The following is a 144,179-nucleotide window of genomic DNA, read 5'->3' as shown; positions in this document are numbered from 1 at the left end:
TCTTTCACTGTAAGGTTTTGTGTTTAGTCACAGTGACTGGGGACTACATCATAAAGCAGGAGGAGCCCATTAGCAATTGTATTGTTTTGTATTATTGACTTTGCATTACTGTGTTTAGTGCAACGGGCTGGAAGTGGGAAGGTGCCCAGTGTCAGAGCATTGTCACTCTGGACACTAGTCCCACTTGGAGACGTGCTTGCAAGGGTTAACCAAACAAAGTTTCCATATAAATAAGTTGTGAATGTTCATTGCATTGTCATATTACGTTTATGTGGCAGTGCTGTTATTGTAATTTCTCTTTCCTATACCAGTCTCAGTAAAATTGTATTCTGGTTAACTTCAGTGTGTAGGTGTGTTGTTAATTCTTCTGCAAGTGAAACCACGGACACCCAGGTAATGGTGAGAGGTACATTATTGTGTATTGTATAGTGTGGGAGTGTCCTTAAGTGTTAAGCTTCATACCAACACTGTGCCACAGCTGTTGAGCCAGTTTAGTGGGGGTGGAAACGCAGAGTACAGGCCCAATCAAATATCAACAGCTCCTTCAGTGCTACAATGTCAACATGTGGAATTTTGTAAGACAGGGCCAGAGTTAGGCTCCATTCACACCTAAGCAAAATTGCACCGCCATCGGGGAGCCATTAACAAGTAATGGCACCGCAATCGCACCCATTGTTTTGCCGCAATTCTGGAATTGTGGGCAGAATCGCAGCGATTCCGCCCCTGATTCCAAACGCCTAGGTGTGAATGGAGCCTAAATCAAACATCTTTCCAGCGCAAATCCACTAGCATTTATAATTAAATCAATTGAATGTGTGTGTGTGTGTGTGTGTGTGTGTGTGTGTGTGTGTGTGTCATAATTTTATCTACAGTATATACGTGACATAAATGAATACTTCTTAGACTGAGTTTAAGATAAATTGAAAGCATAATTCTAACCAAACAACTTAAATATATAATTAGATGTGAATGGTTTTACCTTTAAAAAACATTTAAGCCCTTTTAACTACAACAGACCAACTGTTGTTTAAATGTCTTCCAAATATCAAATATTTTACTAAGCATATACACTGCATCTTTACAAACAGTACCTTTATTGCCCACTGTAAAAACATATAAAAAGCATATGCAAAACCCCATTTAAAAATCACCCCTTATAATCCTTATCAATAATAGTTATCAATTGTTCTTTAAAATAAAAAGTATAACAGTACTTTATTAGACGTAAGGGTATTTTTCCTGTTCTCGGTAATGACCTGTAAAAACTTTATATATGTAAAGGGTATTTTTCCAGTGTTCAGTAAAGAACTGTAAGTACTGGCATATAAGGCCTCTAATGATTTTATTTAAATAGTGCAACCTAGATTCATTGTACCATTATCAGCAGTTTGAGTAAACAAAAAACTGAATTCACGTTGGTGCTTAGATTCAAGTGCAGTAGACCCAAATATACCAACGTAATTATTGCTACCAGGAAAGAGACATGCCAGGTGAATTTTATAAAGACACATGAAGAGGTGCAAATAATGTAAATATAATAGACCTCTCTTTGTGACTTCCCTCTCTAGTGCACATGTTTATATATATATATATATATATATATATACAGTATCTCGCAAAAGTGAGTACACCCCTCACATTTTTGTAAATATTTTATTATATCTTTTCATGTGACAACACTGAAGAAATGACACTTTGCTACAATGTGAAGTAGTGAGTGTACAGCTTGTATAACAGTGTAAATTTGCTGTCCCCTCAAAATAACTACTTAACACACAGCCATTAATATCTAAACCTCTGGCAACAATAGTGGTCAAAATGTCCAAATTGGGCCCAAAGTGTCAATATTTTGTGTGGCCACAATTATTTTCCAGCACTGCCTTAACCCTCTTGGGCATGGAGTTCACCAGAGCTTCACAGGTTGCCACCAGAGTCCTCTTCCACTCCTCTATGACGACATCACAGAGTTGGTGGATGTTAGAGACCTTGTGCTCCTCCACCTTCCATTTGAGGATGCCCCACAGATGCTCAATAGGGTTTAGATCTGGAGACATGCTTGGCCAGTCCATCACCTTTACCCCCAGCTTCTTTAGCAAGGCAATGGTCGTCTTTGGGGTCGTTATCATGTTGGAATACTGCCCTGCGGCCCAGTCTCCAAAGGGAGGGGATCGTGCTCTGCTTCAGTATGTCACAACACATGTTGGCATTCATGGTTCCCTCAATGAACTGTAGCTCCACAGTGACAACAGCACTCATGCAGCCCCAGACCATGACACTCCCAACACCATGCTTGACAGTAGGCAAGACACATTTGTCTTTGTACTCCTCACCTTGTTGCCTACACACATGCTTGACACCATCTGGACCAAATAAGTTTATCTTGGTCTCATCAGACCACAGGACATGGTTCCAATAATCCATGTCTTTAGTCTGCTTGTCTTCAGCAAACTGTTTGCGGGTTTTCTTGTGCATCATCTTTTGAAGAGGATTCCTTCTGGGACGACAACCATGCAGACAGAATTGATGCAGTGTGCGCTGTATGGTCTGAGCACTGACAGGCTGACCCCCCACCCCTTCAAACTCTGCAGTAATGCTGGCAGCACTCATAGGTCTATTTCCCAAAGACAACCTCTGGATATGACGCTGAGCACGTGCACTCAACTTTTTTGGTCGACCATGGCGAGGCCTGTTCTGAGTGGAACCTGTCCTGTTAAAATGCTGTATGGTCTTGGCCACCGTGCTGGCAATCTTGCAGGGTCTTGGCAATCTTCTTATAGCCTAGCTCATTTTTATGTAGAGCAACAATTCTTTTTTTCAGATCCTCAGAGAGTTCTTTGCCATGAGGTGCCATGTTGAAATTCCAGTGACCAGTATGAGAGAGTGAGAGCGATAACACCAAATTTAACACACCTGCTCCCCATTTACACCTGAGATCTTGTAACACTAATGAGTCACATGACACCGGGGGAGGAAAAATGGCTAATTGGGCCAAATTTGGACATTTTCACTTAGGGGTGTACTCACTTTTGCTGCCAGCAGTTTAGACATTAATGGCTGTGTGTTGAGTTATTTTGAGGGGACAGCAAATTTACACTGTTATACAAGCTGTACACTCACTACTTGTAGCAAAGTGTCATTTCTTCAGCGTTGTCACATGGAAAGATATAATAAAATAATTTACAAAAGTGTGCGGGGTGTACTCGCTTTTGTGAGATACTGTGTATATATATATACAGTGGGGACGGAAAGTATTCAGACTCCCTTAAGTTTTTCACTCTTTGTTATATTGCAGCCATTTCCTAAAATCATTTAAGTTCAATTTTTTCCTCATTAATGTACACACAACACCCCATATTAACAGAAAAACACAGAATTGTTGACATTTTTGCAGATTTATCAAAAAAGAAAAACTGAAATATTACATGGTCCTAAGTATTCAGACCCTTTGCTCAGTATTTAGTAGAAGCACCCTTTTGATCTAATACAGCCATGAGTCTTTTTGGGAAAGATGCAACAAGTTTTTCACACCTGGATTTGGGGATCCTCTGCCATTACTCTTTGCTGATCCTCTCCAGTTCTGCCAGGTTGGATGGTAAACGTTGCTGGACAGCCATTTTTAGGTCTCTCCAGAGATGCTCAATTGGGTTTAAGTCAGGGCTCTGGCTGGGCCATTCAAGAACAGTCACGGAGTTGTTGTGAAGCCAATCCTTCATTATTTTTACTGTGTGCTTAGGGTCAATGTCTTGTTGAAAGGTAAACCTTCGGCCCAGTCTGAGGTCCTGAGCACTCTGGAGAAGGTTTTCGTTCAGGATATCCCTGTATTTGGCCGCATTCATCTTTCCCTCGATTGCAACCAGTCATCCTGTCCCTGCAGCTGAAAAACACCCCCACAGCATGATGCTGCCACCACCATGCTTCACTGTTGGGACTGTATTGGACAGGTGATGAGCAGTGCCTGGTTTTCTCCACACATGCCGCTTAGAATTAAGGCCAAAAAGTTCTATCTTGGTCTCATCAGACCAGAGAATCTTATTTCTCACCATCTTGGAGTCCTTCAGGTGTTTTTGAGTAAACTCCATGCGGACTTTCATGTGTCTTGTACTGAGGAGACGCTTCCGTCTGGCCACTCTGCCATAAAGCCCCGACTGGTGGAGGGTTGACTTTCTACAACTTTCTCCCATCTCCCGACTGCATCTCTGGAGCTCAGCCACAGTGATCTTTGAGTTCTTATGGAAGATGAGTACAGCGCTGCACCAATATTATTAAAGGATGGTTACACAGTAAGCAGCTGACACGCCTCTTAGACAAAGGTAAGATAAAGATAAAAGTGTATAAAGTGTAGCGCTATGTGTGTAAATATTACAGATGAAAAAACATAATGAACTAAGCCCGAACCATTCCTGAGGGGCCCACGAAAAAAATAATAAAATAATATGATTCAAAATTGCATACAAATGACTAAACACAATCAAAAATGCACTAAGTGCCACACAATGTCATATAAATTGCTTCTAGTGAAAAAGACAATGTGAAAAACAAATAATATAAAAGTGGAGAAATAACAAAATGTCCATAAATGTTGAAAATTATAATCTTAATAAAATTCAACACCCGCCACCAAAAGTCTTTGAGGATTGAATGATGAAGACAACAATGGAAAGCTTCTGGTAAGTGGATAGATAAAACACCAAATAAATAAAACGTCTAAATGAGTGCCAGGACCGTCACCGGAGCATCAGAGGAGGCTTACCGGAACCAGGTGACTTGAGAAGACATACGTCTTACAAGTCTCAAAAGGCTTGTTTAGCCACCAAGGCTGGCAAGATGGATCCTCAGGTGTCCTCAACTTCAAATGGGGGGGGAAATAAAGATCTCGTCACAGCTTCAGCCGTCCAGACTGCGTTGCTGTCTGAAGAGTGATCTGCTGTTGATTGATTTTCAAATAGCGGTATAGTTGCAGTTGACAGGCATTCAGAAGGCGATGCTGCCTGTTTCATACCAGGCATTAGTGTTGCCAACCTCCCGCAGCATTTTTTACTGACAAAAAATGGATCATTTACTGATGGAGCAGATTTTTTTACTGACAACTTTTTAAGTTCTCTAAGGGGTGATGGCGATAGAGAAATACATGTGTTGTTTCCTGAATGTGTTCTCACAAAATGGTAGCTGTTTCACTTCCTGCCAAGATTCTAGGATCTTTGAGTTCTTTTTTACCTCTCTCACCAAGGCTCTTCTCCCCCGATAGCTCAGTTTGGCCAGGCGGCCAGCTCTAGGAAGGGTTCTGGTCGTCTCAAACGTCTTCCATTTAAGGATTATTGAGGCCACTGTGCTCTTAGGAACCTTAAGTGCAGCAGACATTTTTTTGTAACCTTGGCCAGATCTGTGCCTTGCCAGAATTCTGTCTCTGAGCTCTTCAGGCAGTTCCTTTGACCTCGTGATTCTCATTTGCGCTGACATGCACTGTGAGCTGTAAGGTCTTATATAAACAGGTGTGTGGCTTTCCTAATCAAGTCCAATCAGTATAATAGAACAGAGCTGGACTCAAATGAAGGTGTAGAACCATCTCAAGGATGATCAGAAGAAATGGACAGCACCTGAGTTAAATATATGAGTGTCATAGCAAAGGTCTGCATACTTAGGACCATGTGAAATTTCAGTTTCTCTTTTTTAATAAATCTTCAAAAATGTCAACAATTCTGTGTTTTTCTGTCAATATGGGGTGCTGTGTGTACATTAATGAGGAAAAAAAAAATGAACTTAAATTATTTTAACAAATGGCTGTAATATAACAAATAGTGAAAAATTTAAGGGGGTCTGAATACTTTCCGTCCCCACTGTATATATACACTATATGGTCAAAAGTATTGGGATGCCTGCCTTTACAAGCACATGAACTTTAATAGCATTCCAGTCTTAGTCCGTAGGGTCCAATATTGAGTTGGCCCACGTTTAGCAGCTATAGCAGCTTCAACTCTTCTGGGAAGACTGGCCACAAGGTTTAGGAGTGTGTCTATGAGAATGTTTGACCATTCTTTTAGAAGTGCTTTTGTGAGGTCAGGCACTGATGTTAGACAAGAAGTCCCGTCTCGCAGTCTCCGCTCTAATTCATTCCAAAGGTGTTCTCTTGGGTTGAGGTCAGGACTCTGCACAGGCCAGTCAAATTCCTCCACCCTAAACTCGCTTATCCATGTCTTTATGGACCTTGCTTTGTGCACTGGTGTGCTGTCATGTTGGAACAGGCACAGCCACCCCCAAACTATTCCCACAAAGTTAGGAGCATGACATTGTTCAAAATGTCTTGGCATGCTGACGCCTTATGAGTTCCCTTCACTGGAACTAAAGGGCCAACCCAACCCCTGAAAAACAACCCTACTACATAATTCCCCCTCCACCAAATGATTTGGACCAGTGCACAAAGCAAGGTCTAAAAAGACTTGGATAAGCAAGTTTGGGGTGGAGGAACTTGACTGGCCTGCACCTCAACTCGATAGAACACCTTTGGGATGAATTTGAGCAGAAACTGCGAGCCTGGCCTTCTTGTCCAACATCAGTGCCTGACCTCACAAATGCGCTTCTGGAAGAATGATCAAACATTCCCATATAGACACTCCTAAACCTTGTGGACAGCCTTCCCATAAAGCTGCAAAGGGTGGGTCAACTCAATATTGAACCCTAAGGACTAATAGGGCGTACACACGGTCGGACTTTGTTCGGACATTCCGACAACAAAATCCTAGGATTTTTTCCGACGGATGTTGGCTCAAACTTGTTTTGCCTACACACGGTCGCACAAAGTTGTCGGAATTTCCGATCGACAACCACGCGGTCACGTACACCACGTACAACGAGACTAGAAAAGGCCGGTTCAGAACCAAGCGCGGCACCCTTTGGGATCCTTTTGCTAATCTCGTGTTAGTAAAAGTTTGGTGAGAGACGATTCGCGTTTTTTCAGACTCGTGGCTTTCAGATCGTTTTCTGCCGTTCAATTTGTGCTTGTGGGTTTGTATCTGCTCTTCAGTGCGTGCAGCAAGTTCCGCGTGACTTTAGGTAGTCATTATATTCTTGTTCGTTCGTTACTGGTTTTCAGGTCGCTCTTCACAGGCCTTGCTGTTCTTCAGTGCGTTCTGTTACTTCGTTCTGAGCAGCCGACCGTTTTCTAGCCATGTTTCATATGCGTACACCTCGTAGAGTTCGTGCTGTGCGGGGGCTTGGTGTTGGGGTCCTGACCTTGACACAAGTCCAGTCCATGAACAGGGTGGGGAGGAGTTCATGGACCAAGAATTGGTTGCTTCAGCGTGACCAGTTCTGTCATATGCCTTTGCTCCGTGAGATCCGTGAGAATAATCCTGATAATTTCAGGAACTTTCTCAGGATGACGGACCCCAAGTTTCACCGTTTGTTGGCTTCGCTGACCCCCTATGTTAGCAGGCAGAATACCTGCATGAGGCAAGCCATCACTGCGGAGCAGAGGTTGGTCGCTACCCTGCGGTATTTGGCCACAGGGAGAAGCCTGCAGGACCTCAAGTTCTCGACAGGCATCTCCCCCTAGGCTCTTCTTTGTGGACATTTACTGCTTGTGTTTGTTTTAGCTGACCCTGACAGAAATGTGTGGAGTCCAGAAAATGTCGTGATTGTGTAACCTTATACAAAGCACTGTTGGCTGTTATTTACTAAATGCAAAGACACTTTTCACTACAAGTGCACTTGCAACTGCACTGAAACTGCACTTGTAGTGCAAAGAGGATTTGCCCTTAGGAAATTACCCCCATTTTCTCCTAAAACAACAATTACATCACCCCAAAAGTGTTGTAGTGTTGAAACAATAATCCACACATTCTTGATGAACAATCTTTTTAATACCTGCACAATCACATGTGCATTTACCAAAGGTTTTTCTGACAAACCAACATGTTTGTTGTATAACAATTTTTGTGGTGTCATTATCCAAAATCAAAATGTGCATTTTATAGAAAACAGGCCTGTGTAAAACCCACAAGAAAGACACAAATCTTGATCTTACAAAGTTCACATTAGGCAGAACTTGAAGGCAATATCAGACATGAGTATTTAGGAACTGTGTTTGATATTGCGTTCAGATGGGGGGAAATCACCCCTGGAAAAGCCAAATTTGGAAGATGCACACAAATTTCACAATGTCAACATGTGCTATCTGCCATCACGGGGGATGAAGGGACGTGTTTTGGGGGAGAAAGCCCTTCCTCACCGCTACTTTATTATTGAGGAAGGTGTTGCACCCCCAAAACGCGTCCATTGATCTCCCGTGATGGCAGATAGCACATGTTGACACACTGTGTGCATCCTCCAAATTTGGCTTTGGGAAAAATCACAAAAACATTTCGCACATTGTAGCACACAAAAGAAGAAAGTGATTTGGAGGGGTTTTAAACTCGCCCCAAAACATCAATGATGTTTTTATATTTTGGAATAACATCATTGATGTTTTGCTTGATGTTTTCCAATTGTAAATTACACCCCATGATCTCCCCGATCAGGATCTGGGCACTTTCGGATGTGAAAGGATCTTCATCCACAACCTCACGATCACCTAAAAAGAGAGGAAACCCAAAATAAATTAGGTTTGCAAAAAAATGCCGCCATCCATCTCTTATCTGAGCCTGTGGTCGCAGACACTCACCTGTTGTGGTGACTAGTTCCACCACATCTTCATCCTCCTGCTCAGCTTGTGTTGGGGGGATTTCCCCTTCTTCCTGAGGGGGGGGGGGGCTCTGGTCTCCTGGGATGAGGGGTGTCCTCCGAGTCTTTTCTCCCCTATGTAAAACAAAAATGGTATAATTAGCACACAGATATTTGATGGCAGAACTATAAAGATGAAACATTGCTTGGAAGTGGGGTACAATGATCTATTTTTAAAGGTAACTTTTTTATTGTTTTTATAAACAGTAACAATAATTGTTATGCAGGTTTACAGAGCACAGCAAATGTTGCATTATTCAAGGTTCAATACAGTGGACAAGCACACAAACTGACATCATGCAGTAGTACATATAACACATTTCACAATACATTACATTGTCGGTATCAAATGTTAGGTGCTGGGAATTACATTATCACAACCAGTATTGTGTTCTCTCATTAAGCAGGGGGTATGGTACTCTCTGAACTCACCCATGAGTTCCAGATTTTAGTGAATTTTTTGGGGCATCCCCTTGCCTCATATGTCAGCTTATATAATGGTATAGCTTGGTTGACAATAGTGAGCCAGAGTTTCATGGTCGGGACCACACTAGATTTCCAATGCATAGTTATTGTTTTTTTAGCATAGAACATCACTATACGTATGAATGATTGAACATGTTTGGATAACTCTTCATCATCAATATATCCCAACAGACATCTAAGAGGATTACAGATATTTGGTATATTGGCTATAGTGCTGATAAAGGCCGTAACCTCTGACCAAAATTGCCGTATCGGCGCGCATTCCCATATTAAATGGAAGAACGTGCCCTCAGCCGCCCCGCATCGAGGGCATAAGGAGTTGGGTGCTCTCTTCAGTTTAAATAATATTTGTGGAGTGAAGTAAGCTCTGTATAATAGCTTGGTCTGGATTACTTTATCTCTAGAAGAGATGACAGAGGGGACCTGTACGGGTAAAATTTCCCCCCAAATCTCCTCCGTCAGCTCAGGTATGTCCAATTTCCACTTATGTTGAGTAGCATTAAGTCTGGCAGTAGTGGAGTGCAGCAAAGTCTTATAATAGGACGATATAAGTTTGTCATGAGAAGGGTCGGTCAGTAGAAGCTCAAGTTGTGAGGGTTGCATCTCCGTATTGCGAAGCCCAAATTGTGCCGCTGCAGTATGTCTGATCTGTAAATAATGGAAATATGCCGTGTGTGGGAGCCCAAAATCCCTCTGAAATTCCACAAAGGATCGGAATGTGTTATCTAAAAACAGGTGTGCTATAGTTTTAACCCCTTTCTTCGCCCAATATCCCCCGTCAGTTCTCTGGTTAAATTCTGGTAAACTTGGATTTCCCCATAATGGAGCGTTAGGAGACAAGACAGCTCTAGAGCTAGGGGGTAGTAGTTTAGATATTTTAAATATCTGTAGCGTCATGGCTAGAACCTTTACTCCCTCTCTCCCCCTTAGTGACATGCGATGTATTAGATTTTGAAGGGATTCATATGAAGTGAGGATGGCTGCCTCAAGGGCAGTAGCTGCATTGTTGGCCTCTGGGAAGAACCACCAATGGGCATGTGCCAATTGTGAGGCAATATAATAAGTTTGGAGACATGGTAGCGCCAATCCCCCCTCTAGGGTGGGTAATTGTAGGGTATGTTTGGCAATCCTCACCACACCGCCCCTCCATATAAATTGGGTGATTATAGAGTCTATTTCCTTAAATTTGGCTTTTGTTATATAGATTGGTGAGTTGCCTAGAACGTAAAGGAATCTCGGGAGGTAAATCATTTTAAAGATATTTATTCTTCCTAGGAGCGTCAGTGGAAGATTATTCCAGGTTTTTAATGTGTTTTTAAATCTACTAATGAGGGGATCTAGATTAGTCTTGGCATAGGAAGAGATAGGTTGTTCAATCATGACCCCTAAGTATCTAAAGCTGTGGACTATTTGTACTGGGCAATCGTGAGGTAGTCTTACTGGAGTCTCTCGATCGATCTGGAACAATAAGGATTTATCCCAGTTGACCTGAAAGCCTGAGAAAAGGCCAAATCGCCGGATGATTTCCAGCAGGGTTGGGAGTGACGACTGGGGGTCCTCCAAATATATCAACATATCGTCCGCATACAAGGACACTTTTTCTTCTAGGCCCCCAGTTGTCAGTCCCTTAACTTCCCCACTGGATCTCACCAATGCTGCCAGGGGTTCTATTGCTATTGCGAACAGGAGTGGTGACAGTGGACACCCTTGTCTTGTACCTCTCTTTATCTGAAAAGCTTTTGATACGGATGCATTTACTCTCAGTCTAGCAATAGGCTCGGAGTAAAGGAGGCGTACCCACTTTATAAAAGTAGAGCCAAACCCAAATTTGGCTAGAACTTCAAAAAGATATGGCCATTCAACTGAATCAAAGGCCTTGTGAGCATCTAAGGCCAGAACAGCTCGAGTACCAGTTTTATCGTGGATTGCTTGCAGATTAGTATACAGTCTACGTAGATTGATAGAGGTTGACCTTCCAGGTATGAATCCTGTTTGATCCGCCCCCACAATGGTTGTAATCACCGCATTCAATCGTTTAGCAAGTACTTTAGCTAAAATTTTTACGTCAGTGTTAATAAGTGAGGTTGGTCGGTATGATTCGCATAAGAGGTGGTCTTTATGTGGCTTGGGGATTAATACTATCAGTGCTTCTGACATGGAGGGTGGCAATCGACCTGTTTTAATGGCAAAATTATACATCCTTAACAAATGAGGTATTAGTAGGTCCCTAAAGTGCATGTACCACTCAATAGGAAATCCATCAAGGCCTGGAGTTTTGTGTCTAGCAAAGGATTGTATTGCATCTCCTATTTCATCTACCGTCAATGGGGCGTCAAGTGTGACTGTCTGAAGCTCTGTTAATTTGGGGAGTGAAATTTCCGAGAGGTAATCGTCTAGTTCCACTATTGTATAGTGAGCTCTAGTTGTGTATAGGGTGGAATAGAACTCGACAAACGCTTCCATAATATCTTTGCTCTGTTCCACCACTATGCCCGCTGAATTTTTAATTCTGGGAATATTGCATGATTGGTATTCTGGTCTAGCTAGGTATGCTAATAACCGACTATTTTTATCTCCGAATTCGAATATACGTTGGCTCTGGTATAGGAGTTTTTTTTGTGTACGTTCCACTAACACCAAGTCCAGCTCTCTAGCCCTGTGTCGCCAAGTGGCGTATGTCGCAGAGGTAGGGTTATCAGAGTGCGCAATCTCCGCGTCCCTGAGCCCACCCTCCGCGTCCACTAGTCTGGACTGTGATGCCTTGCGGGCCTGCCCAATCACAGCTGCAAAGGAACCACGAGTGGTGGCCTTAAAGGCATCCCAGACCATCAGGGTGTCTGCACTATGTTTGTTATTTACCCAGTAAATTTTCATGTCGGCTGTACTCTGGTCCACTACGGCCTGATCCTCCAACCAGAGCGGGCTTAGCCTCCACACTCTGTACGAGGAGGGTGCGTCAAAGGCCAGGTCCACCATCAAAGGTGAGTGGTCCGACAATGCCCTAGGTAGATACTTAATTCCTGTTATTAAATGAAGTATATTAGAAGAAACCAGACATAGATCAATTCGTGATAGGGTATTATGGGAATCAGATTGACACGAATACTCCCTCACACCAGCATGCTTCCATCTCCAGGCCTCCACCAGGTCAAATTGAGTTAGATAGGATCCTAAGGGCGTTGGGGGCATTGTAGAACATCGGAATCTGTCCATAGAGTTATCTAGCACTGTATTATAATCCCCCGCTATGATTAGTGGGCCTTCAGCAATTTCGAGTATTGTTCCCATCACCTTTTCAAAAAATTTCCTCGTAAAGGGTGGCGGGATATAGATATTTATCATCGTATATGGTTTACCTAGAAGTTCCATTACCAAGATGACAAAGCAGCCATTTGGGTCAATTTTAATGCGTTTAATGGAGATTGGTGCTGATTTGGCAATGAGAATAGACGTCCCCCTGGCAAAGGAAGAATAGGTGGAATGTAGAGCATAAGCTATTTTAGCTCTTTTAAGGGCCATAACTCTGGAGCCCTGGAGATGGGTTTCCTGGAGAAGGATCACATGCGGCCTGTGGCGTGCTAAGTAATCAAACATCACTGAACGCTTTATCTTAGAATTAAGCCCCCGAACATTCCATGATATCAGACGTAGAGTATTCATTTCTGAGTGTAATACATAAGATTGCGCGACCACCTTCCGAGGCACCCCAGAGCCACCCATCGTGTGGGACTCCAGGCTCCCCGAGAGGCGGGGGCGCAATTCCGAAAGCTTGTTTGAAAAATTTGCATATTATTCAGTACGTATACCCGAGCACCTTGATAATTTGTCTGATCCATAAACCTGCAAACATGTATCATAGAGTAGTAATAAGCATGTAACCATGGCATAAACGATGCCAACACCCAAAAGGTTTTCCAACCCTCCCATCCCACCCTAACCCTCCCGGCTCCCATACCCCAACTCATGAGAGCTTTGTACCCTAAATTGAAACTGCGTAGCAGGGGGTGTTTAGAACAGTCTCGTGGTCACCCTCCTGGGATAGCACTAATCAGGGGGAGATTGTGAACACGAGCTACCACCCGTGCAAACTTCCCGGGCAGAATATTCGTCAGCCCGGCCTTAACAAAATATTCCTTTGGATGATGATAGAAATGTTTCAGTTCCGGCCCGCCTAACTGTAACCAGATTGGTCAGCCTGTAGAAGGATACTAATAGTTCCATCATGGGACGTACAGCATTGAACAGTTGTCTTCCTTCAGCTGGATAAGTGTTAGTATGGGAATGTCAATGTCCTGGGGTTTATTTGCAATCTTCATTGTGAATATTAAAGATTAGTAGCTCAAAGGATGTCAATGAACAAAGAGCTCTGCTGTCATTGAACAATAGGGGGATGTATTGGTCATCGGGGGGGTGATCTCCGCGGCAGGTTCTTTTGTTCAAAAGGTCCCAGTGCGTCTGCCCAGTGAGCCGCTTCTTTCGGATCAGTGAAGAAATGGGCTTTGCCCTGATGAATGACCCGAAGGCGTGCAGGATACAGCATGCTGTATGGTAATTGTAGATCACGTAAACGCTTCTTGACCGCTAGGAAAGTGGCACGCTGTTTCTGTGTGGCTACCGAGAAGTCAGGGAAGATGGTGATGCCGTTACCGTTGAAGAGTATATTCCCCTTCTCCCTGGCCGCTCTGATGATGGCTTCTCTATCCCTGAAATGCAGCATCTTAATGAGCATAGCGCGTGGGGGGGCCCCAGGGGGTAAGGGGCGCAATGGAACCCTATGGGCCCTCTCGATAGCAAACATGGTGGAAAATACATTGGCGCCAAATACTGACATCAGCCATTGCTCCATAAACTTTTCTGGGGCCTTGCCCTCTGCCCCTTCCGGAAAGCCTAGGAAGCGGAGATTGTTGCGTCTTAGACGGTCTTCCATATCTGTAAGCTTATCAGCCATATAATCTTGGGCCTGGCGCAACTCCCTTACAGATCCCTGCAAAGGGCGCGTGTCATCCTCTAAATCTCCTATGCGCTGTTCCGCATTGTGCACTCTATGTCTCAGGTTTTGTACATCATGTTTCAGGAATGATAGATCAGTTTTAATTGAGTCCATCTGTGTGGTAAGGGAAGCATGGCTGTGCTGTATGGCCTCCATGATTTGTGAGAGAGAGGGTTCTGCAGGGCCTGCAGCCGTATCAGCATTAGGATCAGACACTGAGTCTCTGTCCTCTGGGGAGGGGGATAGCAGGGGGTCTTCAGGGCTGCTGCCAGGGATATATTGTGACTCACCCTTCCCTCGATGCTGCTGGATTATCAAAGAGGTGGATGGCTGACCTTGCTTCTGAGCGTGGAGCCGGCCGGCGCCATTTTGCTGCGGCGGGCATGGCTGTGATGGCGGACCGAGTCTCGAGGTTTCCTCCATGGCCGGACCGTATTTCACCATGATCAGAGGTGCTCTGGAGTCCTGGGAGGTTAATGAGCTGAAGGATGGTTGTGGATGGCGGCCGGGCTGGCAGGATGGCTGAAGGATCTGAGTGAGACGGACGGAGCTCAGGCTCTGCACGTCTTCACATCCCGGTCGTTGGCCACGCCCCCCCTACAATGATCTATTTTAGCAGAGTTCCAAGATGTAGCTTTTTTAGTGTCCTTTGTCAAGCTGCAATACTTTACCTGTTTTGTACAAGCTTCACAGATGGAGACCCCCCTATAGTATACACTGGAGCACCTGTGTGGCCCCCCTAATAAAAATGGTGTTCTGGGGTCCCACACTAGTGCTCCAGTGTCCAGATGTGAAAACAGCTGCTGAGTGTCCTCTCCTTACACAGAATCTAGTTTGCATTTCATTCTAGTAACAAACCCATCTACACAACCCAATTCTTTGAAGACAAGTATAGGGCGTCAAAATGGTGGCCAAATGCATATGGCCTAAACAATGGTATTTTATCGTCCGAAATAAAAATGTGTGATCCGAACGAATAATGTGCCCATGAACATGAAAGTTGCCATTTTAAACTGTACAACAGTTCCTAAAAGCACATGGAGCAGCACGAACATAATAAACACAAAAAGAATAGGAACACAGCACAAATACTTACTTTTTTGCAGCACTCTCCATATCTTTCTGTACTGCTCATGTTCTCGTAATTTCAGGTCCGACTACCGCTTCCTGAGCTGATCTTTCGATCGACGTACCCCGAATTTCCGGTGCAGACTCCTGACCACTTTCGCCATGATCTTGGCCTTTCGGACATTGTGGTTGGGGTAAGGCCCATACTTTCCATCATAGTCGGCCTTCTTCAGGATGTCCACCATCTCCAACATCTCCTCAAAGGACATATTTGAGTCCTTTAATCTCCTTCTGGATCGGGACGTTTCAGGCTCCGGCCTTTCCTCCTCCTCCTCCTCGTTGCTACAATAAGCACGATCCTGCTGTCTATCCGCCATGTGCTCTTCCCCCACTGCGCCGAACGAAAAGGGGAGGGGAATAGACTAGAAAGAACGTCAGGGGCGGGCGGAGTTATACGCATGTGCAGTGTGTATAAATCGTAACGCGCGCGTCTTACGTACGATCTGTGAGCGGAGGAAGGAGCATCGGAGACGCCGATCGTGCTAACGAAGGTAGGATCTAAACTTGCGCCTATACTGCTTCGAAATGGAAGCCTATATTGTAACAAGATTAGGGGAGTTTGGCCTGACATTAGGGTTTGTCTTGTGTTGTGTCTTGCAGAGAAAATGGATGGGTTCAACGACCACAATTTCCTGCCCCTGTTCATTGACAAGTACAGGGAGCTGCCCTGTCTGTGGCAAGTGAGACACCCCCACTATAATCACAAACAGAAGAGGCAGGCAGCGCTGGAGAAACTGCTGGAGTTGGTGAAGCCGGTGGTCCCCACAGCAACCATCCCCTATTTAAAAGCCAAAATTGGTGGCCTGAGGAGCACCTATCTTAGGGAGCGCAAGAAGGTCACGGATTCCCAGAGATCCGGAGCTGCAGCAGATGACGTTTATGTCCCCAGGCTGTGGTATAATGAGAGACTGCGATTTCTGTCAGACCACACTGAAGTCAGGGAATCCCTCTCCACTCTTCCTTCCACCCTTCCTTCCATCCCAGCTGAGGCTTCTGATGTCCAACCTGGGCCTTCCAGCCAGGAAGAAGTGGAGGAGCCCAGCTGGAGTCAGGTATAGCATTCTTCTACAGATTTCTGGGCAATAAAGAAATGATGTTTACTAGATGTTAGTATTGATCACTAATTGCTGATTAAAAAAAGTGTTTTACATATCAATAGACAGTAGTGGGCACCCAAAATTGGGACAAGAATGCAAAATGCTGGGCTCAGAATGATAGTCTGTTATATTTGTTAACATTCAATTTGCAGCCGTCAGGAGGTGAAAATTGTGTGTGATTGATGTAAAAAATACTAAAACTATGTCCCTTTTTCATACACAGGAAGACCTCAGCCAGGAGGAGGCTGTGGAATGTGGCAGCCAGGAGGAGGCGGGGATTAGTGGCAGCCAGGAGGAGGCGGGGATTAGTGGCAGCCAGGAGGAGGCGGGGCTAAGTGTCAGCCAAGAGAAGCCTGGGACCAGTCGCAGCCTGACTGAGTCTCAGGTTCCTCCCCTCCGCCTGCCACATAAACGAGCCAGGAAGATGACTCCCAGTCCTGTGCAGGATTCAGCATACAGGCTGATCCAGGAGGCTTCGGCGTCCCTCAGAGCCTTCCCCAGTCCTGAAGAGGCCTTTGCCTGCATGGCTGCCACCAAATTGCTGGGCATGCAGGAGGGCCAACGCAAGATCTCTGAGGACCTGATTTATAAAGTCCTACGTAAGGGGGAGAGTGGGGAACTGACACACAAGACGGATGTCATTGAGATCGACGATCCTCCTCCTCCTCCTCCTCCTGCTGCCACAACTCCACCACCACAGCCAAAGCCTGGAAGGAAGCGTGGAAGGAAGACCAAAGAGTGATTGCCCTGGGTTCAGTCTGGTCTGACAAAAGCTGCAGTCTCTCGTATGACCACAGCCTGGGGACATAGATGTCATCTGCTGCTTTCCGGATCTCTGGGACTTCTGGACCAGACTGCCCTCCCTTAGATATGGACTCCTCAGGCCACCAATTTTGCTTTTAAATAATTGATGTCTGCCCTGGGGGTCCAAGGCTTCGCCCACTTCTGCAGTTTCTCCAGCGTTGCCTCCCTCTTTGTTTTTTTATAGTTGTGAGCCCTTAATAAAAAATTTTTTGGTAAATTCTACTCTCCTGTGTGTGTTTTCATGCAAAAAGGACAGTTTGTTGGTGACGATTCAGGTACATTTCTAAAAACATAAAATGTGAAATTAACAAGGGACAACAACACCAAACAATCTCCTACAGATTAAATAGAACAACATATCAATGGTGTTGTGGGAACTTCTCACAAAAAACACACAAACATTTTTGGGAGTACAAATCAAAATCACCAAAAAAAAAATTAAAAAAGAGAAACACAAAAAAAGAATCTACATTAAAGTCAAAAAAAAAAAAAAAAAAATATGTTGTCAGATGTGAGAAATCAAAATATATTGAGGGAATCCCGATAAATAGTAACGAAATAAGTTTGTGAGAAGTGTGTGTGAATATGAGCATCAAAACTACTTAATTCTTGTCACATTATAAAGAAGAAGAGAGTGCGCTGTATTAAACCATTTTGAACATTGCAGCGTGACGAAAGTGCTGTATCCATTGCGAACGCTAAGTTTACCAGAACGAGCTGTCCCGTGTCGGAATTTCTTCTGAGCATGCGTGGCACTTTGTGCGTCGGAACAGGCCACACACGGTCGGAATTGACGCGATCGGATTTTGTTGTCGGAAAATTTTATCTCCTGCTGTCCAACTTTGTGTGTCGGAAAATGTCCGATGGCGCCCACACACGGTCGGAATTTCCGACAACACGCTCCGATCGGACATTGTCCATCGGAAAATCCGACCGTGTGTACGGGGCATAAGACTGGGATGTCACTAAAGTTCACGTGCCTGTAAAGGCAGGCGTCACGATACTTTTGACAATATAGTGTGTGTGTGTGTATATATATATATATATATATATATATATATATATATATATATATATATATATATATATATATATATATTTTATCAAAATCATTAAATGTTTGTTTTTGTAAATACAACCAGCACAATACCTCACATATAAATTTATATTAGGTGATACCTCTGGACATAAGAACAATAATAGTAGAGGAAAGGCCAGCAGTACCTGCTAATCAGACCCTATGGCACTGCACTGTGTTGTTAGTCTAATAATGTCAACCTGCTTACAGGAAGGGTTAGTACAAAGATGACCTCATCTGTTTGCTGCTACTTTATTGTAACAGAATGCTCCTTGCAATGAAGTGTGTGAAGATCCTGGGTATCAAAAAAGTGGATGAATAGAAGTAAAAATATTTTGACAGGTAACACCGTTCATATACAGTACACAAACTGTTGATTGCTAGAATGCTACACCAGTCTGGAGTCTAATGGTACAGATAAAACACACTGTACAAAAAACTTGCAAGCCCTGTTTTAAGACTACCTGAGACCAAATTACTGTTTAAAAGAGAAGTATGGGATGTGAAAAAAAATAAACCTATGTACTCACCTAGGTGGATGCAGCATTGATCCAATGCTGCATTTGTCTCTCTGCCGCCTCTAAGACCAAGAACTGAGAAATCAAAGGCTGTTGATCGTTCAGTTCTCATTGTTCGGCGGTTCACCGACTCTGCTCCTCCAGCTCTTACTAAAGCACTGGGCTGTAAAAGGGGAGGGAGCAGCTGGTTCAGGCTCTCAATGGCGCACCAAGAGGCTGAGCCAGCTGTTGGTCTGGCATCTGTATGGATCCTGACACTAAAGTCGGGATCCCTGGTCCAACATGGTCCCTAGAAATTAATCTTGATAAGCCATTCTCTGACATTTCCCCCCGTTAGGGGAATCGGGGGTTCTGATTCTGTTGTGATATTCAGTTGGCCATGTTTGACTAGTGGTTCTATAACACTCATTATATACCAGATGTACATTTTTGAAAGTGCCTGGTAATGCTTTATATTGAAAATCAATAAAAAAATACTTAAAAAAAAAAAAGTCGGGATCCCTCCAGAGCCCGGACCAGCTCTGTGATGTCAGCAACAGCGGACTTTAACCCGCTGTCTGCTGAATACGGGTCACAGAACTGCATAATGAACTGCACTCCTGTGACCAACTGGAGAAGGAGGGCCAAAAGAGATTTGGCCCTATTTCTCCTTTGAATGTGTATCAAATGTCAAATATTATACCATGCATAATGGCTACTTTTCCAGTGTCAATAAACTGTATGTACTGGAGTATGAAACCTCAAAGGAATTTCAAACTCTAAAACTTTCCGTGAGTAAATCTACAGTGCATGTGGCTATACACAGCTGGATGTAAAGAATCAATACAGGAGAAACATAAACTGTATAATTCCTAGCATTTGGGATAGGTAATTGTCTTTGATTAATAAAAAATAATGTTTTGTTATATCTGTTTAATAAATGCAAAAATTACCTGTTGATCCTGCCAGAAATCATGTCAGCTTTTGCTGCAAACCTATCAATTTCATTGTTCACAGCTAACTCTGAGGACCTCTGCCCCCTGTGTTGTGAAGAAGAGGATAAACATTGTAGTCCAAGAAGGGTAAGAAACTTAGCGTGACAATGTTACTTCTCCAAAGATATAGTGCGGTAAGTGACGGTTGTCCTAGGATAGGAAGTGTGTTACTGGTAGGATCACCAGGGAAACACAATGAAAAAAGAGCCTCAAAAAAATTAAAATAAACTATTGGGTAGCAAATTGTAGTCCATATTGTCTGGTTTTGCACTGAGAAAAAGGTAACTGTGGTATAGATTAAAATAAGATAACATAAAAAAGTAAAAAAAAAAAGTAAAAAAAGATACAATTTTAAAGAATTTAGCAAGATGTGGAACAAAAGTAGTACTCTGAGAAGATCTCAGATAGGGATATTCTTTACTTTCTTGAACAACTACATGTCTTTTATTTGGCTGGTAATAATAGCCAGTCACTTACATGTAATGCATTCACCGACATTACTGCCTGGCAACTAAAAACTTCCTTGTTGAAAGCTACTTCAAAGCTGTTTATTCATGGATTAAGAGGGACAAATTGGTCCCGATTCATTATGTTCTCTGTGACTGCAACAGTAGTTGTGTACCCGCTATCAACAAACTTTCTTTCTTTCTAAAATACTAAAAATCTAGTAATAAATACTAACAGAAAGCTATTTCAATTAATTTTGGTATTACGTACACATTCTTTTTACACGTTATGGTTTATGTAACTTATTTTATCTATGTACATTATTTATTGTCCCTGTCGGTGGCACACATTTATTAAAACTGTAAAAAATCCTTCTTGTTTTAAAGCCGTGCAGTTTGCCCATAGTTATCTTCCTATTTATGAAGCATTCTAATTAATATGGGTAGTAAAGCAGACTGATAAAAGAAGGCAAAATCTAGATTATATTCCTATGGAAATATGGAGTTTATGTCATCTGCCCAGGGTCTTCCTGCATAGCAGAAATCTGACTGATAGCAAAAGTTCAGTAATGTCCTTTAAAGCTGAACTTTACTGCATACTTACATTGACCAATGTAAGTATACATATTTCATATCTAAGGGGCCATTGGGGAAACTAACAATAACTGCAGTATTTTCAGTATACTAGTGGTAGTTAGTATACATTGGCTACAGGGGGTCTCTATCTAAGCACTGTCGACATTCACAGAATGCCTTGATGTTTTCCAATACAAGGCCTTCTCTGATTGGATGAGGGGGGTGGTGACATCACCATCTCCACCTTGTCCAATCAGATAACTACAGTGATTGTCAGCTTCCCCAGCAGCCCCTCAGGTATGACATATGCATATCCACATTGGTCCAAGCTGGACCAATGTAAGTATACAGAAAAGATTATATACCTGGAATTCAGCTTTAAAGGCCAGTGGAAGGACAGGCAGAAGACACAAGAAGCTGTGTTGTCATCATTCAGGCCATGCAGAATGAAGGGGTGTGTGAATAATAAAAGGGGTGTGTGAATAATAAAATCAATTAAACAAAATTTGGCAGTAAAACATTACACACATATGTATTTCAGATACCTTGGCCCTGTATGACAAGTTTGTAATGGAATTTTTAAAAATGATTTTTTTTCACTTCTCACTGAAATACGTATTTAATACATTCTCTCCTATCAGACTGGTTAATTGCTACAAATAATACACAACTATCCTTAATGTTCTTGGAAAACATGCTTTGGAATTTCAGATTAACAGTTAAAAGTTATCTGGATAATGAATGAATTTCCATAAAGATGTCTGAGGTTGTTGGTGGGTTAATCATTAGTCTCAATTAACTAAAGTATGGGTCACACATTAGGGAAAGTAATGTAAGGTATTTTCATGCTCTTTGAGTTAATTTTATTCCTGAAAATCAATACCACTCTTTATTAAAAGAATTACTGCTGGTGCAATAAAGATCTGTATTTTAGCTATTGTTATCGTGTAATGTATTAAAACAATAGCTATGCTGAAAAGCCTGGAAATGTGAATTCACTTAAAAAATATCCAGTTATCCCTGTTATTTTCATGTACACATACTGTATTTCTTAATGCAATATGCTGTTGTTATACCAAAAAGCTGTGGTGTGTAAAGCTGGTTTGGTAATAATGGAGCCTTTTCCTGGAGCACAATTTAAATTTACAAACTCATAGTGAAGTAGTAGAAGAAGACCATTGCAAAATGACCCCCCCAGACTTTGGACCCTAAGCTCATTTCAATGACTTTACCAATACTGAGGTTACTAAAATATTTTGCCTCAACAGGTCTATAATATATGATTTATACAAAGAACTGAAATGCGGCAAGATATAACATTTGCCAAAGGAAAACTCTGTCATTTTGACGTTTTAGTTAATTAAGTCTATTTTCCAATTAGTGTATCTGAGTGCTGTTGTCAGTATTTTGTTATCTAAGTTTTCATAAGACTTTTGTAGATTTTCCAAGAATGAAGAATAAATGGTTCTAGAAATAAAATCTTTGACAATAAGGCCTCATGCACACCGGCATATTAAAATACTTCTATCCACACTGGATCTTTATACTGGAAGCTAGCAGAAAAATCTCACATAAAAAATGCTTGGCATGCAATTACATGCATTTATGCACATTTACAGACATATGGCTTTTAGAAGCATATGTGCATAAACTCATTCTATTGCCAAGAATATTATTTTTTTCTAACTACTAAAATGTATTTACATATGTTTATATGCATTTATGTGCATATGTGTATAAATTATATCTATAAGCTCCTCCCTGAGCTCAGATTTGAGGCATTTTTTATGCCTGCTCTAATATAAGAATCCAAACGCCACAATGTACATGGACACATTGATTAAAATAAAGCATTCAGAGGCATAAAAAAAATAAAAAATGCCTCTAAAAGCAGTGTTATTTCTGCCAGTGCACATGAGGCCTAAGGGAGGTTAATCATTAAGATAGTACAAGAAAAAGCAATGTATAAGCTATTTCTAGTGAGCAGATATTTTTGAGTTATAATTGCAAGGTTTTGTTAATGTACTATTCACATTTTTAATGGTTTTATTAAATATAGAAGTTTGAAGAATAACCACTAGAGGGATCTCTATATTGAACAGACTTATCCTTTCTGCTTACCAACTGTTGAGATAAGATAACCACAAAGGGAGATTATTTATGTTATATTTATGTTATAATGTTATAAATAACATTTAGGTTATATTTATGTTATTTTTGAAAGATTTTGCAGATGAATAGGGATTATTTGCTAAAGAAGTAGCTACTGATCACTTTGTGAGGTTAGTAAATACAAAAAAGCTGAATACCTAGTTGAATTGAATATCCAATTAATTTCAAGGGAAATTTAAACAAATGTTTGTTTTTTTCTTGCGCATAGCTGAATGATTATAATGTGTATTCACTTTACTTAGTTAACATCTCCAGTCCTTCAGGAGATCAGTCATCGCCTGAATATTGAGAAGAAGCAGTAAAGCACAACCATTGTATAACATCACAAAATAGAAACCTAAGCTTACATATATAGCAAGCAAATATGGCTGTCCCCATGTGCATTTATTAACAAACTTTAAATAGAAACAAGGTTTTAAAAAATGAACCGACACTCTTTACGTTTACATGTACAATATAACTAAAAAAGTAAAAAAAAATTAAAACATTTCCTTAAAGGATTCCTTTTATCTCACGCCTTATAACTGAAGCTTTAAAACTTGTCAGTTGAGATGAACTGAAATTAAGATGGAAGACTTTACAGAAGCTATTTTGAAATGTGTTAAAAAAAGAACCTACATCCAAAATTGAGGAGGATTAGGCAAATTGTAGTAAGAAGCTGAAAGCATGTGAGCAATCTCACATGAATCATTATCAGACTCCTTCCATACTAAAAAGAAACAACAAAAATTATATTCCAAAAGGAGTATTGGTCACTGTTCACCTTCTGTTCTTGACTAAATTTGAGGAGGTACTCATACTTATTCAATGTTTTCTTTGTCCAGTTTAGTAATTTTTCAACTTGGACTTGCACATTCTTAAATTCTAGAGTGCCAAGCAGTGAGATATTGGCATATTCTTTTTCATGCCTCTGTTCTGGAAACCCAGAGGGCATTAAATCTTCAGTTTAAATCTGCTAAATACACTATATTGTCAAACGTATAGGGACACCTGCATTTACACGGACATGAACTTTAATGGCTTCCCAGTCTTAGTCTGTATAGTTCAATATTCAGTTGGCCCACCCTTTGCAGCTATAACAGCTTCAACTGCTCTCGGAAGGCTGTCCAAAATGTTTAGGAGTGTGTCTATGAGAATGTTTGACCATTCTTCCAGAAGCGCATTTATGAAGGGGCCATCCCAAAACTGTTCCCACAAAGTTGGGAGCATGAATTTGTCCAAAATGTCTTGGTATGCTGACACCTTAAAAATTCCCTTCACTGGAACTAAGGGGCCAAGCCCAACCTCTGAAAAACAACCCCCACACCATAATCCCCCCTCCACCAAATGAATTGGACTAGCTCTGGATGACATCAGCCTATGACAAAATGTGTACGGCGGAGCGACGTGCTGACATCACCGCAACTTTTGAGTCCCTGAAGGACGGGTGCTGCCACTACGGCCGGCTGGCTTATCTTGTTCTAAGGCGCAAATACAATATGTTTGATGTAAGTGCAATAATATGTATATTTTCATAAAAGTTTTAAGGACTTTATGCTATGGTAAGCCTTTTATATTTTGGGAACCTTATCTATTCCTGGATGGGTGGTCCATAAGTCCGCAAGGAAGATCTCCAAAGGTTGTAAAGGCCCTGGCTGGGTTTAAAGCCACACACGTCACTGACCTTCTGTGATTGGAGGTTTGTGCAAGCTGGTGAGCGAGCACTTTATCTATGGTGGAGATGTCATCTGAAGTATCACAAACTATATGGTGGTGGATGGTGTGGATATCACTAAGCAATACATGCCTCACATTTGGATTTATTTGATCACTGGTGTTTTGAGCATTCAGTTTTCTTTTTTAACTACAGTGCCACTCTTTATTTGAACATTAACTATTTGGTTGTGTATGGGCACCTTTTTGAATGAATTTATAAAAGTGGGAATTAGCACATTTAATTAAATCTTGACTCGATTTGGGGTTTTCCAGTTTAGCACCTCTTTTATTATCTCTATCTGTGAAATTATGCTTGTTGTGCACAATCTGATTTTGTTTCAGATTTGACCCTCAAGACTGCCAAAATGTACAAACTGTGTAGTGTGATGATCATCCTGACTGAGTGGCTGTATTTACATCAGAGTCAGTAAGCCAAGTGAAGTTCAGAAGGTGTGTACTGAGTTTTGAGCTTTGTCTCCCTTGCATCTCCAGAATGGTCTACATTCTACCTCTGCAAAATCACTTATTGATATCTAACCATCTGCAGGTATGCTACATTAAATGCAGTGACATTCCATCACACTTTTGATTGCGGTTACCTACAATTAAAATCCAGGTAGAAAAGGAAAAAGAAGTGTTCAAGAGCTTTGCTGAACCTTGTGATGTTTTTTACTGATACTATCCATATTGATAATAGTGCAAATAATAATTCACAGCTGGATTCTGATTACCAGACACACATTCAAAGTGGCTATTTGATCTAACATAAAAAATGCCACAATTCGTCCATTCACATACCAACTTGAATTGCAAAGCTAACATTTTTATTAGTTTTGGGTATATTAGGGAATGGTTAAGTCAGGATTTATGTATTAATTTTGCTCTCTATGTTCCTCTGAGATTTATTTTCCAGAAGAACGACAGAGGAGGTGAAAGGAAATCTATCCAATGTGATGTAAGATCTTCTATAAGACAGTTATCATTAAAACGGGAGGCCATATTGGAAGATTTCACCCTATGTAACTTTTCTGGAGACAACTCTAAAAGCTTGCATTTCCTACTTTTTGTGCTGGAGACAGTGGTCACCAAATACATGGAATGAATCTCCTCAGTGAGACTACAGACAGATGTAAAAATCTGTCGAGGATTCTAACCCTTACCTACTTTATCCAAAACAAAATTTTTGGCTTTAGTTACACTGTGAAGCCTCTGGTTCTTGTTTGTACATCAAGGCATGACCAATATTAGGAGCCCTTAGAGCTCACAGAGCAGTGTCTTGCTATGACTATTAGCACTGTGCTGCTGTATTTATTTCCACCTTCTGGTTTGCATATAATACTGCATTTGTCTAATGAGGAACGTATTCACTTAGTGCTGTATTTTGTAGATTTTGGGCTCTTTATACAGAACAACTGTAATTTTATTTTCTCATTCCTGTTCCAAAACTGAACAGCTTCCTCATCCAAAAAACATAAATGTGTGCCTTGCTGGCAATGCAATAATCTTTTAGAGAAGCACAACCTTAGTACTAGTCTCATTAAACATATAAAGGCTGAACTAAGACTTGCTAGTCTTTATATTGGCTGACTGGATGGATGTAATGCTTTGATTGGCTTGTCCTCTCAAGAATCCAATACATATACATTGATCATGAGAAGCTTTAGGAATGTATGCAAGGTATGTGTGAATGTTGCACCTTTTTTCTTAAATTGATAGGCTTTCTGATGAGATTGCAGATTGAAGGTAATTTGCTCTGGTGCTAGATTGTGCACAGGTTATAATTGTGTGTCTCTATGGTGACCTATTTAGGCCATTGCTGCAGCTTTGCTTGTATATATAATCAGGGCTATATACCAAATGGCATATATGTTGTGAGAAACACAGTCATGATTATGATATTATGTTTTTACTATTGATTCCAAAACAAGTTTGAAACTAGATGGTCCCGGTTCAATGCAATGCCCTCCTGCGGTTGTGCATTTCTAGGATGGTTTGCATCCATGCATATCAGACAACCAAGACCTGCAGGTAGTATCATCCTAAATAACTAAAAAATCCTGTTTCCATCTATTTGGAGTATGTGGCAATCTCTGATCAACAAGAGAACAGACATCCACTATGGACCTGTTCTGTTATCTTTAGTGAGACTTGCTGCTGAATGGCTACTATTAGCGCTGTTTTCCCTTTAATAAAACTCTCCTGACCTGGTATTAAAGATTATAGTAGGAAGCAGGCTGTGGTTAGGTCGTAGTTAATGTATAATTTGGAACATATGGTATTTTAAAATAGTCTCTATTCTTTCTAGGGTGTTCAGGTCTCTGAGAGCCTGACTAATGATGGACAATTAGTCATTTAACAGACTATGGGAGCTGGCTTGTATGGATTTCCATTTGTTAATATTTGCTCTTCAAATATTTTGTTAGAAACGTTTACAACATATTTTATCTGCAGACCAGACGGTAGGACATCTGTGGAAGGTTCTCTCCCTGTATTTTCATCCAGAGGAGCCACACTGGGCTTCCAAGCACCTTAAACCCTCTATTTGTTCATACTGGAAAAAATGTAATAAAACAGAATATGGACTGGATTTATGATTTAATCAAAAGCACTTTACCATATGGCAGGTGTGTTAGCAACAGGCTGTTTGTTTTGAACAAGAAAAAAAAAACACATAGGAAAAGGTAGTCAAGGCCTTTGGAACATCGAGTTCTATCTACAATGAATAGGGATGCTGGGATCACGTGACCTGCATGTGCTAGCAACATTTCAGTGGGAAAATCAAGAGGAAGAATAGCCTTAGCAGGCAAGATGGATGTGACCATGGAACAGTAAAATATTTGGAGCTGACTGAATATTGCTTGGCTGCACTGAAGACTGCTGGACCAAAAGACTGCACTGCACTGTATCATGTGTTTACAGAGTGCTGTCCACACTCAGGTAGTGCTGAAATCCTTAAATCTCCCTTGCCTTTACTACTGCCATTCTGCCATTCACTTGTGCACTCCTCTGCTTCTAGCAATTATTTCTAAGCTGTTTTATTGTAGCAGTGACTTTGCTGGGTCTTTTATCATGTGGCACAATTCTTCAAATAGATATTAATATGTAAAATTGCCATTTATAAATCTATTACTGATTCAATGTACAACTTTAATGCAGACATAAGATTACATTATTGTAGCCACTTGTTGCTGTAAATAAGGAATGTACTTCAAATAATGTTCATGAAAAAGTGAACTATTTTGAGTCACTTTCAGACTATTGTAGTATGCATGACATAAAAAAATGGACTCTTCAGTTGACTGTACATCAGTCCAACAAAATCTGGATCGGTACTTTTATACATCATCCTTAGGCTGCCTACAATTGTTTTATGACTTTGTTATAATAACAACAGTTACCGACTAGCAGAACAAATGTGGCACATGGGTTTTTAAGTATGTGTCCATTGTTTTAAACCTCACTCGCAGTCAGAAGTATCTTTATATGAAGTACAAATCCATGCTTTGTTCCTCCCCTGCTGTGGTCCTGTGCTATGATGTCATGTTCATACCCTATAAGATGTCTCTCCAAAGGACCTCCTCCCAACAGTACCAGGCAGTGGCTGATGTGTGAAGGCAGTACGCAGGGAAGAAGAGCATAGCATCTTTCAATGGAGAGCTGCTTGATGGAAGGTAAATAGTTTCAATGCACAAGTATCAGATATAAGTTTTATGTTTTAGAGTTATTGAAACACTTTCCTCTTACTTATGAGAATTATATTTCTTTTTAACTGGGGTGATTATCATTTGGCTAATCAAAGTAAATTTCACATTAGTATGTAAGTTAGCTGTAGTAGAAGTTATCTAAAAAAACAATTAGTGTCCAGTTATGAGGTGTTGACCAACTGATTTGTGATCACCCAGAACTAAAGCTATGGCTTGTTAATAAAAAATGTTATTTATCTAATCTTTTAGCTTATTGGTTTTGATTGGTGAGTGAAATCTGTATTTTACAGGACTATCATAAATTCTCCCCATCCTGGACTTACTCAACTATAAAAATAACATATTACTCTACCACCTTTCCACAATTTTATGGGTTTATCTGTAATGTTACTTTATAATTAGGAATAGTGTATGTAGTTTTAGATCTATTGGTTAGTGAATTTTATGGTAAAATTCTCAATTCTCCTAAAATTATTAAGCATAATACTTAGTAATGTGGAATGTAGTTTAAGGTGATGTTAACAGACAGGGTCACATAAAACTATATTAATAATTGTAATGGGAAACACATGAAAATACAAATATGAGATTTAATGTACAAAATATAATTGATGCATCAGTTACAATGGTTAATTGTTATTTTATTATTATTATTTTAGTACATTTTACTAAATATTATGAACAACAGCACCACTACTTACAATGACTAGAAAGTGTCCTCTTGTGCTGGTGACTGCCCTGTTTGTTAAAATCTTCATTCTTCTTCCCCTCATCCCCCACTCCCCCAGATACGCACACCGCTGCAATATTTCAGTGTTGTGGGGGTTAATACAAGCTGCTGGACTTGTCACAGGCATTCGTCAGAAGTGATGGCTAAGCCTGCCCTTCCTGACCCACCCGCTGAATGCAATCTGTACTCTGGTTTCTATGGGTCCATGCACACTTGCCAGCACCTTCTGCTTCTTGAACTGTCTTAACTAAATATGTTTTGTAACTCAAGCACCTAAAAATTTGACTCACTTCACAAAGCGAACACATTTGGATAACAATCCTTCATTTTTTTGAAAAGTGGTAGTTTTGTTCAGTCCAATGAGATGAGGGTTACAACCACATGGCAAAAATCCAGATCCTTATTCATTAGCTAAAGCATTGTGAATTGAGCCTAATGTGTGTTTATGTTGCTGACTTGATGTTAATTCATGCCAACCCTTTTGGATAACTGTCTGTTTTATTTTTTTGTGGGTGCGGGGAGGGGATAGATATGGACAAAATTGATCTATCAGCAAGTTTGTGGAATGTGAAAAGAACCCATACAAAGAGGAAAAATACCAGATGGGGAATTTCTATAGGTGTTGTGATATCAGCATTGGATTATATTATTGATATTATATATAGCTGTTGATTCTTATGCCATGTTAGGTAAGTAATACCTCAGTATTCCACATTGATTTGGTTAAGGATTACATAACAGTCCTGGGTTCAGGGTATAGGAGGATACACTTAAGGATTGGGATAAAAATTAGGTGAGCTATCAGATATGGGCAAGGATAAGGGTACATTTTGAGTTAGGGGATAAGAATTAATTTTAGGGGGTAGAATCATTCTTAAGGGATACAATAAGAAATGATAAGTGCTAAAGATAGATACAAATTGGGAAAGCATGGGTGCTAAGAGTAAAATTCACATTTCCTCCTGGCACAGAAAGCTCTTTGTCCAAATGTCTCTCACAAGGGACCCATCACCAGAACTAACTGTAGTGATAAAAAATAAACTTTTCACAGATAGCATCTCTAGAGGGTATTAAGCCCAGTACCTCAGCTCTGCTAGGTTAAACCCAAAAGGATGGCTACCTGTTGTACAAGCACAAGTTTCCAGATGCCGAGTCTATGGATTCAGAATAGGAAAAAAATTATAACCAGTGATGTGTGTTTGAATACATACTCATCCTTTATATTACTTACAAAACATGACCAACAAAAAGAAAGCTTTTAGTTTGTGACAATGAATGTTGTAAAATAATATTCTCTGTAGCAGATCAGTCTTGGTCACATAATTCACTATACTGTATACTGGTAGTTGAGAAATAAAAAGTAAGAAAGCGGAGAACAAATAATAAATATCAGTGTTGATCCTATACACATTGATATTTTGGCATACTCTGTTATTGGAAGTATACAAATTTTAAATGTAGAGGCAGAAAACTGCTGCTGTTAGACCAAAAGCACAGCAAATTTTATTTAAAGTGGTTGTTAACCTCTGACATGAAATCTGAACAAAACATATCCCTCTATAGTGTGTACTTCTCTCATACCAGGGTACTAGTGTCCCCAGTGTCATTTCTGTCTGCTGCCTCGTTCATCTGCTATCAGCATGAGTCACTGACAAGTTTTCCTGACACAAAAAAGTAAAAACGTGATGAGAAGAAAGCTCCAGCACACAGCCTCAGCTCTGTTCCTGTGTGCTGTGTGAAGGAGGGGGGTCTCTCTTGCCTACAATCAGGTCTCCTTACTAAGCTCTGCAGAGTGCAACTTCAACTCCCTGCCCCCTGCTTTCTGAAAGCTCAGCCAAGTTGTGTAAATTGTGCACTTTGAATAGATAGCTGTAGAGATGAGAGGGCTGCAGATAAACAGGTCCAACTTATATATGATTTGTTATATCTCTGTGTATCACCTGAGGCCAGTCACTTCACTGGGTATATGTAATGGTTTACAACCACTTTAATGTGTTTTAAATACTCTTATTTTATTTCTACCGCAGCATGATATTTTGTGGTCTTTACAATCCTTCTTCTAGAATGAATGGGAATAACAGATGTACTAAAGGAGTAGAGGATGTTCACATATCTGTAAATCTTTGCAAATAAGGTGAACTTGTGTTAATTTGAAACACACAGTTATGTAAGGAAATAAAAAACAGGATATATACTAGCAAATGATTGGATGAATGAAGTTAACAGAAATTCACATTATTTGCAAAGCCCACAGAACATAGTTTTCAAAGTGAACAGACTATAGTTACTTAGCAATTCAACCCCAATATGTTTATTTCATAAATAATTACAAGACACAAATGTTTATCCGAACAATGAATACAGCACTTTTTGAAGAGAATTGTAGCCACATTTCTTTGTTTGTGAGACCCATACATACATACTGCTGCTGAAAGTTGAGTCCTTTCCCAAAACATTTATATATACACTATATTACCAAAAATAAGGGTTGGTCTTGTAGCTCACGTGGATGTAATGGGGATCCCAGGAATGGTTACCCAGGAGGCAGGTTGAATCCTGGGAACAATCTCACTGACCAGAGACCCTGGAGTAGTCCTGGGGGTGGATAAGCAGGCCGTAGAAGCAGGACCATCCCATTAGAAATAGTATCTCAGGGTTCACAGACAACACAGTGCCCTCCATGGTGACTGGGGCATAAGTGGAAGCTGTCATAGAACCACAGAGCACTTTCCCTACTTATCATCTGCAAAACATAGGGGTAGTGCTCTGTAGTTCACAGAAACAATGCAGGCAGGGCTGAAAACATTTTTTAATATTCTAGCGCAGCATTGTCAGCTTAATACAGGAAGTTAGGACAGCATGGAATTTCTGGCAGGATCAGGCATTTATGAAGCAAATATATCTAAATGGGATATTTAACAGACAGAAGGTAGCAAATAAGAAGTTGTTAGGTTTAAATACACTTTAAAAATAAACCTAAATACATTGTTTTTATTATTTTTGCTAATTGTATGATATGGGTGGGTCGTACTTCCCACTAACTGTCTACAATGATCCATTGTGGAGCTGTATGAGAGAAAGATGTATCCCGACACACTCGGGCCTGATTCTCACTGGCTTCAGCATGTATCAGAACAGTGGAAACAACAAGCTTTGGCAAAGCATTTGAAGCTTTCAGCAAGCTCTGTTGAAGCTTTTAGAGTACCATTCAGCTCCAGTTTGTAAATATTGAGCACAGATCCAAAATGGAGTGCTGATTGCCAAATAAAGTGGCAATCAACCCTACTATTAGGATCTGTGTTCAACATTTACAAACTGCTGAAAGCTCTGCAAATGCTTTGTCAAAGCTTGCTTTTCACACTGTTCTATTTTTTTCAGTTATATCAATTTGTAAAGGTAAAATTAACAATCTGTATTGACCATTAAACACTTACCAGTTGTTGCCTAAACAGCAGGGTAACATGGAATCACCAAAGCACATTTTCTAATATATATTTCTAGTATATATTGGTCAGATGTATGGCCAACATTCGGAGAAATCATCATTCATTTTTCTATTGACACAAAGGAATAAATCTTAAAGGTAAACTAATACCTAACTTAAATAGTCATCTAGAGGTTATATTACAATAGAAAGTTAATTCCGACATACTTTCCAATAAAATGACTTGTCATTTTCATGCTCATATTTCCGGGCAGAATTGCAGATTATCCTTTATACAAGAATTTCAGATTATCCATTTATCAGCCTTCTTACTGCACAACAGCTGTAATAAAATCAATTGGATGGCACCTGGATGACACTGATTTGAGCACACACAGTTATTGGGGAGGATTTGTAGTTTAGAAACTATTTAAAATGGCGATTGGAGTATTACCACCAAACGTCTGCAGTGCTTCCACATTTATTACTGAATAACAGGGTTATCAATAAATTTAAAGCAGTTAATGTTCTCTTGTCATGTGATCCACACCACACTGAGTTCTAAATGGAGCTGCTTATTCCCTGAAGCCTGTCAGAAAATATCCAACTAGTGCGTCAGCCTAGGGCAAGCAGCGAGGCTATGAAAATAATGTTTATGCTATAACAGAAACAAAGGGGTTCCTTATAATTGTAATTTATTTACTTTTATTTAAGAAAACAAAACACAAAAAATGGGAAAAAACAAAGGTATAATATATACTATAAATAATATATATTAGAACCCATTGATTGAAACAACTTGGCATCTGTAAGGAAGAGGTTAAAATCCATACATTGCCAAAGCCACTGGTATGTTATGCAGATTTATTTTAAGCCTTTAATTATTTTGTTAATATATACAGTACATGCACATGGGGTTTGGTTGCTGTAGTAAATATAGGTGCTGGTTACAAAAAGCTAGCAATTCACCATCTATCTAGTCCAGTCAGGGTGCCCCTGTTTACAGGTATGGTAAATATTGATCACTCCCATGGGCGTCTGCAGAACTTTTTTCAGGGGGGGCATAATTTTAAGGTCACCCATGCTCTGCCCCTTTTCGATAATGTCATGAAGGGGAGGGGCTTATTTATTATCAAATAAAGCGTGATAACCCTCCCCCCATTCCACTGCCACATTTGGCACATTTTGGGGGGAGGGGGGAGAGTGTACCTGGTTTTGCAGTGGCCAAGATGTGGGAACTGTTGTTGAAGCCTCTGCTAGTTTACCAGTGGATGTGGTTGACCCGGTGTCAGTTTCTGCAATTATAATAACCGCCAGTATTGGTGTCAGTTTCTGCAATTATAATCCCCAGTATTGGTGTCAGTTTCCGCAATAATAATCCCCAGTATTGGTGTCAGTTTCCGCAATAATAATCCCCAGCGTTGGTGTCAGTTTCTGCAATAATAATCCCCAGCGTTGGTGTCAGTTTCTGCAAGATTAATCCCCAGCGTTGGTGTCAGTTTCTGCAATAATAATCCCCAGCGTTGGTGTCAGTTTCTGCAATAATAATCCCCAGCGCTGGTGTCAGTTTCTGCAATAATAATCCCCAGCGTTGGTGTCAATTTCTGCAATATTAATCCCCAGTGTTGGTACAGTAGCTGCAATATTAGCCCCAGCATAGATGGTCATGCAGCATGAAGGAGCTAATTAACACTTACATTGGCCACTAATTCAGCTCAAGGGGTTAATAAACACTGCTACTGATCACTAATGCAGTTGTGGCCAGTGGCAGTGTTTACCCCTTTTTACTGCAGCAGGAATAGGTTAACACTGACACTGGTCACTAATGCAGTACAAAGGGGTTAATTAACTGCTATTGGCCACTAATGCATTGGAGATCAATGGCAGTGTTCATTGACACCTTGTGCTGAATTAGTGGCCAGTGTCAGTAAATTAACCCCTTCATGCTGCATATTACTGGCTAATGGCTTAATTAACCTCCTCTGTCTGCCATTCCTCACTTACCTAATTCTAGCTACATGCATGCTCTCCCGTGGTGCCTCTCTCTCTTCCTGAATGACATCATGTCAGAGGCGGGGACTAGAAATGATCTGAGGGGTGTAGTTCACTCCCCCTGCCAGATAAGTGTAACTAATGTCTTCTCAGTTGAATGTAGGAGCGCAGGGAGAGTTCCAGCACTCGGCACCTCGCTGCAACTCTACAAGGGCACTTTAGGTCTGACTTGGGCAGTGATCTGTGACTGTGTACATATTCATTTTCCATGGAGCACAGTTTAGCCGGCACTGCCCGCACTGTCACCCTGACGATTCCAGGGGGGGGCACTTGACCCCCCTTGCCCCCTCTTGCGGATGCCCATGATCACTCCTGAATTAATGACCAGATAGCATCCATTATGATTACATCAGAATACATCAGAACTGGTAGAATAGTCGTGGCTTTTCTATAGTAAAAGTGATTGTAAAGGTAGAAGGTTTTTTATTTTAATGCAGTCAATGAGACTCAGTTCTTGAGACTCAAGATGTGACCTTACTTTTTTGGACAACTGCTGCTAGGTGACCTGCTTATTAGTTGTCTCAGGCCATTCTATGGACCACATGTGGTGGTTAGCTGCAGGCACTCTGTTGGGGCGTTCCAGCCAGGTTGGATGGAGTAGGAGAGTTAGAGATGCGTTTTTTGCATGCCCCTTCTATTGCTTTATTGAATCTCACCTAAAATTCTACACTTGACTGTTGATCCTTTGGTAACCCTCTCTCTATTCACTCTTATTTGTGTTCATAAATTCCTGTTTGACACACAATTTTGTACAGTTTCTGTATACTTTTGGTCCATTTGGGCTGGTGTAGGCCCTGGTTCATTGGCTGACCTTTCCGCAAAATAGATGTGTAAGCTGACCCTATGCAGACAGGGTTCATTTTGAAATGGTTAGCTGCTTTCTGCACCCCCTTCCTGCTGCTTTATGCATCCCCTTCCTCCTGTTCCCTTCCCCTTCTTTTAACTATTCTACTCTCCTAATTAACATTAACCCCACACCTTGGGATGTCCTACTTTGTTGGCCATTTTTTGGCTTTGCAATTGTCTTCTGCTTCATCCACCCCCCCTGCCTTTTTCTGTCCTCTCTTTTCCCCTCTACTCCCTCAGTGGGTGCCAGTCCGGGAGTTCTTGACATCCACTGGCTCTTTTTGTTGCTTTATTGGTCACCATAACATATACTGTATTACATTTATAATGTTAAGGGACAGAATATACCATCAATGCTTTATGACTGCAGGTCCTGTGTCTCCAAGAAATGCACTTTAGGGGCACCTATACCATGATCAGGCCCACATAATACTATATTAAGTGGTTTACTAGAAATAACCCTCACAGTAAATCCAGAGGGGTAGCCTTAGGTTTACACTTCTCCCTCCCTGTTTTTTCTTTGTACTTGAATTTATAGGACATAACCTTCATTTATCTTTTATATTTGTGTAGCACTCATTCCATACTACTTTACAATTCAACTTAATAACACCTCTAAACTGTTGTCCTCTTGGAGGGTGAAAAAAAAAACAACTTTTGAAGGACTTGTCTACCAAAGTGGCAGTAACCCAAGCTGTGTCTGATTTCCTTCAACATCATATAATACACAAATTTAATTCCTTGAAACACAGTATAAGCATACTAATGATTTGACCATTTTTTAGACCTTGCAACAGAAAATATAGATCTTCACACATTGATGGATCAACCCTACCAGTATCCTAAAAACTTTATTCTTCAGGCTTTGGCAACAAATATAGTAGGTCCTTAGCACACTCAGTCAGAAAACAGATGCATACCTACATACCAAAAGTGCATTGCTCAAATAAGCAGAGGGTACATATATCAATATCGATTGCCTCAACTTTCCATAAGTATTATACATATCTGTATGACGTAGCAAATCAGAAAACAGAGCCCATCAATTCATTGAGAACTACGCAACTTCTTGATTACATATCCCAAACCGCTCTGCCTCAAATAGAGCCATCAATCAGCACCACCATATCAGCGAGATGCATGACATGGTCCATTCTCTACCCTCCAGTAAAAGCCTTTGACAGCCTTAAATTGCAATGTAAATTAACCCAGAACAAGTAACCTTCGTACTGCAATGCGAGGCTCAGGACAACACTTTTAAAACACTCTTCCTTATAAACTATTCTAGTAAAAATAAAGCCCCAATGTTTACTCTCCCTAGATGTCAAGAAGGCAACTGACAACCTAGATTAGAGATTCCTATTGGCCAGCCTATTACAAGTAGGACTACCCTCTGTTTTCATAAACAAGATTATAGCCTTATATGCCTCTCCCAGGATCAGGGATAATGGCCTGCTTTCTGATCCAGTGTTAATTTCTATGGGAAACACTGGTAAGAGAAAAGGTCACTGAGACTGAGGATAGATTTATAGCTGACCCGAATGAAGATACAAAAAGAGCGTGGTTGGGAGCTCAGTCCATGTCCACACAACTGGCGTTACAACTGGCCGAAAACAAACGTTTTTTCCTACAACAGAGCCATTTTGAGGAGGGTGAGGCAACTGGGCACATGCTAGCTGTGATGGCGCGTGCGCAGCGGCCCTCCTCCCTGATTTCGGCCATTTGTGACGAGCAGGGATCCCCTCAATACCAGACCGCAAACATACTACAAATTTTTAAGTCATTTTATGCCTCCCTCTACACCTCTCAGGTACAACCCACAGGGGAACAGATAGATGATTTTCTAGAACAGTGTGAGCTGCCTCGCTTGTCAGCCTCGGATGTTAATATGCTTAATGCGCAACTGACTGAGGAAGAATTGTCTATCGCTCTAGCACAGTCGCATAACAATAAATCTCCAGGAATAGATGGTCTCCCATCCGAGGTATATAAGCGATATGCAGATACATTGCTACCTGAATTATTAAAAGTATACAATGAAGGATTAAGGGAAGGTAAACTTCCTGATTCCATGAATGAAGCGATTATTATCGTACTGTTGAAACCAGACAAGAATGCAACATCACCAGACTCATACAGACCTATATCCTTGCTTACAGCGGATGTGAAGCTGTTGGCTAGGATATTGGCAACCAGACTAGCCAAGGTTGTACACAAACTAGTGCATAGGGATCAATCAGGATTCATTCCAACCAGATCCACGGCCCAAAATATTAGGAGGCTCTTTCTGAACCTACAGATTCCTGTGGATAACCCTGGCAATAGAGCAATATTTTCGTTGGACGCAGCTAAGGTCTTCGACAGCGTCGAGTGGCCTTACCTGTGGAAGGTACTTGAACATATGGGCTTGGGGGCAACATTTATTAAATGGGTCCAACTGTTATATGCAGCGCCCTCAGCTAGGATTAGAATTAATGGAGAACTGTCAGAACCATTTTCCTTGTTTCGAGGCACTAGGCAGGGGTGCCCTTTGTCACCCCTGCTGTTTGCCTTGGCCCTGGAACCTCTGGCAGCAAAGATAAGGGGGGACCCAAACATAACAGGATTCAAACAAAATACGGGCACAGATGTCGTCTCCATGTATGCGGATGACACTTTACTGTACTTGGGAGACACACAGGATACATTAAAGCATGTTATGTCCCTCATTAAAGAATTCGGAAACCTGTCAGGCTTTTCCATTAACTGGAATAAGTCAGTGTTGATGCCGGTAGATCCCATAACTGAACCATTACCACAGGGAGCTGAGATGATACAAATAGTACCAGCCTTTCGTTACTTAGGTATACAGATATCCCCAAACCCATCCCAATATATAAACCTCAACCTAGTTCCTTTACTTAGTAAATTCCGTGAAAAATGCACGTCCTGGTGCAAACTGCCACTCTCAGTGGTAGGAAGAATTAATTTGATAAAAATGGTATGGGCACCGCAGCTCTTGTATATATTTAACAACTCCCCGGTTTGGATCCCTAGAAAGTGGTTTGACAGGATAGACTCCCAATTCAGGGAACTGATTTGGAGCAAAAAGACAGCAAGGATTAGCTTAAAGACACTACAGTATAGAAAGGATGAGGGCGGGTTGGCAGTTCCTCACTCTAGGGCCTATTACCTAGCATCCCAGCTCCAGCAACTGGAGGGCTGGGGGATGACAGATCTAGCGGACCCTATCCGCAGACTGCTAGCTGTACAAGATGGGAGTGTGATGGCCCTGGAGTGCCTGGAGGCAGGCTACATGCATCTTGACCCTGAAGCCCCTACAGTGAGAATGCTTAAAACATTATGGGCTCACATGAAAAAAATAGTGGCGATCAGAGGTTTCATAACACATACACCAATATGGCACAACACCAACTATAAAGAGTTATTAAAGTTAAAAGGATTTAGAAACTGGGAATTGTTAGGAATCCGATACCTGTCTCAACTGTATAATGGACCAAATCTTAAATCCTTTATGGAAATGCAGGTGGAATTTAATATTCCACGAACTAATTTCTTCAAATATTTGCAGTTGCGACACGCGTTACAAACGCAATCGCAACGTACTCCATTACATCTGACTGATCACACACTGATACAGGGGATCTTCTTGGAAGACAATAAGAAAGGAATGATTTCCAGAGCATATAACATACTTATCAATGCCATGCAGGACCCATCTGGTCTTCCTTGTCGGCGAGGCTGGGAGGAGGATATAGGGAACATAGACGGGGAGACATGGAACCTGTGTCTATCCAGTGTTAATTTCTAACTGCTTGAGAGTGAATAGTTCCATCCAAGGTATAAATATAGGTGGCATTCCACACATAAAGTAGGTGTATGTAGGTGTTCCATCTAGGGTGTAATGATAGGAGGCATTCCACAAACTAGAGCTGGCCATACATGTTTCAGTTTTTTCTTTTTTTAGCCAGCTGGCTGAACAGAAAAAAACAAACCGATTCCTCTACCCACACATTTGAGGGGGATGAGGAGATCCTCCTCGCTTTGTCATGGTATTCCGACAGCAGAGAGTTAAGCTGGATCAAACTAAAGTTTTCAAAAAAGCTGGTTCATGAGAAGTTGGAACCGTCCGAGCTGCGATCCACGTATGGGCAGCTTTAGTCTCTTTGTGGATGTTCTCCTTTTTGTATGTCAGTTCAAGAAAAGCATTCTCTTCCATACTTGAGCAGTTTGCCCATTTTTGTAATTTTAAAATTAACACTACTAAGCGCTGCCACCCCATGAATGTGCATTCCTGCAGGCCATTTTTCCCCTCCAATAGGCAGATTACTTTAAACACAGACAAAATCTTTAAGCTTAATTACCTACTTTTGTTTACTTGCACTCAACTCAGGCTACTTTCTTTGGCCACTAAGAAACACACCTAGCTTGATAGGATGTCTCTATAAGATGTATATCCTGTCACGCTTCCTTCACTTCTTCCAGACCCTACCTGTCTGAGTCCCTTGCTCCTTCTTTCACAGGACATCTCTGCTCAATTACCTCTGGACTCGATCTTCAGCTCTTCTATGACATTACAGCTTGGTTAAGCACAAGTTGGCGGGATGGGCAGATTTACTTCAAATGAAACTTTATCATACCATGGCAGTCTTGAGTTCAAAAGTCCACAGAGCAACACACAACCCTTATACCCCTTACATCCCTTCCTTGAGTTCAATCTTCACATCGCCCACCCACCCAGGTTTTCTCCCCTTTTGTCACTGAGCTCCTATATGTATAGGACACTTTGATTTGCAAATATAACATTTCATGTCATGTTGGCCCACTGACCCCTATACTTAGCAACCCAGAACTTTCTACAGGATTGACTTGAAATGGAGTACAGCTGAGCACTCTTCGATTATGCAGGCTACATGTCCTTCTGGCCTTAACATCTGACAGCACTGCCCTCTACAGACCTGCCTCGATTTGGAAAATTGCTTCATTATCTGCAACTTAAACACTTCCATGCATGACTTAACACCATGGGACACCCATCCAAGTATTCAAAGCCTTACATCTCAACAATATGCGCACATGTTGTCTCTCAGATCAATAATATTGCACCGGCCTAGGCCTTTTCAGGTCGACTTTTCTACAGCAGGGACTGAGAGAGGAAACTGGGACACTCCATCCTGGATGCTGACTTGGAGAAATTCTTTCTACAGACCTTCAAATCGAGCATAGCCTAGTCAAACCCAGGAGACGAATTACAAGTTGTTAACTAGATAGTATAGTTGCCCAGCCATATTGTACAAGCTATTTCCAGTGTCCTTTAATCTGTGCTGTGGAGGTGCAGGAGGGAGGATGGTAGTATGTTTCTCGTGAACTTGGGACTGTATTAGACCTTACTGCGGGACCAATTTTCAATGATGTCATAAATGACAGCTGCAAACTACGGTACAGCTGTTAAGAAGGGCCTTCTTCTGCTGGTAGAGCCTTGATCTATAGGCACTGGAGACTCACCCTAACTCACTTCCTGAACAAGCTAGTTGGTTGTCAGTGGGCTCACTCACATTATGAGGATGGTGAAATTAACAGCTAAATTATGAAACCAACAGACAAGCTTCATATAAACATGGAGCACTTGAATTTATTTTTCTTCACACCTTCAGTCCTGCCTATTATTTGCATAACCCTTTCAATGCAAATGCACTGATTTTTTCAAAACAACACCTTATCACACACCCTTCCCTTCTTTCCCCTCTGTTCCTTTATGTTCCCATCAACCTCCCAATTGTTTGTATTTTGTATATTGCCCTGTATTAGCCTTAGATGGGTTTTTACTGTAACCTCCACAAGGAGGGTGACTAAATTTTGCCCATACATCCTTTTATTCCTTCTTGTGTGTGTATCTAAGTTTGAAAATGGAATAAACTTTATTCTTTAAAAAAATTAGTATTGTGTATCTATAAAGTTGGGTAGTAAAATGATATGAATAATATTGATAATAATGGTTTTGTATTAAGATATCCAATAATACCATTGTCCGTGGAAACATTTTCAAAATTAAATATGCAAATATTATAAATTATGCATATACATATGGTTCATTGAAAGGGTGTCATGTAAAAAACCTAAGCTCATACTTTGACACTGCAGAAGTAAATACAATTCTGCAGCTGTAGTAATTTTGATTATCTCTAGAAATAATGACTTGCAATCACATCACAGTTCTTATATTCTTCCTTTGTGTTCATCTACTTTTGAAAATTAAAATGCATCTTTAACATTGTGCCTTTGAAGCCTTACAACAATCTGAATTCATCTGAGCTGAAAATAGTGACACTATTGCGGAGTGATGTTCTGTTGTTCCTGTCTCTTATATAAGTGTTATTAGAGAATTCTTTGTAGTAAAAAGCCACAGTGCAAATGGTGAATCTAATATATTAGACAGAAGTTCAAGAAAGAAAGAAAGAAAGAAAGAAAGAAAGAAAGAAAGAAAGAAAGAAAGAAAGAAAGAAAGAAAGAAAGAAAGAAAGAAAGAAAGAAAGAAAGAAAGAAAGAAAGAAAGTATACAAAATGTGCCTTTCACTTGTGTATCCCAGGCAATGGGGGTTATTTACTAAAGGAAAATCCACTTTGCACTGCAAGTGCACTTGAAAGTGCACTGAAAGTGCACTTAGAGGTAAAGTTTCTGTAGATCCGAAGGCGACATGCAAGGAAAATAAAAAACAGCATTTTAGCTTCCACATGATTGGATGATAAAATCAGCAGAGCTTCCACTCATTTCAGACCTACCCCTTAGATTTAGAGCGACTGCACTTCCAAGTGCACTTTCAGTGCACCTTCAAGTGCACTTGCAGTACAAAGTGCATTTGCCTTTCGTAAATAACCCTCATTGTGTTATTTTATTTTATTACTTAATGCCTATGCATTAGTGGAATTCGGAAACATCTACTTAGATTCTTAGGACCTTAGTGACTAGCAAAGCATCACTTTATCTGAGTGAACATTATTTTATTTATTTCTGATATTCTCATATTTTACAATGTTCTATTCTGCTGTGTTTTCATAATCAACATAACAAAAAAAAACATTTGAACACAATGACCGTGTTCTGTCTTTGTAGCCTAAATGTCTTTTTTATTTTTATTTTCTGATTTTAAGTTGCATTCTTCATAAAAGGACAGACTTACGGTGTGTAGTAGAAGTGGACAAAAGGGAAGAACCTTAACATTTTACTACCATATTATAAACAAATGTTAGGTCAGCCTTTTTCAACCAAGGTGCCCAGGCACCATGGGGTGCCTTTAGGTGTCTTCAGGGGTGCCTTGACAAAATGCCTAGAAATTGCCCAAAAACTGTATACAAGTCAGTGGGTGGATTAAGCCTGCCTATTAGTTACACAAAGCCACAGGTTAGGTGTCCTAACAACCAATGATGTCATCGGTTGATAAGGAGGATGTCGGCACCTGCACAGCATCCTTCTTTGCCCCTCCCCTGCCCCTCTCCTTTAGCACCAGGGTCACATTAGCTGAGTGAGGGAGAAAAACTGAGGGAGAAGAGAAACATTGGAATAGTAATCAGTACCAGTGTGGAAAGATGTATTTGCTTTGGAAGAATAAATCACCATTGGGTGTCCTACCCATGGGGATATTGCTACATTATGTAAAACTAATAGTTTTGTTTTTTTATTTATAAAGGGTTGCCTCGAGATTGTGTGGAATTTTAAAGGGTGCCTTGACTGAAAAAAGGTTGAGAAACACTGTGTTAAGTATAAATTTTACTCCTGAAACTCACAAAAATATAGAAAGGTGCACACTAACAAGTTGTAGACAATAATACATACATACGTACTATATTGAGGAGAATAAGTTAAAAATTTCCAAACTAGCCAACTGAATTGTTTAACGTTATTTACTTTGCTATTGTTCAGATCATAATCCATGTTTAGCTATTTGCCATGACCACACATGTACAATTATTGTGCACTGAAGAGGGGGCAGGGGGTCTTAAAGCCATTTACCAAGAAAAAAATTCTAAAACTCACACATACACTTAAAAAAAACCCCCGGGGCTCAAATGTATGGAGTACTTAGCTGCTGTGTAATGCCGCGAACTGACTTTCCGGCAGAAAAGGTCCGACGGAATCGTGTGTGGGCTTCATCTATCTTTTTTCTTCAAAAATTCAGATTGACCTAGAAATAGAACATGTTTCAAATCTGTCCGATGGAATCAATTTCTATCGGGAAAACCGTTCGTCTGTATGCTGGTCTGACGGACCAAATACGACGCAAGGGCAGCTATTGGCTACTGGCTATTGAACATTGAACTTCGTTTTCTAGTCCCGTCGTACGTCATCACGTTCAAAATGAACGGACTTTGGTCCTTTTGTGTGTGTGCAAGTCCGTTCAGTCGGAAGTCCGTCGGAAGTCCGACGGAAGTCTGTTGGAACTCCGTCGGGAAGACCGTCGGACCTTTTCTGCCGGAAAGTCCGGTCGTGTGTACGTGGCATTACTTTGCCTCTACTATTGTTTTTGGCTTTGGTCTGAGCAAAGTAGTCAAGCTTTGCTCCTTGAACCTTTCCTATATATTAAAAATAGATATTAGCTCTTAGTGCTGGCAACAAGAACTAGGGCACTATATTAACAGAATGTTTAGGGCATAAACTTGTGTATTATACTCAGCCTAATTTTAAAAGCAATATTATGACCCATGGGTGTGCGCAACCTATTGCATTAGGATATGCACCCCAAATCTCAAACACACATGTTTGTGTGTATGTATGTATGTGTATTAAGTATATAGAGAGATATATGTATATATCTATATAGATATATAGATATATATCTATATAGATATATATATAGACACACACACTCTTATAAATAAATGTAAATAACATTTTAAAAACATATAAAAACATGGACAGTGTTAGTAGGACAGTGGATGGTGTCAGTAGAGCAGTAGACATGTCATAGGGCAGATGTTGGTGTTATTAGGGGGTGATTAGGGTGTGCCCATGCACACTGACACACTCCCTGAGCACGCCTATGTTATGGCCAAAGATGAAGACTTGCCATAGATTTCCATCCAACCAGTTTCCTCTCTGAAGTACCAGCTGTAATAAAGCAAAGCAGTAGATTTAAGGGCTGAGCAAACAATGTGGTTAAAAACAGAGAAATAGTGATCGGGCAGGCTAGAAAACCTTGTAAGGTCAAGTTTGGTCCCGCTGCCACTGCTGATGTTTGTACCTGGCTTTTTTCAGCTTCCTCCTGCTCTCACTGTAGCATTTACAAAAATACAAGGGCAACTGAAATGTTTATTAGTACACTACAGGTTGTATACAGAGACATCAAAGACTAGTACATTTTGCCCGCATGTCAAAGTGTTATTGATTGACTTTGGGCAGCAAAATAATATAATTTTCCACGTTGAGCAGAAATGTTGTATAAATGTCCACAGGGCTAAATTACCATAAGACACTTGTTGGAAACTGCTTGCAGTAATAAGACAGAACTGTGGTGCACAAAAATGCACTTACAATTTTTTTTTCCACTTTCACTTTTTCTGCTAGCTTGAGAATGCTTGTGAGAAAATTTAGCTTTGCAAAAGAATATCATTTTAAGGCTTATTTCCATGCGTCCCATCACTTTAAAAAGTTAATTTGGACCAAACTGGTGCAAACAAATGATTTCATTTACTAAGGCTTCATTCACACTTGTGCGACTTACCATGCAACTTTGGACATATAAAATCGCATGACAAGTCACAGCCTATGTATTTCAATGGAAGCCATTCAAATCTATGACTTAAAGCCACAGTGACTTTAAAAAGGTCCCTGCACTACTTTGATGTGACTTTAATGCTACTTGAGTGCCATAGACTGCAATGTAAAGTCTTAATGCGCTCTTACGTCCATGCTATAATTGTTTGACAGGATGGAGGGGGTCATAGCCTGCTCGGCTGGAGCGGAGGTGTCAGCTGTGACCCTGGCTCCTGCTCTTCTCCGTGCACCTGCAGGCGATGTTGGCATTTCTTCACTGTGGCATGTAGGACTGTTGGCTAGCCTGGTCACAGGCGACCGTTCTGGCCTATGGTTCTTTATCCAGAGTATTCCGAGGGCTTCTACCCAGGGTGGGAAGGTTTCATAGGTTCATGTCTCTGGCTTTTCACTGCATATCGCCTCTGCATTTTGGTAATCTGCCAACACTATCAAGTATCTATCAGGTACTCAGCATTTCAGGCCCCTACAAACTCCTGTTAGTCTGTCCAATTTTTGCAACTCACCCTCTCAAGCCATGATAAGGGTAGTCAGGGATGTTCTCTTGGCATGGCTACCAGTTACCGGCCAGGTTTCGTGGTGTTTCAGACTTCCTGTCTCCTACCCTCAGCTCAGTTACCAGTTAGTGCTCTAGGCAATTCCCTTTTGCTACGCTCACAACTTCCCCATGTTTAGAATAGAAGGACAAGCTAGGGGTTTGTGGTCATTACCATACCGCAGGCATCATATCGGATTTAAGTATATGTCCTTCTTTGCAATATTCCTCTGGTCAGCTCTTTCTCCCTTCCCCATGCATCCTCTCACCATGAACAGTTTGTTCTCATGTCCAGGTTTACCTTCCTTATTAGGCTCATATCCTAAACCCTTTTCTGGATTTTTGTCAGGATCAGAGGCAACTTTGTGGGTCTCGAACAGGGGGTCCCTTCTTTCATCATCAGGTACATGGGGTGCTGGAGTTCCTCCTGTTTTAGCTGTTTCATACGTGATCCCCTTTTGTAGGCATCCAGGCTTTCACTATTTTCTGGACGGATGGCTGTTGCTGGCCCTTCATTGAAGCTTTCACATCACACCTACTTTGGGTTTCTTTTTGCCCTCTTTTAGGCATACTGACCAGCCAGGCCAAGGCACACCTCAGGTCTTGGTAGTTAGGATTATCACATTTCCAAGTGAAGACTCTGACTACAAGTTAGAAGTCTGGCCGCAGGCTAGCCTGGATTTGTAGGAGGAGTCTGAGGGCTATATATCCCTCCTCCTCCATCAAATCCTTCGTCGGATCATTTCCGGGTTCCCACCCACCCGTTCCCCCATACTTTTATTATTTCATTTACATTTCATTCATATTCATTCAGGGTATGCCCTCTTTTAGGCATACTGACCAGCCAGGCCAAGGCACACCTCAGGTCTTGGTAGTTAGGATTATCGTAGTGAAGTGAAGACTCTGACTTCAAATATCTTTTGTGGCCACTAACGAATCCCTGAGTGTCACGCGGCGCTCAAGGATACATTGGGGGAGGCCACAAAAGATATATACCGTATTTATCGTTCAGTTCTGGCAGCCTCGGAGGGGACAGGGATAGGGCGGAATTTCTTTGCAATGGTGAGGCTGCATTCATGGCACTTGTGAGGCTGCATTCATGGCAATGGTGAGGCTGCATTCATGGCAACGGTGAGGCTGCAGATGGGCACTGATTAGGCTGCATTGATGGGCACTGACCCTTATTTTGCTTCACAGTTCTTTATTTAAAATTTTTTCCTGGAAAAAACTTTTTTTTCCTAAAGTTTTTTCCTGAAAACTTCCCTCTTAAAGTGAAGGTGCGTGTTATACGCCTGTGCGTGTATTACACCAATAAATACGGTAAATCCAAATAACACGCCCAAGCTCATTCTTAGACTCTTCACCACACACAGCCACAAAGGCAAGAGAATTCTTGTTGGGCAGTGTATTAGTTAATTTGCATTTAATTTTAATGGTTCAAAGAATGTAAGGCAAAATGGTCGGCCCTCACGCATGTTCACTTCATCAAATTTGGCCCTCTTTGAAAAAAGTTAGGACACACCGGCTTAGAGAGACTGCAGCAAGTAGTGAAGGAAAGTTTGTTTGGACCAGCTTGGCCCAAACAAACTATTTACAGTGACAGGAAACATGGAAATCAGCTTTAAATATCATTGATCAAAAGTAGGAGTGCTCTGCATCAGCTACGTTTATACAAAAACAATAGTAATACCTGGTAAAGGTAAAAGACAAAAATTGAGTTCTTATACACAAGGGCTTTGATTTACTAAAAGCAAATAGGCTGTTCACTTTGCAAGGGAATTTTCCCCAGAACTTTGGGAACATGGTGAACTTTCATTTGACAAAGAATACACAATCACGTACAAGGAAAATTTTTAAAAAACAGCACTTTTGATGGCACTGATTGGATGATGGATGTCAGCAGAGCTTCATCCTGTTCTCTAAGCTCTAGGGAAAATTCCCCATGCAAAGTGAAACTTTCTATCTAGGTAAATAGTAAACCAGTAATATTTTGGATGGAATTTTAATAAAAGGAGCAAAGAATACTGGATATCATATGAAATTAGGGGAGAACCTGTAGCAGAAGTCAGTATAGTGGACTAATTCAGAACGTTGTTCCTTTAAGAATAGCTTAAATACATCATTTGTAAGTTATATACTTTTGTTCATTTATAAATTAAACTATAGTTTTTCAAGCCCTTGGTCAAAACAACAGTGACTGCTGAAAACAGCTCATGCTTCCCAGAAGGTGTGGAATTTGGCACAAAAGCCATTTCTATACACTGATTTGTGTGCTTTTATCTCCAGGTCAGAAGACACATCCTTGGAATGCTTCAGTAAAACAACAATTTATTTATTTTTACACAATGATAGGGCTACAGAAATTTACAGCTGAGAAATAAAGCCTTCACATAACGTCACAGAGATATGTCTCCGAGTTTTATATGCTTGCAAGGTAATCAGTTACAGATATGTCAGCGCTAGAACATAAAGTCAGCTATCAACTTTTCATTTCTGGCCTGGATTCATTTCTGGCCTGGAATGCTTCATGTTTATGGTTCAACACATTGTTAACCTTCCATGTAACGCATACAGTATGTGTGGTGGCAAAGAGGACAGGCTTTAATGCCCACTCACTGCACATATGTGTCCATGGGTGGTTGAGGTTTCTGTACTGAAAGTGTGCTTACTGTGTTCTCCCAGCACAGAGACCAAGCTGTCTAAAGCTGGCAATAGATGGTGCGATTTTCATTCCTGTGTTGATTCCAGTCAGTGTTAATTGCGAATCCCTCCTGCAGTGCTATTCTGTTCTCCTGGTGGGAGGCATGGGGAGCCATCACTGCCAGGAGAACACACAGTGATTATTACTAGCGGCTATAACCGCTGTCATTAATCGCATGAAAAATCCAACATGCTGGTTGTACCCAAGTTGATCGATCAATCAGCTTGGGTACAATCAACCTGCCCATACATGGTTTAAATCTGCATTTGAGGGTCAAGAAAGACAACCAGTCCTTTCTACTTCACACCAGGACCAGCTTCAAGATCTATTTTGTTTTTTGGGGTGTGAACCAATACATGTTCCTAACTGGTTGGATCCTACTTGAGTATGCTGGGGTTTTTTTTTTTTCCTTTCTTCTGGCTCTCTATTTCTCGGTTTGTGTTTTTAAGGTTTCTACGCTTGTACTGTACTATACTGCATATTATTGTGGGACATGTTGGTTCGGGCACTTTAATGAACGATTTCTGAAATTTGTTAGCCCCTTAGTTTTTAGCAACACGCCTGGAGGAAATTAGTTATCACTAAAGCCCTCAGAGGAGCAAGCACTATAGTACTAGATATACGTAGTGGTATCGGCAGTTCAGCAGGCCATAGGCACACCCCCAAATAGGTTTTCCCAGTTCCATTGGGCTAGGTTGGGAGAGTTTTTTTTTTCTCGGCCTCCCCCACCTCCGCCCCTCCTCCCCATCCCCATCCCAATTTCTTAAGGGGAAATCATGGCATCTGTTTCTCCTGGGGTACAATCAACCACTACTGTAAGATTAACTTCCCTTAATGTGAAGGGCCTTAATGTCCCAGAAAAAAGGTCCAGATTATTCAGAGACTTGACAAAAATACGGAGTCAAATTGTATTTCTCCTGGAAACAAATTTTTGTGCCAGGAAAATCACAAAAATGAGTAACAGAGCTTATCCAATGGTTTATCACAGCATAACGCCGATCTCTAAAGTTAAGGGACTTAGTATCCTTATAGTAAGGTTGTTCCATGGTCGCTAGGCACATACAGTGGGGACGGAAAGTATTCAGACCCCCTTAAATTTTTCACTCTTTGTTATATTGCAGGTATTTGTAAAATCATTTAAGTTCATTTTTTCCTCATTAATGTACACACAGCACCCCATACTGACAGAAAAACACAGAATTGTTGACATTTTTGCAGATTTATTAAAAAAGAAAAACTGAAATATCACATGATCCTAAGTATTCAGACCCTTTGCCATGACACTCATATATTTAACTCAGGTGCTGTCCATTTCTTCTGATCATCCTTGAGATGGTTCTACACCTTCATTTGAGTCCAGCTGTTTTTGATTATACTGATTGGACTTGATTAGGAAAGCCACACACCTGTCTATATAAGACCTTACAGCTCACAATGCATGTCAGAGCAAATGAGAATCATGAGGTCAAAGGAACTGCCTGAAGAGCTCAGAGACAGAATTGTGGCATGGCACAGATCTGGCCAAGGTTACAAAAAAATTTCTGCTGCACTTAAGGTTCCTAAGAGCACAGTGGCCTCCATAATCCTTAAATGAAAGATGTTTGGGATGACCAGAACCCTTCCTAGAGCTGGCCGTCTGGCCAAACTGAGCTATCGGGAGAGAAGAGCCTTGGTGAGAGAGGTAAAGAAGAACTCAAAGATCACAGTGGCTGAGCTCCAGAGATGCAGTCGGGAGATGGGAGAAAGTTGTAGAAAGTCAACCATGACTGCAGCCCTCCACCAGTCGGGGTTTTATGGCAGAGTGGCCCGACGGAAGCCTCTCCTCAGTGCAAAACACGTGAAAGCCCGCATGGAGTTTGCTATAAAATACCTGAAGGACTCCAAGATGGTGAGAAATAAGATTCTTTGGTCTGATGAGACCAAGATAGAACTTTTTGGCCCTAATTCTAAGCGGTATGTGTAGAGAAAACCAGGCACTGCTCATCACCTGTCCAATACAGTCCCAACAGTGAAGCATGGTGGTGGCAGCATCAAGTTGTGGGGGTGTTTTTCAGCTGCAGGGACAGGAAGACTGGTTGCAATCGAGGGAAAGATGAATGCGGCCAAGTACAGGGATATCCTGCACGAAAACCTTCTCCAGAGTGCTCAGGACCTCAGACTGGGCCGAAGGTTTACCTTCCAACAAGACAATGACCCTAAGCACACAGCTAAAATAACAAAGGAGTGGCTTCACAACAATTCTGTGACTGTTCTTGAATGGCCCAGCCAGAGCCCTGACTTAAACCCAATTGAGCATCTCTGGAGAGACCTAAAAATGGCTGTCCACCAACGTTTACCATCCAAACTGACAGAACTGGAGAGGATCTGCAAGGAGGAATGGCAGAGGATCCCCAAATCCAGGTGTGAAAAACTTGTTGCATCTTTCCCAAAATTACTCATGGCTGTATTAGATCAAAAGGGTGCTTCTACTAAATACTGAGAAAAGGGTCTGAATACTTAGAACTATGTGATATTTCAGTTTTTCTTTTTTAATAAATCTGCAAAAATGTTAACAATTCTGTGTTTTTCTGTCACTATGGGGGGCTGTGTGTACATTAATGAGGAAAAAAATGAACTTAAATGATTTTAGCGAATGGTTGAAATATAACAGAGTGAAAAATTTAAGGGGGACTGAATACTTTCATGGTAGATTATTGATTGTTAAGGGTGTAATCGGAGCTACTCGGGTAACTCTGGTTAATGTGTATTTTCCAAACTCGAATCAGTTGCTCTTTTTAAAGTCATTGTTCCCCCCGATTTTGGAGCATAGTGATGGTGTATTGATTCTCGGAGGGGATTTTAACTTTGCATATGATCCACTCTTAGATGTTTCAAGGGATGTATCTCATTTATCATTTTCTTATTTAAAGCGACTAAAGGCAGAATTACCGTATTTATCGGCGTATAACACGCGCCGGCGTATAACACGCACCCCAAGTTTAGGAGGGAATTTTAAGGAAAAAACTTTTAGTAGGGAAGTTTAAGGAAAAAAAACTTACATTTAAATGCAGCGTTATCGTGTCCATCTGCAGCCTTGTCAGTGCAGCCTTGCCCCAGTGTCCAGTGCAGCCTTGCCCCAGTGTCCAGTGCAGCCTTGTCAGTGCAGCTTTGCCCCAGTGCAGAATTGTCAGTGCAGCTTTGCCCCAGTGCAGCTTTGCCCCAGTGCAGCCTTGCCCCAGTGCAGCCTTGCCCCAGTGCAGCCTTGCCCCAGTGCAGCTTTGCCCCAGTGCAGCCTTGTCCCCAGTGCAGCCTTGTCCCCAGTGCAGCCTTGTCCCCAGTGCAGCCTTGTCCCCAGTGGTCAGTGCACCCTTGTCCCCAGTGGTCAGTGCAGCCTTGTCCCCAGTGGTCAGTGCAGCCTTGTCCCCAGTGTACATTTTATGATCGCCGCCGACATACACAAGTTTAGTTTGTATTTTTAAATATGGCGCCGCGGAGTTCAGAGGGACTCGGCGGCGATCGTTCAGCTGAACAAGCGCCGCCGAGAACACAGTGACTGGGCGGACCCGAGATACACATAGCCGAGAGTTCACAGTCACCGTTCACAGTCACGCCCAGTCCCTATGATGGACATAACACAGGTCCAATGGCGGGACTGGGCGGGACTGTGAACGGCGCCGAGAAGAGCCGAGAACCCTCGGCTATGTGTATCAGTCACTGTGTTCTTGGCGGCGCTCGTTCGAGTCCCTCCGAACTCCGCGGCGCCATATTTAAGAATACACGCTATGTGAATGTTGGCGGCGATCGCTCCGATAGATCACAAAATAGTGGGGATCGGCGTATAACACGCACCCACGATTTTCCCCTGATTTTAAGGGGAAAAAAGTGTGTGTTATACGCCGATTTATACGGTAAATATTCTTCAGCTGGTAGATGTATGGCGCCTGCAACACCCCACTGTCAGAGATTACACATTTTTCTCTTCAGCTCACTCATCATACTCAAGAATAGATTACTTCTTCCTTCCACAAAAAGATCTGGACAGAGTTCGAGCCACTACGATTGAGCCAATTTTGTTCACCGATCATGGACCAGCTCATTTGGACATAGACCTAAATATAATGGCCACAAGGACCTTGTCTTGCAAGCTTAACGACACATTGTTAAAAGACCCTTTCACCATGACTGGGGTTCTTCAGGGTTTAGAGGAATACTTTAGTCAGAACAACCAACCCAACACGTCTTCGACAGTATTGTGGGAGGCACATAAATGCTTTATAAGAGGAATCTTTTTTAAACACAGAGTTAGGATAAAAAAACTGAGGCGGTCAGAAATTGTGACGTTATTTACGAGGATTAGTAAACTTGAAGCTATTCACAAAAAAACTTTTGCTATGAAGACACAAAAGGAATTACTCTCCCTACGCCAGCAGTATAATCAAATCGCAAATACAGAAGTGAGGGAGAAATTGAGCCAATATAAACAGTCTGTCTATGAGTTTGGAAATAATCCAGGTGTTTTTCTAGCTAGGGCACTGAAAGGGTCACAAATGCAACCACATATTACTCAAATTACGGCTGAGTCTGGCAATAAGTTGTCAGACCCAGCGGCTATAGCTCAGGAATTTAAAAAATTCTACTGGAGGCTTTATAATCTTCACAACACCCAATCCCAGCAATGCTCTACCCGGGCAGATTTGATACCTTCTTTCTTGACTTCTTCAGGTATGCCCTCACTTCCGTTAGAAAAATGAAGGATTCGCCCTGGGACTTTAAATGAAGTGGGTACCGTTTCCGCCAGTAAACATAACAGTAGTAAATACAGTATATGGTTTATTCAAGTAAAATTGTTTACATGCATAGATAATACCAACAGTTGCCAAAAAAAAGATATATAAACAAGAAATATTGGTACATGGATGTAATAGCAGTCATAGTACACGGGCATCATACTACCCGACTAGTTTTGCGAGATCTAGCTCGCTCTTCAGGGGTGGATGTGTGTAACATTGTACCACTGAGCTTGACCATGGCTACAGGTGTGCGGCTCCAAGATAGCGGCACCAGGTGCCTCACCAGGGAGCTGAGGGGGCGAAGTCAGATGGGACCCCACCAGGGGCCAAACGGCGAGCAGGCATGGCATAGGTGTAGTGATGTAACCCTAGAGACCTCGTTAGTTCATAAAGAGTGTAGGCTGTTAGTATAAGTATGTTTGTCAGGCATCTAAATTAGTAAAGTAGAATCAATAAGTATTAGCATAAAGATATATATGCATGAAATGAGAGGCTGGACCCAAAGATGGTAGGGAACATGGAGATGGTAAGAAACATAGGATATCAGAGGGATACTAACGGGTGAAAAGAAAAAGAAATGAAAGAGGAGGACTGTGATTGTGTAATAGTAGGATAGTGATGTATCCCTAGAAACCTCGTTAGTCCATAAAGAGTATAGGCTATAAACATGAGTATGTTTGTCAGGCATCTAAAGTAGTAAAGTAAAATCAATGAGTATTGGCATACAGATATGTATATATAAGTAAAAGGCCTGGGCCATAGATGGTAAGGACATGGAGATGGTGGAAAACATAGGATAGCAGAGGGATACTAACAAGTGACAAGATGAAAAAGACGGAGAGGAAAGAGGGGTGGATTATGATAGTGTGGTGAGATGTGTGATATAAAAAATCAAAAATAAATAAATAAAAATAAGTGCTCAAAAAATAAATAAAAATGAATAAATAAAATAAATAAAGCTATGTATGAGGTATGCAAGTATGCCTAAATGTAACGTATTAAAAAGGTGAAAATGGAAAATACCTGAGTGTGGTGAATATCTTGAATATAAGAGTAATGAGACACAGCAGGCAACCTCCACAGCTGTGTGTGTCCTCAATGAAGAGTGAAATTGAAATGCAAGCCATGCCTGATCTCCAATTTAACCCCGGAAGAGCCCAGGAGGCTCCACCCCCAACACCATGTGTGGATGGCTGACATGTGAGCACAGGAGGTGCCCACTGTCATAGGGAGGCACATGCAGACACATCCCCCAGCCATCAGATGATGTAGTGCGTCCAGCTGCGCTGACGTCTGCAAAATCGCAGATGCCATGCCTCCAGAGCCTAAACATGGTGCCGATGTGTAGGTGTCCCCATCCGCCCGAAAGCAGATGGGGACAGCAGGAGCACCGAAAAGCCTTCCTTTGTACACATCGCAGCCCCCATTGCGAGACAAAAAATGCCAACGCCAACCAAAGAATCGCACAACAAGGAGCCAGGGTATTAAAACAATACTGGGATAAAAAATATGTTGGAGAGTGAGTAGCTAGTATAGCATCAAAGTGTAGAAGTTGTTTATACATGTATATACTGGCGGGGGTGACAACAGACCAGGTTTGGGCTAGTGGGTGTCTTCCACCCGGGTTCAATATAAAGAAAAAAGAGAAAGGTCTGGTGTCCCCAGTAACACACTTCCATCCCTATAACATATAGTAAAACTAAGGATTCGCCCTGGGACTTTAAATGAAGTGGGTACCGTTTCCGCCAGTAAACATAACGGTAGTAAATACAGTATATGGTTTATTCAAGTAAAATTGTTTACATGAATAGATAACACCAACAGTTGCCAAAAAAAAGATATATAAACAAGAAATATTGGTACATGGATGTAATAGCAGTCATAGTACACGGGCATCATACTACCCGACTAGTTTTGCGAGATCTAGCTCGCTCTTCAGGGGTGGATGTGTGTAACATTGTACCACTGAGCTTAACCATGGCTACAGGTGTGCGGCTCCAACATAGCAGCAGCGGCTCACTTCCGTTAGAGGTAATTGCGGGAATGGAAGCCCCTATAACAAATAAAGAATTGGCCTTGGCGATAGAATCCTCGAAATCAGGGAAAGCCCCTGGCCCAGATGGGCTAAACCTTACTTATTATAAAACTTTTCAGGATGTTCTTTCTCCTTTTTTTATGCACCTATAACTCTGTTTCAGCTAATTGTAAGCTAACAGAAGATGGTCTGAGGGGCCACATTATTGTGATCCTGTCAGGGCTGGCTCAGCCCTTCCTTCTCTGAGCTGGCCGCTCAGTTGTCGGCTAATTGCCAGCTCCTTGACAGACCTTCCTGCCCCCTGGGCATAATAGCTCAGTTAAAGAGATGCCAGGCTAGGCAGGAAGGGCTTAACCACTTTCCAGGTGTCAATTTAAAAACAGCACTGGGAAGGAGGTTATTTGTCTAAACCAAAAAGAAGACATAAAAGGGCCCAAAATGATATGTGATGACACACAATAATATCCTCAAACATTGTTTACCTAGTATAGGTAGCATCACTCTAGTAAAAAAAACTGCATATATGTCTGTAGCGGTACCCCCGTGAGGGCTGCTGATTGACTCTATACCCCACTGGCTGCTCCGACTCTGCAGATCCTCTCTTACCTCTGATAACTTGGGTTCCATGCTGTAACAGGATGTTATCAATGTGAAACTCGCACAATGTCACTGAACTACTCAAAGAGTTTAAAGAGTGAATAATAAACACAAATGGACAATATGAATGAACATAAACAATGTATGACAGTTGATAACCACTAGCTTAGATATGAAACTGTGAACTTAATAATCACCATAAGAAGCGTATGCAGACAAGGTGCACAATGGGACAAGTGTTCAATATGCTCTAAACCCTATATTAAACCCCTTCCCACTGAGGCCTCAATGCACACATCCAATTGCAATATAATATCACTTACATTCAATAATACAATGAAATATTTAACTTGTACTCAAGGGCTCCCCCTAGGTTGTTATTCAATGTTCAAACTACAAGGTAAAACTGTGACGCGTTGCAAAAGATGATAAAAGTTCCTTGACTCCAAATATTTTCAGCTAGCCTGTAGTTTAAACTGCAGTATTTGTAATCCAACAGGGCAAAAGAAAGAAAGCAAACTGCAGAATAAATGGTACGTTGGTAACTGTGTGCCAGAAGAAATATAACATTTGTAACTTCCTCTTTATGTGTGAGTGCAACACAGTACTGACTTTACAGTACAGGGAATAACAAGCCCCAGAGTTCCGCTGTATGTGGCCTGTGATTAAGTAGAATCACTTCTGTGGAACTACAAGTCTCACCAGCAGTCTGTAAATAACTCACTCAGCAAACAGTGCGCTCTACTGAAATGGGCAGGTGCCCTCTCACCGCAATAGACTCAGAGGCTGTGAGGCTCTGTTCGAACTCCCCTCCTGATGTCTCAGTCTGATGAAAAGATGGTACCGCCACGCTGTACCGCTCCTCCGGATGGCTGAGATGCAGGAAACTTCCAGATTTCCTGGCACTGCACACTGATCCGCTTGCTAAACTGGCAGAGCTGTACTCTGAAGTCCTTCAGAGGCTGGCGATCCTGCTCTGCGCTGTATAGGGTGCAGTCTTCTGGTCACACACACAGACCTCCTGCTGGCAGGTATTGAATGGCATTCAGAGAGAGTGAAACATGGCCGCGCTCGTCCTTTTATTACTGCTCCCAGCATGCAGTGCTGCGCACTTTGCATTGTCTGTATTGTAGTTCCTGGCTGATCCAGCTGACAGAGTCACTTCCTCCTCCAGACTACATCGCCCACAATGCTTTGCAGCGCTGCTTCTCAGGAATTAAAAGAAATTCCTAACAGCATCAAAAGGACACTAGAGGGAGCCAAACTCATTTGCAAACCATAACAACTGTAATGATTTATATTAGCAAACCTTTGGATACATATCAAAAAAAGAAGGGGTTTTGTCCCTACCAAGACAGTGGGGAACCAGAGGACCAAATGAGTGACACAGCATACAATGTAGGGATAAGTAGAAAAAATATTACGTTTATTAATTAGTTAAAAATTCAATGAACTCCCCAATGGGAGGTAATAGTTAAAACACATAAACATGACATATATCCGACGGCCACTGCATCAAATATTCACCAATGATATGGCAATGCACAGCACAGGACAAAAAACAAAAAACAACAAATAAAACATATAAACAATCGTCCGGACGCCAGATATCTATGTGTCGATGTCCATGCCATGACTAATACGTTGTTTGCAAAAATATTTTATAAAAAGTATAAATATATGGCATGAACGTCTGTGCAGAGGTCCCTGGGGGGCTCGAGCCTACAAGGTACAGATGGAAAAAGGGGAGGCTGTGGACTGATGGACAGCAAAAAGTGGTTGCTGACTATAGATGAAAAAATCCACAAGATAATAATATGGATATATGGTAAGAGAACAAAGTTGACTAGGAAACAGTTGCTAGTATACGGGTGGTACAGATATGCAGTCTTGAGCCATGCTTGATAAATGACTGTATGGTATCCTACATGTGTATAATTAGGACTATGCCACTAGGGCAACAGGAGGAGTGAAGCCAAGAAGACCGTGGATCACACTGTAATTAAAGTCCTAAAGCAGTCTAGGCTAGAACTGCATCCTGGTTCATCCATCAGAATGACATGACCTAAATTGCGGTTCTTAAGTAATGTAGTATATTCAGAAATCAGGATAGTCAGACCAATTGCTTCACCATGCCCAGCATGATATCTCAAGTACTATTAAGTATAGGAGCCGGCCATACGATACCCTCCTGAAGTGGTACTCTCCACAGTATAGTGGCTTTGAATCATGACCTTGTGCTTTATCCACGAATCCTACAACTGTCCCTCGGTATAGCGCATATGTCTCCTCCGGTATTCCACACTCTTCACGCTGTATAGCAGCCATCCAGCCTCCCTGGCTCGCCGTAGGCTCACTTTCGGGACATGATGGAAAGGAAAGGCATCACGTGACGCTGGTGATGTCAACGGGTTTCGCAAAGTGAATCACGTAGCTTCGTCCGGTTATTTGTCTAAGCAACATCCAAAAATAGCACAGACACTGTGGGTCCCAGGCAGCTTCAGGCTGGGTTCACACCATTGGGTTCCCCGCATCCAATTCGCAATAGCAGGAGATTTTGACTGGCTCTCTATGGAGCCGGTTCACATATCTCCGGTGCGAATTTGCACAGGAGCCTTGTGCATCTTTTGGTCTGTTTCAGGCCTGATTTCAGCCAAAAATTCAGGCTGAAATCGAACCTGAAACGGTGAACCAGGCGTAACATGACCCCTTCTCGGACCCGCACGTGGGGATAATGTGAACCTAGCCTCAGCATTGGAACTGCTAGCTGTCAGGGACAGTGAAGATCCATTCGTAAAGCTAGCCATATATGAATCGAAATTTGGTCAGTTCAGCAGGAACCAGATGACTTTCAATTCATGTACTGTATGGCCATTCCTATTCAAGAGGAGTTGATCCAGTGATCGTCTCTTCCCAAATAGGACTGTCAGTATATTTATCAGTAGAGCATAGGTTGGTGTCAGTAGGGTAGTGGATAGTGTCAGTTAGTAGAGCAGTGGGTGGTATCAGTAGGGCAGAGGATGGCATCAGTAGGACAGTGGATGGTGCTTTTTATTTTTAATATTTAACTTTTTTTATTTATTTTTTTTACAATATTAATTTTTTACCATTTAGGAGCCCCATAGGGGGTCTTTGGTGAAATATCAGAGGTCTTAACAGACCCCTTGTGTCTCATTTTTGGCGCAGAGAAAGGGACTGAGAATAGAAATTCCACAGTTCCTTTCTCTGCAGCCTCAGCTGCATTGGACAGTGAATGAATGGGAAATGCTGAGCTGAAGCATAATAAACACAGTTTACTGTGCTTCATTTATGAATGGACACAGGAGCGATCAGTACCAATCACTCACTGTGTTCATTCAAAAAAGGAAGAGGCTGGTAAATATGTCTCCATTCTGAAACATTGCCCAGGCAGAGCAGGAGAAGAGGGAAGCCTGCAGTGCTGTGGGGCAATCAGGGGAGCACACTTGGGACAGGCACCAGCAGATACAGGAACCTGTACAGGAGGTGTGGCAGGGGCAGCATTTACTAAAACCTATCAGCTATATTTTCCTCCTACAGCCGATGAATGCTGGTAGGAGGGAGAGGAGAAAAAGCTAGCTTTCAGTGGCTGCTGGAGGAAAATACAGCTGATCGTTTTGAGTAAATGCTGCCTCTGCCACCTCTCCTGTCCAGGTGTGACAGGGAGACTACAGGGGTCCCCTGGAGCATAGAGAGACACAATCCAGTCTAAAGAATGTGTTTGGGTCTCAGACTCCAGGGGGCAACCCTAAGAATGACACAGCCATCCCGAGGGACATGTAGATCTCTCATCTAATGCTAATACCCAAGCCGTATACAGCGATCACTGTTGCGGCGTGTCAGTCTAACACACCGCAACTCCTATCTAGGTAAAGAGTCTCTGACAGAGACTCTTTACCACGTGATTAGCTGTGTCCAGTCACAGCTGATCACAATGTAAACAGGAAGAGACGTTTATCGGCTTTTTCTCACTTGCGTCTGACAGACGTGAGTAGAGGAGAGCCGATCGGCTGCTCCTCTGACAGGGGGGTCTGTGCTGATTGTTTATCGGCACAGCTCCCCTCGGCTGTACACCCAGGACCACCAGGGATGGCCACCACTGATGACCACCAGGTATGGCATACCTGGTGGCCATGGGTATCAATATGTGCCCACACATGATGCCAATCAGTGCCCACCAGCAATAACTGCCAGTGCCTCCTAATCAGTGATGCCAATCAGTGCCAGTCATCAGTGTCCATCAGTGCCACCTATCAGTGCTCATCAGTGTCGCATATCAGTGCCCATCATCAGTGCCTATCAGTGCTACCTTATTAGTGCCACCTTATCCATGCACCCTATCAGTGCCCGGCAGTGCAGCCTCATAAGTGCCCATCAATGAAGGAGAAAACTTACTTATTTACAAGATTTTATAACAGAAACAAAGAAAAACTTTTTTTTCAAAATTTTCTGTCTTTTTTGATTTGTTTAGCAAAAAATAAAAACTGCAGAGGTGATCAAATACCACCAAAAGAAAGCTCTATTTGTGGGAAGAAAATGATAAAAATTGTTGGGGTACAGCGTAGCATGACCGCGCAATTGTCATTTAAACAGCGACAGCGATGAAATATGAAAATTGGCTTGGGCAGGAAGGGGGAAAGTGCCAAGTATTGAAGTGGTTAAATTCCAAATTGAAAATTTTCATGAAACTGCTGTCCCTCTGTTTAAATGAGGTTCTCCCTTCCTTGATTCATAAAGATCAGGTGGGTTTTGTCCCAGGACGATAGGCAGGAAATAACACTAGAAGAGTCATCAATTTAATAGATATCATTATTAGACAAAATACAGAGGCACTGTTGCTAAGTTTAGATGCTGAGAAAGCCTTCGATAGGCTAAGTTGGCCTTTTATGTTCTCAACCCTTGAACATCTGGGCTTTCGGGGGTCGTTCCTCAGGGCGATTAGACATCTGTATGCAACTCTATCCACTTCTATTAAAATGAAACCTTCTGCGGGTCCCCTCCCTTCCCCATCTCAAATGGGACTAGGCAGGGATGCCCGCTCTCTCCGTTGGTTTTTGCTCTGTTGCTCTGGCGGCCCAGATTCAACAGGATCCCAACATTAGTGGAGTATTGGTTAGGGGACGTGAGTTTAAAGTATCACTATTTGCTGATGACATACTTCTAACTCTGACACAACCGCGCGTGACACTCCCTAATCTCCATAAGCTTTTGGAGGAATTCGGGTCCCCTCTGGATATAAAGTAAATCCTGCTAAATCCGAAGCCCTCCCTATCAATATGCCTCCCTCCGAAGTGCATCACCTCTCAGATACTTTTCCCTATATGTGGAGAACCCACGCTATTAAGTATTTAGGAGTGCACCTTACTTCCCGATACGAAACCCTATATGATGCAAATTTTAGACCCCTCTTCACGTCCATCAGGTCTCTTTTGTCTATGACTATTCTACCCAAGATCTTGTACTGATATATGACTCTCCCAGTGCCCATTCCATCTGTACAAATTAGAAAACTTCAGATGGACCTTCTAAACTTCACCTGGGATTATAAACAACATTGAATAGTCCACTCAATACTTTATGCTTCTCAAAACGAGGGTGGTTTGGCTTTCCCAAACCTTCTACATTACTATTATGCAGCCCAACTGCGAGCCATAGCTTGGGTTACTCTCCCGGCCTACAACCACTGGACCCAAATAGATAAACTGTGGTTAGCCCATATCCACCCGAACAACTTACTATGGAACACTAATGCTGATGTTCCCTCCACTTCCTTATTACATACTATGAATCTGCTGTGTACTATTTGGAGACAGGTAAACCGCACTACCCCTCTTCAACCTGAGGCCTTCTAAGTCACAGCTTTTCTCCATAACCCTAAACTACCAGATAGCTTAACTTACCAGATGATTTCACTTGGTTACAGAAGAACCTTTTTCATTATGGCCATTTAGTGAATCCAGTAACAAGGGTATTATTATCTTTCGATGAGCTTAGAGCTAAGCATGAGCTCCCCCATAATGCTTTCTTTGGATACCTTCAAATTCGGCATTATGATCTTACCTTCGCTCCTAATCTTCAATTCTCTGCACCATCCCTGTTCTAATGTTTAATCCTATCTGGTCCCTCACAGAAGGAATTGACTTCGGACAAACAGTATCTCACAAAAGTGAGTACACCCCTTACATTTGTGTAAATATTTTATTATATCTTTTCTTGTGACAACACTGAAGAAATTACACTTTGCTACAATGTAAAGTAGTGAGTGTACAGCTTGTATAACAGCGTAAATTTGCTGTCCCCTCAAAATAACTCAACACACAGCCATTAATGTCTAAACCTCTGGCAACAAAAGTGAGTACACCCCTAAGTGAAAATGTCCCAATTGGGCCCAAAGTGTCAATATTTTGTGAGGCCACCATTATTTTCCAGCACTGCTTTAACCCTCTTGGGCATGGAGTTCACCAGAGCTTCACAGGTTGCCACTGGAGTCCTCTTCCACTCCTCCATGACAAGATCTTGGAGCTGATGCTCCTCCACCTTTCGTTTGAGGATGCCCCACAAATGCTCAATAGGGTTTAGGTCTGGAGACATGCTTGGTCAGTCCATCACCTTTACCCTCAGTTTCTTTAGCAAGGCAGTGGTCGTCTTGGAGGTGTGTTTGGGGTCATTATCATGTTGGAATACTGCCCTGCGGCCCAGTCTCCAAAGGGAGGGGATCAGGCTCTGCTTCAGTATGTCACAGTACATGTTGACATTCATGGTTCCCTCAATGAACTGTAGCTCCCCAGTGGCGGCAGCACTCATGCACCCCACACCATGACACTCCCACCACCAAGCTTGACTGTAGACAAGACACACTTGTCTTTGTACTCCTCACCTGGTTGCCACCACACACGCTTGACACCATCTGAACCAAATAAGTTTATCTTGGTCTCATCAGATCACAGGACATGGTTCCAGTAATCCATGTCCTTAGTCTGCTTGTCTTCAGAAACCTGCTTGTGGGCGTTGTTGTGCATCATCTTTAGAAAAGGCTTCCTTCTGGTATGACAGCCATGCATACCAATTTGATGCAGTGTGCGGCGTATGGTCTGAGCACTGACCCCCCACCCCTTCAGCCTCTGCAGAAATGCTGGCAGCACTCATATGTCTATTTCCCAAAGAAAACCTCTGGATATGATGCTGAGCATGTGCACTCAACTTCTTTGGTTGACCATGGCGAGGCCTGTTCTGAGTGGAACCTGTCCTGTTAAAACGCTGTATGGTCTTGGCCACCATGCTGCAGCTCAGTTTCAGGGTCTTGGCAATCTTCTCATAGCCTAGGCCATCTTTATGTAAAGCAACAATTCTTTGTTTCAGATCCTCAGAGAGTTTTTTGCCATAAGGTGCCATGTTGAACTTCCAGTGACCAGTATGAGAAAGTGAGAGCAATAACACCACATTTAACACACCTGCTCCCCATTCACACCTAAGACCTTGTAACACTAATGAGTCACATGACATCGGGGAGGGAAAATGGCTAATTGGGCCCAATTTGGACATTTTCAATTAGGGGTGTACACACTTTTGTTGCCAGCTGTTTAGACATTAACCACTTGACGACCGCCTCACGCTGATATACGTCAGCAGAATGGCACGGGCAGGCAAAATCACGTACCTGGTACGTGATTGCCTTACCGCGGGTGGGGGGTCCAATCGGACCCCCCCCCGTGCCTGAGGTGGTCGCCGTTGGTCTGGGAGCGTTCAGTGATGAGGGGGAGGCCATCTGATCGTGGCCCCCCCTCGCGATCGCTCCCAGCCAATGAGAATCCTCCCCTGCCTGTGTGTAGTACACACAGGCAGAGGATGTGATGTCATCTCTCATCGGCTCGGCAGTTTCCGTTCCGGCGCCGAGGAGAGAAGACATCAATGTGAGTGCACAAACACACACACACTCAGTAGAACATGCCAGGCACACAAAACACCCCAGACCCCCCCCCCGATCGCCCCCCGATCACCCCCCAATCACCCCTCCCCCCCCCCGTCACACTGACACCAAGCAGTTGGTTTTTTTTTTTTCTGATTACTGCATGGTGTCAGTTTGTGACAGTTACTGTGTTAGGTCAGTTAGGGTTAGCCCCCTTTAGGTCTAGGGTACCCCCCCTAACCCCCCCTAATAAAGCTTTAACCCCTTGATCACCCCCTGTCGCCAGTGTCACTAAGCGATCATTTTTCTGATCGCTGTATTAGTGTCGCTGGTGACGCTAGTTAGGGACGTAAATATTTAGGTTCGCCGTCAGCGTTTTATAGCGACAGGGACCCCCATGTACTATCTAATAAATGTTTTAACCCCTTGATTGCCCCCTAGTTAACCCTTTCATCACTGATCACCGTATAACCGTTACGGGTGACGCTGGTTAGTTCGTTTATTTTTTATAGTGTCAGGGCACCCGCCGTTTATTACCTAATAAAAGTTTAGCCCCCTGATCGCCCGGCAGTGATATGCGTCGCCCCAGGCAGCGTCAGATTAACGCCAGTACCGCTAACACCCACGCACGCAGCATACGCCTCCCTTAGTGGTATAGTATCTGTACGGATCAATATCTGATCCGATCAGATCTGTACTAGCGTCCCCAGCAGTTTAGGGTTCCCAAAAACGCAGTGTTAGCGGGATCAGCCCAGATACCTGCTAGCACCTGCGTTTTGCCCCTCCGCCTGTCCCAGCCCAGCCCACCCAAGTGCAGTATCGGTCGATCACTGTCACTTACAAAACACTAAACTCATAACTGCAGCGTTCGCAGAGTCAGGCCTAATCCCTGCGATCGCTAACAGTTTTTTTGGTAGCATTTTGGTGAACTGGCAAGCACCAGCCCCAGGCAGCGTCAGGTTAGCGCCAGTAGCGCTAACACCCACACACGCACCGTACACCTCCCTTAGTGGTATAGTATCTGTACGGATCAATATCTGATCCGATCAGATCTATACTAGCGTCCCCAGCAATTTAGGGTTCCCAAAAATGCAGTGTTAGCGGGATCAGCCCAGATACCTGCTAGCACCTGCATTTTGCCCCTCCGCCCAGCCCAGCCCAGCCCACCCAAGTGCAGTATCGATCGATCACTGTCACTTACAAAACACTAAATGCATAACTGCAGCATTCGCAGAGTCAGGCCTGATCCCTGCGATCGCTAACAGTTTTTTTGGTAGTGTTTTGGTGAACTGGCAAGCACCAGCCCCAAGCAGCGTCAGGTTAGCGCCAGTAGCGCTAACACCCACGCACCGTACACCTCCCTTAGTGGTATAGTATCTGAACGGATCAATATCTGATCTGATCAGATCTATACTAGCGTCCCCAGCAGTTTAGGGTTCCCAAAAACGCAGTATTAGCGGGATCAGCCCAGATACCTGCTAGCACCTGCGTTTTGCCCCTCCGCTCGGCCCAGCCCAGCCCACCCAAGTGCAGTATCGATCGATCACTGACACTTACAAAACACTAAACGCATAACTGCAGCATTCGCAGAGTCAGGCCTGATCCCTGCGATCGCTAACGTTTTTTTTGGTAGCATTTTGGTGAACTGGCAAGCGCCAGCGGCCTAGTACACCCCGGTCTTAGTCAAACCAGCACTGCAGTAACACTTGGTGACGTGGTGAGTCCCATAAGTTCAAGCTGGTGAGGTGGCAAGCACAAGTAGTGTCCCGCTGCCACCAAGAAGAAGACAAATTGGCCTGTCGTGCCCATAGTGCCCTTCCTTCTGCATTCGCCATTCCTAATTGGGAACCCACCACTTCTGCAATGCCCGTACTTCCCCCATTCACATCCCCAACCAAATGCAGTCGGCTGCATGAGAGGCATTTTCTTTATGTCCTCCCGAGTACCCCTACCCAGCGAACCCCCCCAAAAAAGATGTTGTGTCTGTAGAAAGCGCGGATATAGGCGCGACACCGCTATTATTGTCCCTCCTGTCCTGACAATCCTGGTTTTTGCATTGGTGAATGTTTTGAACGCTACCATTCACTAGTTGAGTATTAGCATAGGGTACAGCATTGCACAGACTAGGACACACTTTCACAGGGTCTCCCAAGATGCCATCGCATTTTGAGAGACCCGAACCTGGAACCGGTTACAGTTATAAAAGTTACAGTTACAAAAACAGTGTAAAAAAAAAAAAAAAAAACACAAAAAAACAAACAAAAAAACAAAAATAGTTGTTGTTTTATTGTTCTCTCACTCTCTATTCTCTCTCTATTGTTCTTTGTTCTTTTTTACTGTATTCTATTCTGCAATGTTTTATTGTTATTATGTTTTATCATGTTTGCTTTTCAGGTATGCAATTTTTTATACTTTACTGTTTACTGTGCTTTATTGTTAACCATTTTTTTGTCTTCAGGTACGCCATTCACAACTTTGAGTGGTTATACCAGAATGATGCCTGCAGGTTTAGGTATCATCTTGGTATCATTCTTTTCAGCCAGCAGTCGGCTTTCATGTAAAAGCAATCCTAGCGGCTAATTAGCCTCTAGACTGCTTTTACAAGCAGTGGGAGAAAATGCCCCCCCCCAACCATCTTCCGTGTTTTTCTCTGGCTCTCCTGTCTCAACAGGGAACCTAAGAAAGCAGCCGGTGATTCAGCCAGCTGACCATAGAGCTGATCAGAGACCAGAGTGGCTACAAACATCTCTATGGCCTAAGAAACCGGAAGCTATGAGCATTTTATGACTTAGATTCGCCGGATGTAAACAGCGCCATTGGGAAATTGGGAAAGCATTTTATCACACCGATCTTGGTGTGGTCAGATGCTTTGAGGACAGAGGAGAAATCTAGGGTCTAATAGACCCCAATTTTTTCAAAAAAGAGTACCTGTCACTACCTATTGCTATCATAGGGGATATTTACATTCCCTGAGATAACAATAAAAATGATTTAAAAAAAATGAAAGGAACAGTTTAAAAATAAGATAAAAAAGCAAAAAAAATAATAAAGAAAAAGAAAAAAAAAAAGCACCCCTTTCCCCCCTGCTCTCGCGCTAAGGCAAATGCAAGCGTCGGTCTGGCGTTAAATGTAAACAGCAATTGCACCATGCATGTGAGGTATCACCGCGAAGGTCAGATCGAGGGCAGTAAGTTTAGCAGTAGACCTCCTCTGTAAATCTAAAGTGGTAACCTGTAAAGGCTTTTAAAGGCTTTTAAAAATGTATTTATTTTGTTGCCACTGCACGTTTGTGCACAATTTTAAAGCATGTCATGTTTGCTATCCATGTACTCGGCCTAAGATCATCTTTTTTATTTCATCAAACATTTGGGCAATATAGTGTGTTTTAGTGCATTCAAATTTAAAAAAGTGTGTTTTTCCCCCAAAAAATGCGTTTGAAAAATCGCTGCGCAAATACTGTGTAAAAAAAAAATGAAACACTCACCATTTTAATCTGTAGGGCATTTGCTTTAAACAAATATATAATGTTTGGGGGTTCAAAGTAATTTTCTTGAAAAAAAAAAAAATTTTTTCATGTAAACAAAAAGTGTCAGAAAGGGCTTTGTCTTCAAGTGGTTAGAAGAGTGGGTGATGTGTGACATAAGCTTCTAAATGTTGTGCATAAAATGCCAGGACAGTTCAAAACCCCCCCAAATGACCCTATTTTGGAAAGTAGACACCCCAAGCTATTTGCTGAGAGGCATGTCGAGTGCATGGAATATTTTATATTGTGACACAAGTTGTGGGAAAGAGACAAATTTTTTTTTTTTTTGCACAAAGTTGTCACTAAATGATATATTGCTCAAACATGCCATGGGAATATGTGAAATTACACCCCAAAATGCATTCTGTTGCTTCTCCTGAGTACGGGGATACCACATGTGTGAGACTTTTTGGGAACCTAGCCGCGTACGGGACCCCAAAAACCAAGCACCGCCTTCAGGGTTTCTAAGTGCGTACATTTTTTATTTCACTCTTCACTATCTATCTACCTATCACAGTTTCGGAGGCCATGGAATGCCCAGGTGGCACAACCCCCCCAAATGACCCCATTTTGGAAAGTAGACACCCCAAGCTATTTGCTGAGAGGTATAGTGAGTATTTTGCAGACCCCACTTTTTGTCACAAAGTTTTGAAAATTGAAAAAAGAGAAAAAAAATGTTTTTCTTGTCTTTCTTCATTTTCAAAAACAAATGAGAGCTGCAAAATACTCACCATGCCTCTCAGCAAATAGCTTGGGGTGTCTACTTTCCAAAATGGGGTCATTTGGGGGGTTTGTGCCACCTGAGCATTCCATGGCCTCCGAAACTGTGATAGGCAGTGAAGAGTGAAATCAAAAATTTACACCCTTAGAAAATATCATTTCTTTTCAAAATTTTCGGTCTTTTTCCGTTTATAGCGCAAAAAATAAAAACGGCAGAGGTGATCAAACACCATCAAAAGAAAGCTCTATTTGTGGGAAGAAAAGGACGCAAATTTCGTTTGGGTACAGCATTGCATGACCGCGCAATTAGCAGTTAAAGCGACGCAGTGCCAAATTGGAAAAAGTCCTCTGGTCCTTAAGCAGCATAATGGTCCGGGGCTGAAGTGGTTAATGGCTGTATGTTGAGTTATTTTGAGGGGACAGCAAATTTACACTGTTATTTAAGCTGTACACTCACTACTTTACATTGTAGCAAAGTGTCATTTCTTCAGTGTTGTCACATGAAAAGATATAATAAAATATTTACAAAAATGTGAGGGGTGTACTCACTTTTGTGAGATACTGTATATAAAATTCTAAACTCTTATTATATGGAATCTTTGGGGAAACACAGTTACATGCATAAATGGGAGGAACATTTTAGAGAAGAACTATCCCCTGAACAATGGAAAATTACATGGTCCCGTGCAGTCAAAAGCTCCATACGTACGCTTTATAAGGAGAACACTTATAAGGTACTTTTCTTTTGGTACATGACACCATCTCGCCTACATGCTATATATTCAACAGCCTCGGATCACTGCTGGAGATGTCTCCAGGACCGGGGCACGTTATTCCACATTTATTGGCACTGCTCTTCTCTTCAGCTTTATTGGGACTCGGTCCAGGAGTTTCTCCATCGGCTGTTTGAGGTGGATATTCCTTTCTCCCCTAGGGTTTTCTTATTGAGACTTCATCTTCCTACACTCCCTGGGTTAGCCAAAATACTGGCCACACATATAATAACGGCGGACAGGTGTTTAGTGGCCCTTCACTAGAAAAAGCAGAACCCCCATCACTTCCTTGATCTTCATGCTGGAATTAAGGATGTGGAGGTTATGGAGTCTTTGTCGGCCCATCTAGTTGTTTGGGTTGATCTACATACGGTAATATGGGAGCATTGGTATCTCCAGATAGATCACCCCTGATTGCTTGGGATTCCCCTAGTCCTGTGTAGTGAAACAACTTATAGCCCAGGAGTGACGTGTTCAGCTGGTTGATATAATGTGTACTTTTGTTTCTTTTTTCTCTTACTTTCATGGAGATGCTGGCTATGCTATTAAAAGTTACTAATATGCTGATATGGTATGCAGATGACTGCAGTACTCTTATTGTCCTTATTTCAGTATTATGTTCTCATTTTCTATTAAGATATAGTCTAGTCCTTTATGTTAGCAGGCTATGTCTCATCTTTGTTATTTGATGAAAGCCTTTGTGCTATCCAGAGAAGGTTAATTATGATTGTTTTCCTTATTCTTTCTTCTTCATCTATGTCTTCTGTTTTTGTATTGAAAATATAAAATGTAATAAAAATTGTCAATTATATAAAAAAAAAAGGACACAGCCACTGGTTAAAGTGTTACTAAACCCACAACAGTAAAATCAGTCTGTATATGCAGTTAAGCATGCTTGTTATACTCACCGTAAAACCTAAGGGGTTAATTCTCGGCAATGTGTAAAAAGGCTGTTTGATCCTGTATGAACAGATCCTCCCCTTCTTGCATTGTCTCCAAAACATATCTGGATAAGACAGAGTTACTGGAGTCAGGCTGCACACTCTCAGTTTGGTATGTATTGCTAGAGAGTAGAGCTGCACGATTCTGGCCAAAATAAGAATCACAATTTTTTTGCTTAGCATAAAAAAATCACGTTTCTCGCGGCATAAAATCTTTCACATTATACAAGAATATTGGGCTAACTTTACTGGTTAGTTGTTTTTTTTTTTAAATTCATTAAAGTGTAATTTTTTTCCCAAAAAATTGCATTTGAACAACTGCTAAGCAAATACAGTGTGACATAAAATATTGCAACAACCACCATTGTATCTTTATGGTCTCTACTAAAAAAAATATATATAATGTTTGGGGGTTCTAAGTGATTTTCTAGCAAAAAAAAAAATGATTTTAACTTGAAACCAACAAATGTCAGAAAAAGGTTTAGTGTTTAGGTGGTTAAACTTCCCTCATTTTCACACCAAAGTATATTCCTTTGATGTAAAGGACAAATTGTTACAATGTTTCTACTTAAGTTCCACTGCTAAAGAATGTGATTCTTGGCAGACTGCCTGTTTTTTTTTTTTTTCCTTTCTTTTGACGGCTGTCCGCTTTAGCAGAGCAGAGAGAATTTTCCTAATAGAAAGAATCGGGAAATACTTTTTTCAAGATCACGATAACGATTCTGCACAATTAATCGTGCAGCTCTACTAATTTTTTTTTCTTGGAAGAGTGCATGTGATCATCACAGGGCCAATCAGCACTGTCCAGAGAGAGGGACGGGGGTCCTGCATCCCGATAGGACAGCCAGTACAGTTTGAAAACTCCTCCTTCAAGCTTTAACCAGGCACTGATAGAAGTCACAAGACTTCTGAGAAAAGGTATTTAGCAGTTTATATTTAATAAAATATTAAATAAAATAAAATAATAATAAAATTAATAAAATGATTGCATTTCCATGTTCTGGATACTGTGGGAAACCAGATATAGTGAATGCAGGGTCCTGGATTTAGTAACATTTTAGGTAAGAGCGAAAAATGTATATTACAACAGGGTAAACAAAGAAGAAATATACTGTACTGCAGAATAAATAAGAGAAACATACTACAATACTTAAGCAATAGGAGTAATATGCTGCAGCAACAATAATTGTTATAAAACACAACCTCTCTTGAACCCTGTATGCATATGTGTATATATAAATATAAATATATATATATATATAGTATCTCACAAAAGTGAGCGATAACACCAAATTTAACACACCTGCTCCCTATTGCTCCCTATTCTCACCTGAGACCCTGTAACACTAATTATGCCAAATTTTGATGTTTTCACTTAGGGTGTACTCACTCTTGTTGCCAGCGGTTTTGACATTAGAGGCTGTGTTGAGTTATTTTAAAGGAACAGCAAACTTACACTGTTATACAAGCTGTACGCTCACTACTTTACATTGTAGCAAAGTGTCATTTTTTCTGTGTTGTCACATGAAAAGATATAATAAAATATTTACAAAAATGTGAGGGGTGTACACAGCTCGTCGTTGGGGCTCTACCATTATGGTGGAGTGCTCATGGTAAAGTCCCTTTAAGAACTGGTGCAGGCACTGCCACTGTATTACTTACGGAAAACTCTGTCCCTCTTTTAGCAACGTGTAATGCAAGGTTGGCCATTGGCCTCTCACCACTCTGTGTCAGCAGGGGGATCTTCTTCTGCTCACTGGCAAAGTGCTCAGCATCCAGCTCCTCAATCAGGCAGCAGGCTCAAACAGCATTCATGTCATCCTCCGATGCTTCAGAATGGCTGCCTCTGTGTCCCTCTTTCAGTCAGATGCAGCAGTCCCCTTGCAGCTTCAGCTTTCTTGCCAAGATGTCTATCCTATCTTCCCTCACTGGGAAAGATGCAGCCTCTCCTCCTCTCCACCACAGAGTCTTTGGGATTATGGTTAAGACTCTTTGGGGATTACATCTCACACAGTCCTTCACAATTCCCAGGTTCTCCAGCAGTTCACATCGTCAGTGCACCCCCTAGTGGATGGAGGGTGGCTTAACACTGGCTGCTCTATGTTCTGCAATAGGAATCTCTCTTGCATTCATGCCTGTGTAAATTGCCCAACTGCAGCACAGACACAGACTCCTTTTCCTGCCAGAGCTGCAGACCAAGCTATATACATAATCAGTACTGTAGTGACACAGATCTTGGAGAGTGCTGGCATGTTTGCTCAAAGGCAGGTATATACAGTTGTGCTCAAAACTTTGCATGCCCTTATTTGGATATTAAGCTGACTCCCTCTTACTCCTCTCTTTTTTATGCCAGCTACTATCCTCTGTTACGTACCATCATAGCGCTCATGACATCTTGGCGGTTTTCCACCTTGTCTTGGATTGGCCACATCCATGCCATCAAGATGACGGTCCTTCCGAAGAACTTATACTTCTTCTGGACCCTACTGGTTCGGATCCCCACATTCTTCTTGCGTCTTCTCCAGAAAAGGCTTCTCTTCTTTATTTGGGCTAACAAGCGTCCCAGGGTCTCCCGCTTTACCCTGTATGCCCACAGGCTGAGAGGTAGGCTTGGAGTCCCAAATATCGTCAAATATTACCAGGCTGCGCAAATCTCCCAGCTTCCAATGTTCCAGGCAACCTCCGATATTCCACTCTGGGTTCTCCTGGAAATCCCCAACTGTGCAACGGTCCCCATCTATGCCCTCTTATGGCTTCCCCCTTAACTGCATACCCCCTCACTCAGCCTCCTAATGGCCCATATCTTGAAGCTTTGGGACACTGTTCAGTACTCCGGTGGGCTCATGTCCCTGTTCCTTCAGCTCCTCCCCCTCCTAAATAACCCTATGTTTCCCCCCTAGCTTAGAACAACCTCATGTTTTTTCCTGGTGGCCAGCCCATGGAGTCACTCAGGTCCGACATTTTCTTGGAACCTGCACCTTCCCCTCATGGACTTCAATCCAAGGGACTCATGATGCTCCCCCAGTGGAATTCTTCCGCTGTCTCCAATTGCGACACTGGATATCCTCTCTCAGACGCAATGACCCTTTTTCGTACCAGAAAACGGCCTTTGAGCAAACATGCCAACACTTTCCAGGATCTCCTGGTACCATATATTTGATTTACTCCTACTTCAACTCGAGTGGGACTCCAACCTCCTTATCTTAAGTCCCCAAATGGGAGCGGGACTTATCCCCCATTGATTTGGCCGATTGGAGCAAAGCCTGGTCTAATATTGCGAAATGCTCCTTTAACACGGCTACCCTGGAGGCAGCCTATAAGGTACTCTTCCGCTGGTACTGGGTTCCAACCCGCATTGCCAAATTAAACCCATCATACAGTGATAGATGCTTCAGGGACTGTGGTCAGTGTGGAGATGAACGTCATATCTGGTGGTCCTGCCCCCGCTTAGTGGGATTCTGGTCAAGGGTATTTGGCCTTCTGTTTACTCTCTTCCATGTGTCTACCCACAAAGATGCCAAGTTGGCCTTACTCCATTGCCCGATCCCGGCCTTTTTTCCTATGAGCAGAAATTGGCCACCTATTTGTTTATCGCCATGAAGCGTGCAATAGCAAGGGCCTGGAAGAGGCCGTCTGTCTCGTTTGCGGAGATGAAGAGCATCTTAATGATTCTCATGATTAATGAGAAGATGTCTGGTACTGTCCACGACTCCCATGCCAAATTCCTCCAGGCATGGGGCCCGTGGTGGTCCTACGCTCCTCCTACTTTGCATCCGACCAGCATAGGCCTCTCTAACTGACCTCCTCTGCCCCCCTCTAATCCACACCCCAACCCCTGAGCATTAAAGCTCAATCACCCGATGTTGACCCCCAGCCTTGGCCGGAGGCTTATTGGCGTTTGACAGTTCATTCTACTAAACATGTTCTCAACGTGTGAAAGATTTCACTCCCGCTCTTATGGTACAAATGAAAATTAAATGTAAAATATGTGAAGGGCTGCAGCCTCTATCAATAAATTTACCCTAAGGTAAATCTAGAAAAAATGTGAAAAAAGGGGAAGGATAGATATGGCGCTGCTTTTATTAAGAGGTAATTTGCAACCTCTAAATACTTGAGGGGAGTGTATACCACGGGTGCATATAGTGCAAAAAGTGAAAAAAAAGTGCAAAAAGTAAGAAATGTAAAGGATATCCTACTGTGTAAACTTCCTGATCGCTTATTTATAATGCATACTGTTAGAAGCTATGTGCATTCAAACAAAAATAAAATGAGAAATAAAAATGAAAAAACAAATAGAAAAGCGCTGACTTTTCCTGTGTGAAATCCACAATCCTGTGCAAAATCTGCAATTCAAAGTAACATTTCTGTGCCAAAAAATACAACATATATGACTGGTATATAGTATTCCTGTGAAACTGGGCTCAGAAACATGCATATACTGTCCTTAAACCCTGGTGTATAAAAAAAGTCCAATGATAAAGTGACAATGTGCTCCTTCAAATTGTTCTGTGCTTCTTAGAAAACCGTGCCCCATAAGAAATGCACTCACTGCTATTATTCACCCCACAAGGAGGTATTTCACTTTCACAGTATGAGCCACTGTGCAGCCTGTGGAGTAGGAAAACTTCCTGTCCTGTGTTCTCCAAGTCTGTGATCACAGACAAGGAGGCACTTGGAGGATACAGGACAGTTTCCGTACAGCCACGCCCCTTATCTTAATATCATGGAGCCACTCTGGGGAGGGCTCAAATGTGCGGTTCATGCAACATGACCAAAGAGTTTGCATGACCTTTAGGCATTCTACAAGAATTCATAGACAACTACAGTAAAACCTTGGTTTGAGAGTAACTTGGTTTGAGAGTGTTTTGCAAGACAAGCAATATTTTTTCATAAATTCTGACTTGATATACAAGCGATGTTTTGATATACAAGTAGCATCAAGTCACAACTGTGTATAAAAGAGAAGACAGGCGCCTATAAGTGTGGCAATATGGTTACATTTAATGGAGGTACAACATTTAGCAACTCGCATCCTCCCAACTCATCATCCTTCGCAATGCTATCGGCATCATAGCTTCCACGCTACTCTCCACGAGCTCTTCAAGCCTCGCTTTCAGATCGCTCTACTGCAGGGTAGTCTTCCCGGTCACAATTGCAGACTAATGCCCCGTACACACGGTCGGATTTTCCGATGGACAATGTCCGATCGGAGCGTGTTGTCGGAAATTCCGACCGTGTGTGGGCGCCATCGGACATTTTCCATCGGATTTTCCGACACACAAAGTTGGACAGCAGGAGATAAAATTTTCAGACAACAAAATCCGATCGCGTCAATTCCGACCGTGTGTGGCCTGTTCCGACGCACAAAGTGCCACGCATGCTCAGAAGAAATTCCGCCACCGGACAGCTCGTTCTGGTAAACTTAGCGTTCGCAATGGATACAGCACTTTCGTCACGCTGCAATGTAAAAAATGGTTTAATACAGCGCACTCTCTTCTTCTTTATAATGTGACAAGAATTAAACGTTTTGCTGCTCATATTCACACACACTTCTCACAAACTTTTATTTGTGTTTTTTTAGTGGGATTCCCTCAATATATTGTTATTAGTTGTCACATCTGACAGTTTTATATTTTTTATGTTTTTTTTTTTTTTTTGTTTTTAAGCCTTTTTTTTTCTTTAATGTTTGGATTTTTTCCAAGGCTGATCTTTGTTCAATGTTATTTTTATTTTTACTCCAGAATATTTTTGTGTGTGTTTTGTGTGGCAAGTTACCCCAACACCATTGATATCTTTTAATATTTAATCTCAAGGAGATTGTTTGTTGATGGTGTCCCTTGTTCATTTCACATTGTATATTAGAAATGTACCTGAATCCTCACAAAAAAACTGTCATTTTTGAAGTAAAACACATAGGAGAGTATAATTCAAAACAAAAATCCTTTATTAAGGGATCAGAACCAAACAAAGAGGAAGGCAACACTGGATCAACAGGAGAAATTAGTGAAGCCTGGGAGCCCCACGGCAGACATCAATTCTTCAACATCAAAATTGGTGGCCTGAGGAGTCCATATGTAAGGGAGGGCAGTCTGGTCTGGGATTCGCAGAGATCTGGATAGCAGCAGATGACATCTGTGTCCCCAGGCTGTGGTACCACAAGAGGCTGCATTTTTTGGCCGACCAGACTGGACCCAGGGCAATCACTGTCTGGTCTTCCTTTCACACTTCCTTCCGGGCTGTGGCTGTGCAGTTGGAGATGTGGCAGGAGGAGGAGTAGGACCTGGAGGAGGAGGAGGACTGGGGGGACCTGGAGGAGGACTGGGAGGACCTGGGGGAGGACTGGGAGGACCTGGAGGAGAGGGAGGAGGAGGAGGAGGACCATCCCAAAGCTGTGTGTGAGGTGTAATTTGGCCCCTCATACCTTTCTCCAGAGCCTCTGATATGAGGGCCTGACACATGGCTTTTTGGCCCTCCTCCATCCTCTGCATTTTATATGCTATGAATGCAGCAAAGTTCTCCTGCATGGTGTGGGGTGCTCCCAGGACCTCTGTAGCCCTCCAAAAGAATCTGATAGCCGCCTCCTCTAGGGCACTCGTCCTACTGCCACTTTCTCTTTTCAGGGGGGGTGGAGGGACCTGCAGATCAGCCAGCCGGCTCGGCCCGGCCACCTCCTGGCTGAGACTTCCCTGTGTATGAAAAAGGGACATAGTTGTAATGTTTTGCATCATTAATCACAATCCTAAATTAGTACTCCAAACTAACATCTAGTTAACATCATTGATTGGACAAGCAGAAATATTTAGAGGAATGCTATACCTGGCTCAATCTGGGCTCCTCCACATGCGGCCTGGAAGGCCCAGGTTGGGCATCAGAAGCCTCAGCCAGGGGGGAAGGAAGCGTGGAAGGAAGACTGGAGAGGGATGGCCTGGGTTCAGTCTGGCCTGCCAGAAAGTGCAGCCTGTCGTAGTACAACATCCTGGGGACATAGATGTCATCTGCTGCTCCGGATCTCTGTGAATCCAGGACTTTCTTGCGCTCCCTCAGATATGTGCTCCTCAGGCCACCAATGAAAATCTTTAAATAAGTGATGTCTGCCGTGGGGATCACCTGCTTCACAATTTCACACAATTGCTCCAGTGCTGCCTTCCTCTTTGCTTGGTTCTTGAAATGGGGGTGGGTAATCTCCCACAGACAGGGCAGCTCACTTAGCATATCAATGAATAGTGACATGAAGTCAGTATCTCTCATTAAGATATCCATGTTCACTGCAAGACACAACACAAGACAAAGCCTAATGTCAGACAAAACTCTCCTAATCTTGTTACAATATAGGCCTCAATCTAGAAGCAGTATAGGCACAAGTTTGTCTCTTACCTTCGTTCTTACGATCGGCGCGTCCAATGCTCCTTCCTCCGCTCACAGATCGTACGTAATACACACGCGTGTTACGCTTTATACACACTGCGCATGCGTGTAACTCCGCCCGCCCCTGATGTTCTTTCTAGTGTATTCCCCGCCCCTTTTCGTTCGGCGCAGTGGGTGAAGAGCATGATGGCAGAGTTACAGCAGGTGCATGCTAATTATAGCAACGAGGAGGAGGAGGAGGAAAGCCCGGATCCAGGCACGTCCCGATCCAGAAGGAGACGTTTTAAGGCCACAAATATGTCGTTTGGGGAGATGTTGGAGATGGTACACATCATGAGGAAGTCCGACTATGACGGAAAATATGGGCCTTACCCCAACCCCAACATCCGAAAGGCAAAAATCATTGGTAAAGTGGTCAGGAGTCTAGAGCGGAATTTCGGGGTACGAAGGTCTAAAGATCAGCTCAGGAAGCGGTGGTCGGACCTGAAGTTGAGAGAGCTAGAGCAGTACCGAAAGATCCGGAGAGTGCTGCAAAAAAGTAAGTAGTTGTGCTGTGTTCCTATTCTTTCTGTCTTTATTACGTTCGTTCTGCTCCATATGCTTTTATTAATTGTAACGTTTAAAAGGGCAACTTTAATGTTCATGGGCCCATTATTCGTTCGTATCAAACATTTTTATTTCGGCCTCTAGAACACCATTGTTTAGGCCATATGCATTTTCACACATTTTTTGGGGCCTACTTGGATGCCAAAGATTTGTTTGTGTAGATGGGTTTGTTACTAGAATGAAATGACAACTAGATTGTGTGTAAAGAGAGGACACTGAGCAGCTGTTTTCACATCTGGACACTGGAGCACTAGTGTGGGACCCCAGAACACCATTTTTATTAGGGGGGCACACAGGTGCTCCAGTGTATACTATAGGGGGGGCTACATCTGTGAAGCTTGTACCAAACATGTAAAGTATTGCAGCTTGACAAAGGGCAATAAAAAAAAATATACATCTTGGAACTCGGCTAAAATAGACAATTGTACCCCACTTCCAAGCAATGTTTCCTATTTCTAGTTCTGCCATCAAATATCTGTGTGCTAATTATACCATTTTTGTTTTACATAGGGGAGAAAAGACTCGGAGGACAGCCCTCATCCGAGGAGACCACAGACCCCCCACCTATGGAAGAAGGTGAAATACCCCCAAACGAAGAAGAAGAGCAGGAGGAAGAAGAAGACGTGGTGGAGATTCGCACCACAACAGGTGAGTGTCTGCGACCACAGACTCAGGTAAACGAGATGGATGGTGGCAGATTTTTGAGACCTTTTTTTTGTTCTTTATCTCTTTTTAGGTGATCGTGATGTGAGGGATCATGAACGCTTTACTTCAGAAAGTGCCCAGATACTTATCGGGGAGATCATGGGGTGTAATCTCCAATTGCAAAACATCCAGAAACAAATCAGTGATGTTATTAAAAAAAATAATAACATCATTGATGTTTTGGGGCGAATTTAAACCCCACAAAATCACCTGTTTTTATTAATGTGGTCCAATCTTCCAAAAATTTTTAAAATGTTTAGAAAAGCCAAATTTGGAGGATGCACACAGTGTGCCAACATGTGCTATCTGCCATCACGGGAGATCAATGGACGTGTTTTGGGGGTGCAACACCTTCCTCAATTATAAAGTCGCATTGAGGAAAGGCTTTCTCCCCCAAAACACGTCCCTTGATCCCCCCTGATGGCAGATAGCACATGTTGCCATTCGTAAATTGGTGTGCATCTTCCAAATTTGGCTTTTCCAGGGGTGATTTCCCCCCATCTGAACGCTAGATCAAACCCAGCTCCTAAATACTGATGTCTGATATAGCCTTCAGGTTTTACCTAATGTGAACTTTGTAAGTTCAAGTTTTTTGGCTTTCTTGTTGGTTTTACACAGGCCTGTTTTATCTGAAATGGATATTTAGATTTTTCATAATGCTACTGCAAACATTGTTATACAACAAACATGTTGGTTTGTTTTAAAAACCTTTGGTAAATGCGCATGTGATTGTGCAGGTATAAAAAAGTGCCTTACTCAAGAATGTGTGGATTATTGTCTCAACACTACAACACTTTTGGGGTGATGTAATTGTTGTTTTATGCACAAATGGGGGTTATTTCCTAAGGGCAAATCCTCTTTGCACTACAAGTGCAGGTTCAGTGCAGTTGCAAGTGCACTTGTAGTGAAATGTGTTTTTGCATTTAGGAAGTACCAGCCAACACTGTTTTTTATAAGGTTACCCAATCACGACATTTTCTGCACTCAACACATTTCTGTCAGGGTCAGCTAAAACAAACACAAGCAGTAAATGTCCACCAAGAATTTCTTTTGGTTGTTTTTTATTTGAAAAAGGTGTCACAGATTGTCTGGCATATTGATAGCCCCCCTACCCGCAAAGAACTCCAGGTATCGTAACCGGACATCACGGGCATTCAGGGAGGGCAAGCCAGGACGGCCGCTTTCAAGTGCCGTCATTGTTGATGTATTTGGGATTCCGGCCTCAGGCCCAACTGAGCCAGCATAGTTGGCTGAATGTTTTTGTAGAAAATTATGGAGAACACAGCAGGCAAGTATTATATGGTTCAGTTTATACTCCGCCATATGGATGGGTGTCATAAATAATCGGAACCGGCTGGCCAGGATTCCAAATGTGTTCTCCACCACTCTTCGGGCTCTGGCCAGCCAGTAATTAAAAACCCTCTGTTCCGGGGTGAGGGTCCTCATCGGGAATGGCCGCATCAGGTGGTCCCCCAGCGCAAATGCTTCATCAGCAACGAACACAAATGGGAGACCTTCAACATTGTCCTCTGGAGGTGGCAAGTCCAAGCTGCCATTCTGGAGACGCCTGCAGAACTCCGTCTGGGCGATGACTCCACCATCGGACATCCGGCCATTCTTCCCCACGTCCACATACAAGAAGTCGTAATTAGCCGACACCACCGCCAACATCACTATACTATTAAACCCCTTGTAATTATAATAGTACGACCCCGAGTTGGGTGGTGGGACGATGTGGACGTGTTTCCCATCAATTGCCCCTCCGCAGTTAGGAAAGTCCCACCGCTGGGCAAAGTGGGAGGCCATAGTCTGCCATTCCTGTGGCGTGGAAGGAAACTGTTGAGGAAAAAACAATAAACATTACTATTTTTTCACAGAAACCTGGCAAGCAGATTAGACACAAACATTATGGGTCAACCTCCAGATAGCATTTATTAAGGGGAATTTAACAACAACAAAGTATAAGGTACACCTATCATATTCCCCCTCCCCCCCTCATGGGCCATTTCTAACATTATGGGGGGGGGAACTCTTGGACAGGTAACCCTCTTCACTTCATTGAGAGATGAATGCCTAAATACAGGGTATTACTTGGAACAGCCCCTCCTTAGTTACACTATTGGCAGCCCACTGGACAGGTAAGAAGTGTCATAATACAAAGATATAAATACACACTGTACACATTTGAGCACATTTGGACATTCTGCTATTACCTATCAAGATCATAATAGGATACAAGAACTTTAAACAGTACCATTGGAAAGTATACAGGCAGGCCCGTGCACTACATGCTTTGGGGAATAATCCATAAATCTGAGCACTAAAGAGATGGGTATAGTGTGTATGGGTTTGGCAAAGTCAGCAGATAGATGATTGAAGATAGAGAATTGGGATCAGCTGACTTAGCAGTTGGGGGAGGGAGGGTTACAAAAAATTTGGGGACACCACAAAAAAAAGCCTCTGCCACTCTGCCTGAATTTAAATCAAAAATAACATTTCAAAACATTTTAGGGGGTGTTTGGGGTAAAGCACTACTATGGAGCTGATAAAATACATTGTTAAGTAACTACATGAGGTGAATATAGGGCAGGAGACACCATGCTGGGGAGGTTATTGAAGGGCAAATATGTATGAAGGACCTAAAATAATAATTACATAAAAATCCAGCATGCATGAGGACAAAGGGGACATTCACAGCATATTACAATCATGGTAATTAGGGAATGAGGAAAGAAATACAATATATTATCAATCATTCAATACAATAAAATGTGATATTAAAGGATAAAAATCTTACCTTCATATACTCCTTCTGCAGGACCTGGATGATGGCAGAACAGGTCTCTGGGATAATGATCCCCAGAGCCTGGGGGGAGATGCCTGTCGAGAACTTCAAGTCCTGCAGGCTTCTCCCTGTGGCCAAATACCGCAAGGTAGCGACCAACCTCTGCTCCGGAGTGATGGCTTGCCTCATGCAGGTATCCTGCCTGCTAATATAGGGGGTCAGCGAAGCCAACAAACGGTGAAATACGGGGTCCGTCATCCTGAGAAAGTTCCTGAAATCATCAGGATTATTCTCACGGATCTCACGGAGCAAAGGCATATGACAGAACTGGTCACGCTGAAGCAACCAATTCTTGGTCCATGAACTCCTCCCCACCCTGTTCATGGACTGGACTTGTGTCAAGGTCAGGACCCCAACACCAAGCCCCCGCACAGCACGAACTCTACGAGGAGTACGCATATGAAACATGGCTAGAAAACGGTCGGCTGCTCAGAACGAAGTAACAGAACGCACTGAAGAACAGCAAGGCCTGTGAAGAGCGACCTGAAAAACAGCAACGAGCGGACAAGATCGCACAGAAAACTCCAATACGAACTGACTGCACGCACTGAAGAGCAGATACAAACCCACAAGCACAAACTGAACGGCAGAAAACGATCTGAAAGCCACGAGTCTGAAAAAGCGCGAATCGTCTCTCACCAAACTTTTACTAACACGAGATTAGCAAAAGGAGCCCAAAGGGTGCCGTGCTTGGTTCTGAACTGGCCTTTTCTAGTCTCGTCGTACGTGCTTGACGTCACCGCGTTCTTGGCGATCGGAAATTCCGACAACTTTGTGCGACCGTGTGTAGGCAAAACAAGTTTGAGCCAACATCCGTCGGAAAAAATCCGAGGATTTTGTTGTCGGAATGTCCGAACAAAGTCCGACCGTGTGTACGGGGCATAACAGCGGTGAGAGCCGGCAGTGCGGAGGATGGTCTATGTGGACAGCTTTACCCCAGATGCGTGCATACTTAGATGTGCCTCTTTTAATCGTCATCCATGTGAGTTGCTAAATGTTGTACCTTTATTAAATGTAACCATATTGCTACACTTAAAGGTGGCTCTCTTCTCTTTTATACTCTGTAGCTACTGCTGGATTTTGCTTCTAATCCCCTTGTGGAGGCTGCCATTTGTGGATAGACATTTTATGGTTACATAACCTATCACATTGCTATAATCTTTTTATATGGACTATAAACTGAAAGACCTATGAATACATGGTTGTGGAACGAATCATCTGAGTTTCCATTATTTCTTATGGGGAAATTTGCTTTGATATACAAGTGCTTTGGATTACAAGCATGTTTCTGGAACGAATTATGCTCGCAATCCAAGGTTTTATGGTGTATTACAAAAGACTGCACAATGTCATTGATGCTAAAGGTGGCAATACACATTATTAAGAACTAAAGGAATGCAGACTTTTGGATAGGGGTCATTTCATTTGTTTACTTGTTGCAATGTTTTGCTTTATGATTATACTATTCTGTTATGACCTACAGTTGAATATGAATCCCCAAGAAATAATAGAAATTTATATTGTCTGCTCACTGTTTTCTTTTAAAAATAGTATATACTGTATACTACCAATTCTCCAAGAGTATGCAAACTTTTGAGCACATCAAGATACAATCAGTACAATACCGACCCTACCCTAAATGTTCCTTCAGAGACAGAATCAGTTCTCGAGAGACACAATCACAAATGTGTGCAGAGAGAAAGATTGTTTTGATGTAGCACCTTTAGTTCTGCTGTGATTTTAGAATGGTGATTGAGAAGCAGGTAGTGTTTAAATGCTTCCTGCCTGGCCTATATTCAAATGACAGCTAAGCAGGAGCTTTCCCATCCTGGGTGGACATCATTATGTGATGTCCTCACAGTCACACCCTGCAGCTTGATCTGTCATCCACTGTGTTGACACTTTTTTTAGTTTCTGTTATAAAATTTGGCAAACAAATAATCTTTCTTCATAAATTTAGGCCAAAATGTAGTCTACAGTTCTTTCGTAAAAATAACCCAAATCAGTGTATATTATTTACTCTGTGTGAAAGTTAGAGAGTCTACAAACTATGGTATATATACAGTATCTCACAAAAGTGAGTACATCCCTTACATTTTGTATATATTTTCACGTGACAACACTGAAGAAATGACACTTTTCTACAATCTAAAGTAGTGAGTGTACATCTTGTATAACAGTGTAAATTTGCTGTCCCCTCAAAATAACTCAATACACAGCCATTAATGTCTAATCCGCTCGCAACAAAAGTGAGTACACCCCTAAGTGAAAATGTCCAAATTGGACCCAATTAGCCATTTTCCTTCCCTGGTGTGATGTGACTCGTTGGTGTTAGAAGGTCTCAGGTGTGAATAGGGAGCAGGTGTGTTAAAGTTGGTGGCCAAGACCATACAGTGTTTTAACAGGACAGGTTTCACTCAGAACAGGCCTCGCCATGGTCAACCAAAGAAGCTGAGCTCAGCGTCATATCCAGAGGTTGTCTTTGGAAAATAGACATATGAGTGCTGACTGCATTGCTGCAGAGGTTGAAGGGGTGGGAAGGGGTGGGGGGGTCAGCCTGTCAGTGCTCAGACCATACGCTGCACACTGCATCAAATTGGTCTGCATGGCTGTTGTCCCAGAAGGAAGCCTCTTCTAAAGATGATGAACAGGAAAGCCCGCAAACAGTTTGCTGAAGACAAGCAGACTAAGGATGTGGATTACTGGAACCATGTCCTGTGGTCTGACGACACCTAGATAAACGTATTTGGTTCAGATGGTGTCAAGCGTGTGTGGTGGCAACCAAGTGAGGAGTACAAAGACAAGTGTGTCTTGCCTACAGTCAACATGGTGGTGGCAGTGTCATGATCTGGGGCTGCATGAGTGCTGCCGGAACTTGGGAGCTACAGTTCATTGAGGGAACCATGTATGCCAACATGTACTATGACATACCGAAGCAGAGCATGATCTCCTCCCTTCAGAGACTGGGCCGCAGGGCAGTATTCCAACATAATAACGACCCCAAAGACACCTCAAAGACGACCGCTGACTTGCTAAAGAAGCTGAGGTAAAGGTGATGGACTGGCCAAGCATGTCTCCAGACCTAAACCCTATTGAACATCTGTGGGGCATCCTCAAACAGAAGATGGAGGAGCGCAAGGTCTCTAACATCCACCAGCTCCGTGATGCCATCATGGATGATTGGAAGAGGACTCCAGTGGCAACCTGTGAAGCTTTGGTGAATTCCATGCCCAAGAGGGTGAAGGTAGTGCTGGAAAATAATGGTGGCCACACAAGATATTGACACTTTGGGCCCAATTTGGACATTTTTACTTAGGGGTGTACTCACTTTTGTTGTCAGCAGTTTAGACATTAATGGCTGTGTGTTGAGTTATTTTGAGGGGGCAGCAAATTTACACTGTTATACAAGCTGTACACTCACTACTTTACATTGTAGCAAAGTGTAATTTCTTCAGTGTTGTCACATGAAAAGATAGAATAAAATATTTACAAAAATGTGAGGGGTGTACTCACTTTTGTGAGATACTGTATATATATTTGAAATTTGATCAATCCTGAAGTACTAATGGCCTATCTCATTTCTTGAGGGCCTAAAATGCCAGGACAGTACAAATACCCCCCAAATGACCCCTTTTTGGAAAGTAGACAGCCCAAGGTATTTAGGAGGAGGCATGGTAAGTTGCTTGAAGTTTTTTTTCTTTGGAAAATTAAGAAATTAAATAAAAAAAATTGTTTTCAATTTTTTTTTACATACTGTCACCAGAGCAGCACAGCATCATCATATGACTGGTGGTGGTGATCATGACTACTGACTGGTGACAGTATGTAAAAAGAAAAAAAAAATCTTTTTTTGTTCACTTTTTTAAACATTTTTTTTTCTCTTCATTCTATTTTTTTTTTTTACATCTTGTCATAGGAATAGTTCAGTGTCATCATATGACTGCTGTGGCGGTGATCAGGACTACTGACTGGTGACAGTATGTAAAAAGAAAAAAAAAATCTTTTTTTAAACATTTTTTTCTTTTTATACTATTTTTTTTACATCCCTTTCATTCACGGCAGCTTGCTTACTATTGTGATCTGTGATTGGCTACAGCTAATCACATGGTACAGGGTGCTGTGATTGGCCCAGGTGCCATGTGATAGCTATGGGCCAATAAAAGCCTCACAATAGTAAGCAAAAATTACATTGGAAAAAAGGGGGGATTGAATCGCGCTAGAAAGGATTAGCGATCATACACATCATCGCAAAACCAAATAATTAAAAAATGAGTGAAAGGGTCCCCATTAGTGCATTAAACATAAAATTCAAAACACATTAACACATTGATGATCACTCAAAAATGATAAACCAAAAATATGATATAAAAGTCCATATACAAAAATGTGAATCACCCAAGTGGTATAAAATATATATAAAACTCAAAAAAGTTCCACAAAACATAGATTCTTGCTGTGAGAAGGAAAAAGTGCTTGTTCCACCACCGTAAATGACACTGGCCGCTTCCCAGAAACTCATGATCCCCCGTTACAGAGGATCAGAGAGGGCTGTTTGTCAATACTGATTCAAACCACGACCAATGGACCAGAAGCCTTACACCGAGATGAAACATCAGAGACCTTGGTATCATACTAGGGATGTTCACACTGACAGGTACTCAGACCTCAGCCCACAGCATTACGGATATGGCATGAAAGAAAAGAAGGCTCCATATAGTGTAAAATTGTTGGCTTTATTAAAATAAGTAAAGGAATTAAACTCACATGTTAGTAGACAATAGTAGGCGTTTTGTGTAGTCTGGAGCTCCGGCCGAAAGCTCAAAGACAGCCCGTCCTACTGGAGATAACAGCAGCAATGGGAGGTGACGAGAACACGTCGCTCTGCCCTACGCGGCGTTTCGTGATAGAGTCACGTCATCCAGGGGCACATTATAATCTTTTGATCATAGAGATCACATGATACCCTGGCTGCGCACAGTGGCCAGATACCGATCACCGTGTGAACACAGCGGTCACAAGTTTTCACTGCTGCGTGCCTCAGGGGGGCGCCAGTGCGCATGTTCTCAGCGATGTACCAGTAAGTTGCTGAGCCTGCAGCTGCCACCTGTTTGCAGTATAATTACTGTGAGCAGGTTGGTAAGTGGTTAAACTTGGATATTTAGTGAAATAAGGCAGAGAGAGTGTGGCCTGGTTGTGAGAAATGATGTCCCACAGGTGTGCAAATCATCTTCCTTATGTTCCTCAATGGTGTTTCTGTGTAAATTCACTGTTTCTTTTTTTGTAATTTTTGGTTTATAAAAAATAGCACGTAAACAAAGAAAGAAAACGTTTTTGAAGGTAGTTTAAAAATGACAAGACACACACACATACCTGCACACAATCTTTTTCCAGCAGCCAAATCTTGTATCAATTTTCCTTCATTGTTATTGCCAATTGTAATACACCCCACTACATGTCTGTACCTGGAGTCAGGGTGGGATTATAGTTTTTGCAGCAGCAGCTCCTACCATATGGCTAAATTTGGCCATCAGCTCCTGCAGCACCTCTCTTTCTGGCACCACACAACCCACCACACTTCTGTACTTGCAGCCGGTGTGAAGTTTTAGCTAGCCTGACAGCCCTCTCACAGTAGACTTTCTGCTGGAGGAAAGGAAAGCTTGTACTTGGCCTCTCCATAAACTGCCAGTATAAATGTCAAGTGCCCTGGTCACCTAAGCACTACGCCTCCAACGCATGCCGCCCTAGGCCAAGGCTTATGTGGCCAGCAGCAAATCTGGCCCTGCCTGCAAACTCAAATCCATTTCTGTTTCTTACAGGTGCAAGCAGTGTGAACCAGCTTGGTGGGTTATTTGTGAATGGACGCCCCTTGCCCACATGTAAGAGGAAGAAGATTATAGAACTTGCATCAAATGGAGTGCGGGCCTGTGATATTTCCAGGATGCTGCAGGTAAATTTCCTTTGCCCAGTTTTTGCTTTAATTTGTACCCCATTAAACCCTTCTACTAAACAGTTAAAAGAGCTTAAAGCTGAATTCCAACTTTCTTTTCACTAGAACTGAATGGAATGATCAGTCCCAGCATAGATCATACCTATGTGCCATGTTTCTCTGTTGTCTGCAGATCCCTTGTATTGTGGGTTTCAGTTGTGGCTTTGTATCATGTGACACTCTGTATATCCTGCTGATAGACTCTGTCCCTTCCACAGCCACTTCCTGCAGATGCTAGAATCTATAACACTCCTCTTTGTAGTCTTTCAGACTCTGCAAATGATGTAACATCCTTCACAGCTCTGATAGTGGGTGGGAGTCCAAACCCACAAGTCCCACTTCACAGATGACAGCATTATTCAAGAAGGATGCACCTTCATACACAGCCTGTTCTGAAAGCTAGCTGTGCTGCTGCAGGGCAGGATTGAACGGATCCCAATTAGAAACCAATCCTGCCCAGTTAAAAATGCCAACCAGTGCGAACAGGGAGAGTCCCACGCCCCCAGAGCCCTGCTCTCTGTAAAGTGATTAATTTACATGTGAAGGAAACACCTTCATAATAACCTCCCATAGCCCTATCTCTGTAATCTTGCAGTAAGCTATTATTCTTTGGCATGCTGCAAGACACATTTACACCTTTCACCACTCACATAAATGCCCAGAAACATCTACAGTAACCCTAGGGACCACCCACATCAACTCCCAGAAGCTCAAAAGTTTATGGGACATGTCATATCAGGACTGGAAAAGGAAGGAAACAGGATGTCAGATCACTTAGAAATTCAACCAGGAAGAGTGACATCACAGACGCAGAATACGTCGCCCACAACACAAGCAAATTGGGCGCTAAAAAGATTGTCTCCCTATCATAGTGTCATGATGACAGCGGAAGAGTCAGTAATGGGCACAAAAAAAGCAGGGCAGCCAAAGTGTTCATAGGGATGATGGAGAGAAGGATGTAAACATAAGAGCTGAAAATTAAAAAAAAAAAGCATGAGGTCTCCCTCAATTCACATCAGGCCTTTCGGGTCTTGTATGGATTTTAGGGGGGGGGCTCATGCCAAAAATGTAAAAAAATGGCGTGGAGTTTCCCCAAAATCCATCCCAGAACCTAATCAGACCATGCAGCCCAGCAGGCCAGTAAAGGAGGGGAACGAGCGTAAAGTCACATGCCCTGAACATAGGGGATCCCCCTAGAAAAGTACCTTGCCCCCATGTTGATGAGGACAAGGGCATCTCCCGCACAACCCTACCCCAGTGAATGTGGGGGTGCAGGAAGTGACTTATCGGAATCTGGAAGCACCCTTTGACAAGGGGGCCCCCAGATTCCACCCCCCAAGTGAATGAGTATCAGGTACATAGTACCCCTACTCATTCACAAAAAGAACTCACATCACCACTCTCTCCTGCAGTGATATGAGGTTAGAAGGAGGAACCAGAGAGAGCTGCAGGGGACCCAAGAGATGCTGGGGTAAGGTGAGTATTTACTGCCTTCTTTCACAGGTAACAGATGTTTTAACAAAAACTTTTTGCAAACAGAAGCCCTCTTATAGCAGTAATATATGTATACCATCTATTAACATTAACCACTTCAGTTTTCACACCTGTCTACCTCTTGTGAACAGAATCATTTTTAAATTTAAGCTATGGGTCCATTGATTTGATGATAACCTTGTCATTATTTATTATAACAAAGTAATAAATACTGTATATGCAGTTTTTTGATACACACAAGATTTTCTATTGGAAATACTGCCTTGCAAAAATGTATCTTTTTCTATGTTTCTACAGAAAATGTCATGTTCAATATATAATATGTTCTATGTTAAATTCAATATAATGAAAAAGGCAACTTTTTCTATGTTGACCAATCCTTGTTTTAGAACAATTAGTGTTACTTTAGATAAAAAGTACATACTTTATGCTATGATTGGCCCATTTATAATAACATTAAAATTACATTTCTATTACAATACAAATCTATGTACTATTTTGTACTTTTTTCTTTCAAAGTGTTAATTAAAGAATGCTTTAATTGGCATCATATGCATCATATGCAGAGCATGCAGGTTATAAATGAACCAGAGATTTACAATGTAGCAAAATAGCATCTTCTTGACTGCAGACGCTATTCTGTGAGTGTCACTTAACACAGAAGCAGCAAGTTCTGCATATGTGATATTAAACAAGTCCTGGGTGTCAAAATGACATCTGGGATTTTGTCAATAAAGACCTGTGGGGGAGACGGAGTAGCAATACATACCACACAAGCCCTGAAAATAAGGATTACATTATTTGGGTGTGTAGGACAGACCCAAACTCCTAGTATGGGTAATATTGTTAGAGAAAAGAGAATAAGCATAAATTGTACATTTCATTGTTATCATCATAGACCCTAACTACTAGATATATTTGTTGTCATGTTACAGGTGTCTAATGGCTGTGTAAGCAAAATTCTTGGTCGCTACTACCAGACTGGTTATGTAGAGCCTAAGTCAATAGGGGGAAGCAAGCCAAGACTGGCAACACCCAAAGTGGTAATGAAGATTGCTCAGCTCAAGTGGGAGAACCCATCAATCTTTGCTTGGGAGATCCGGGACAAGCTGTTAGCTGAAAAGATATGTCCTGAAGATAAAATTCCTAGTGTAAGTAAAAGTTACACTTTGCATTAGAGAGCCATGCAATTTTGTGACTCTACAATATATTCAAATTTTAAATCCATATTTTACAAAATTGTTACTTCTTTAAGGGCTCTTTCACACAGAGGATCCGTATGTCCGTTTTTCATCCTTCCGTTTTCGGATGAAAAACGGACATACATGTATCCCTATGGAGCGTCGGATGTCAGCGGTGACATGTCCGCTGACATCCGACCCGCTCCGATCCGAAAAGTGTAACGGAGGAAAACCCTACTTTTCCATCCATTTTCGAATCGGATCGGGTGACGACGGACTCTATGGTCCGTCATCATCCGATCCCCCATAGGGGAGAGCGGCGCTCTGACAGGTCTGTCGCTGCACAGTGTGCAGCGACGGACCTGTCATTTTCCTGCTCAGCGGGGATCGGCGGAGCGATCCCCACTGAGCAAGCGGGTGTTCACGGGGCGGATCATCAGTGAACCGCCCCGTGTGAAAGAGCCCTAACTGAATATAAAATTTGACCTTTTTTCAGATGAATTTTCAGTTAATACTGTATAAATGTGACTGTTATACTGCAACAACAAAAAAGTACATTTGATTACCTGTCATCATTTCTATTAATTATTTACTAAAGATTTTAGATCAGCTAATCAGGGTCATTTTTTTAATTCATGGTAATGGTACCGCATAGTAAAACATAAAGGAATGCTTTACATGGGTCTGTCATATTGTCCTGGGGGAATTTTGCAAAATAGAAAAATAATAACATCTGACTCTTAAAAATATCATTCTGAAATAATTTATACTTTATTTTATTGTCTCTGCCCTATGTACTCTTGGCCTGTCACACAATGCATGACCAAAGTGTCAACACTGTATGCCACAGTATAGGTAAATATATATGTCACCTGTATTAATGTATTACCGGCATTTACTATTTATGACTGGCATAGTTACAGGATGTGACGTTGGTAGGTAACTGGCTAAAGCGTAGAAAACATTACAGAAGAAAATACAGTGCATAGTTTTCTATACAGATTAATTAAGCCTGCTTTGATACCCAATGGTGTTAATACAAAGCATCAGGCTGATAAGCTAATGGATTTAGTCAATGTATTTAAGATTAAGCTTTTCCACCAGATGCTATGACAGAGAATACATTTTATTTGCTTTTGACAAACATCATGCCATATAAAGCATTGCTTATAATTGCAAAATTCTGAGTTCAGTATATTTATGACATACATTAAATAGTTGTGGCTAGATCTTAGCTACTCAAATCAAATTATAAACATCTTTAGCAACAGATCATTGACAGTGATAAAGAGATATTAGCTAGATATTGCAACTTGCCTCTTTAAAAGCTTTATGTGTACATGTACAATGGGGATTAAATGTATACGTATGTAAATATGTAAAATCTAAACCTACACTCATTTCTCTTAAGGTGTCATCTATAAATAGAGTCTTGAGGAATCTGCCATTAAATATGAACTTCCCAACCCCTTGGGATCCATCTAATCAGGGTGAGCAATATGTTTACATGCAAAATGCATTGTTGTAACTGCAGAAGCTTAATGCATTTATGGTGCATTTACTGTATCTGTAATGTACAGTATCTGTAATACTAAAGTAATAATATATGAGCTTGCTTTTGGCTCCTCGATCCAAACCTGCACTTCTTGACTAAGGGAAATAACGATCCTCTGCCTTGCTTCTTCCTATGTCAAATACAGCAACTGAAGATCATAACTACAACATCTTACAAACCTAAAAATGTATGTTAGACTCACGTACGATAATATTAAGGAACACAAGTGGAAACAAAGTTAAAACGATACCTTCCTTGTCCCTATTCTATCTCTGTATTTGTGCTAAATGTCACCATACCAATCAGCCTTTGTGTTTCTGTTCTTCTTTACAGTCCCCAGTGAGCCCCTATGTTTCTGGTCTTGTACTTAACTGTTTTGTTTCTACTCTCCTTTGCTGTCTGAACTTAGATCATATGTCTCTGCTCTTCTTCATTGTCTCCTCTCAGCTCCAGTGTCTCTGTTCTTCTTCACTGTCCTCACTCAGCATCCCTGTCGATGCTCTGTTTCACAACCATGCTGAGCTCATGTGTCTTATTATCTTGTTTACTGTCCCCACTTATTTCTTGTGTTTCTACCAGGCATGTACTGGCCATTGGGACTACAGGGAGTTTCCCGGTGGGCCGATGGCTCAGTGGGCCGATTTCAGTGACAGTGGACCGCTGCCTCCCTCCAGTCCTCTGTCCCCCCCGCAGTGCTCACCTCCTCTCCCTGGCTAGTTATGCAGCGTGCCTGAATACAGACATGATGCTCAGGAGTCAACACTTAGAAGCTCATCATACGATCTGGAAGGAGGGCGGCCTCACTTTCCTGCCTAATCTTGTTCCATTGGGGGGGTGGGCACCAAACTGATTCTTTGCCCCAGGTGAAATAATAAGCTTCCCCACTGGTACTGCCTATAAGAGAAATAATGTAGAACGGCTAATAGCTAGTGGGGGGGGGCGGGCTTGGGTGGCAAGCCGGCATGGGAGAGACCTGTCAAAGTGGGCCAGTCTGGGTGAAGTCCAGGGCCAAATTTTTGTCCCAGTCCAGCCCTGGTTTCTACTTTCCTTCAATGTCCCTTCTGAGCTCCTCTGCCTCTGTTCTCCTTCATCCCAGCTAAACATACACTATATTACCAAAAGTATTGGGACACATGCCTTTACACCAGGGGTGTCCAACCGATGACCCGCCCTTTGATGTGGTCTGCCATCTCCTTCTCTGGGATGGCGAATTCAGCAAGCCCAGATCACGAGTTTCCAATCCGCCATCCCTGAGCATCAGTGTGAAGAACAGAGCCGGCACTAGAGGAAGCAGAGCTGATGCTTCCTGTATACTCCTGTCCTGTCTACTATATTATACCATAACTACTATGCACACTATGTCGAGACATTTGTTCTATTATGAATTGTTTAGAATCTTTTATTACCTTATATGTGTATGTACACCTTTTGTAATAAATAACCATGTTATACATTGATTGGTTCATTTGACTGAGTTATGTGCTTCATATAAAGTCCCACCATTTTTTCCTCTTTTACTCAATAAATTAGTTTTGGATGTGCTGCCCCTTCCAGCAGATATCTCCATTCTCGCCATTTTGATGGCAAGCAGCTCCCGATCCCCCACATCATAATTCCTTTCTGCCGGAGCGAGCTCATGTGAAAAGAAGGCCACGGACTGCATTAAGTCCTTGAGACTCTGGCATTGTGATACAACTGCCTCTACTGTATTTTCTGTCTTTGGTTGTAATGGCATGGGTTGTTGTGCTGTGAAGTCAATAAAACAACTGCATGCCCCGGAATCAATAATTGCAGTGACCGAGATTGCTTCTCCCAGGAGCTGAACAAGATAGGGAGAGCTAGATGAGTTGCACTGGCAGATAACTGTGGTAGATTAGCATGAGCAATAGACAGACACTTACACAGCTTCACAGGGCATGTGCATACATAGTGGCCTGCATCCCCACAGTATACCAGAAATTGTGTTGCTGACGATGTAGGCATTCCTCAGATGACAAGGAAAGATGCATCAACCCAAGTTGCATGAGCTCCGAAGTCTCAGATGAAGGTGAAGCAGTATTGGCTGAAGCAGAGTTGACAGGAATGGAGTTTGCAGGAGCAGAGTAAGCAGAAACGTGGAACTCTGGGTATCATCCATACAGGACGGGACTGCTGGGTAGACCTCTCCAACCTGTGCTCACGGAGCCGCTGGTCAAACTGGATGGCCAAAGTAATCAGAGCCTCCAGGGTATTTGGCACTCCAACCTGAGCTAACTCATCTTTTAGGCCTTCGGCAAAACTGGTGTTGCAGGGCTGCATCATTGCAATCATTATCTGCGCTCCAGCGCCTGAGGTCCATAGCATCTACTTTAGCAGTCCATTGTGGGTCATTGTATAGCTGGGCCATAAGCATTGAAGAGAGATGACATAGTACGTAGCTGTGCGCTGTTCTCTTCGAGCAGCCGATGAGCCCAGGTCTGAGGTTCACCTTGGAGAAGCGAAATAATGAACCCCACCTTGGTGGTTTCCAGGAAGAAAGTCTGTCATTGCAGGGAGAAGTGCAGCTGGCATGCGTTACGGAGCACTCTGATTGTACTTTGGTCACCTGAGAACCTTTCCAGTGTGGACACCCTGGGTTCAGGAGGCAAAATCATCACAGTGGGTGCAGTAGCAGTCTGTTTGTGCTGCAGCAGAAAAGGAGGCGAGGCGCAAACTGTGGCAGGACTTACATATGTGTCAAGGGACTGCAGAGAATAGTCAGAATACAGGCAGAGGTCAGAAAACAGGAGCAGGCAGATAAGCAGAAGGCAGAGCATAATTCAGAGACAGGCCAAGGTCAGGGCAGGTAGTGTTCAAGCACAGAAGTCAAACACAGGAACAGATGCAGGAATGACATGGAAATAGCTGTAGATCAGATAGCACTGACTAGTACAACTGCTGCACGTTGCAGTCTATTTTGCTCCAGTGTTAGTGGTGGGTGAGCGCGCCTGTGCATGCTCATGCACAACCCATCTATGCACAGCAAAACGAGCACCCCCAGGCTTGCGTATGTTTATGTGCCTTGAGCCTTCATTTGAACTATGGCCAGTATCTTCCTGACACACCACTGTCTTGACTCTTCATCTGTGTTTTTATTCTCCTTAACTGTCCTCACTTACAACCAGTTTACCTGTTCTCCTTCACCATTTCCACCTTTTTATCGCTTCTCTTATTCACTGTCCTCAGCTCCTGTTTTCCTGCTCTTCCTTGCAATCTCCACTCAGGTCCCCTGTTTCTTCTCTCCATTGTTTCCAAATAGCTTCTGAGATTCATTCTCTCATTCACTCTCCCTGCTCAGTTTCCGTGTCTCTTGTGTTGTTCACTAACCCCACTAACCCTCTGAGGGGGATTTACTAAAACTGGTGCACACAGATTCTGGTGCAGCTGTGCATAGTAACCAATCAGCTTCTAACTTCAGTTTGTTCAATTAAGATTTGACGATAAAACTTACAAGCTGATCCTTTGCGGCTGTCGGCTTGTAGTTTTCAATTAACTATTGCAGCGCTGTTGATCGCTGTGGTAGTTCATAGATTGTAAGCTCTAAGGAGCAGGGCCCTCTGATTCCTCCTGTATTGAATTGTATTATAACTGTACTGTCTGCCCTCATGTTGTAAAGCACTGAGCAAACTGTTGGCGCTATATAAATCCTGTATAATATAATAATAATAATTGTGTCTTCCTGTCACTGTGAAGTTCCCATAGCTCACACTGACATTCTGCACAAGATCTTCTGATCGCTGGTGCAATGCTTTCCATGCTCCTAAAAAAATTGTAAATGCACATTTATTATTATTATCTTTTTTTTTTTTTTAATGTGAACTTATCCTTTATAATCCAAACTAAGATCTTTTAGTATCTATCCTCTTGCCCACTGTTCCCACTCAGTTCTTCTGTTTCATCTCTCATTTACTGTTCCCGCGTGTTTTATTGAGCATCTTGTGCAGGTTCACTGGATTTGAACTGGACCACTGTGAAAATTCCATATAAAAACTTATGTGCAAGTAATACCGAGGCTCAGTCTACAGTCCTTCAACCAAGCAACCAGCATCGCAACAGGACCATATTCTCAACAGAGCAAACAGATATTCTGGAAAATGGTAGGATACAATTCTCAAGTTTGTGATCAGTTTATATAAAGGCAGAAATCCAAAGTGGAAGGTGCATTTAGACAAATTAAACTATGCTAAAAATGCTTAAAATGCTTTATGCTTAAAATAAAAAATAAAGCAAGCCTGTCAATGGAAACAAGCCCAATACAAGGCATATTAGCTTGAAGGCTCTTTTGGTCTCACCGCAATTAGAGGTTAATGCTATACCCTCATGATGCTACAAACAATTGTTAATTTTTTGATTCTATGGATTCCCCCGAATGAATCCAATACCTAGGGAAAACTTGCAAAATCAAGCTTGTCTTTTCAGTGTTCACAGTGCAAACTATTTTCTGCTGAAAGTGTGAGTGCATTGCTGCAATAAAAAATAAAGGCGCAGAAAGTAAAAGAATGTTCTAGGAGACTGTAAATAGTGTTATTAAAACTTCTCCACTTTTGCGACAAGCTTCTCTAAAAATTGTCCCCTGTGTGGTCTTATAGCCTAACTCTAGCTATATTTTTGATAAAAATTTTGAATAAGTGTGGGAAGAGGAAATATTTCTGTCAATTTTTTATTATTGTCTGTGAAACGATTTTGGAAATGTAAAGCTGTGGGAACATATAAAAATCCTCCTTTGCAGTGTGTCAAACACTGCAGCCTCCTTGATATATCATACAGGGTTAATGCCCCTGTATTGTACATGATGATGCTGAGGCTCTGCACACAGACTGGAGCTTCAGGCAGAGCGAGGAATCAGGTAAGTGAAAAAGCCTCTTCATCTCTCGCCTAGACATAACAAGCAATTAACCCATGCCCTACTGCAAAGGTGGATTTTATTATTTTCCTGGAGTGGTCATCACCAAGACAGAAGCAAAAAGAAAGTAATAATTACCTGACAGACAGACCTCACTATTAACTAATTATTCTTCTAATACAAACATTTATTATTTGTGGTCTAAATAAAAAAAATGGACAAAGGATCTATTTCTTCCCCATTCTGTCCAGAATATAAAAAAAATTGTTTGAAGTTGGGCTTTAAAGCCTAACTCCTGCCAAAACGCAGTATTTTTAATTTTGGATAGAGCAGGAAAGAAATAGAACCTCTATTAGGTTAAAAGTTCTGTCTGTTGTCCCCATTGTAGAGATTTTCCCTTACTTCCAAATGGAAATTGACAGAAATGAAACTTGACTTACATAAACTTTTCTAACATTATCCCAATTGGTTCTAAAGTACAGACTAGTTACAAGCTTTTAATGTTATCTGTCTTTGCTAGGGAGAACAGACTGTTTAGGCATGTATATTCAACAACTGTAAGATATTTGAAATGGAATGTCATGCACAATTCTTAGTTACATTTATGCACATGATGATATTTCTCTTTCTGTAATTTAGCACTAACTGTGATATATTTCATTCTAAAAATTTTCATACCCACTATTAACCCTATGTCATCTTCTGAAAACATGTTGGGATTCATCTAAGAATTTCACCCAGGCTGACCAAACGCTACTGTTGACAGCCTCTTGATGTAATGGGGTATTGATTATATTGTATGAGGTTTTCTGGTTTTATTGTACTTGTGTATGCCTAGTGTGATACCATTTTATGGGACCCATTGTCCTTTTTAATGTATACTCTCAAAAAAATTGGCAATTGCCTTTTAGACTTAAAAATATTTTTTGTATGGTTCTGCCTTTAAAATCCCAGAGGGGTTTCTCCTTGCACGAATGTGCATATTGTCTGTTCTACATAGTTAGGATGCTGGCAGCATTACTTCTAGCTCCTATGTCTTTTTGGTCTTTGCTAGGGAGATTCATCCTGTCTATCTGTCCAGGTGTCTATTTACATTGGTACAGAATGTGCGGGTAAATCCATAATTTTGAGGCATCACCAGAACAAGAATATAGAGGAAATTTTCCAATGGGGACATTCTTTTGCATGACAACGTTCTAAGAGGGGATTTCCCTAAGTTTGCAGAGATTTCCCCTCATGTCCTGTTGTGTGTGCAGGAAAGAAGTGAATGGAACTCTCCCCAATGGGACATAGATAAAAAACTGGCAGGAGTTTTAACCAATCCCCTTTGTACTCAGTACTGCTGGGCAGACTCTCCTTTGTTTCCAATTTCAGAGTTTCTACGAGTTCAGTATCCAGATATCGCTACCAGGGAGAAGCTTGCAGCAAACACTGAACTTCCTGAGGTTACCATAAGAGTGCGTACATTTAAGTAGATGTAAACTCTAACTGAATGACATTTAGTTTGCCAACGCATGGTATATCATAAACAATTGCCATTTTTTTTTAAATAAAATATTTGTCTCACTTTTGTTTCATCCTTTGATGCATTCCAGTGCTGTTGATCTTCTGCATCGTCTTTGCATCAACTTCCTGTCTTCATGCATGCATTTGAGTGATTGATGGCTGCATGGATGATAGTCACATCAGTGGATCATGCCTATATAAAGTGTGTCATAACAGTCACTTCATCAGATGCCTGTATGACATATTGACATTACAGGAAGCCAACAGGGAGACAGTGACAGAGTGTTGTTGTCCTATTACAGGAAGTGCCTGGACAAGTACATTTATGGCAGGGTCATCAGATATTATTTTAACGAAAGCGACAGATTTAAAAAGGTTAAACATTACTTTTAAAACTACATTAACAGGTTATATCTTAAATGAGACTTTAATTATTGGGTTTGCATATTATTTTTATTATAACAGTGTACCAAATAAAAAACACATTTTCCTTATAAATATGTAGAAAAATGATTCAGGTATGCAAATTAGAAATAGAATTATTGTTAGGTTATCCAACACATACTGACACTGCTAATTTTGGCCTGGGTATCTAGACATCAAAGGCCTCTGTTAACAAGTGTGAGATTCACACATATAAACTATATATTTATTATGACATTATTAGCTTTAATAGTAGTAATAATAATACGTTTAATAAGTATAATAATTGATATTTGCTATTGCTTATAAAACATCATGATCTTCAAAACTGGATTTCCAAGAGTGCTTGGCAAACTGCAAAACATGGCTATTGTAATGAAGACATATTCATTTCTTATGTATACTAAGTATACCCTTTTTAAAACACAGCAATGCCAATAACTTACTATGTAAGCATAGTTTGCAAAAATCGGTCCTTTATTTACAATTCAAAAAACACCAAATTAAGCTTTTGGTCTGTAACTTGGCACTCTCAAAGTGTTACTAAACCCAGGACCCTGCATATCTGGTCTACCACAGTACACAGAACATGGACATACAGTCATTTTAGTAAATATAAATTGCTAAATACCTTTTCTCATCAGCAGTATATAGCGATCTTGTGACTTCTGTCAGTCTCCAGCTGAGCATTGCTTAAAGCTTGTAGTAGGAGCTTTCTGACTGTACTACTAGACTGCCAGACCCCTGACCTTCTGTCTGGACAGTGCTGATTGGCCCTGTGCTGATCACATGCACTCTCCCAAGAAAAAAAAAAACCTCTCTAAGCAATACACACCAAATTGAGCTTGTGCAGCCTGACTTCATAGACTCATGTTATCAGGAAATTATAAGGGGTCAGTGGAAAAAGGGGAGGATCAGAGGAGGCAGGATCAACCAGCCTTTTTACACAGTGCAAATGATTAACCTCTTAGGTTCCACAGAGAGTATAACAAGTATGCTTTATGGCAGATACAGACTGATTGTACTGTTGTGGGTTTAGTAACACTTTAATAACAACATGCAAAATATTAACACTTTTAATAAAACATAATTCACCACATCATTATTAGGAAAAAACAGTCTGAAAATGATATGTCATCCAGAAATGTGATGCCCTTTGTTTTACTTTTTTCAGATTTGGTTTTCCAATCGAAGAGCAAAATGGAGACGTGAAGAGAAGATGAAGAGGACTGTGCACCTTTCAAGTGGCTCAGGTAAATTTTATCCATTTGGTTGTTAAAAAAAAATCCATAACACCGAAGATCTTAATTCATGAAAGAGAGATGTTACACTAAAATGCATTCCATTTGCTACAGTTCACAAATTAAAAAGGACCTATCTGCAAAAAAAAAAAAAAAAGTGGAATCTATGTATATTTGTTTGCCTGGATTATACTGTATCCTTTTCCTGTTTCGGTGCTTAGTCTGAAATACTGGTGTATGAAAATTTAGACTTTAGACCAGTCATTGACAACAAATCTAACAATGGCCACATCCTAGTAAATGTTACTGTACCTGTGATTTCCCACTGAAGAATGTGAAATCCCAGATACAGACAAATATCAGGGAATGTCTTGATGATACAAATAGGCAAATTGAGAAGGCGGATGAATGTTAGGCAATGCTTAAAGTCGTACTCTGGGCATAACAAAAACACTTTTAAAGCCTCCATCTGCAACCCCTTCAAAAACATGAAAACATTTTTTTTTTCACTTACATAGTTCTTTCATCACATGGCCCCTTCCAGATCTCTGCAGCAGTAGAAAGTTGAAGGAATTAGCAGAGTGCCCTACATGTCTTCCCAGTACACAGTAGGCATGTCCTTCCAGATGAAAGATACAGCTTTTGTAGGCAATCCCCTGTCAATGTTCCCCAATCTTGTGCACTGAGAAAACTTTCCACCACAGAACATATACTCACAACACCACAAGTCCAGCTGCCACTTTTTGGTCCTGAAAGCTGTGTCTCTGTTGGCAAAATGTGTTTTTCAGCCTTCTCCAGCACTCAAAAAAGTAACTGCAGTGTTTGGCTGTGGCTGAGAAAAGCAGACTTTGGGGGTTATTTACTAAAGGCAAATCCACTTTGCACTACAAGTGCACTTGGAAGTGCAGTCGCTGTAGATCTGAGGGGGACATGCAAAGATAACAAAAAACAGCATTTTTGCTTGCACACGATTGGATGATCAAATCAGCAGAGCTTCCCCTCATTTCAGATCTTCCCCTCAGATCTACAGCGACTGCACTTTCAAGTGCACTTGTAGCGCAGAGTGGATTTGCCTTTAGTAAATCAACCCCTTTCATCGCAGAGTGGATTTGCCTTTAGTAAATCAACCCCTTTGTCGTCTGTCACATTTCTTCTATTCTTCCCTGATGGAGTGTGCAGCTTCTGTAGCTTGCTGTATATCTACATGAGACAGTGGGGGTTATTTACAAAAGGCTAATCCACTTTGCACTACAAGATCACTGCAAGTGCACCTGGAAGTTCAGTCGCTGTAGATCCGAGGGGGACATGCAAGGAAAATAAAAACAGCATTTTTGCTTGTACATGATTGGATGATAAAATCAGCAGAGCTTCCCCTCATTTCAGATCCTCCCCTCAGATTTACAGTGCACTTGTAGTGCAGAGTGGATTTGCCTTTAGTAAATCAACCCCACTAACAGCTATGCCCAAGGAAACAGAGTAGTGATCTGGCAAAAAACAAAGCCTGCCTTTCCCTATCTTTGTGCAGAGATTAAATATCCAAATAATGGGGTCGCTGAAGCTTGTTAAAGACAATGCATCCCCAATTTTAGCATATTCGTGTTCAGTCTCACTGGATTTTTAAGGTGTCACACCTATAAATAATAGTTTATTTGTTGAAAATTATAGTTTTATTTCATGTATTAATAAAAACATAAAACAACACTAGTACTCCCAACAATATGTTGTTACAGCATGATGAACAGTATCCAATACACCCATATATACTACACTTAAAGTAGCTGTAAAGGCTCAAGTTTTTTTACCTTCATGCAGTAAAACAACATTCTGTGTTCAGCAGTCCCCTCCTCCCAAAAAAAACTTACCTGAGCCCCATCCCGATCCAGTGATGTACACAAGAGCCGCATTGGCTGAGATAGCAGCTGCAGCCATAGGCTCCCGCTACTGTCAATCACAGTCATAGAGCCACTGAGAAAAGAGCGGGGGTGGGACCGAGCTGCATTCCATGTGTGAATGAACACATGGAGCAGTGCCTCGGGAGCGAGCCTGCTCAGGTGCCTCTAGAGCAAGCTGCTTGCTGTGGGGCAGGATGGAGGGGTCAGTAGAGCCAGAGGGGGACCTGAGAAGAGGAGGATCAAGGCTGCTCTGTGCAAAACCATTACACAGAGCAGGTAAGTATGACATGTTTATTTAAAAAAAAAACAAGCCTTTAATGTCACTTTAAGCATTACCCTATACAGCTATTATGTTCTGATAAGAGGAAAAAATCCTTTCAGAATATCCTGATATTAATTACAATGTAGGAGGTTATCACTGTCTTTGACGTATTATCCCACAATAAATCTGTTTCTTCGGAAATATGGGAAATATATGGGAAAAGAAAGGCAGGCAAAACCTGTTTAATTTTAATAAACCCACCCAAAGTAAAGACACATTACATGGGGGCACTGAGGGCACTGTCCCCCTTGCTGCACATACAGCAGGCATAGGTGTCCAGTCCCCTAGAGAGGAGATGCTGGGGAGAAAGCCTGTGGAGGGTAACTTCAGGAGATAACTCAACAATGCAAAAGAAAATCTTTTATCATAGGACATAGGATAAAAAGGTAAAAATTACTTACATCTATGTTGAAAACTATTTTTGCCCAGAAATAAGATTTATTCAAAGATGCTATCTCAGATGCCAAAACTGACCTCTATACTAATATAATACACCCCAGCAGACATTTCAGGACTACACGGCAATGAATAGAAGAACTCTCCATCCAACAACTAAGGTTACAAATTATTACTTTGTACAATTTACACAAAGTCAGGAGAAAAAAAATGGGAGGCAGAATATGCGAGCGAGAGGGATGCCATATTCAATTTACTCTTCTGATATTAAAACATATGCTAAAAGACTTAAACCAGCCAATTTATCTGTTCAAAAGACAATCCCTGGAATTTAGAAAGACTGGCGCAGACAGATTTTGCAAAAGTGTCTTCTGTGCATTCTAAAAGTGGTGCAGTATGCGCCAAATTTGTGTACTTATCTAGAATAGACGCAAGACACTTTTGCAAAATCTGTCTGCGCCAGGGTCTCTCTCTCTGTATGACAAAATAAGAGTTGGTCCTAATTAGCTCCACTTTTGTAAGCAACGAACTGTTGGTATTTTATTTTGAGTTTGGTATATTCATTACGCTACAATGTAAAAGTGGCACATTTTAGGATTACCAAAATTTTGAACATGGTTGCTGTCAGAATCAAAAGTGTTGGAAATGCTTTATGGATTTAGTGCAATACAACAAATAGTCCATAAATAAACTTGATAGACCAGAATCTATGAGCCGTCAGTTGATAAATTGGTCCAACACCACACCGCGGTAGCAAACGTGTCTCCACTCCTCAGTTGGGTGTAAACTCACCAGAAAGTATTGCCTCACACTCTTGTGTTTTGGCTTACGAGCAGTTAAAGTGGTAGTAAACCCGCTGACTTTTTTTTTCCCCCTACACCTGTAAGGGAAAAGGCTTAATGAGCTAGTATGCACCGCATACTAGCTCATTATGAGATACTTACCTTAGAACGAGGCGCCGGCATCTCACCCTGTCCATGCCGAGGGAGCTGACATTTCCCCTCGGCGTGCCTTCCGGGTATCGCGGCTCCGGCGCTGTGAGTGGCTGGGGCCGTGATGTCGTCACTCCCGCGCATGCGCACGGGAGACTTTTTTTCCAGCAAAGTCCGGCGGCTGCTGGGCTTTCAGCCGAGAATCCCCTGTGCGCATTCGCCGCTGCAGTCAGCGGCTCATTGCGAGGGAAATATCTCCTAAACCGTACAGGTTTAGGAGATTTTTTTTTACCTACAGGTAAGCCTTATTATAGGCTTACCTGTAAGTAAAAGTTTAAAAAAAAGGTATACAACCGCTTTAACCACTCAGAGTTTAAGTGAATTCCATCGGCACGTGTTCCAAAGTGTGTAATATGTGGATGGAATGAGATTCCAGATGTAAGTGTGATATCATCAAACCATCAAAAACATTTATTTAAAAACACACAGCTCAATGGTATTGTACTTAGAAACAGGCAAATTAAAATTGCATTCGTGTGGTAGAGGTGCCAGAAATACCCAGTCGCGGCAGACATAGGGTATGTGTCAGTTCTCACCCGACCTAATGTTCAAAACATACAGAAATTAATCTTCTGTTCGTTGGATTTGGGACTCATCAATCCTTTTCAGTACTCCCTTGCTGCTCCTTTCTTTGACGCAGACTGCAAGGAGAGGATGTATCAACTAGATGCCAGCATGATTTGTCCCTCAATGGTCTTCAGCAGTAAGGGATTAGACCAGTGATGGCGAACCTTGGCACCCCAGATGTTTTGGAACTACATTTCCCATGATGCTCAACTACACTGAAATGTAATTCCAAAACATCTGGGGTGCCAAGGTTTGCCATCACTGGATTAGACTGTTCAGTGTTCACATTTGCTTAAGAAGAAGTCTGTCCTGTAATTGCTCAGTACTAATCGATTTAGAGTAATTCATGCCCCAATCCCTCTTCTGTTATAAGTTTTACCAGGAATAAATTATAAAAAGACAAACCCATAGACCCATAGACCTATGTTTATTGGAGCTTGAATGAATGGACTGTTGTTTGGGTGACTGACAACCTCTGTACTACTTGGGAAAGAACTTGTTAAATTCAGCGGCTTCTGCAGGGGTAGCACTACACTTTTGGTTCTGGTGGAAAAATCAAACTTTTATTGTGACTTCTTTGCTGAAACATACACTATATTACCAAAGTATTGGGACAGCTGCTTTTACACACACATGAACTGTAATGGCATCCCAGTCTCATGCCCCGTACGCACGGTCGGATTTTCCGATGGACAATGTCCGATCGGAGCGTGTTGTCGGAAATTCCGACCGTGTGTGGGCTCCATCGGACATTTTCCATCGGATTTTCCGACACACAAAGTTTGAGAGCAGGCTATAAAATTTTCCGACAACAAAATTCGTTGTCGGAAATTCCGATTGTGTGTACACAAATCCGACGGACAAAGTGCCACGCATGCTCAGAATAAATAAAGAGATGAACGCTATTGGCCACTGCCCCGTTTATAGCCCCGACGTACGTGTTTTACGTCACCGCGTTTAGAACGATCGGATTTTCCGACAACTTTGTGTGACCGTGTGTATGCAAGACAAGTTTGAGCCAACATCCGTCGGAAAAAATCCTAGGATTTTGTTGTCGGAATGTCCGAACAAAGTCCGACCGTGTGTACGGGGCATTAGTGCGTAGGGTTCAATACTGAGTTGGCCCACCCTTTGCAGCTATAACAGCTTCAACTATTCTGGGAAGGCTGTCCACAAGGTTTAGGAATGTGTCTATGGAAATGTTTGACCATTCTTCCAGAAGCGCATTTGTGAGGTCAGGCACACACATAGGTTGGACTTGATGGACTTGTGTCTTTTTCAACCTCACCTACTATGTAACTATGTGGACGAGAAGGTCCTGGCTCGCAGACTCCACTCTAATTCATCCCAAAGGTGTTCTATTGGGTTGAGGTCAGGACTGTACAGGCCAGTCAAGTTCCTCCACCTCAAACTCGCTCACCCATGTCTTAATGGACCTTGCTTTGCACTGGTACAAATCATTTGGTGGAGAGGGGATTATGGTGTGGAGTTGTTTTCCAGGGTTGGACTTGGCCCCTTAGTTCAAGTGAAGGGAACTCTTAAGGCGTCAGCATACCAAGACATTTTGGACAATTTCATGCTTCCAACTTTGTGGGAACAGTTTGGTGATGCTCCCTTCCTGTTCCAACATGACTGCACACCAGTGCAGAAAGCAAGGTCCATAAAGACATGGATGAGCGAGTTTGGGGTGAAGGAACTTGACTGGCCTGCACAGAGTCCTTACCTCAACCCAATAGAACACATTTGGGATGAATTACAGTGGAGACCGTGAGCCAGGCCTTCTTGTCCACATCAGTGCCTGACCTTACAAATGCGCTTCTGGAAGAATGGGCAAACGTTCCTATAAGCACAACCCTAAACCTTGTGGACAGCCTTCCCAGAAGATTTGAAGCTGTTATAGCTGCAAAGGGTGGGCCAACGCAATATTGAACCCTACAGACCAAGACTGGGATGCCATTAAAGTTCATGTGCGTGTAAAGGCAGCTGTCCCAATACTTTTGGTATTTTAAAGTGTTAAATATGTTATGATTTGTAATCTGCTACAGCTGCCTACTGAATTGGCTTGAACAAGAGACCGAGTTGTTCTTGAACTCACTGTCTTTGTGGCGCTATGTAATCTATGAACAGTGCTTCCAGACTGTACATGGGGATTTGACTGTTCTGCCAAGTCCAGTAGGAAGATTTTTCAGTATTCAAATGCTTTCCACTAGACTTGGCAAAACAGTCAAGCATTAGTGTACACTTCAGGAGTGCTGCTTATGGTGTTCAATGAACTCTACTCATAGTCATAGGAGGGGTGCTCCAGCTTCAGTTCAAGCTGTGCTGGCTGCAGTCAGAGCCAGGTGGGACTTGGGCATTCTACAAACGCTCATGTATTCTTACCCTTCTTCCACTGGATTTTTCATTCTCACCTACATTTCTTTGTCTTTGAAATGACCTGCCACCAAAAAGTCCTCCAGCCAATGGTAGGTATGTGGTTAAGAATGGCTTAGTGATAACTTTAAATTTCAGAGGAGCCTGACAATTTATTTTTTAGAGTAATGCATTCTAGTTGCACTTTGAAATGACCAGTTTGTGGTAAAAGCGACTTTACTGTAACATCACATTCTGTCAATGTAACTGTAATGGGTATGGTGCTTAGATGCAGTTGTCTTATGTTTCTTTACAGGTTCACGATGTGAAGTGATGTTTCCGCCTTTTAGAAGTCTAACACTTGGTTTTTCACCTTATTCCTCGATGTTCAACAGCTGTCTGTCACCTCAGGTAATAAAAGTTGACAGTCAAAACATATTATCTATTAAAACTTAAATAGATTCTTTCCTGAGATGCACTCAAACTTTACCATTGCTCATCCCCTTCAGAAAATGCTAGTTTCCTGGTTATTTTGTTGACACAATGGCTTCAGTACTTTCATTTTGGTTTTTTGTCCCGTGTGTACCCAGCTCAAGGGTGTCTGAATACAAGAATAGGCACAAGGAGAGAGGTCAGCAGTTGAAGCTCTTGCACAGAGGCAACGTTTCTCATTGAAATACTGCACAGATGTGGAAAAAATACAAAAAACACACAAAGATTGTGAAGAAATGAATACACATGCCTTTTATTTAGACAGTATTTACTTATCTTGGACTTAGACTTAAAAGAGAAGTATGGAAATCAGTTTTACTGCAGATACTAACCTAGGTGGATGCTGCATCTGTCCCTGGTGCCTCTTCACTGAGAGCCGAGCCATCGAACATTGCCGATGCCTCAGTTTTCTCAGCTCCCTGAGCAGAGAACTGCTGCCTGTCAATCAGCAGCTCTCCTGCTCTGCTCCTTCACGCTCTCACTGGAGCACTGAGCTGTGGAAGGGCAGGGAGCTGCTGTCTCAGCCTCTCTGCGGCTTGCTGAGAGGGTGAGACGACTATCAGTCCAGGCACCTGGTGGATCCAGACTCCCGGAGTCGGGATGACACGATGCCTGGACTGATATTGGTGACGTCAGCAGAGAGCGGACTTCAGACCACTCTCTGCTGAAAACGGGTCACCGGAGTGTAAAGCGGATTGCACTCCTGTGACCCATAGGAGAAGCCCAGCCTAATGAGCTCAGTCTGGACTTCTCCTTTAAAGTGTTACTAAACCCACAACAGTAAAATCAGTCTGTATCTGCAGTAAAGCATGCTTGTTAGACTCACACAGGGACCTAAGGGGTTAATCCCCTGCATTGTGTACAAAGGCTGTTTGATCCTGTCTCTCTGATCCTCCTCTTCTTCCACTATCTCCAAAAAATAACCTGATATTTACAGAGCCAGGGGACAGGCTGCCCATGCTCAGTTTGTTGTGTATTGCTAGAGAGTTTTTTCTTGGGAGGGTGCATGTGATCAGCACAGGGCCAATCAGCACTGTCCAGACATGTCCCTACAGAGGAAAACTCCTCCTACAAGCTTTACTAGGAACTGATAGAAGTCACAAGACTGCTATCTACTGATGATTAGAAAAGATATTTATCAGTTTATATTTACTAAAATAATTGCATTTCCATGTTCTGTGTACTGTGGGAGATCAGATATAGTGAATGCCGGGACCTGGTTTTAGTAACACTTTAATCTTGAATTACACCTCCAATTTTGCCATAAATTAATTGATGGGAGTTTTGGGCAAAAAGGACATTAAAGTATAACTAAAGGAAAAACGTTTTGTTTTGTTTTGGGTAGGGTGGGAGGGATTAGAACGCTTGTCTGTTTTATTTATTTATTTCAGGTACTTATATAGCGCTGTCAATTTATGCAGCACTTTACATATACATTGTACATTCACATCAGTCCCTACCCTCAAGGAGCTTACAATCTAAGGTCCCTAACTCACATTCATACATACTAGGGACAATTTAGACAGGATCCAATTAACCTACCAGCATGTCTTTTGGAGTGCGGGAGGAAACCGGAGTACCTGGAGGATACTCACGCAGGCACAGGGAGAACATGCAAACTCCAGGCAGGTAGTGTCATGGTTGGGATTCGAACCAGTGATCCTTCTTACTGCTAGGCGAAAGTGCTACTCACTACACCACTGTTTTTATTGCTGTCTGTGGCCCCGTTAAGGAGATTCACCCTCTCTATTTTTCCTTTTTACCATTATCATTGAAAGTGAAAGTAAAAGAAAATCCCAAATTTTGGGTTGTCCCCAGAATGGGGACACTAGTTCTGGTGACCTGGGGGTCCCCAAGGAATTCCCTTAATTTGCAGGGATTTCCTCTCACTTCATGTTTATGGGACAGGAAGTGAAGGGAAATCTCTGCAATGGGACAAAGCTGGTGAAAAAAAATCTGACAGGGGTTATAACCCTCCCTTATTCTAAACAAAATGTAAAAAGAAGTTTTGCCTATAGTTCTAATTTAAGGGCAGGCTGGATTGACTGCCCATGGGCCTCACAAATGAAAATTTTAGCAAAATCATACATGTAGTTTTGGCTTTATAAAGAAAAAGGGAACACGTACTTGAACCTAATTATAATGGCAAAATACCACATACATATTTGTCCTAAATGGAAGTAAGTCATCCACTGAAGTAAATGTGTCCTCCAGATAGAAGAGGTTAGAAGATATTGTGAATTTACCAAACATACAGTGTGCTCACCAACACTATATATAATAACTGTCTTTGTAATTTACCCCATATTCCTGCTTTTTCATAGAGAGAGCCAACAGTGAATACTGCATCCTTTGGACCAGACAGAATCTCACCATATAAGTGTCACCCTAGTGCTTCCCCACCATTCACAGGAGAAGAGGCTCCAAGTAAGAGTTGTGCATGATGAGAAATAGAGCCTTGTGAAAACCAGGCCAATCCAGCAGGTTCTCAAATGTATCTGAGTAACTAGTAATAATGGAAGGGGCTGTAATAGACCCGTGTTTATAGCAGCAAATAAGAAAGAGAAAATCTGAAGTTCAAGAACAACACGGAATTATTTGAGGATATCAGTTTTGACTATATAATGTTAAGCTTTAGAAGCTAATTTAAATCATTAAATAAAATCAAACACTTTCAGTAGAACAAGGAAAGCATTATTTTCTGACTGCAGTAGATGCCAATCAGGATTGACATTACAGAAATCTTACAAATACAAGATAGGATTTGGTTGGTTGTTATAGATACTGCAACTGGCATTTAGTACACTGTTGTGTTATATTTTGTATTTTTATTTATTGTATTTGTCTTCACTCTATTATACTGACTGACAACACAACTTATGCAGAATGCAACAATAAATACCCCTACTGCATTATGTTTCAGATTGACAAAGCCAAGATGTAGCAAGAGGGAATATTATCTACATATGGGTGTACTAACAGGACAGTAAAGGGCTTATACAGTATCTCACAAAAGTGAGTACACCCCTCACATTTTTGTAAATATTTTATTATATCTTTTCATGTGACAACACTGAAGAAATTACACTTTGCAACAATGTAAAGTAGCGAGTGCACAGCTTGTATAACAGTGTAAATTTGCTGTCCCCTCAAAATAACTCACAGCCATTAATGTCTAAACCGCTGGCAACATAAGTGAGTACACCCCTAAGTAAAAATGTCCAAATTGGGCCCAATTAGCCATTTTCCCTCCCCTGTGTCATGTGACTTCTTAGTGTTACAAGGTCCCAAGTGTGAATGGGGAGCAGGCATGTTAAATTTGGTGTTTTCGCTCTCACTCTCTCATACTGGTCACTGGAAGTTCAACATGGCACCTCATGGTAAAGAACTCTCTGAGGATCTGAAAAAAAGACTTGTTGCTCTACATAAAGATGGCCTAGGTTATAAGAAGATTGCCAAGACTCTGAAACTGAGCCACACACGCAGCATGGTGGCCAAGACCATACAACAGTTTACCAGGAGAGGTTCCACACAGAACAGGCTTCGCCATGGTCGACCAAAGAAGTTGAGTGCACATGCTTAGTGTCTTATCCAGAGATTGTCTTTGGGAAAAAGATGTATGAGTGCTGCCAGTAGGGATGAGCTTTGTGTTCGAGTCGAACCCATGTTCGACTCGAACATCGTCTGTTCGATCGTTCGCCGAATTGCGAACGATATGGGCCGTTCGCGCCAAATTCGTGTGGCGCGTCACGGCCCATAATTCACTGCGGCATCGCAGTGCATTGCTGGCTGATGATTGGCCAAGCATGCACTATGACCCGCATGCTTGGCCAATCACAGCGCCGTATGAACAGAGAGCCGTAATTGGCCAAAGCCAAGGAGGCTTTGGCCAATTATGGCTCAGGGGATTTAGTACACGCCCCACACTATATAAGGCCGCCTGCACGGTGGCCCTGCGTAGTGTGTGTTCCGGCGTTGAAAGAGATAGACAGAGGGACAGTGTCATTTGATTTGAGTTAGATAGATTAGGCAGAACAGTCAGTCAGTTTAGCTGCACTTACAGTGTATTGTGTATATATATGCATCCCAGGTGTTGCATATATATATATATATACACTGTATTCAGTTTAGCTAGATCTGTTCCTGTTATCTTCCTACTGACAGGCAGGCTTGTCTTGTTACAGTATTTACAGCTACCTGAAGAAAATTGCTGGTGTTCTTTTGATCCTATTAGTACCACAGTCAGGCAGCTAGACTATTTATAGTTAGTGCAGTGCGTCCTGCTCACAGTGTTCAGCTAGATCCGTTCCTGTTATCTTCCTACTGACAGGCAGGCTTGTCTTGTTACAGTATATACAGCTACCTGAAGAAAATTACTGGTGTTCTTTTCATCCTATTAGTACCACAGTCCACATTAGGTAAAACCTGAAGGCTATATCAGACATCAGTATTTAGGAACTGTGTTTGATATAGTGTTCAGATGGGGGGAAATCACCCCTGGAAAAGCCAAATTTGGAAGATGCACACCAATTTACGAATGTCAACATGTGCTAGCTGCCATCAGGGGGGATCAAGGGACGTGTTTTGGGGGAGTAAGCCCTTCCTCAACGCTACATTATAATTGAGGAAGGGGTTGCACCCCCAAAACTCGTCCATTGATCTCCCGTGATGGCAGATAGCACATGTTGGCACACTGTGTGCATCCTCCAAATTTGGCTTTTCAAAACATTGCAAAAAAATTTAAAAGCTTGGACCACAATCCAAAAAGTGATTTTGTGGGGTTTTAAATTCGCACCAAAACATCAATGATGTTATTATTTTTTTTAATAACATCATTGATTTTTTGCTGTATGTTTTGCAGTTCGACATTACACCCCACGATCTCCCCGATCAGGATCTGGGCACTTTCTGATGTGAAACGTTCTGGATCCACAACATCACGATCACCTAAAAAGAGAGAAACAAAACAAAAACAGGTCTCAAAAATCTGCCACCATCCATCTCTTTTACCTGAGCCTGTGGTCGCAGACACTCACTTGTTGTGGTGCCAATCTCCACCACATCTTCTTCTTCCTCCTGCTCAGCTCAGTGGGGGGTCTCTGGTCTCCTCGGATGAGGGGTGTCCTCCGAGTCTTTTCTCCCCTATGTAAAACAAAAATGGTATAATTATCACACAGATATTTGATGGCAGAACTAGAAATAGGAAACATTGCTTGGAAGTGGGGTACAATTGTCTATTTTAGCCGAGTTCCAAGATGTATTTTTTTTATTGGCCTTTGTCAAGCTGCAATACTTTACCTGTTTAGTACAAGCTTCACAGATGGAGACCCCCCTATAGTATACACTGGAGCACCTGTGTGGCCCCCTAATAAAAATGGTGTTCTGGTGTCCCACACTAGTGCTCCAGTGTCCAGATGTGAAAACAGCTGCTCAGTGTCCTCTCCTTACACAGAATCTAGTTGGCATTTCATTCTAGTAACAAACCCATCTACACAAACAAATATTTGGCATCCAAGTAGGCCCAAAAAAAATGTGGGAAAATGCATATGGCCTAAACAATGGTGTTTTAGAGGCCGAAAGAAAAATGTTTGATACGAACGAATAATGGGCCCATGAACATTAAAGTTGCCCTTTTAAACGTTTCTATTAAGAAAAGCATATGGAGCAGCACGAACGCAATAAAGACAGAAAGAATAGGAACACAGCACAACTACTTACTTTTTTGCAGCACTCTCCGGATCTTTCGGTACTGCTCTGGCTCTCTTAACTTCAGGTCCGACCACCGCTTCCTGAGCTGATCTTTCAATCTTCGTACCCCGAAATTCTTGTGAAGGCTTTTGACCACTTTCGCCATGATCTTTGCCTTTCTGATGTTGGGGTTGGGGTAAGGCCCATACTTTCCGTCATAGTCGGACTTCTTCATGATGTCGACCATCTCCAACATCTCCCCAAAGGACATATTTGTGGCCTTAAAACATCTCCTTCTGGATCGGGACGTGTCTGGATCCGGGCTTTCCTCCTCCTCCTCCTCGTTGCTATAATTAGCACACACCTGCTCTAACTCCGCCATGTGCTCTTCCCCCACTGCGCCGAACGAAAAGGGGCGGGGAATAGACTAGAAAGAACGTCAGGGGCGGGCAGAGTTACACACATGCGCAGTGTGTATAAAGCATAACACGCGTGCATATTACGTACGATCTGTGAGCGGAGGAAGGAGCATTGGACGCGCCGATCAAAAGAACGAAGGTAAGAGACAAACTTGTGCCTATACTGCTTCTACATTGAAGCCTATATTGTAACAAGATTAGGAGAGTTTTGTCTGACATTAGGCTTTGTCTTGTGTTGTGTCTTGCAGTGAACATGGATATCTTAGTGAAAGACAATGACTTCATGTCAGTATTCATAGATATCTTAAGGGAGCTGCCCTGTCTGTGGGAGATTAACCACCCCCATTTCAAGAACCAAACAAAGAGGAAGGCAGCACTGGTGCAATTGTGTGAAATTGTGAAGCAGGTGATCCCCACGGCAGACTTCACCTATTTAAAGATATTAATTGGTGGCCTGAGGAGCACATATCTAAGGGAGCGCAAGAAAGTCCTGGATTCACAGAGATCCGGAGCAGCAGATGACATCTATGTCCCCAGGATGTTGTACTACGACAGGCTGCATTTTCTGGCAGGCCAGACTGGACCCATGTCATCACTCTCCAGTCTTCCTTCCACGCTTCCTTCCCCCCCGGGTGAGGCTTCTGACGCCCAACCTGGGCCTTCCAGGCAACATGTGGAGGAGCCCAGATTGAGCCAGGTATAGCATTTCTCTAAATATTTCAGCTTGTCCAATCAATGATGTTAACTAAATGTTAGTTTGGAGTACTAATTTAGGATTGTGATTGATGAAGCAAAACATTACAACCATGTCCGTTTTTCATGCACAGGGAAGTCTCAGCCAGGAGGTGGCCAGGCCGAGCCGGCTGGCTGATCTGCAGGTCCCCCCACCCCCCTGAAAAGAGAAAGTGGCAGTAGGAGGAGTGCCCTAGAGGAGGCTACCGGAGGACTCTTTTGGAGGGCTACAGAGGTCCTGGGAGCACGACAGACCGTGGAGGAGGACATTGCTGCCGTCATTGCCTATAAAATGCAGAGGATGGAGGAGGGCCAACAAGTCATGTGTGAGGCGCTCATATTGGAGGCTCTTAACAAAGGTATGAGGGGCCAAATGACAGCTCAGACACACCTTTGCGATGGTCCTCCTCCTGCAGGTCCTCCTCCTCGTCCTCCCTCTCCTCCAGGTCCTCCCAGTCCTCCTCCAGGTCCTACTCCTCCACCTGCCACATCTCCAACTGCACAGCCACAGCCGGGAATGAAGCGTGAAAGGAAGACCAGAAAGTGAGGACCCTGGATCCAGTCTGGTCGGCCAAAAGATGCAGCCTCTTGTGGTACCACAGCCTGAGGACACAGATGTCATCTGCTACTATCCGGATCTCTGCGACTTCTGGACCAGACTGCCCTCCCTTACATATGGACTCCTCAGGCCACCAATTTTGATGTTCAAGAATTGATGTCTGCCGTGGGGGTCCCAGCCTTCGCTAATTTCTCATGTTGAGCCAGTGTTGCCTTCCTCTTTGTTTGGTTCTGATCCCTTAATAAAGGATTTTTGTTTTGAATTATACTTGCCTATGTGTGTTTTACTTCAAAAAGGACAGTTTTTTTGTGAGGATTCAGGTACATTTCAAATATACAATGTGAAATGAACAAGGGACACCAACAACAAACAATCTCCTTGAGATTAAATAATAAAAGATATCAATGGTGTTGGGGTAACTTGACACACAAAACACACACAAAAATATTCTGGAGGAAAAATAAAAATAACATTGAACAAAGATCAGCCTTTAAAAAAATACAAACATTAAATCCAAAAAAAAAGGCTTAAAATCCCCAAAAAAATTAAATAAAAAAAAAAAAAAAGACTGTCAGATGTGACAACTAATAAAAATATATTCAGGGAATCCCAATAAAAAAACAAAAATAAAACTTTGTGAGAAGTGTGTGTGAATATGAGCATCAAAACTACCTAATTCTTGTCACATTATAAAGAAGAAGAGAGTGCGCTGTATTAAACCATTTTTAACATTGCAGCGTGACGAAAGTGCTGTATCCATTGCGAACGCAAAGTTTACCAGACCGAGCTGTTCCGTCTTGGAAATTCTTCTGAGCATGCGTGGCACTTTGTGCGTCGGAACAGGCCACACACGGTCGGAATTGACGCGATCGGATTTTGTTGTCGGAAAATTTAATCTCCTGCTCTCCAACTTTGTGTGTCGGAAAATCCGATGGAAAATGTCCGAAAGCTCAATTTTGGTCTCATCACTCCAAATGACTTTGTGCCAGAAGGTTTGAGGCTTGTCTCTGTGCTGTTTTGGCAGCAGGATTGTAAGCAGGATACTTTGTGGCATTTGCGTAGTAATGGCTTTATCTGCCGACTCGAACATGTGGCCCATCTTTCTTCAAGTGCCTCCTTATTGTGCAACATACCAGGAGAAAATAGTGATCTCTGAGCTGGGTTATTATCGGAAGTAGCAGGTGGCCTGTGTTCCATACAAGTGTCCCATAAACCTGCATAGGATAAAGGAAGCAAAGGAGGATCTCTGCATACTATTGCTATCAATTACAGGCTTATTTTTTTAAGCCCCTAAGGTGAGGGTACACCTGGTGGGGGTCGTGTGTGCACAATGCATGAAGACACAATTATCACATGGTTAATTAAAGAAAGTGGAAAAATGGACTTTCCAGGTACCAATCATAGAAAATAAACAATAACCTTTTTATTAACAATTAATACATAGAGTCAAAAAACATTTAAAATACTGCAAAATAATTTCGGTAGCAACTAAACCTCTCCATGGATCATGAGTGTCAAAACCATGCCATAATAGATGTATGACTATAATAGGTTATAACATTCAACTAAGCGCTACATGTTTTGCTTCTTCAGGAGCTTGATAAACATTCTAAGGAGAGAAAGAGGCAATAAGTAATTATAACAATTGTAATGATATATAGCATAGATATAACGCCTCAAAATATGCGTAGATCACCGGGACTGCACCCAGGGGTGGCCATATCCTATGACGCCTTTGTTGATACCCACTAAACAAAGCACACTTGATCCACATTTAGCACTTACAGGATCACAAGCTACAAATTTTCCTTTGGTAGTGACCCAAATTCCTCACATATAGAATTAAAAATTATTGATCTCACTCCATACTTCTTTTCACAGGATGATCTTGACCTCTTGAAATATGGATTACATTTTTGCCCAACATTTCAGTTGGACAAGTATGATACTATTAAAGATCTTTATCTATTTACCAGAAAATTAACCTACAAATTTCTGTTTAATCATGATCGGATAAGTTCCAAACAGGATAGGGAACTTTCGGAAAACATTAAACATTTTTTAGTGCTGAGATGAGAGCAGCTGAGAACGCTCACAGCTGATTGTGCTCCGACGCCTGGCTGATTCACTGATGACTGCTGACTGATGTCTGTCAGTGCTCCGTTCCCTCTACTTTATGCTACACCGAGCATCAATAGCAGTGCATTGAAGACTGAATGAGCCGTGATCGAGCCGTGACAGAGTTGTGTCCTTCTCTGCTGGCTGAGCTGAGCTGACTGAGTCTGAGCTGGGAGCCGGGCAACGTGACAGAGACGATTCCCCCTCTCTCTCCTTGTTGTTCTACCCGCTGTCTTACCTACACTGTATGCTCCGTAATAAAAGTTGTGGGCTGCCAGAACCCTCTCTACCTGTACCCCGGAAGGTCTGTGGATCCCTGTGCCAGAAGATTTTCCCTCTTTGATCCATCCTGCATTGTACATCCTGCATCCGAGAGGTCCTTTTTTTTTTTTTTTGCTGCCATCACAGGATACAGTCAGGTCCATAAATATTGGGACATCGACACAATTTTAATCTTTTTGGCTCTATACACCACCACAATGGATTTGAAATGAAACAAACAAGATGTGCTTTAACTGCAGACTTTCAGCTTTAATTTGAGGGTATTTACATCCAAATCAGGTGAACGTTGTAGGAATTACAACAGTTTGTATATGTGCCTCCCACTTTTTAAGAGACCAAAAGTAATGGGACAGATTAACAATCACCCATCAAATTTTCACTTTTTAATACTTGGTTGCAAATCCTTTGCAGTCAATTACAGCCTGAAGTCTGGAACGCATAGACATCACCAGACGCTGGGTTTCATCCCTGGTGATGCTCTGCCAGGCCTCTACCGCAACTGTCTTCAGTTCCTGCTTGTTCTTGGGGCATTTTCCCTTCAGTTTTGTCTTCAGCAAGTGAAATGCATGCTCAATCGGATTCAGGTCAGGTGATTGACTTGGCCATTGCATAACATTCCACTTCTTTCCCTTAAAAAACTCTTTGGTTGCTTTCACAGTATGCTTCGGGTCATTGTCCATCTGCACTGTGAAGCGCCATCCAATGAGTTCTGAAGCATTTTGCTGAATATGAGCAGATAATATTGCCCGAAACACTTCAGAATTCATCCTACTGCTTTTGTCAGCAGTCACATCATCAATAAATACAAGAGAACCAGTTCCATTGGCAGCCATACATGCCCACGCCATGACACTACAACCACCATATATGCACTGGATATTGATAATAAATATAAAAATAAGTGTAAAAAATAAAAGCTATATATAAGTGGAATTATCCTGCAGCAATATGCTATACATTAAAGTGCAAAGTGCTATACCATATATAATCTAACATGTATCAATAAATAATAATCCATAAACAATCCAAACAGTGATAAAAAACAACAAGTGATAAAAAATCATTTAAAACCAATCTGAACCACTATAATAAAGTGTCCAGCATTGGTGTGCAAAGTGTCCAATTAGTGAGCAGAGTGATGATAGAAAAAACAGTGTCCTAAAAAACTCAATATAGTCTGAAAAAACTGTGATGTGTCCATCCAATAAAATGACAATATTCTTGATGTGGCAAGTGCTCCCCATCTTCCACTGCACCCCCAATCGTGCCTTCACTCACCAGAGTGCCCAACCCCTGCAGGGGTAACAAGCGTGTAAGTTGAAATCCAGCAGTGATGATCCTTGGCGACAGTTCTCAGCCCAATAGCCGTCCTTCCCTTCTCTGATGTCGCAATCTCCTCTGATTGATCCCCAGCGTTAAGCATCCATATGTTATAAGAAAGAAGTGAGCCTCATAGTGTGAATCCAAAAAATATTTATTAAAAAACTTTAAAAAAAAAGGAGCTTACAGTGCTCCACCGGCCGGCTCAAAGCCGATAGCCGTATTGGCAGCGTGGTGTAGCGTGCATTCCACCGTCTGCCTGCCCGAAACCGGAAGTAAAATACAACAAAAGGAATCGACGTATGCGTATCACGTGGCCACGCCTTACGCGTTTCGTCATCAAGACATCATCTGAGGCGCCTCAGAACAGCTGAGCAGCCAATTGTCCCATTACTTTTGGTCCCTTAAAAAGTGGGAGGCACATGTACAAACTGTTGTAATTCCTACACCGTTCACCTGATTTGGATGTAAATACCCTCAAATTAAATCTGAAAGTCTGCAGTTAAAGCACATCTTGTTTGTTTCATTTCAAATCCATTGTGGTGGTGTATAGAGCCAAAAAGATTAGAATTGTGTCGATGTCCCAATATTTATGGACCTGACTGTATATACCGCTCCAGTGGCATCGGTTAGGGTCAATGGCCTTCAATCTCCTAGTTTTAGACTCTCCCGGGGCCTTTGGCATGTCATTTCCCAATGTTACCGGTTTGATTAGAGATGACATGGAGGACAAGATATCATTATATGCAGATGATCTTCTTTTTTTCTTGACCAACATCTGCTTATTCCTGCCGGCAGTAATGAAATATGTTAAGGAGTTTGGCAGGTTCTCCCGGTTAGGCATAAACTGGGAGAAATCCATGTTGATGCCCCTGGATCCCCTTCCAGATTCATTACCATCTACACTCTCTTATCTTAAGGTTGTATCATCTATAAAATATTTGGGTATAACTATGTCTGACTCCCCACAGTCATATATTGTGGATAATATACTTCCATTACTCTTTAGATTTCAAAATCAAAGTAAAACCTAGAATAAGCTCCCCTTACCGTTATTAGGTCGTATCAATCTAATTAAGATGATACAGATGCCCCAGCTTCTTTATTTTTTACACAATGCCCCGATCTGGATTCCCATACAGATTTTTATCAAGATTAACACCATATTTAGGCAATTAATATGGCGTAACAAAACCACTCGTATTAAACTGAAGACTTTACAACATCCCAAAAATGCAGGCGGGCTGGCAGTTCCTAATCCAAGGTTATACTTTTTTGCATCCCAACTACAGCACTTTGCTGGATGGGAGTCTGAACAGATACCCCTTCCTGCTCGAAGATTATTTTCTTATGCATTTAAGGGTAGACTACCACTCTATGTTTTAGATGGTGCAAGAGGGGGTGTCTCGCTTGCCGATATGCCTACCTGCATGTTAATGTGTAAAATATGGGATACAGTTAAAAAAATACTGGGTGTTTCCTATCCTACCAGATACACTCCCATATGGGAAAATGATAGACTTCCTCAAATTTTGGCTCTTAGAGGTTTTCAGAGATGGGGGAAATTAGGAATAACAACTCTAGCTCAGTTATATGAGAACGGTATACTTAAATCTTTTGAAGAAGGGGAGATTTTTCTCTACAATCTAATTGGTTCTATCAATTCTTTCAACTAAGACACGCTTTACATGCCCAATTCTCTTCTGCTCAGATAATTTTCCCCCCTATCCTTGTTCTTGATAAGATAGTACAGACAGGGTCAACAAAAGGTCTCACCTCTGCTACATATAGGGTTTTGTCTAGGGTTTTCAGTTCCTACTGAACTTTCCTATCCGCTCCAGGCCCAGCTGGGAAAAAGATATCGGCTCTATTCCCGAGGAGGTCTGGGATGATATACTCCGTTCCTCGCCCCGGGTGTCTCTTTCTCCGTCACACAGACTGACATAGATTTTTATCCTCCATAGAGTCTATAGAACTCCCCAATTTCTATATGCAATCGGACTGAAATCTGAGCCAGCTTGTACTAGATGTGGTAATACAGGTACGCTAATACATCTTTTATGGCGGTGTCCGAAACTCCAGAGATATTGGGCAGAGGTGATTGGTACCTTAAACGGGCTATTGGATATTAACATTCTGATTAAACCACTTATATGTCTTCTGGGTTATTGCGATATGCCTATTTATACCTCCTCTATCTGTAACACAATAAAATGCGCACTTTTTTAGTTCGTAGACAGATTCCTCTTAAGTGGACATCTCCCTATCCGCCGACTGTACCCAAGTGGATTTTAGATTTCAATAGGATTATTCTTTTTGAAAAACATACATACTCCTTAAGGAATTGAATTCCATGAGTAAGTTTGATGTTACTTGGTCAAGATGGCTTCAGTCCATGACCTAGGTACCATGTTTTTTGTCCTTTTTTTAAAATTTTTTTTTTCATATATATACTCCAAGAGCGGGGTGGGGGGTGGGGGATAGGGGAGGTCTTGTTGGGGTGGGGTGGTCTGGGGTTGATTTTTTTTTTCCTTCTGTTTTTTGGGGTTGTGTTTGGTTTATTGTGATTTTGTTTGTACAATTTATTTTTATTGTCTTAATGTTGTTTGGATATATAAAAAAAAGGATCTGATTAAAAAAAACCCCAAAAAAACAACATTTCACTATGGAGGAATTTCGGGCAGTCATAGATCCCATTCTCCTCTTGGAGGAGAGTGAGAGCTCTGGATCCACGACATCCATCATAGATACCGAAGAATCGGTATCCCACCAGTGTCCACTCCTACAAACAAGTTTAGACCTAAATCAACAAAATTTCCGGATCTCACCATCAATCCCCATATTTGGGCCTTTTTGATGGCTACTATCAGTGACATGAAGCACCTAGTGTTGGATCCTATTTATAAGACTGTATCTGTCCAGCAATTACAATCTATCACCAGGTTACGGAATCATCTGGACCTGGTGATTAAACAAGCGGACAAAGGTGGGAATATTGTCCTACTTACCAACAAACAGTATACTGAGATGTGCATGGATATTCTTGCTAACCAGTCCTGGTATCACAGGATTGTGATCATTTCTACTAAACGTTTCATTAACGAATACAAATCCTTGATAGAAGAGATGCTTTTCTCACAGGACTTATCGATCAGGATACCTATGCATATCTTAATATGAAATTCCCTCGATCAGCTACGTTTTACTCAATACCTAAGATACACAAGGACGCGCATGCTCCTCCAGGTAGACCTATAGTATCCGGCATAGGATCACTGACCGAGAATGCCAGTAGGCTTATTGATTTTTTCCTTACCCAACACGTGATACGGCTACCATCATATGTCCAGGATACCCTTGATCTCCGCAAGCATATCGAGGGCCTAGCTGACCCTCCCGGCGCCCTGCTGGTGACTTTGGATGTGGAGGCTTTGTACTCCAGCATCCCTCACAAGCAGGTTGTCGGGATGGTACGCACATTCCTCAGAGAGCAGGACCACCATCTTTGGCCATTTGGAGAATTTCTGTTGAAATCACTATTGTTTATTCTCACGCATAATTGGTTCACATTCAATGGCTCCTACTACCTCCAGGTGCAGGGCATGGCTATGGGCACTTGTTGTGCTCCGGCCTACGCCAATCTGTACCTGGGGGGGGGGTGGGAGTGTGACATTTTTCCAGTGAGGCCCTAGCCAGCCACACCAGTCATGCGTTGGTGTGGCTTAGGTATACTGATGACATATTTATTGTATGGACTTGCATACAACAAGCATTGGACAGCTTTGTTGATCTCCTTAATAACAATACAAACAATCTCAAATTCACCTTAAACAGTGATTTGCGTAAAATTTTGTTTCTTGATCTTCTAATTTTCGAAGACCATGACAATTGTTTGGCCACTACACTCTACCGTAAGGAGACTGCTGGGAACACCATCCTCCACGCCTCAAGTGCACACCCTACCACACTCATCCGTAGAATTCCCTATGCTCAATACATCAGACTTAGAAGGAATTGTACAAGTGACAGTGATTTCAAATACCACGCAGATCTGCTGAGGAGGCGACTCCTACTGTGTGGTTATTCAAAATCACTCTTACGCAAAGCATCTAATAAGGCACTTCAGCAATCTATAAATGCATTACTTTACAAAACTAAGGCTAAATCGTAATCTAATCCAACGGTAACATTTATTACTCAATATTCCTATCAGCAGCATCAATTGAGGGAGGTCTTGGCCAAACACTGGCATATCTTATATGATGATCCAACTCTTAATAAATACATCCTTGATCGCCCTGAAATTGTTTTCAAACGGGCTGTTTCTTTACGTGACAAACTCACCAAGAGCCACTATGCCCCTACCTGCGGGCAGGTTACCCAGGAAAAATGGAAAGTCAATATTTCCACTTTATTTAACCAATTGACATTTAGGACGTGGCACTGCACTACCTTAGGCTCCCACAGTTCCATCCTGTGTTGGTGCTTTGCTAACTCTTTGATTCACAGTTATCACATGGTTGATGTTAATATGGACTTTTGCTGTGTAGTTTAAACACTCATCAAGGATTAATTGAAAGACACAGAGCACAAGCACTTGATTTTCATTTATATGGACTGTTGCTGTTTAGTTTAATAACTTCATTGAGGACTGAGTGAAATATCACGGAGCACGAGAACTTTATTTATCATGTTTATATGTTGTTATCCTTTAGACATTTATGTTATATATAGTGTTTATTGGATTCATATATTTATATTAGTATTGTTTCCATATATATCAGTGCTGCACAGTGTGTTATATATATGTTATATATATGTTATTCCAATGTGGCTGCAAAAGTGGAAATGCACTTTAAGCTAGGCTAAAATAGCAAAAAGGGGCTGGCTGTAGGCTGGACTAATGAGGCAGGTTAATGGTAACCAGGTGAGTCACTGTGGTAACAACGAGTGGCTGGCAATTAACCGACAGCTGAGCAGCTTCTGAGCAATGAAAGAAAAAAGCTGCTCGTTAAGACCCATTTCACACCGGGGTGCTTTTCAGGCGTTTTAGCGCTAAAAATAGTGCCTGTAAAGCGCCTGAAGAGCGCCTCACAAGCCACCCCAGTGTGAAAGCCTGAGTGCTTTCACACTGGGGCAGTGCGCTTGCAGGACAGGAAAAAAGTCCTGCAAGCAGCATCTTTGGGGTGGTGGGGGAGCGATGTATACACCACTCCTCCACCGTCCCTGCCTAAAACAGGGGCAGGGGTTAAAAGCACCGCTATAACAGAGGTAAAGCATCACTAAAATGAGCGGCGCTTTACTGCTAATGGACCCGCCGCCTCAGTGTGAAAGGGGTTTTAGTAGTAGGAGCCCAGCCCTGAAACAAATCCTCTATCCCTCAAAATTTTCCTCTCAGCACAAATCCTCACCCAGCAAAAATGCCCCCCCCCCCATTATACACCCACAAGCCCAAATCCTCCCCCAGCACAAAACCCCCTAATCATCCCTCCTATCACAAATCCCCCCCTCCCAAAAAAAATTCCCTTCCTAGTACAAAGCGCCTCCCTCCAAATACCCCCTTCCAGCACAAATCCTCCCCCCACTTTCCCCATGAGTACAAATCACCCCCACCCCCAAATTTCCCCATGAGCACAAACCCTTCCTTCAGGACAAATCCCCCTCCTAACAGAAACCCCCCCCCCCCAAAATTTTGCCTCCAAACACAAATTCCCACAATCATTCCTACTAGCACAAATCCTCCCTGTCAGATCCCCCTTCCCCCCCAAAAAAATATTTCCCTTACCAACACAAATCCCTTCAAGCACAAATCCTCCCCCACTCTCCATGAGCACAAATCACCTCCTCCCCCCCAAATTTCCCTATGAGCGCAAACCCTTCCCTCAGGACAAATCCCCCCTTTCTAACAGACACCCCCCAAATCTCCCCTTCTAGCACAAATCTCCACAATCATCCCTACTAGCACAAATCTTCCCTGTCAGGTCCCCCTTCCTAATACAAATCCCCCCGACAAATATTTTTCTTACACCTGCACTTACACCTGCACAACCGCTGCCACCCCCCCCCCCAGGACTCAGGAGGAAGAGCTGGAGAGGAGAGAGAGCACCTCCTCCCGGTTCTGTTCTGCTCTCTGGATTTGGCTTGTGACAACCTGTGCTGAGCTGGCAGGAGTAGTGATGCTGCTGTCACTACCCCTGTCAGTTTGTAGGGGCTGGAAATCTCTGCGCCCCCCCCAACCACACATGACACCAGCGCTAGGGGAGCCCGCCCCTTCTGCAGCCCCCTCCTGTTCTGGCCCTGCCTGCATTGCAAGAGATCAATGCCTGGTAAATTTAGGAGGATAGGAATAAGTAGTAATACTTACCCTATTCATGGGCCCCCTAGGCTTCCTCCCAGTTGCACAACTAATTGCTCATAGTAGAGCACTGGCAGCTGAGGAAGAAGGAAAAAGGTTAGTATGACTGCTTATTCCAATACCCCTAGACAAAATAAGCATTTAAGCCTTACTATGTGGGGGAGGGGAAGGGGCGCTGTAAGAGTAATTTCAGATTTGAGTTCAGCTTTAACCTGGGAGGCTAGAGATCAAAAGTATAGTTAGGCCTCATGCACACTTCAGCTCAAAAATGCATGTTTTTTACAGGTGTTTTACTTTTTTTTCTCTGCCTCCCCTCCATATTAGCCTATGTGTCCATGCACACATAAGTGTTTACAGGAGTTTGGAGATAGGAGCATTTAGAGGCAGATAAAAAAATCACTTGTGCATCCATGAGAGGAGCGTTTTGGCAGAACAAATTGCCAAAACGCTCATAAACACATGTAAAGAGTTTATTCATTTCAATGGCGAGAATAAATTAATATTCTGGCCAATGAAATGAATGAATTCCCAAATGCTTGATGCACCTAAATGTGCCTGATGCATTTTTTAAGCTGCTTTTCTCCTATCAGGAGAAAAAGGTTTAGAAGAGACCCAGTGTGCAAGGGGCCTTATTGTATCTTGTGAAAAATAATCTGTTCTCTAACAAAACATATATAAACTATAATTTATATTGCTATGTATGTTTTTATGCTTTTCTCCAGGATTTTCCTCTGTTTCCTCACCATCATCTCTCACAACCAATGGCATAAAACCTTCTGATATTCCATTAAATGCAGAACTACCTGGCTTAGATGGAATACCACTTCATGCCTCCATGGCGAGACATCCACTGTCTTTTCCTGTTCACCACAGTGTCCCGATGCCTAAGAGTTACCCAGTATCACTACTAAATATGGACACTTATGGATTCCAGAGAAACCATCACAACGACCAGCCAGCATGGACATTTGAAGGATTATACTCTGGTTATAACTACTAAAATCAGGGGAAAAAACACATTCTGGCTACTGTATAAACACAGTTGAAACACACATATAACCTATCTCATCAGCCAAAGGGTTTGTAAAGCCTAGTACACACAATGAGATTACTGGACGAAGGATCGCCCATTTTTTTTTTTTTTTGCATGCTAGTCTCCATATTGAAAATGAAGAGGTTACTAAAGTTATGAAAATTCTTGTACGACAGAATAAAAATTATGTATGTATTATGTATGTATTGTTATATATTTTCGGATGAAAACTGTACTGATTAAAATAAAATTGTACGATCTGGTATCGTATGAGAAAAATGTTCATGTTTGTCCCTTCGGATAATTTTGGACAAAAGCTGTGTACTAACGATCAGATTACCATACGATCGCTTCGAAAGCGGTATTTTTTGTACGGTTTTCTGATTGTGTGTACTAGGCTTAATATTGAGGCCGTTTGTTCATTTCCTAATCTTTAGTAGGTCATATCAACATTTGTTTTCGACCGCAGTGATGAGAAAATTTGCAGAATGGAATTTTTTTCTTGAACAAATTAATTTCTAACAGTGTATGTGTTTTTCTTTTGGTAAAATCAATTCATTCCAAAATCAAACGTTAAAATCAAATAAAATCTTTTAAACGGCATTTAAATTTTCTGAGAATTTTAGTACAAATTTTCCCCCAAATTTTTGTTCAAAATTCTATCCATGTATGGCCTACTTAAGTGTGCATGCGGCAAAGCCCGATTATCTCCTAGTGTTGCCCTTCCCTCTCCCAGTGCAGCTGTACAGCAGATGACAAGAGGAGCATAGCAAGACTTAACAGGAACGGGGGGAGAGAGGGGTAGGGCACAGGACACCCTTAGGCAAATGCAATAGCAACTTGGCAGACTCCTTGGACAAAAAAATAGAACAAGGCAAACAGCAATACAGAAAAGGGGCCTTTAAGCTCAATTTTCATAGGAACTGCTGTCTCCTATAGCAACAACTTTACTCACAGTATCCCACTGTAGATTCTCAAGCTTAGCTGACCGCTACTTGCTGTATTCTTCAAGTTTCACCCACAGCTACCTGCTGGATTCCTCAGACTCACAGCTACCCGCTGGATCCCTCAAGCTTTACTCACAGCTACCCACTGTACTTTGTGGATGAGTTCTCTCCTGAAGCTTTCCCACTTACTTCACAGTCCCTGGCTGATGAAGCGTCTGCTCTGGTACTCCTTCAGAACTCCATCCCTTTACAAAAAAGGAGTAGAAAAGAGAGGGCGCACCAGCCTTGTGCATTATCCTTAGATAGATTTATTAGAGAACAAATAAAAAATACTCACAAGCATGTGAAAGTAAACCACAATATAGAAGCCTATAGAAGGATGGCAATCGGTCTAATAGCCACAGTCTCCAGATGACGAAAGAGAGGACGTAGAAACCACCGCAGGCTGATGCGTTTCGAAGGATAACCTTCTTCCTCAGAGGAAGAAGATTATCCTTCGAAACGCTCCAGCTGCGGTGGTTGCTTTCTAAGGATAATGGCTGGTGCGCCCTCTCTTTTCTACTCCTTTTTTGATTGTTAGGATACCCCCATCCTGGAGGCAGCAAGGCCTGAGTCATTATCCACCTTGAACTATAGATCGCCTGATCAACATATTTGTGCGCAAGAATATTTGTTTTCTGCTACATCCCTTTACACCTGCCTCCGTCAACAAGAGTGGTTGTCCCTCTGGCAACTTTCTCTCCCTTGCCTCCTGGCAATGATCAGGCTCCCCTCATGCTGAGCCCCTTTACACTTGGTTGGGCCCCAGGCTTCAGGCCTACACCTCAGCTGCTGCTCCACACACACCCACCCAGGCCAAAATAACCCAGATCACCTGACTCTCTGCAAATAAATAGACCATCTCAGCAGCCTCAGAGGCCAAAGAAACTCCTGCTGATTGGCTGAGAAAAGCATATTCATTCATAACCTGAATTCACTGTAATCTATACTTTCTAATGCCAAAGGCAACAGTGCCACCTATTAACAGAAGAGAGAAATCACAGTTAAACTCAAGCTTAGGAGAAAAACATTTGATCAAAGACTACAAATTAGCAAGGCTTAGTTACCACCTAGCACAACTAAATTCACTAGCAGCCCTGTTTAAGACAAGGATGCTACAATCTACCCCTTCCAAGGAGACTACATCCCCAGAGTCTGCAAAACAAAAACATATGCTCTCAATCCTGAGAGCGGGTATCCTGGCAAAAAGTGGATAGTGAGGGGTAACAGGGAAAGATTAACTTATCGTTACATTTCTAGCAAATAACTGTACCTAGAAATATTGACATATGAAGAAAGCCCCACTCCCATGAGAGTGACACATTCTTCAAAAAGCATTTTAGCATATCTGAAAATGAAGCTCACTTAGCAAACTATATTTGAGGTAAGAACTTATGACTCACTGAGAGTGGCACGCTCACGCCGTAAAGAGAGAACAGTCCGCATGTAAACATTTTAGTTCATGAGATCCAGATTATAGGTAATGACTTGCCCCTTTGCCACAGCACAGTCTACCTGACTAGCTAACTAAACATCCCATTGTCCTTGGAGTCCTAAAGTCCAATAGGCACTTTTCTTGGAACTGTAACAAACATAGTCAGCAAACTTTTCAGTAGGTTCCCTTGTTCCCAGGATGAACACTTGAACTGTGTGCATGGCTATTTTCAGCAAGCACTTTAGCCACACAAGCATGCAACAGACTGTAATCATGATGAACTCTTCTGGTTCATCTTCCGGTTCATCTTCCGGAGCAACAAAGGCCCCTTGCACATAGAAACATATCTCAGCCTTTCTTTATCACAGCAGGTGACTGAGATCACTTTCCTCGCATGGGAACAACAAGACATGCTGACATTCAGGAGCAACATATCAGCACATCACTTTTCAGAGCAAGGCATACTGGTAATCCAGGGCAACAGGCCAGCATGTCACTTTTTAGGGCATCTCCTGCAACTGCTGGTATCAGGAGCACAGTCCAGCAGCAAACAGCACAGGCAGGAGTGTCCCCACAACAACACTTTTAACATTAATAAATCACCGGGACCAGATGGCTTGCACCCGGGAGTACTTAGGGAACTCAGTGAAGTAATTGCCAGACCATTGTTCCTAATTTTTACTGGCAGTCTACTGACTGGAATGGTACCAACTGATTGGAGAAAAGCCAATGTAGCATCAATATTTAAAAAGGGCCCAAAATACATCCCTGGGAATTACAGACCAGTTAGCCTAACATCAATAGTATGTAAACTCTTGGAGGGGATGATAAGGGACTATATACAAGATTTTAGCAATGAGAACGGTATCATTAGCAGTAATCAGCATGGATTCATGAAGAATCGTTCTTGCCAAACCAATCTATTAACCTTCTATGAGGAGGGGAATTGCCATCTAGATAAAGGAAGGCCAGTAGACGTGGTGTATCTGGATTTTGCAAAAGCATTTGACACAGTTCCCCATAAAGGTTTACTCTATAAAATAAGGTCCGTTGGCATGGAACATAGGGTGAGTACATGGATTGAAAACTGGCTACGAAGGCGAGTTCAGAGGGTGGTGATAAATGAAGTACTCGGAAAGGTCAGGGGTGGGAAGTGGGGTCCCCCAAGCTTCTGAGCTGGGACCAATCCTGTTTAATTTGCTCATAAACGACCTGGACTAAGCTAAGCAGGGCAATAACTTCTAATAATAATAATAAGGATGTAGAAACCTTGCAAAAAGATCTGAACAAATTAATGGGGTGGACAACTACATGGCAAATGAGGTTCAATGTAGAAAATAGTAAAATAATGCATCTGGGTGGCAAAAATATGACAGCAATCTATACACTGGGGGGAGAACCTCTGGGGGAATCTAGGATGGACAAGAACCTGGGGGTCCTAGTAGATGATAAGCTTAGCAATGGCATAAATGCCAAACTGCTGCTAACAAAGCAAACAGAATATTGGCATGCATTAAAAAGGGGATTAATTCCAGAGATAAAACGATAATTCTCCCGCTCTACAAGACTTTAGTCCGGCCGCACCTAGAGTATACTGTACTGTTCTGGGCACCAGTCCTCAGGAAGGATGTACTGGAAATGGAGCGAGTACAAAGAAGGGCAACAAAGCTAAAAAAAAGGGTCTGTAAGATATAAGTTATGGAGAAAGGTCACGAGCACTGAACTTATTCTCTCTGGAGAAGAGACGCTTGAGAGGGGATACGATTTCAATTTACAAATACCATACTGGTGACCCCACAATAGGGATAAAACTTTTTTGCGGAAGGGAGATTAACAAGACTCGTGGCCACTCATTAAAATTAGAAGAAAAGAGGTTTAACCTTAAACTACGTAGAGGGTTCTTTACTGTAAGAGCGGCAAGGATGTGGAATTCCCTTCCACAGGCGTGGTTTCAGTGGGGGGCATCGATAGTTTAAAAAAACTATTAGATAAGCACCTGAACGACCACAACATATACAAGGTAATACTGACATATAATCACACACATACGTTAGACTTGATGGACTTGTGTCTTTTTTTACCTCACCTACTATGTAACTATGTAACTTTTCAAATGAAGTGCAGCCTCTCATGTAACTGACACAGCCAAACTGAGCACATCGCTGTGTTCCACATTGACTTGAGAACAAGATTTCAAAAGCTGGATGGCATCACCAGTAGTAATGTGAATCATGTAGTTGAACAGACTTTCCAGATGATCCAATAGTGGTAATGTAAGGCTGCACAGCAGCTTGATTAGGTCTCCGATTAGTGACACAGTCTGGGTAAACTTAGCAACCATAATTTCAGGCTAGTAACAATATGATTCTTAGCCCCTGCCACAGGCTGTGAGCACAGGGTGAACATGCTATGCATAACTTTCCTCCTTTCTGGAACAGCAACAATATTGCAGCGGGTACTTTACTCAGGACAGGACCAGCAATTGCCACTGGCTTTCGTACAGCAGCATCATCGCTCTTCTTCTAAAGAACTTGCACGACAGGAAACATGAGATGTAGATGCAGACAACTCAGAGGTTTGGGTAGTTGAGAGAACTTCTTCCTCTGTAGGTTCATACTGTTACTCATCATCGCTTTCAGACCATCTTTTAGGCCAAGACACAGTGTCAAAAAACAATTCGGAGATCCGATCAGACAGGATATCAGAATATGACTGTAGAGAACTCTTCAGCCGGGAGCAGATCAAACTTGTAACGTGTAGCAGCAGACTTTCCTGATTCTGCTCCCTTAGTGGCTACAGGTTTTACAGTCCCCACAGGCACACTGCCCTCACTCACATTAGGCTTACCCAGCTCAGTAGTCTTCTCCCTGGGAAGTTCCACTGTCAAGGAACGTAGGTGGCCCCAACCAGGGCCACGGGAGATCCTTGATGCACCTGGTCTTGGAGCAGCCATGGTAGCTGAAGTAGCAGCAACTTCAGCAGACAGGGTAACGGTGGCAGGAACCACAGGAGCTGGTTCCAGAGCAATGGTGGCGAAACACTTTATCCAATCTACTTGTAGCACCCGTGGGGGTAAGGTCGGCGAGACTACTTGCAGAAGCGTCTCTCCGCAGTGCCCGCATGTGATCCAGGGACAGACGTTAGTAGCCAGTCCTGAGCACTGTGAACACAGTAGCCCAATAGCCTCCTGCCATATAGAGCGCCAGGCTACCTTTTGGTACCTACCGCACTCCGGTGTCAGTAAGGACCTCTTTTAACCCACCCGGGCCAGGACCGATGCCCGGTACAAAAACTTTCCAATTCGCCATGGAGCCTCCGAGATGCGCCATGCTTCTCTATCTGTAACAGTATGGTAACACGTGGATCCGTGATGGCGGTGCACACAACTACGTTTCCGTCTCCTCCTCTGCAGAGTGGTGGCTCCTCCCCCTGCCAAGGGATTGGTCCAGCGGCTCTTCAGAAACTTCAGCACCTGCCTCTTTTCTTCAGCAGGGTGCCAAAACTGTTGTGGAGTCTGCCTTAACCCCTTCAGCACTGGCGTAAAGTGAGAAAATACCAGGCTGACACCCTCCCAAGAGCAAAAAGTCACTTTGGTTCTTCCCCACATAGTTCACAAGGATAATAACAGTCTCTGAGGCACACAAATATTATTTGCCACCTTCCCACAGGGCCAGACGAAACCTCTGTGTAGTTATAGTCCATTGCCAGGGGAGATCAGAGCAAAAATAACGTCTTGCCTCATGTTGGGCGCCAGAATGTAGCGCTCTCCCCAACCTCCAGGGGCCTGGTCGTGACCCCCAGAGTCAGGGAGGGCTGACAGTCCTCCTCAGAGTGCAGGTTATTATGCATAGTGGGTGTAGTGCAAGGTGGAAAGATGGGCACCAGTCACTTTTAAAAATGAAAAAAAGAGAGTTTTATTTCTCTTAACAGGAACAAGGGGAGAGAGGGGTAGGGCACAGGATACCCTTAGGCAAATGCAATAGCAACTTGGCAGACTCCTTGGACAATAATAGAAGGCAGACAGCAATACAGAAAAGGGGCCTTTAAGCTCAATGCAGCAACCTGTATTTCATAGCAACTGCTGTCTCCTATAGCAACAACTTTACTCACAGTATTCTACTGTAGATCCTCAAGCTTAGCTCACAGCTACTTGCTGTATTCTTCAAACTTCACCCATAGCTACCCCCGGGTTCCTCGGACTCACAGCTACCCGCTGGATCCCTCAAGCTACCCGCTGTACTTTTCTTCAAGCTGTACTTACAGCTACCCGCCGTACTCCTTCAAGCTTTACTCACAGCCACCCGCTGTACTCTGTGAATGAGTTCTCTCCTGAAGCTTTCTCACTTACTTCACAGTTCACAACTGATGAAGCATCTGCTCTGGTACTCCTTCAGAACTCCATGCCTCTGGCAACAAGAGTGGTTGTCCCTCTGGCAACTTTCTCTACCTTGCCTCCTGGTAAGGATCAGGCTCCCCTCAGTCCGAGCCACTTTACACATGGTTATGCCCCAGGCTTCAGGCCTACACCTCGGCTGCTGCTCCACACACACACACACACAAACCCAGGCTGCAGCCCAAGTGGAAAGAACCCCGATCACCTGACTCTCCAAATAAATAGACCATCCCAGCAGCCTCAGCAGCCAAAGACTCTCCTGCTGATTGGCTGAGAAAACTATATTCATTCATAACCTGAATTCACTGTAATCTATCATTCTAATGCCAAAGGCAACAGTGCCACCTACCATTTTATCAAAGACTACAAATTAACCAGGCTTAGTTAATTTTCAGAGTGTTTTCCTTTATATAGTAAAAAATGAAAAAAAATAGAGCCTCATCTGTTTGAAAAGACGGCAAAAAAAAAATATTTAGGCACCGTGTTGCATGACCAAGTGATCGCATTACTGAAAACTGAAAAATGGCCTGGTAATGAAAGGTATTACAGGCTGGTACTCAAGTGAAATACAAAACTGCATTACATGATGTTTTTGATAACTCTTGAACAAAAAAAGAACATTTGAAAGCATATGAAAAAAATTCAGAAAACCAAGAAATAATGATTGATGCTTAGAAAACTTTTTTAACTTAAACTTTGTGTAGAAAATTAGGTCTTTCTCAAGGTCCTATAACCTATACAACAATATATAAAATTAAACCTGTGCCCAGACTATGTATTCACAGCCGCAAAAGCACTTTAGAACAACCACCATTCATGTCTGTAGTTGAAGACATTGTGAAGAAATGTATCTTCAAACTTTACCACAGAGACTCTATAATCACAGCTCATCACCCCGTTTTTCCTCCGGCAGCAGAGACTTGCAGCCTTCTAATCTTCTAATGTAAAAATACAAATGTTATGCAAGGTGCCACTCTCACATTGTGGTAACGCATATTGGCACTCTGCAATGCCATTTATGTGTGCATTGCTAAAAGTTTTTGCTGTACTGTGCTGCATTAGCGGTACATTTAAAATGACTGAGCTGCCTTAAAGCGTAACTCTACTTTTGTTGAGAAAAAAACATTACCCTCTGGGTGATCGATGTACATTACAGGGATTTTAACAAACTTTGTTGCAGATTGCTACCTTTTGTTATTCTGAAGAAATCCATGTGTGTTTCTCTGTGCTCATGTGGAAAAGTGAGTCTGATGGAAGTGGTTTCATAATTATCAATCAGCTGTGCACCTGCAGGGCACTAATGAGGAAAGCTGCTGGGCCTTGTCCAGGAAATTTGGCTGTACGCTATGTGCACACCATATCTCGTGTGCTAATAAGCACACATTCCGTCTAATGGTATAATGCATCCCTAAATAACCCATGTCTCCCCTGTTCCCCAGTAAACAGCCATAATCACCACCTCAGTCCCATCGTTCCTTCATCTGCTCTGCCGGGCAGAGAGACTCTTGGCTTTTTATTCCCACACAAACAGGAAGTCACAAACAGCATGTGACCTCAACACAGGATATGACCAAATAAGGATATGACAACTCATGGCGCCAACAGCCAATCGCTTCCTCCATGCAAAATGACATCACAGGAAATAACACTAAAGAGGAGGGCATCCACAGGAGTGGGAGGGAGAAGTGTACATGTCTCATCCACTCGAGGCATGTACACTGCCCCCTCCGCCCAGCCTAATGCATGCACATCCACCATCTTTGTCAGCACGGATCCCACTCAATACTGCTCAGAGTAACCAGTATCTAGTAAGATTAATCTACTTGTTCTTACAGGCTTGAGAAGATCTGCGGGGACATTGCTACTGGTGTTGTCAATATATGGTATGAGTATATTAACAAGGGAGATAACAATATCCTTTTATTAAATAGATATTTATCCAAAAGGGATAGCGTAGCCACACAGAGATAAAATAATATGTTTTTCTCGTTATGCGGACTTCGCTTCTCTAATGTACATAGACATTTGAAGGCAAGAAGTCCAGCGCATTGCGCTGGATACTTACAAACTGGCAAAGGCCCACACACACAGAGAACACATCTCTAAGCCCATGAGAAGGTTTTCATACTGACGGTTTTACCGCTGGTCCCGATTCAACCCAAGTGCGTTCTGCTAGAGCGCTCCTTGGTTAAAGCAGACACAGGGAGACAGATGACAATCTATAAAACACAGATCCTAGCATGAGTCCATATAATAAAAATTTCCACAACAGCCTGCATCCCTTTAGACGTGATTTTCTATTAGGGAGTATTTCACCAAAAATTAAATTTTTGTTCCAGGGGATGCCTGAAATCTGACTTCTGTGAAAATCAGTGAGCCAATCACACAAGCAAGAAAATACATATCTGGGTAGCCATATTGCATTGCATTTTCAGAAAATTACAGCAGCTGCATATTGAAAAGGAAAGGTAATTTTTAATAACATTCAATTACAATATGACTTGTGTTTCAATTGTATACGCTATATCAGGGCTCAAAATTTCAAGTCCTGAGCTACTAGCCAGGCCTCAAGGGTTACTCGCCACCAGTTGCCCCACTCAACCCCTACCCTGCCCCGCCCCTAATCCCACCCCTAAACAGGCCCGTATAAATTATCTCATGAAATGACACTTAAATGTTTTATGCAGAATTAAGTTCTAAAAATAAATATTAACAGCAACTTTATCTGTGCCCATGTAGCCTCACCTGTGCCCATCAATGCAGCCTCACCTGTGCCCATCAATGCAGCCGCCCTGTGTCCGCCATGCAGCCTACCTGTGTCCATCATGCAGCCTACCCATGTCCATCATGCAGCCTACCCGTGTCCACCATGTAGCCTACCCGTGTCCACCATGCAGTCTACCTGTGTCCACCATGCAGCCTACCTGTGTCCATCATGCAGCCTACCCGTGTCCATCATGCTGTCTATCTGTCTCCACCATGCAGCCTCCCTGTGTCCAACATGCAGCCTACCTGTGTCCATCATGCAGCCTCCTTGTGTCCACCATGCAGCCTCCCTGTGTCCACCATGCAGCCTACCTGTGTTTAACATGCAGCCTACCTGTGTCCACCATGCAGCCTCCCTGTGTCCACCATGCAGGGGAGCAGAGGAGAGGAAGAGGATTGCCGGCCGGATGATCAGAGCGCCGAGGAACATCACTGGAACAGCTTTCATTTCAATAGCAATTTGCTCCTGCCACTCAGCGTCACATAAAGCCCCGCCCCCTAGCAGGGGAACTTTGATATCACTCATCCTGGGATTTGATGGGTGATCTGTCTATCAAAGTCCTGGGACCAGGGGGCGGCGCTGTGTGTGACAGCGAGTGCGAGGAACACTCTGCTATTGAAATGAAAGCCGTTAGTGATGTTCCTCGCTCTCTGATCACCCGGCTGCCTGCTCTCTTCTCTTCCCCTCCGCGAGCGATGGGAGAAGGACTCCCATACAACCCGCCTGCCGGCGGTGCTCGCCCCCCCCACTCCCAGGCAGCCCTTCCTCACCAGCCTTCAACATCCATTCGCAAAATGTGCGCAGGTGAGTGGAATTTTTGAGGGCTGCGCTATTAAGGAAAATTGTTATCCATACTTACCGTAATTTTCCTTTCCTGGATCCTCCCCATGTCAGCCTACTATGGGTCAGCTCCGCCCTCTCTGACCCCTCTAGGACCACCTCTTTCTTAGCCCATAAAGGGCGGCTGTCTGCCCACGCCAGTGTTCAAAAATACCCGCCTCGCGACGGATAAACCGGGTGGGAATCCCCGGCTGACATGGGGAGGATCCAGGAAAGGAAAATTACGGTAAGTATGGATAACAATTTTCCTTATTCCTAAACCTCCCCGTGTCAGCCTACTATGGGATGTACTAAGCAATATTAAGAAGGGAGGGTAGACAAAAAATAAAAAATAAGCCAAACCCTCAATGCAATGCTACTCAATTTTTTTAATGGGCAACAGCCGCCGTAATAACCGTAGAGCCAAATGTTTCCTCAGGTGGACAAGCCACTTTAAGCCTGTAATGCCTCTACAACCTACCTCAGGGGCGACTTTCGTGTATGCTGCCCAGGATGCTGCCATACCCCTCATCGAATGTGTTTTGATCGCTGAAGGAGGAGGAAGGCCCAGTGTTCTGTATGCAATATGCCTGGTCTTGACAATCCAGGAAGACACAACTCTAGATATTGCTGGCATACCCTTTTAAGGCCCCATTGGGAAAACCTACAGCTGATCTTGTTTTCAAAAGCTTTTAGTCCATTTCAGGTAGGTTGATACCGCAGAGGCCAGGTCTAACCTACTCCACTTATCAGCTGTATCCGCTGGAAAGGCTGGGAGAATGATCTACCAGTTCATAAGAAATGAAGTGGCCACCTTAGGTAGAAAGCTTGGTACCGGCCTAAGGACTATCTTGTCTGGGAGCACCAAACAATATGGTTCTTTAGATGAGAAGGCGCATAACTCGGAGATTCTTCTGGCCGAGGCAACGGCTTGCAAAAAACAAAAACAAAAAATATGTTAAAAGAAATAATGAACAAGAGAAAGCTTGATCAAACGGAGGAACTGGTAAGGTTCTCAAGATTAGCGTTAAGTCCCATTTTGGAAAAAAACTATTTCAATGGAGGTCTGATTTCTATGGCTGCCCCTAAAAATGAGATCACCAACGGATGTAGAGCACATGACAGCCGACAAGGCGGGGATTTGACCCTTCAGAGAATTATAAGCTAACCCTTTATTGAGACCACTCTGCAGAAACTCCAAAATGTTTGATACTGAAGGAGATCAAAGGTCCCAACCCCTTTCTGTAGTATTCCAGATCTGGTGATAGGTCACATTCATGGACCTCTTACGAGCCTGCAATAATGACTCCACTACACGGCCCGAGAGATCCAAGCCAGTTAAAGCCCCCTCTCACTTCCAAGTCATTAACTTCAACTTCCTGGGGTTTGGGTGTCAGGCTCCACTATGCAGAAGGAGATACTGACAAGGAGGCAGTGGGATTGGTGAGCCCAACTTTATCCTCCAAGCCAGAGGGAACCACGGCTTCCTGAGCCAGTAAGGTAGGACGACTATTGCTGTGACCCTTTCTCGCTGAATCTTCAGCAGGATTGAGAGCCAATGGAAGGCCTGGACAGAGCACCCTGACCCAACGCCTGTGGATGCCAGGTCCGGGAGAAGAAGCAAGGAAGTTGACAATTCTCCTCCGATGCCATAAGATCTATCGAAGGCGTCCCCCAGACCCTGAAGATCTTTCATAGGTACTTGGGGTTGAGGCCCCATTCGCTGTGAGCCACAAAGCTTTGACTCCAGCGAGCTGCTAAAACATTCCCGGGCCCTGGGAGATAAGATGCTGTAAGAGAGCTGAGATTCTTCTTCTGCCCATAGGAAGATTTGACATGCCACCTGAAGGAGAGCGCAACTTCTTGTGCCCCCTCGATGAGACACATAAGCCACCGTAGTTTTGTTGTCTGAAAGGATCTTGACAGCTCGACCTCGCAACATAGCTTGGAACGCTAAGAGAGCTCATCTGTGGTAGCTGCTTTAGTTTTCAGTTTTGGGGCTTTTTAATCCTTATTTTCACTTGGTAATCTGGCCAGTAACTTCCTGTGTTAGGGTTTCTACGTTCACTTCTCTACTGTATTGTACTGTAATGTAGAGACTATTTACCTTTGGACAGCAATATTTTCAGTCTTTAGAGAGGGTAGTTTTAGATTAACTAGCAGATTTAGTTTAAAGTGGTTGCAAATCTCAGACATGAAAATTGAACAAAGCACATCCTTCTTTAGTGTTTACTCACCTAAATCCAAAGCACCAAGTGTGCCTCCTTTCTGATCTCTCCTCTCCCTGCTATCTGCATGAGTCACCTCTGACAGTTTGTCCCCAGTATCTGACACCTTGACTCCAGTCTCTAACAACTACTGTAGCACAATATATGACCATCAACTCTTGTAAGTCTTTAATCTTTGACAGTCTTTTGTTGCAATACATATAATAAATATTGTATGTGGTCCATTGATGATATATGATATATTTAAGGCCCATATACCTTGTAAGTTGACAACCACTGGCCTAGAGAGAGACGGCCCGTCCCCATCCAGCACACAGCAGGTAACTCATAGCCTTAGCTCTATATTTTTCTATGAGACTGTGAGCATGTGTAGAGGGGTGTGTGTCCCTTTCCTCCAGTCAGCAGTCAGACATCTGGAAACTCTGTGCTCAATGTTCTGCAGTGTGTGTGATGTCAGATCCCCGCCCCCTGCTACTAGAGCAGAGAAAAAATCCTTTGATCTGTGTGTTTTTAGAATGATCTACAGAAGAGATGTCTGCAGATAGACAGGTACAACTCATATTGAGGCTTGTCACTTCATTCGGTATATGTAAGGGTTTTCAACCACTTTAACTGTACATACTGTATGTGACGAATAGATTAAAGCCTATTTTTTCAAAAGCCTTCGTAGGCTTTCACCCTGATATTCATGTTAATACCTAAAATGTGTGTCACAATTGCTGTTTACATACACGATAACACACTGTGTGTGTTTGCATTCTGAAGAGGGTGTGTGTGGTGTGATGGGGTTACTGTTACTTTTTTGTTTTATTTTTATTCATTTATTTTAATATCATTTTCATTTTTTTAAACATTTTTTATGCATTTTTTTTAACATATCTTCATTGGTATAACAAGGTGCTAATAGGCCCCCTATGTGATAACATTGTCGGGTGTCAGTTCTCTTATAAAGACATCAGGAGTCTATTAGACCCCTAATATTTCCCTGGCTGCCCACCTCTTCAGCAGATCAAGCACAGGAATGTGCTTGACAGGTGGTTTATTCAGCATACCAGCTGGGATTTTGACAGCCCTGTTCCCAGAAATGCTTAGAACTGAGTGCTTCCAAGTTCATTAATTATAGAGATCAGGAAATGGATGTTCCCCGAGCTCCCCCTGTCCTAGGCTCCTTGGAGAAGTGGGAGAGCCCAGGATCCTCAGCAGCTCCTGTGTGCCAGGATGACTGATATCTAGCATTTAACCCTATCAGCCCTTAATTCTCAGCCTAGCCCTTAACTCTAACTTTTAAAGTATAACTGTGGCCAGGCTATAGACACTATACTTATTCATTGCATATTCATAAGAAGCAGAGAATGCTTATAAAGTCCTTACTAACCCTGTGTCTACAGGCACTGTGGAGAAATGAATTCTTGAAATTAACACTAGAAGCACTGGAGTCCTTCTGTAAGGGATTGCTCATTCTATCACAGCATGACTGAACTAAAATGTGTGTTCACAGTGATCATGGGTGCAATGCTTTACAGGCCCAAATGCAAATAAATAATAAATGCACAAATTGCTTTTTAAAAAAATTGCGTGCATTTAATATTTAATTTTACAAAAGGTGGAATTATACTTTAGGTTACTGTTTTTAAACTGTAAAACAAATTTTACATTATGTTGTTTGGTTCCTTGAACTGATACTTCTCCTGGGAATTGAGAAGTAATGAGCACAATTTGACCTATTTTGTACAGAAGGATCAGAAATTGAGTTCTCATGAGATTAGAGGTGGAAGAAGTAGTGGGAGTACTTGTTAATTTGCTGAGCACTTTAAAGAACACTGTTTGATATAAAAACGAAAGAACGCAACAACTAATGGGATTTTTGGGACTTATTTGCACTGAATATTATACATATATTTGACAGGATGTAATTTTGGCACATTTGTGTAATTAGATGTATAAATGTATATTTATTTGGGAACACTATATGATTTTTTATAACTTCTTTTTCTGTAAGTAGTGTAATTAATCATGGTGCACACATCCTTCAGAACAATCACTGAAAACGTGTTCATTTATTTTATTGCAGCAGCCCTAACATATAATTTTAGGGAGAAATAATGAGAGTTCAGAATTTTTTCACAATAATTTTTTGGAATAATATGTCAGAAAAGTTGTTGCCTTTTAAAATGCGGGAGACCCCAAGCAACTCTGCTTTCTTCTCAGCAACTATAAAATGGACAATTGTATATTCACCTTTCTGTAATTTTCCTTTCCTGGTGCATCTTCATGGCAGCATACAATGGGTTGTGACTCCACCCCCACAACCTGACAGACCTGCCTCACAGCAATCTCTGTAGCTCTCGCCATTTGGGTAGGCATCTATATGCTGCTATGAAGATGCACAAGGAAAGGAAAATTACGGAAAGGCGAGTATACAATTTTTTGTTTTCCTGGTGCATCATGGCAGCATACAATGGGAATTAACTCGCCATATGGGAGGGTGCAAGAAAATTTTTGTAATCAGTAGCTTAAGTATGCACCATGAATTTCCCAAATTTTACTGTCGTGAGCTGGGTTCACTTATTAAAGTGTAATGAAGGTGACTTGCAAATAGCCTCAGGAGACTCAGCACTGAGCTGTCCACAGAGCTGGCACTGCCCTAGTTGAATGCGCTCTTAAGACCTCCGAAACAGGAAGGTCTTGTGAAAAGTAGGCTCTTTTAATTGTCTTTACAATCTAGAAGGTGACTGAACGTGTTAATGCTGACTTACCCTGCCTTAAGCCACGATGGAACCAAGTACAGATTTCAGCTTTCCTGAATAAAAAGGTAGCTGCCAAGCAGGTCACCAGTTACCTCAAAATACAGGGGATATGATTCTCTTATTCAACCAATAAAGTTGGTAAATTGACTTCCTGGTTAACTTGGAAGGAGAAAGACACCCAATGGATAAAAGCAGTCTGGAGTTTTAGGACTATTCTGTCCGGGTAGAACGTTAAGTGAGGCTCCTTGAGTACAAAGCCTGCAGTTCTGACACCCTTTTTCACAGAGGTTGTAGCAACCAGAAATACGGTCTTCAGGGTTAGATTGAAGAGTGTAGCCAATTCTGTAGGATAGAAATGAGGCCTTGATAGAAATTAGAACCATATGCAAGTTCCACATAGGGAACAATGGTTTCCTGGGATGTTTATAACTTAATGCAAGCCTTTTAAGAATTGCATCACTAAAGGGTTAAGGACTCTTTAAACCCTTGTAAGTGCAGACAAGGCTGAACTTTGAACTTTAAAACATATTTGAACCTAGGCCCCTGTTCAGCCCCAGTTGTAAGGACTGTAGTACCTTGGCTGGTTTAGGTGATAAAGGACTCGAGGCTTTTGCTGTTTGAGATTTGCATAATTTTCCCATATTCTTTGGTAAGTCTTATTCATGAAGACCTCTCTGGTTTGACACAAGGTAGGCACTACATGCTCTGAGCACCCTTGACTTAGTAGCCTCCTCCTCTCAACTTCCATGCCATAAAAAGTAGTTTCTTGGAGCTGGATGGCAAAACTGTCCATGAGAGAGGAAATCCTTCATCACTGGAAGTGGCAGTGTTAACTCAATGCTTAAGTGTAGCAGAGACAGACACTAGGGCATTCTAAGCCAAAATGGTATATTTGCAATTATTGATACAGAAAGTTCCACTGACAGCCTAAGAAATCTACCCCTCCACTGCTGTCTAAGTACAGTACAAATCTTGCTCCTCTTTCTAAAAAGGAGCGAATGACAGAAGTGTTTTGAACACTACTCAGTTCAAGAGCATTCAATACTATGCCTCATAAGCTTAACATCCCATGACTTTGAACAGCCTGCTTTTTGAAATGCGTCCCCCAACCCTTCTAGCTGGGTTTGATGTGATAATGTTCCATCCGAAAACAATTGGTCAGTTACGAAGAACCAATGATACTCCAGCACTGTTCTGCTGGAAGAGGACTTCACTCCCAAAGCACCTTTGGCTTTCTCTATCAGAGGACGGATATTCCCTTGTGGAAGTTCTACTGAATTTTTCCCGTCGCTATTGCAAACAGTAAGACCTTTGTGAATGCCCTGGAGGAGATGTACAGACCGAAGGGGTGGCACTGAAACTGGTAGAGGAACTGAGGATGAATTGGGACAAGTAGGTGTCTGATAAACCTACAGAGCATCCAGACTCCCAGATTTATGAATAATATAATTGATTGGAGGTTTTATATCTTGCACGACTCCAACTTCCTGTGCTTGTTGAGTTTTGTTTTTTTTCTTCAACTTCAGCACTGGGCACAGATTACCTGATTTTCATTTTTGATTTTTTTTTTTGCTAGGAACAGAGGTGAACCGAATATTCATCTCCTCTGGGCAACTGGAACCTTCACGATTGCTGTTTTTTTTTTTCTTTTAAACCAGCTACAAACTGGACCAGAATTATTTACTTTTCCATCAACTCTGGTAGCCTGGCTGACTGGAAGAGATTGAAAGGTGGACTTCCTACCTATCAATGTTATATGATCGTTAGTCATGATGTTATACTTTTTCAATACTTGATTTGTTGTAGCCGTATTAGTGCAATTGTGACAGAGAAAACTGAGTACTGTCCGTGATACTTTTTTTATTTGCACTAACATACAATTTTTCAGGACAAGCTTTCGGGGTATGTCCCCTTCTTCAAGGTCCAAGCAGTACTGATTCACACATTTTTAAGCAGAATGTTAAAGAAAAAAAAAAAAAAAAGAAAACAAAACACATACAAATCAATGGTAATAAAGATAGCAGCAGAGTTAGTGAGATAAGACAGAGGGAGAGCTAGGAGGGAATGCAAGGGGGGGAAATACTAATCACAGAGCGGTCGTAAAACTTTAGCATAATGTGTAAGGAAACCAATGTCTAAATTCAGGCCATTATTCTTTGTGTCAAAAAGAAGTATCATTCTTAGTTCAAACGTTTTCCTTTCCTGGATAGTTCTGAAATTCCCTTTAAGAACTAAGACATTGAGGTCTTCTATAGTGTGGTCCGATTGTGAGAAATGATGTCCCACAGGTGTGCATAAACTGTCTTCTTTATGTTCTTTGATGGTATGTCTGTGCAAATTCATCCTCACTTGCAACTTCTGTCCTGTTTCACCAACATAAGATCCTTTGCTGCACCTTTTGCATTGGATGAGGTACACAACATTACTTGAGGTACAGCTGTAAGATCCCATGATATAGAAGGTCCCATTTGTGTGTGTAACACTTTTGGATAGATTTATCTGGTTGCATAGTTTGCAGCGTTTTTTATTGCAGGGTTTGCAACCATTATTTTTGACTTCATAATCAGAGTGAAGTTTCCTGCTGATTAGTTTGTGTCTGAGGTTGGGTGGTTGTCTGAAAGCCAATAATGGGGGTTGTTGGAATATTCCTTTCAGAGTTTCATCCTCTGTTATAATGGGTTGTAAATCTTTAATTATCTTTTTGATCCCTTCAAGTGCTGGGTTGTATGTGGTCACTAGAGGTACTCGGTTATTTGTTTTTTTCTCTGTGTATTGGAGGAGATTTTCTCTTCGGGTTTTCAAGGCTGTGTTTATGCTGTTGTTTATGGTTTTGTCTTTGTAACCTTTCTTATGGAAGGAGTCTGCCAGTGTTCTGAGATGTTTATCTCTGTCTTCTGGGTCTGAACAAATTCGGTGGTATCTGATGGCCTGGCTGTGTATGATGGCCCGTTTGGTGTGTTGGGGGTGAAAACTGGAACTATGAAGATAGCTGCATCGGTCAGTCGGTTTTCTGTATATTGACGTGTGTAGCTTGTCATCCCTGATGTATACTGTAGTGTCCAGGAAGTTGACATGTGTGTTCGAATAGTCCATTTTTAGTTTGATAGATGGGTGAAAAGTGTTGATTAATGAAAAGAATTGGTTTAGATTTTCTTCACCTTCAGTCCATATCATGAATATATCATCAATATAGCGATAATATCTGTATGGCTTTTGTTGTATGCTGTTCAGAAATTTGTCCTCCAGGTCAGCCATAAATAAATTTGCATATTGGGGTGCCATTTTGCTTCCCATAGCAGTACCCATACACTGGAGATAGATGTCATTATTGAAAGTGAAGTAGTTGTGTGTAAGAATGAATTCAATGAGCCATGTCACATCCTCAGCAGTGTATTTGTGGTCTGGTGAGGATGATAAGAATCTGTGACATGCCGCCAACCCATCCTTGTGAGGGATGTTACTGTACAGAGATTCTACATCCATAGTGACTAGAAGAGTATTAGGTGGCAATTGTTGTATATTGTTAAGCTTGTTCAGAAAATCAGTGGTGTCTTGCAGGAAACTTGCAGTGTTCATGACTAAAGGTTTTAACATGTTTTCTACAAGGCCTGAGATATGTTCAGTAAGTGTATTCATACCTGTTATAATGGGTCTGCCTGGATTTCCTGGCTTGTGGATCTTGGGCAGCATGTAGAAGTCTCCCATTTCTGGATTATCTGGAATTGCATTGATGAGTTCTGAATGTAGGTGGCTTGGCATTGTCGCAATGAGACCGCTCTGTGATTAGTATTTCCCCCC

General features: G+C 42.2%; 1 protein-coding gene across 1 annotated transcript; it reads left to right on the top strand.

Annotated features, from left to right (window-relative positions):
* The first annotated feature begins 28,084 nt into the window (after positions 1–28,084).
* PAX4 (paired box 4) lies at positions 28,085–125,538 on the top strand. The gene is made up of 10 exons (XM_073624000.1): positions 28,085–28,350; positions 87,057–87,187; positions 89,656–89,871; positions 91,313–91,391; positions 95,419–95,571; positions 97,692–97,774; positions 99,421–99,499; positions 106,325–106,419; positions 108,825–108,927; positions 124,696–125,538. Exons 1-10 carry the CDS (start codon positions 28,329–28,331, stop codon positions 124,971–124,973), a joined length of 1,239 nt encoding a protein of 412 aa, XP_073480101.1. The 5' UTR covers positions 28,085–28,328; the 3' UTR covers positions 124,974–125,538.
* Positions 125,539–144,179: the final 18,641 nt, after the last annotated feature.

This window comes from Aquarana catesbeiana, linkage group LG03 (genome assembly GCF_042186555.1).
Source record: "Aquarana catesbeiana isolate 2022-GZ linkage group LG03, ASM4218655v1, whole genome shotgun sequence".
NCBI classification, from domain to species: Eukaryota; Metazoa; Chordata; class Amphibia; order Anura; family Ranidae; genus Aquarana; species Aquarana catesbeiana.
The sequence above is the reverse complement of the archived record's forward strand: the minus strand, read 5'-3'. Positions and strand labels throughout refer to the sequence as shown.

Excerpts from the sequence above, each read along its gene's own strand:
- PAX4 (XM_073624000.1), top strand. The coding sequence starts at position 28,329 with ATGGAGAGCTGCTTGATGGAAG. Across the intron at positions 28,351-87,056 it reads GGAGAGCTGCTTGATGGAAG|GTGCAAGCAGTGTGAACCAG; the intron begins GTAAATAGTTTC and ends TGTTTCTTACAG. Across the intron at positions 108,928-124,695 it reads CACAGGAGAAGAGGCTCCAA|GATTTTCCTCTGTTTCCTCA; the intron begins GTAAGAGTTGTG and ends GCTTTTCTCCAG.